This window comes from Lygodium microphyllum, chromosome 2 (genome assembly GCF_053477565.2).
Source record: "Lygodium microphyllum isolate KBCC chromosome 2, Lygodium_microphyllum_v1.1.10, whole genome shotgun sequence".
NCBI classification, from domain to species: Eukaryota; Viridiplantae; Streptophyta; class Polypodiopsida; order Schizaeales; family Lygodiaceae; genus Lygodium; species Lygodium microphyllum.
The window spans coordinates 164,932,836-165,077,014 of NC_141136.1; the positions used below are offsets into that span (position 1 = coordinate 164,932,836).

At 39.8% G+C, this 144,179-nt stretch overlaps 1 protein-coding gene and 1 pseudogene across 1 annotated transcript; one reads left to right on the plus strand and one right to left on the minus strand.

Moving 5' to 3' along the window:
• The first annotated feature begins 50,384 nt into the window (after positions 1 to 50,384).
• Positions 50,385 to 120,935, plus strand: ALB1 (ALBINA 1). Its single transcript, XM_087701052.1, has 16 exons — positions 50,385 to 50,693; positions 51,193 to 51,371; positions 65,666 to 65,750; positions 66,983 to 67,299; positions 67,418 to 67,541; positions 67,850 to 67,942; positions 79,367 to 79,462; positions 79,686 to 79,817; positions 79,905 to 80,108; positions 80,278 to 80,439; positions 80,539 to 80,646; positions 80,775 to 80,909; positions 118,714 to 118,875; positions 119,311 to 119,431; positions 119,875 to 120,040; positions 120,352 to 120,935. Exons 1-15 carry the CDS (start codon positions 50,430 to 50,432, stop codon positions 119,958 to 119,960), a joined length of 2,268 nt encoding a protein of 755 aa, XP_087557178.1. The 5' UTR covers positions 50,385 to 50,429; the 3' UTR covers positions 119,961 to 120,040; positions 120,352 to 120,935.
• LOC148040575 (large ribosomal subunit protein P2B pseudogene) lies at positions 82,799 to 83,325 on the minus strand (annotated as a pseudogene).
• Positions 120,936 to 144,179: the final 23,244 nt, after the last annotated feature.

Sequence of the window (144,179 nt, forward strand, 5' to 3'; positions counted from 1 at the left end):
ACTTACTCTCTCTTAATTCAATCTCTTGCCGTGGAATGTCATCCAATGGATAGTCTATCCACCATGGACAAATACGCATTTCCCATTCCGACAGACCCCTCTCAAGCAGTGCTTTTGAGAACATACAATTTTCACATCCCAAGTCCATCCACTCCTCCACTAGAGGAGGGAGGCTTTCTAGCACTCCACTTTCCTGTAGACTACGCAACCATCTTTTCCAAAAACATAAGAACAAACAACAAAAGCACTCTTAAGTTAGAATACATTTGTACCTGTGGTATTTAGAAAATATGGTTTCTTTATACTAGAAATACATGTATACCACCCTCTTGCTTGATTCTATGAGCTCTGGAACCTTCTCAGAGTCTCCAACATTCTTCATTTCACCAAAAATATTTGCAAATGCCTTTAAAATATGTAAACGTCTTTGGCCTTTTAAAAAAACATCAAAGCCTCTTGGAATCTCAGTGCCATCAACTTGTAAGCTCCTGATCAATAAGGAGCATTCTCCAATCATATGAAACCAATACACCTCTTGCTTCATGTAGCTACAAAATCTCCTTACATCCGCAAAGTGTGACATAGTGGAGTCCTTTGCCTTTGTGACAGTCATGAGAAGTAAAATCTCCCTTTTTCTAATATATTGGTTATTGAACAAAACCCAACTTCAATATTGTTGAACCAAATTATGTTCAATTCCAAAAAATAAGAGAACATTAGTCCATGAGGAAAACATAACTCTCCGCAGTAATATTAGCACTACAAATGACATACAATTTGTCCTTGGTAATAACCATCATGTTCTTTTCATCCCAATTCAATGCAAACAAAATAGAAAAGAAATCCTCTCCATGCGCAGGATTAGCTATTCCAAGGTACTTGTATCCTTTGTCCCTCAATTTATCTTGCTCTTTGCTTATGAATTGTTTTCTTTTTGCCTCATAATTTGCCTCTGGCAATGCAAGCTCCTTGAGGCGGGCCTCCTCTTTGAGTATGGCAGAGTTATAGTCATCCTAAATAGAAAAACCAATACACTATTCTTAGTTATGGTTAAATTCAAGATACCACAATTTGTTATGCTGAAAACTAAAATACTATACCAAACTTTTTACCTTCCACACCAAAAGCGATATTAGCAAACATGGGTTCTTGTACCATGGATCATTGCCATGGTTACTTTTTCCCTCAATTTCATACTCTATTTCAGCCCACCGTCTTTGAGAAGGGCTCATCCTTTCCAAAATGCTTTGTTTATCAGCGATGCCAAACTTTTGGAACATGAAAATTTCATGGCCTAGGTTGGGTTTGACATGTGCTCTTGTTACACTACAACATTGAAAATTGTCTTTAAATTTTAAGATTCACACATAAATAAAACCTATTCACATTCACATAACTAATAAATGAAACCTATTGGCATTCACACATAAATGAAACCTATTGGTATAAATAAAATATCTTGACATTCACACATAAATTATCTTTATATTTTGAGATTCACACATAAATAAAAACTATTGGCAATATTCACACACAATTGATGATCTATTAATCCATTTGAAAAAGTTAATAGTGATAAGTATACTTACGCATTTGATGTATCCAATGCTAACAATAGTTCTCCTTCTTTCTTCTTCTCCACTTGAATGAATTGACATAGAACTCTAACATGTCGCGAAATATCTTCATTATAAACTACATACATCAAATAATAAAATAAATAATTAGTCAAAGAAGGAAGTATCATCACAATAAACAAGAGAAAGCAAGACAATGCATAGTTACCTTCCTTTATCCTCTTCATCCATATCTTCAACCTATGATTACCGTCCCATACCAAAAACTTGTGCCCTCTTAAATCATCCCACTCATCAATCAATTCATCTTCAAACCTTTGGTTAACTTCTCTCCAAAGAGGGCCCCACTCTTCCAAATTTTGGGGATATACATCCATTAGCTCACCAGTGGGCATTCTCAAAGAAACCAAAAATTTTCCCATTTTTTCCATATACGAAGCATTATCGAAAGATGAAATCAACCATGTAGCAGAACTAGATGCAAGCCTTATAGCCTCATAGGGCACAAGTCTACACAAAGGGATAGGAGGAGGAGAAGTAGACCTCGTTACAAAAAATGAGGCCAACACATCTGACATAAGCCCAACTTGACATTCTCTCCAATGTGTCTATCATGACTGACCTCTTTCTTTTCTTCATTAGCAACATCCTCATTCACCTCTTCATTTTCCTCATGTACAGTTTGCAAATCTAAAGACCTCCCCTATGTTGTTTCACCACACTCTGTGGTAGTAGTGTGGGTGCTCATAGGATCAGCATGAATGTCATTGCTTGCTTCATCCATGCTATCCTCAAGCGCTTCATCATCAATGAAAGGACATTTTTTCCTTGGTTTTCCACCCTTGTTATTTGGAGATTCAGAGAATGCACGGGAGGATGCTTCTTGATTGATACTTACTAGTCTATTGCATAGATCGGATCTTAACCTTGTAATTGGAGTATCTACAAAAATAATTTGAAAATAGAATATAACATTTATATGGAACTTTAAAAGAGTTGCTTAACCATTAAGAATAGAATATGTAAATTTAAAAGAGTGATTGAATGACTTACTTGGACGGCCCCTTTTGCTTTGACCTCTCCTACCACCACCACGCCGACCTTAGCCATGCTCAGAAGCACTAAAACAAACCACAAATCATTTTAAAAATGAAGACAACTCAACTAAATCACATGTTCTATTAATTAATCTCCACCAAAATATGACCATTTGACGCATACAACACACTTTAATATCATTTGTTCTTTGGTTTTAATAAATGTATTAAATTTTCTTAATCATTTGAACCTCCTAACCACATTTTCACCCCCGCACCCCCAAAGGGGAGATACTCCTAATCCCTTGTTCCTGTTTGCGTTGATGCAGACAATGCTGAGTGTTTGACAATTCCCAATCCAAAAAAATCAAATCATGTCACACTTATTTCTTTAGGATGATTTGCGTACGATTTAAAAATGGTTTAATTTTTCATGCCTTGGACTCACACGGTTTTCACCCACTCTATATGGGGGGGATGTAGGGGGGCCATCAGCCCCCCCTACTACTATCACCGGGGGGTTTCAAGGGGGGTTGGCAACAGCCATGAGGCCCCCCTTGGCGGGAGTTCGAGGGCAGTGCCCCCAAAGCCAAAATTGTAGGTAACTTGGCTATAGAAGAGGTTTAAGGGGCGGTTTAGGGAGGAGCAGTGGTTTAAGGATGAGGGGCTGAGAGGGGAGTGGTTTAGGGAGCAGGGATTGAGAGGGGAGTGGTTTAAGGAGGAGGTGCTGAGAGGGGAGTGGTTTAAGAAGGAGGGGCTGAGAGGGGGGCGGTTGTGCACTACCCGCCCCATTTCATAAGGTACCCCGCCCCCCCACTAGGTCGTCTGCGTTGACGTAGACAACGAGCGGGTACTGAGGGTTCCCCCTCCTCGCCTTCTCCCTCTCCTCCTCCTCCCTCCAAAGGAGGCTGCGCCCAACCCCCGAGAGTTGTCTGCGTTGACGCAGATAGCCCCGGGTGTCCCAAAGGTCTCCTCCTCTCCCATTTTTTTAGTTTACCATGTCCTTCTCTACCTCCCCTTTCCTTCTCTCCCCTCCCATTGTTGTCCTCTCATTGTCTACCTGCTCTTCCATTTCTTTCAGCCATGGAGGAAAAATGAAACTTGAAATATAGATTTTTAGCCATAAGGATGGAGTGTGGAGCTTACCTAGTGAGTTTGATGGAGAATGTTGATCTTGTTTGAGCTTGTTTCAGGGGCTGCTCTCCTTCTTGCTTCTTCTTTATGCCTTCCAACTTGCAATGGGAGAGAAGAAGAGGGAAACAAAAGAGAAAAGGAAGAAGAAGAAGAAGAAGAAGAACAAGGACAAATAAGAAGATATGTTTAAACCATTACACACAACTTTCAATGGCAAGCGGTACGTGCATATTGAACATCCATCATGAGAGAATGTTTCTCTCGAACATCGAAAAATTATTTACTAAAAAATGTAAATGCTGACGGCGCCTGACATCTGACAAAATAAAACATGCTTATAAAAATATGTGCTACAACACGACATGATTTTCAAAAAGACATTATTTATTTTCGAAAAGACACGTTTTTTTTAATTTATTTAACTAAATCTTGTGATTTTTCAATATGTAGACTTTTTTAATGATTTTGTTCATTAATGGACTGATTCGCAACTTCAACCATCACTAAGAACTTGCCCATGGAGTAAGAGCTCATTTAATCCATATTTGGTGGGGGTAACGGACTATTATTTCTACGTTCAAAGAAACTGATAAACAATAGGCATGCTATTAGATATAATATTTCGTCTTCATAGCTCCATTGTTTGCTGAGTTTCAAACCAGGTTTTGTGAGAGACAATGGCAAAAGTTACTCTTCAATGGTCAATCGGCTCCGAATCACTGGAACATGTTGTGCCCCTGAGGGATGGAAAGATTCTTGTGAGCTCTTATTTTCTTCAATCACTTCTACCCCCTGACCGGAAGCTGGTAGGTTTGTATGCTATTTTCCAACTTGATGCTTACAGTGAAGAGATCGTGGTTCATGGCCAACCGGATATCAATGGTGCGGAGCAATTTTTGCTCGATTCTTCTCTGTCATGTCAGTATAAAATAGTACATTGTGATACCACTTTCACCATGGACCAAGATGAAGGACTACACACTGTAGAAAATAGCAAACAAGCTCATTCACTTTCAGGACATGTTGTAGACATTACATCCGATTCCTTCGCAGAGACGTCATCTCAAACTTCTTCGCCACTTATAACAAATGCTTTTTGTGCACTCGTCTCAACTCCGACTATTGACTTAGAGTCGGATGATGGACTTGATAGTCCTCATTCATTTCCACAAATAAAGAAAGAGATTTTACCTTGGATTGCTAATAGCCTTAGAGGAAAGAAGTTGAAGGCTTTATTGCAGATGAGTGAAGGCCCTTTTTTTGTTAGTGAGATTCCAAGAGAGTACAATGGTTCTGTTGCTTTCGTTCTTCTGCCGGCATATGGCACATCTTCAAACATGGATGGGATGCAGCAACAATATGATGGTCATGTCTGGACAAGACCCCATCCAACTAATATCTTCCCTGATGCTACTTCGAGAATTAGCCATTCCCTTGGAGACTTACAATGTCATCGAGTCAATTGTCCTTACTATGAGAGAAACAATCAACATAATAAAATGTATTTTCATGGTTACCTCAATACCACAGTGAGCAAGGGGCTACTTGCAAGTGAAGAAAAACATTCAATCACGTGTCACTATTGTAGTAAAGTTGTCACTTGTTATGCAACTTGTGATTGCAAATTTTATTACATTTTTCCAAAGGACACAAGCATGGAGAGATTGATGCTTCATGTAGGCACTCACACACACAATGTGCAACCAGGGACTTCAATGGCTGCAATTTAAAAAAATTTAGTTCACTCAGTTTTGCAAGTGAATCGACACTGTGGTGCTAGGAAGATTCAAATGATTGTGGCAAAACAAATTATCACTGAATCTTTGACAACTAATGGTTCAATGGTGGAGGAAGAACAAGAGCTTACAAACTTTTTGGAGGAGTTGATGCCATTGGTTCAAAATCAGAGGTTAGTTTCAGTTATTTAAGTCTGCAAACTATGGTTTGTAGCATTGTTATTAGTTTAACAAACTTTCGTTTGTTGAGGTTGCAGGTTCAATAGTATCGTGACATGCCAGAAAAAAAAGAAACATGTGTTGTTGGAGATGGCTTTGATAACATTTTGGAGTTGAAAAAAAGATGCATGTTTCCTTTTTTTCATGGTAGTAGATTTCCAGGGCAAGGAGAGGTGGGTGAAGAAAGTTACATTTTCAAGATATCTACTAAAGGACCCGGCTCTGGAGTGGAATTCGTTAATCGAATGCGACGCTTAGGAAATGGAGACCTTTGCAAGTCTTGGGTTCACTTTGACTTTACACACAGAATAGATGACTGGGCAACAATGTCTTGTTCTGTGTACAATCCATGGTTTGTTCGGGAACCTTACTTGTTATCAATTTTCGTTGACATATTCTAGTTGCTAATCATTGTATTTCTTATTGCAGCTTGAAGGGGATCATGGTGATTGCTATTTGTGATACAAAGGAAGAGGATACAGAAACACAAATTCTTTTTTGGAGATGCCTTAATAATGTGATGCTCGAGTGTGGACACCCTCCTGCAGACTTTGCATGTTTTATGGCGGATGAAGCCGGTGCAAATTGGATGGCGATCCGCACTGTTTTCAATGCGGGACCTGACAATGTTTTGGAAGGAAGAGAGCGATCGTGTTTGTTTCACTGGGAACAAAGCTTACAAAAGCACACAACAAAATATGTGCCTTCAAACCTTCGGAAGCATCACTTGAATTTATGTGAGAGGTGGCGCCTTTCAAAATCCATTGAAGAGGGCAAGAGGAATGCCACAGCTATACAAAATTGGTGGCAGCAAGTAGGACTACCTCGAGATAGTACCGTACCATTGAAGAGATGGATCAAATGGTGGGAGAATAGGATAGACCATTGGGGTAGTACTACACATGTAAATGTTTTTTTTTGTTTCTATTTATTACATACACATGTACTAATATCATTGGGGTGGGAATACCCAAGTATGAGAACAAAATAGACATGTAAGATGAATTGCTGAGTTTTTTATTGGGTTGCAGGCTTCCTTGAGTCCTTGGGAGAGGGCTTTTATTCCCAACACAAATCTTTTTGAGAGCGTGCATGCAAGTTGGTTGGCAGGGGAGGATGGAAAGAAGAAAATTGGTTTGTATAATGCATGCATCACTGACTTGATCAACTTATATATTCAATGTTCAAGGCAACTGGCCTTCACAACTGGAAGATACTCTGGAAGTGGTCCCGACATGGATGCTCTTATTAATAGGGTGGTTGCAAGAAATACCCCTTCACCTGCATTCATAGCTCGAACAGTTCAAGGAGCAATTCTTGGCACCCCCATGTACGGAGAGCCTTTCATTTCTGGAAACAAAGAAACAGTTCAAAGGAAAAGAAGAACTCTAGATGGTTGTAGCTCTCATAAACCTAGCTATGTAATGGAGTCAAGGGATAGAAAACAAAAAGGACGAGCACACAAGATAAATTTTCAAAATAGAAATGACCAACCTATAAAAGTGGGCTTGGACCATGAGGTGCATGCAGTGCCGATTGAAATGGATCTCCCAACTAATATTGTCTCAAAGGAGGAAATGCATAGAAGTTTGTGGGCCATCCGGAGAATGCTTGTTCATTGCAAACGAAAATGTTTTGGTATTATAAATAGAAACAAGTGCTGCAACGTGATAGAAAGTAGATCACCTGGGTTACTATGCCCTTCATTTTGGTCAGAGAGGGAATTTCAAGGTAAGCCTATTGCACAATGGTTCTGGTTTTGCAGTCACGATGTGGAGCATACATGGGATGTTGATAAATAAGTTAAGCATGTGCCCTTGCGACCAAGGATTTGGTCTATTGACAAGGGCACCAATGCTTCTGTTGAGGAGATTTCAATTCTTATAAAAGGAGGTTTTGTATTCAAGCATGATGGCATTCCACCTACCCCCAAAAATACTACGACCCATGGGACAAAACCACTTACCTCTTCGTGGCAAACGAAGAAAAAAATGGAGACATGGTATTTCTAAGGATGCAGAAAGAAAAATTGCATTGTCTGAGGCATTGGATGTAGTTTTCATGGAAGAGAAAGTAGTGGTGACAAATGAGAAAGTCATATTTTATGTTATGTCAGAGCATTTGTATGAGGTGCATGTCAATCCCGAGCCCTTCTGCACATGTCCTGACTTTCAAAAGAGAGAGTTGGAAAGTAAACCCTTCCTGGCCTGCAAGCACATGTATTATGTCTACATTCGTATGCTTGGGATGGACAAAAATCAACATATGATGATGCATCAACCTTCCCTTAAGCAAATTGATTTAAATTTTATGCTTGCCCTTTCGCGACGCATAAAATGCAAATCAAAGACTTGAGAGTTTTATGTTGGCTATTGTTCAATGAGATGGGGACCATGCAGTACTGAATGAAAGATTTAAAGGGCATATGAAGAAGTGGAGGTAGACGTTCATTTTGGATACATAATGTGAAGGGACCACATATTTGGTATTTTTCTTTTTGAGAATAATGAAAACTCTAGTAAAAGTAGACATTATTAATCATGGACCAGTTATCCATTTGTGGACATGATTCGATGAGGATCTAAAAGTGGAATTATTGATCATGCTTTTTTGATTCATTGAGGGGGCCATCTATTTATAGGTTAGGGATCTCTTTATAAACTATGCTTATTTAGTATGCAAAGTAATTTTATTTTTCCTGATTTGATGCTCCAACTTCATTTTTGTTGAGCCAATTTTTTTTCAAGGTAATCTAGATCTTGCTCCTCTTCTCCTATTATGAAAAGTATGCAAGTTTATTGTTTGCCTTTTGCTATGATGAATACATCCATAAAGCTTGGTATTCACTGAGGGGGGTACCTATTTGTAGGTGATGGATCTCATTATAAATCATGCTTATTTTGTGTGCAAAGAAATTTTATTTTTCTTAATTTTAATGCTCCAAGTTCATTTTTGCTAGTTGTGACAATTTTTTTCTCAAGGTAATCTCGATTTTGTTTCATAAATCTTGTTGATCACTTCGTTTTAATTCCCCTCAGAGGATTTTCTATTTATATGTGAAATATCTCTTTATAAATCATTCTTGTTTTGTGTGCAAAGCATTTTCATTTTTCCTGATATTGATGTTCCAAGTTCGTTTTTGTTGATTGCGATACTTTTTTCTTAAGGTAATCTTGATCTTTGTCCTTTACTCCTATTATGGAAAGCATGGTTACATAGAATCTAATCATGTATCATCTACTCTAGTCACATTTCTAATATATATTATGGTTGCTTCTCCTTCCCATGTTACACCTTCTCAATTGTTTGCTTCCCCTTATCACATTATCAAGGTGTTTTTTATCTAAACTATGTTCTAATTTCTAATTTTCATTTGTTAATTGGGTATTTTTTAATCTAAACCATGTTTCATCTAACCTTTGATTGGCAAGTCTGCTATTGATATAAACCATGGCCAAGTTTGATGTTGAACCAAACCATGATATGGTTGCTTCCCGTCCTTATGCAACAACTCTACTCTTTGCTTCTCTTTTGCATATTGCTCTTCCTTCCACTTTCCATAGTCAATTCTACTAATTTTTATTTTTAGCACAAGGTTTTCTTTAAATTCTACATGAGTCAAATCATGCCTAAACCTACACAGGAGGAGCTAGACATGAGAAAGACCTTCAGAACCGCAAATGGTAAACTAGATTCGTTGTCAAAAGATACAAACTATGACGAGAAGTGGTCAATAAATGATGCAACCTTTGCCATTGGAAAGGTTGAACAAATACTTGGCCAAATTTTTCAACAAGAGGATGAAAATGATATATCCCTTATAGATATGTTAGAGTTAAAGCTCCCTACAACCATTGCATATATGAGAAGCTTTAGAGTGATTAGTAAAGAAGATGAGGAAGATATTGACATTTGTTGCTATCAAGTCCACATATCGATACTATATAATAGTTATATATAAGTGGCTTTCATAATTTACCTAAATAGTTGCAAGAGAAATAATTATATTTTCCTATATTGAGTTCTTTTTGTGTTTTGTTTAGATTGACTCATAATTTTAGAGATTAGTCTGATTGATAAGGATACTTTTTGAGATGTGTGGTAGAAACCCAATTTTGTTCATTTTTCTCTCTTCGGTATATTTTGAGAGTTTGAAAAAAATGGTCCCTTGAATAGCTTGTTTAATACAAATTTTCAATATGGGTAACAAGATTATCCCTCATAAAGTTACAAATTTTGTGAAAAAACTCCAAGTTTTTGCAAATATATTGAAAAACTCCAAGTTTTGGAAAATTTTGTGAAAAAACTTCAAATTGGGGGCTTGCTTTTTTTAATCCCCCATTTTAACTCTATTATTTTATCATGTATTCACACAAAGGACAAGAGAAATTTCCATGTACTCAAACAAAAGGACCATTATCATACTAGAGTTGGGAAGCATACATGATCAAATTAATTTAAAACAATACCATAATTTTACCATGTACTCAATTAAAAATAATTTGACAAATTAATCAATATAAATTTACCATGTACTCAACTAGAAAACAATCTAACTAATTAGTAACTCATGGTTATCACTTCATGTAAATAAGGAACTTCTAAGGGAAAGGCCTTACTATTACAATGATAATCTTCCAAAACAACAAAGTCAATAGATAATAGCTAGTAGAAGTACACCCATATATGCTCAAAACCAAATAGTTGTTATAGTTTGGAGATAATATGCATCAAGCAAGGAGACAAAGATAAATGCCTTACCTGGCATTTGCCAATCAATAACTTGCAGGCAAACATGGCAAGTATGTGGGGCGAGAAGATAACAATGAACAACTGCCTTTGAACCAATCATGCACAAGCTGTAATCAGACATCAGAAGGACGTTCTATCTCATATTCACCATTTCTAGTCCAAGATATAGACCACCATAGCTATTGATAACCAATGCATAATCATGGGGAAAGGTAGTCATAGTAATAAGACAACGGAAAGGGAGGAAGGGAGAGTCACAACATATTGCAATATGGGATGGGGGCTAGGAGTCCAGGAGCATTTCAGCCACATGATAAATTGGGGTAACCAAAAACCCTAAAGAGGAGGGGTTCTTCACACCATGATCCAAAGAAATACTCAAGTCACCTCAGTTTGGCCTCTACAAAAGAAATTAGCAAGTAGGGATAACATGCCCAATGGGGCTTATATATGTCTTCAATTTTTTTTTTAAAGAAGCAAGCCGTACATGCAAATGCATTATCATTCAATATGTCCCTAAATTCCTAGATGGGTAGCATTGCATAATCAAGAACTATATAAGTATTGACTATAGCACAGAGACTTCTTAGGGTTAGACCTAGCTACAAAAGTTTATAGAACTGCCCTAAATTGACAATTATATGATATAGAAGTTTATGCATCTTTTTTAAAAGTTAGGGAAGAAGTGTGTGAATCTTATCACAAGGATTAGTGTCAAAGCCTTATAAAAGGTAAACCTTAGGTAGAATATTTCTAGAAATAAGCTAATGTCACAACAATATGAAGTGTAAGTGGCAAGTGTCTCAACGTTTGAAAAATTCACAGAAATTCACTCTAGCTTAGTAATGAGAACAAATTGTCCCATGAGTCAAGCCACCTCATTCGAATTAAAATGATAACAACTTATCCTCTTAATGATGAAGATATATCGGTTAGGAAAACAAATATTGCCTACTAATTATGATATTAAGGGAATCAATTTGCCATTCATTCTTTTGCCTTTGTTATTATATCTCTTATTTCCAATAGAAAATAGTACTATTAAAGTTACATTAAAATTACCATTTTGAAGAGCTTCGTGGATGTCTTCTCAACCACTACTGGAGCATCAAAAATTACTACCTCTTTCCTCACAATAATAAAGAGCAACCAGATTCCTCTTCTCTTAGGTTTTGATTTACATATTGCTTGGTATTTCTAGATTTTGTATTGCCTTAATATTATTGTGCCCATCATAATATATATCCTCACTAATTCATATATCTCTACTTTGAAGTATCATTTTTCTTTTGGAATCCGAAAAGGAGTCCCATAAATTATATGTTTGGTTTGAAAATTAATTAGTGATAAAATTAGATTGAGAGCCTACAAGAGTAATTTATAAGAATCCTACTATTAAATATGCATGTTTCAACTATGAGTAAATTTTATTTATAAACTATGTCTCGAGAATTACTATTTTCCACTACACTACCATTATATCATATAATTGTGAGTGCTTCTTTGTATCAACTGTGATGGGAAATTATTGAGTATGATCAGTTTATACACACCATAAGGATGAAGTGTACAAATCTAGATGCTAAATGTAACCTACCATCATCCCATACCATTTGGGGCTATGAGCAAGTGGTGGTATACTAAGGGACCATTGCAGCCCATAAGAGTGGTCCCAAGGTACCCACCACTGCCTAGTTGCAAGTTAGCAATCATAGCTGAAACATGTCTAACTTATGCAAAGGTACATCCATTGGTGGTAGGTACCTACATACAAGCCACCAAAGTTATGCTTTTTCAATCAAAATTTTGACATAAGCTAACCAAGTGAATTGTATGATAGTATTTTCTTGATAAAATAGAATGTGATTGTGCTAATAGGTAGCATTGGTGTTGCTTTACTGGTCATAGTGTAGATAGTGCTGGAAAAGTTCTGCTTCCAAATATGATATGTAAGTTTTCTTCTGTAAGCATGGGTTGGTGTGCAAACATGTTTGCATTTGCATCCATTCTAAACACTTGGAGGTACACATAGTATAGGTGCTTGCATGCCAAATAATATGCTTTTCCTTCTATTACACTATCCATGAAATCCCAAAAAATACATGTTGGATTCTTTGCAAAGTGCATATCATAACACTCATGCAAGACACTTGAGTTAGGTCTATAGTTTGAAAAGCGCATGCTTCAAGGGCTTCATCACTGTGTGGCCCTTCACAGTTGCATCTAGAGCTAATGCTAAGTCTATCCTTTTCCTCGTAGCCTATGAAACACATCTCTGATATCTACATGAGCCCTCGTTTAGCATCCACTTCTTGTACCACCTTTTGTAAAACAAGCCCACTACTCTACAACATGTGGATTTCTTTTATTGTCAAGTTTGTACCTCATGCCACTGGCCATACCTATGGAACTCTGGGTGGTGCTTGATGAATAGAAGAACAAATGTTCCATGTATGGTCTACACTATCATTATAGAACCACATGAACTAGCACCACATTCCATGTTTATTGCTAGTTTCTCCTCTTGAGCACAATGTCCCAAAATGAAGGTATAGGCACCCCATATGTCTTATTTTTAATTGGTTTTTTGTGTTTTTCTTATATAGCTCCCAACCATCCTTGACATTCCACATGCTCTAAGCTAGAATCCTTCTTATAGCCCAAATGGTGTCGTGAAGGACTGTCTCCACCACCATTTTCTCTAACTGCCCTTGATTGGTTGAAAGGTAGAGAGTCCTCAAAGTTTATGTAATGATAAGATTAAATTCCTACCACAAATGAATCTTCTACCATAGTTGTCCCAGTTTTAAACTCATAGAGGACCTTGTGCCCTTTCTTCTAGGTATATTTTTTGCCACATACTTGGGACTGTGAGAGGCATTTGCTTCCTCTCACTCCACTTTCCCATCAACCTTTTGTTTCATCGCTATAGTCACATTGTCCCCTCTAAAATCAAGATGTTGATGCATTTCAGTTTCTTGTTGCCACCTCCTCAACCATCATTGATGTTGCTCAAGGTGTAGGGCTAATTCCTTGTTATAGTCAACTCAAAAGCTTCTCTACAATGGGTCCTATGCCATGAAACTTTCCACCAATGAATGCATGTCATTTAGTGCTCTGTAGTAGAGCATTGACCAAATCACTAACACATGCATCATACAAGTTGATAGATTCTTTGAATCCCTCCCTAACCAACTTGCATGCATTGGCTCTACTAGATTCATGATTAGCATATGAGTAATGTCCTCTACCACCTGGACAAATACTAGCACAAGACGATATGGAGCGTGAGAAAACAATTGCACCACACATCACATCCTACTCTTACGATTTAGTCGTATCCTGATAAAGTGTCACCTCCCATGTGTGGATATCTGATATGCCACCAACTAAGCCAACAATCCATTACTCGAGTATCGCAATTCGCAACTTTTCCTGAGGCCCACCAAGCCATTGGTATTACACTTTTGCATTATCTTCTGTGGCCACACACCTCCACATGTGGCACAAACACTTATGCTCATCTTGGAAATTCTTGTGCATATAATGTGATGTGTATATTTGGAGACTTTGTTCCCAATTAAATAAGCAAGATCTCTCCCTTCCTTGCAATATGTTGTCCAGACTACCATTGAACATTATGAAAATGGCCCTCTAGTGGGTGACTGCCTTACCTGTTGTGAATCCTCAAAAATCTACACTTGGGTAGCCACACTTCTCTCTCACTTTGACATTCAACTTTGTCTAGAAAAGTACTTGTGCATCTATATCCTCTTCCTTCATCTTGCATATTGCCAAAGTCATCAAATATTATGCACTACAAATGTTAACCTCATCACAAGAAAAAGTGAAAAAAGTGGAAAAGCACAAGTCGAGAGCTGAAAGAGGCGGCCCAGAAGGAAATCAGACTTGGAAGAGCCCAAAAGCATAGGCATGGCCACCACAAGAAGTCCAAGGCACGGCCATCGGAGCCCAAAAAATACTAAAAAAGAAAAGGCACACCTTTGAATGTAAAGGCACAGCCAAAATCCTTGTAAAAGAGCGCTAGGCTCCCTCCTATGCAAATTGTAAGGGTAGAGGGCGGTAGAAAGGAAGCTAGGAAGACAGAAGGACAATAGGAAAGAGGGCCTAGGCCCAGCCACGTAAAAAAAGGGATGACCACCCATAGGGATAAGGGCTTTGTATATAAACTCAAAAAGTGAATAAGAAGCTCATTCTTTGGTGTGTGGCAAAAGCTCTTCTTCTCCCCTTCTTCTCTCCTTCTTGCTTGCTTGTGTGTGCTTAACAGAGGGAGTGTAAGAGTGTGAGGGAGTGAGTGCGTGAGGGTGAGGGATCAAGGAGAAGAAGCTCTCCATCATCTCCTCTCTTCTTCTTGTCTTCTCTTCTCTTATGCGTGGCTATGGAGGATGGAGCTTGAAGGCAGAGGCTTGAGGTTGCACGTGCCAAACCTAAATGCCACCAAACCGCAGAAATTAGAGCTAAGGCCTAGGAACCACAGCTCAAATGGATGCCTAAGCACAAAGGCCCACCTCGTAGAAGCAGGCACACATGACCTCACAACACTAGAAACTCACACCACCCAAGAGCTAGGAGGCGCAGAATAGGCGATACAAGCAAAGACAAATGGGAAAGCCACAATGGGTTCCCAAAACCTTGTTGCAAGCATAGGGCTATTACGAGGGCAATGCCTGGATATGGGTACCTAAAGCCAAAACTGTCATGGACACTACTCAAGTGCCACCCTCAAACCCATCTACGCAAGATCAAACACCATTTAAGAAAACAAGGCCCCAAGAGACCCTCATACCCAAGCCTACAGAGCCCAAAGCCACTAAACCCATAGAGCCCAAGATCACTAGGCCACCAGCACTACAGCAAGTCCATCGACCAAAACTGCAATCGACTCCCATTAACTCGTCGACCACCCCCAAGGAGCCTAATGACCTAGCTACTTCTCAAGATGAGTGTAGCACATCCTCTGAGCCGCACACCCAACCCATGGTCCCTAAGGATGCCATTACTTCTAAAGACCCACATGAGGATCAGCCACTAGAAGCCCCCTTGTTTAGCTCAAATCAACCCTACCCACCAGCACATCTTAAGCCATCCTATGAACGATGATCGGTCCTCACATTGGCTAAAGACCTAGCTAAAAACACAAGAGATGACCTAGTCACCTGCATCAAGTGCTTAGATGCCACTTTCACCCTACTTTCTAAGAGCTATGAATGCTTAGAGCTAGGTCTACTTGATGCATCCTTAGAGTCGGATGTCTGCTCCTTGTCATGCACTTGAGAGGAATATGAATTTGTGACGGATTAAAACCCCCATGGTCGTAGAGGAATTGATCGCCAATGCCAAGATATCTCGAGACCAAGCCCTTAAACAACGATTGATCACCTCCTATAGCAAGAGCAGAGTCACTGCCATGAGCCAAGAGCTAGACGAACTTCACAAGCTAGCCGATAATGACTCATCCTTCCTATGCAAGTGGTATGCTCTTGACTCCAGTGGGAACAAGAAGGCTGCCAAATCATGACCAATGCTAAGCAGCAACATGCCATTAAGACCTTCGAGTATGATCCTACTTACATAGCTCCTACCTCTTTTAGAGTATTGGCCATCACTCACAATTGATCATTGGAAGATCATATCATGAGCCACCCTTACCTAGATCAAGTCCTTACTGAAGAAGAGCTACACATTGCTAGCAAGATCAACTCAAGAGATCTTATCACTTATGTCCTCACCTATATCACATGCGTAGGCATCACACCTCATGATATGGACCACCATGCTCAATCAGAATATAGCCCACAATTCTATGCATGGATTCTGCAATGTAATTTTCCACCCATGCCCACTTAAAATGCCCTTAAACCTTTGCTCTCCAACCCTAGGAAGGATTCAAATCATTCGTGAGGGAGGGAAGGGGTAAGATGGGAAGGAAACAAGCATAAAAAGAAAACTGGAAAAGAAGAAAACAAACATGCCTTAAACATCAATCAATGTTTAAATGACAAGACTCAAAATGTGTGAAAAATTATCATGGATATTTTTTAATCATGTGGATTGCTTGAAGCAAAAATTTTACTCTATACTTAAGCATTCACATTCTTAAGATCTTCCATGTATGTTTATCTACCTCCTTATGGAAGTTGACTCAAGAAAACTAATGGTGAGCTATGATATATGACATGAACCTAAAATGGCACGGCAAGATAAAGGTGGAAAGCTCCCATTGATAGAGGAAGAGCAAACAAAGTACATATCGATAGAGAGATGAGGGGTTTCAACCAATTTACATTCAAGCTTACCCTAAACCTAGAAGATGCCATCATGGAGGAGCCAATCGTAAAACAACTCGTGGACCAATGCAATCTACAGAAGTATGTAGAGAAGGTCGGGTAGGCTGTCGATTACAACAAGTGCGCAAAATTTCTAAGGAGTTTCAATGCCCAAAGAAACTGTGGCACGGTGATGGAAAGAAAAGGAGAAGAATCTCACACAAGTAGAGGTGGAGTTGAGCCTTGTGATGGTGGAGAAGGCCCTAGGTTTAGCCAACAGGACTGAGAAATGCCAGTGTGCAAATTGGATGCTAGATGCATACGTAGTGAGTGCCGGAAGGTCCCTAAGAACAAAGAACTCTACTTTAAGCTTTAAAAAATAAGAAGATAGACTTGCACGACATGAGGCAAAAAGACCAATTTGGTACAATCTCCTCCCATGCCTTGTGTGAGCGCTTCACAAGGCATGTATTTATAAATTTATTAATCTCAAAGCTCAAAAATAGCCCAATTTTACGATAAGCATGCTTTAGCTTTTGTGTTTGCTTTTGTCCAAATAAAAAATAAAGCGATTGGGTGGTCCAAAAGTCAAGCTATGCCCAAATGCAATATCTAATAATAAAATATTTAAATCGTGTTCCCATGCACATATAAAATAATAAATATTTGTCAAGTGCTTCAGTAAATAAGCGCGCCTAAATAGATATTACCACAACGCCTTTAATAATAAGACGCGCACCCATAAAAAATGATAATTCCTTCTAGGTAATTTGAATACACGCTATTGCCCAATGCTTCCCAATGCCATCGCCACATGCTCTACACATCAACTAAAGCATTCACAATTGTTAGAAAATAATAAACTTAAACCGACAAAAGTGAATACCTAGCAGTCTTCAGCTACAAAATAAATAAATAGGTTGGAACTTTGTCCTAACCTTAATTTAGTACAAGTGCACTCTAAACTCATAAATGCCCATTAATTTAAATATGTATTTTGTGGAATCACCCACTATGGAGTCACCCACATGCACATTAAATTAACATGATACCCGAAAAGGATAGGTGTCCCCGTCAACTTCTTGCACAAGGAATCCACCTTGTGTACAAGCCCCGACAAATAAATATAATTTTATGAAATCCACCTCAAAACCTCATGAAATCCACCGTGGAATAAAAACTCACGGAATCCACCATGGTCCCACAAAATCCATTATGGAATATGCCTCCTGGCATCATAATGTGGAGCGAGCAATGAGGGCTAAGCACTTAGATCACGGTCATGCATCTATTGGGCCTCTTCAACAATATGATTTTTAAACTTAACCAAATATCTAGAGTATCTACGGCTAGTTCTAGTGGTCATAAAGTTAGTGTCTAGAATAGTTTTGAGTTCAAGGATTTTAGTTTCTTCTTCTAACAAAGGAGGGTTTTCATTAACAAGTTGAACAGGTAATTGGTCTCTAAAAGGTCGTAACAAACTGATATGAAAAGTATTGTGGATTTTTGAGTGTTGGGGTAGTTCTAATTTAAATGCATTGTTATTGATTTTATGAATGATTTTGAAAGGTCCATAAAATCTAGGGGCTAACTTAACAACAGGGTATTTCTCAACACTTTGCAATCTTCTCTTTTCAATGCCTAACCAAACATAATGATCAACTTTGAAACTCATAGTTTTTCTTTTCTTGTTAGCTTGTTTTGTGTATGTATATTGGACTTTCACAAACATGTCTTTGACTTCAGCAAAAATTGTAGTATGCATATTGGTAATATCATCAGCAGCTTTAATTTTGTTTAACAATGATGTAACAGGTGTAGGCAATCTATGTCCATAAATGATTTCAAAAGGTGCTTTCTATGTAGCTATATGTGGTGTATTAATAGTATGCAAACGGAAGTAAATGCAAGTGTGTATCCCATGTTTGTGGTTTTGAAATTGTGTATGCACACAAAAGATCCAAAATTGGACTGTTAGTAGCTTATGTTTGCCCATTTGTTTCAGATGAAATGCAGATGAGAAATCAATCTTTGTACCCAAATTAGCAAATAATGTAGTCCAAAAATTATTGCAAAATCTAGAATCACGATTAGAAATAATAACTTTTACCAAACTAGGGTACTCTCCTGCATATTTGTCTTCCAAAAACACTTCTACACAAGATACAAAACATCTAAAGTGCCTTCTCTTTGCTGTCCAAGCTTCTATTATGCTGTAGCAACTCCTTGCATTACTAAATTCACTCTTACAACATCATTTTCAGCTGCAAGAAAGTCATCTTCTTTCTCCTCATCCATCATCCCATCTTTATTCTCATAGTGTGCCCCCGACATAACATGTCTGCCACCACTGGGTTATCTCTTCCTGCAATATGCTGAAATTCAGGGTTCAAAGATTTGATGTATGTAATCCACCAGAGCATAGCAATGTCTAAGGTAGCATAACTAGTAATCATACCCCATACAGGCAAACAATCAGTCTCAACAATGGCTACATGAGCACCCATAAAATACTCCTTATCACATTTAAGGGCTGTCACACTTCCCCATAAGTCTCTTTTTACCTGTGGATACCTTCTCTATCGTTCAGTCAATACTTTAGCACCAAATCAAATTTCATATCTTTGCCCTTCCTCATCATCTTTCCCGATTTCCCATTCAATCCCGATTGGGCTTGTATCAATAGTAATAATGATAGGCTTTCCATGTGCATAATTAGCCTTTCTCAATGTAGGAGAAAATTTCAAGAGCTGCTTTAATTTCTTCATTACTTTCTGATGTTTCCTTTCCCAATGAAATCTCCAACCTTTCCTCACGCGCTGATATAGAGCATTAGCTACATGCAAAGTGAGGAATCCATATCAAATTGAACACACATGCACCCAAGAATCTACACACCTTTGATACATTCGTGCATACATCTTACATTCTATCAATCCCATCTATTTTTTATGGTGATGGTATTTGCCCATAGGGCCCATACATATGCCCAACAATCAAAACCTCTTTAACTCCAAAGACAAACTTTTGTCCTAAAAGAGTTAAATGCACCTCTTCTAAATGTGTCAAAATCCTTTCACAATCCACAATATGGTCTGCAATAAACTGTCTACACCTATGAGCATCCATCTCTTCATTCTTTTCATCCATTGCACACCCTTTGATTGGAACATCATCCAAGAAGGGCGTTGTCAATTGTGGTATAAAATCCATGAGTACCCTATTCATAGCATTTGTCATGTGTGCCACTGAGTTTGCCGCACCCTGCAGGAGAGTACACATTCACACTAACCCAAGGGAGTCTTCATGGTTATGATATCCTTGCTTTCAACTGCAAGCTAAAACTAATCATACCCCGAATAAAGATCGCCCAAAGAATAGATCGCTCTACTTGCAAAAACCCCTACAAATTCATCAACCACAAGACCTACACCCACATTTCTTATGGTCACTTTATTGACCAGTTGCATGTCTTTAATAAATCTCAAAGCCCCATTCTTTTTTGGCAAAGAAAATCAACGATTTGAATATGGGACTGAAGAGGGCTCCAAGTTCTTCATGTAAATCTTTTCATTTAGCAAATCCATTAGCTTTGGCAAGTAAGCTTTAGGCACTGGAATAGGCCTCAAGTTCCATGGTACATGTGGCACAATAAATATTACCATAGGAGAGACAACATTTGGATCCACACAACCTATTTCAGTTGGCTAAAATGCAAATGCCTTTCCATGCCCAGCTAACATCTGCATAAAACAATCTCTTTCAGCAAGTAAAAGAAATCCTTCTGCACCAACTTTCAATTCCTGTAATGTTTTAGATGTAAACTGATGACCTATATCTTTAGGATCCCACAAGCTTGGCTGCCTTAACACTTTTTCATACCTTTTTTATACAGACCCTCACTTTTTGGTGGAAGTGCCAAAGTAATTGGTTTCACCCTTTTGTCAAATGTCTTATACTTTATCTCCACAAGTGCTTTAGCCCATTGTAATCCTTCCTACTGAGAAAACAATGCTATAGCATCATACATATCCAAAGAACATACTGACAACACTGTTTTCAACCTCATTTTCTGCATGTATAGTTGCTGAAATTTTAGCCACATTGTCATTAATATTCAACCCATAAAAGATGCCTAAAATGCCTTCATTTTTAGCTAACATCCCCAATGCTCTCAATTCATTAGTAGCCCATTTCATAGATATGTGTTCAGCCTTGCACATAGCTTCCATAGGCTTAAACCAACATGAACTGTTTACTATAAACTAAGAATAACCAATAGTAAATACATGCTTCATTCCATCAAGAGGCGAGTACATCCTTTGAATAGCACTATATAGCCCCCCCATTATAACAGTGCTTAATGAAAATCCAAGTCATTGATTCCCTTGCATTTGGAGGCAAAGGAGACTCTTGAAGCGTATCTTGATTCTTCCTAAGATGATTAACACAAATAGTAAGAGATTGGACTGCTTTCCTCCCATCCTTGCTTTTGACTGTGGCATAAGCAGAACCATCATCAAGCACCTTTGTTTCCATACGCAACACTCCTGTAATATAGGGTTTTTCCAAAATCATTGCATATGAGGAATTATCTTGCACAAAGAAGTGTTGCTCTTCTTATACATCACCAATCGACACTTTTACATTAGGACATGCAACATAGAGCTTCCCCGAAGAATTATTTGCAGCCCTCATACGCCAACCATGATCAGTGTCCACAAGCCATGCACCATTTTCATACAATCCACGCTCAATGATATTAACCGCAAACCCATGGTCAAGCAAAGCAACTCAAGGAGTTTCATACTCCCCTATTTTCACTACCGTTTCAGTGGTAGCCCTGGCCCAATGGTCTCTTGTGTAATTATTTTGAGGAATAAATCCTAGAGTCTCTTCCCCATATTGTTGCATTTGCCTTACTCCACCATGCATATTGCTACAAGACAATGCATTTTCAACCACTTTTTTCTCTTTTCCACATGATGTCCACTAATTAATAGCATCCTGCATAGATAATCCAATATTTACATCATGCTCATATTTAGTCTGAATACCCAACAAACCAGTTTCCTCTTCAAATTGCATCAATGCACTAGTAGTATCACCAACAAACTTATGCTTCCTCTTAATTATGTCAATGATATCATCATGAAATTCCCGATTGGCGATGCCAAGCACCTCTCCCAAGGTGAATTCCACCCGAGTGTTTAAGATCCATTCTTCAAGAACCTTCTTAAGATTTGTGGCTATCTTAATATCAAACTACAACTTATATCTTGGATGCTTGCCCTTCTTTTTGCCCTCTTGTTTGCTATCATGTTTTTGTTCCTAACTGGCCTCTTCCATAATATGCTCAGGAGGTGGCTAATTTGTAGCTTTAGGCTGATCCACACTTCTTCTTGTCACTCTTTTAGATGTCCTTGCATTATCTTCATCTCTCTTTCATTTCTCTTCCACAAGTACATCTGTGTTTTGCACCTTTGCTAAATATGCATACAATGAATATACATCTACCGATGATTCCCAACTAGTTATGTCATGAATGTCTTGCCCTACATGAGACATTTTACTATCAGTAACTTTTCTATTTTCAACTGTATGCAAGGCCTGTGTCCATATTGCAGCCTTTGGACCATTGGCCATGCATTCTATCCAACTATAGACCAAAAGTGGAAGCATGTATAGCCGCATAAGGATTTCGGATAGCCAAGTCTTCCAACAACTTTTGCATACCTCCCTTTTCAAAATTCAAAGCAAGAGGCAATCTCATTTCTTGTGCATGGATCTTGCCATCTTTCCAAAAGATGAGCTATCGTGCGCCAAGGCCTCTTGATAAGCAGCACAATCCTTTCTCTCATGCTACAAACTATCACACCACATACATCTTTTCCTAGTTTACAGGCTACTACTTGTCCCCTTTCCTCTTATCCTTTTTCACCCAATTTTGCGACCTTTAATTGAAGATCCGACATGCCTTTAACAAATTCATCTAATACATCTTCCCTAACAGTGGGAATAATAAGTACAGCCATAGGTTTAGCCACAGAAGTGGGTGGCTTATTGGATACATCAATTGTTTTGCCCGTAACAATGGTCAAAACAAGCTAGAGACATGCAATTTTTCTCTTCTTCTATGCTTTTTCACCAGTGTAGTAACAGCTTCCTTGACATGCCTCCACTCTGTTTTAAGACATGTCTCTGTAGTCTAATCCTCTAGCAAATCATCAAGCTTCTCTTGAAGCTCAGGATCTGCTGCTTGTAGAAACAATTCAATTTTTTGACTTGCAAGAGCTTGATATTCTGCAAGATCTAACTGCTCAAATTGACTTTCAAATTCTCTTAATAATTCTATAGCCACAAGACCCTTTTTGGGTTATAAAACCCACTCCTGAAAAGTCTTGCGCGTAATCAAACTTGTGTCTTCAATGTAAAATTCTTCCTTGAGTGTCTTCTTGAAAGCTACCCAGCCAGCATCCTGCATATATAATTCAATAATTCACGCTTTCAGTTCATGTATGGTGATCCGAACAAAATAGTGGCTCCATGCAAGTTGAGCCACCCCAAAGAATTCCATCTTTTGAGCATAGGTATGCATATATGCAGATACATTTCTACCATTCAACAACTTCAGCTCATGCTCTACTGCTTGCAGAGCATCCATCACAACAGTTTCTGCTTGAGTAGAAGCATGCATCACTTGTTGTTGTTGTTATACATGCATAAGCATGTTCATATTCTGCACTAACTGTTGCAAAACATCATTAGAAATTATGCTTGAAGGTTCTCCCATCTTGTCTTTCCTTCTCATGACCTTTCACGTTGAGTTCACCAATGTTAGAGGGGTTTTAGTCAAAAGGTTGTATACATAGGGAATTAGAGATAGAAGGAAGTAGAGAATAGGAGATGGAAAATAAGAAAAAGTAAAGACAAGAGTGATAAAGACAAAGCACAATGAATCAAATCACTATGTATTGATAGAATCTGAAATTCCTTGTCTGGCACTACTCTTAGAAGCAATCTCCAAGCATTAGATCTCCTGGAGCTCCCTTATAGACTAAAAACGTACATCCAAATAGTATCTTCTTCTTTGCAGCTTAGACTGCAAACTTGATAGTTCCGTTGGCTCCGAAAGGGGGGTAAAACCTCAAGAAACCTGATCAAAATTCTCCCAGGTCACTCCTTCTTCTTCTCCCAATTCTTCGCAGTGATATTTGCTGCCTGTCAACTGCGATCGCGATGCACGCAATTTTGCCAATCTTTCTTTTCTTCATTAAAAAATCCTAAAACTGGATAAAAAAGCCACTTATTTTTGCATCCGCCCTATTCTAGAAGTTTCTATATATTTTTAGGATATTTACAAGAAATAATATCCAAAATATCAAAAATATGCTAAAATTTGTCAAAAAATCTAGTATTTTTTAACCATCCATGCCACGAACACTAGCACTAATGACTAAGATGACACTGACTCTCCAGATCAATAAGAAAGCCATATGATGATGCACTCCATATTTTTTCACAGTGTATCCACATAGTGGCACGAGAATGCAAAAGGAGGTGAAGAGAAAGTAGGGAAGACCCCTGACCGATTGCCACACCCCGAGCAGAAGCAGCCTAGTGAGAGGACTATAAGTGATAGGGAACATCAAGTGACACAATCTAGCCAAAGAGAGCCCAAGGTACCAAAGAAGAAAACCCCATTGAAGCCACAAAAGGAAACAAAAGAAAGAATGACCAAGGACAAATGGACCAAGCTAAATGAAGAGGGCCCAAAGCGAGTCCAAGAGGGCCAAAGAGGAGAGAAGGGAGATGGAAGCAACTGAGCTGAAGAGAGTGGAAGATGAGTCGAGAAGGGCTGAAGAAGAGAGAAAAAGAAAAGTAGAGGAAGAGGTGAAAGATTTGAGGAGAAAGGAAGATGAAGACATGGCCGCGAGGCCATGCACAAGTCAGTGGTGGAGAAGACTTTTGGCGTAGAAGAGCTAGCCACCATGAGCCCCTAGAGGGAAGGAGAGCCAAGCAAAAGTGCCAGGGCCTCAGACGGTGAAGCAGTCATGATAGTATTAGGCAAGGGCAAAGCCCCAATGCACCCCCTCCCATCAATCTTCACATCCCATGCCACGACCACCTTGACTGCCCAAGACACTGCAGTTGCCATGGACACTACTAGCAAGTTAATGTCCATGATGCAATTTTTGGTAACGAAGATGCAAGAGATAGCTCCGGATTCGAGAGCAAGGGTCCCCACTGCACGAGCTAAAAGACTAGCTGCAGTTGACATTGAGTCGAGGCAGGATCCCAAGAGGCAGAAGCTAGAGGCCTCTACGACTACATTACCTCCCACGACACCCATAGCCACAACATATGATGAGTACATCAAAGAGCTTCTAGCACACCTAGAAAAGGCCAAGGGAGAGAAGAAAGCAACAGCAACCAAGCTGAAGAGACTGAAAGAGAAGCCTCAATAGCACTCAAGTTGGAAACAACCCACCGTGCAGCAAAGCATCAACGAGAAATCCAAGAGCTAAAAGTGCAGCTCAAAGCTAAGAAAGAGGTAGAAGCAAGTTGGCAAGCAAAACTAGGTGAAGAGACACAAGACTGGTTGAGGATGTAGTAATGCATCGAGGAGCTAGCCATGCTATATGAAGAGCTGCAAGAAAATATGAAAAACATCCTAGATGCCAAGGAGGAGCTAAGGGCAGCAAGAGAAGAGAGGGCATGAAGATATCAAGAAGAAATAGAAAACTTGAAGAAGAGGACTGCCCTAGAGTTGGAGGAACAGGAGAGACTAAAAAGGAAATCGAATGCTTGGAGAAAGTGATAGAAGAAGCCATCAAAGAAGCAACCCAAGGGCTACGGGAAGAGCTAGAGAACCTAGAGCAAGAGGTGGAAGAGATAAAAACCATGGTTGAACCTGAAAGACAGCAGCATGAAGGAAGGCAAGAAGCCCACACGCAAAAGAATGAAGATATGTCTAAACGGCTATTGAAAACTTCCATGCAACTCTTCACGGCACAACAAACCCAAAAGATAGTCGAGGAGTAGCTGAACTGCCGAAACAAGGAAAAAACACACATGCTAGAAGTATCAAATGAACAACAGTAGGTGGTAATGATGCTGTCTCAAAGCATGGAGAAGGGCAAGGAGGAATTGGAAGAGAGCGCCAAACAGCGGGAAGAGCGCAACTTCAAATGGGTGCAAGGAGTTATCGAGCGCTTGGCCATAGCAGAATGTGAGCGGTATTGGCAGATGCCAAAACCAAAGCCGCAGAAGCAAGTTCAGATGCGCAATGGAAACCCTTATTAAGCATAGTGCTCCATGTAACACAAGTGGAAAATGAGGATTATGTGGAGAGGATGAGAAGGAATTTAGAGATGACCACCAGAGCCCTGAAGTATGGCCTACAAGAGCGCGCTCTTCTAAATTGGCACCGGTCTAACGAGAAAAGAACAATGCTTGTATTTGAGGCAAGACGGCCTCTCCACCGATGAGCTGAAGGAGCTAGGTTCTGAAGAGTAGGAGCAGCCACACCCACCCCCAGCTCCATTCCCATAAGAGCAACCACCAGAGGAAGGGCCAGGACTTCAAGCAAGAGTTAGAAGAAGAGCAACATGCCCGAGAGCTTAGCCCACCATTACCAAATGTGCCTCAAGAAGATCCAGAAGGCATCCAAGTACTTGAGCATATCACTGCAGCTAAGAGAAGAAGATGAGAATTGGTGGAGCAAGCACAGTAGAGAGCTAGAGTGCAACCCCAACAGTTTCCTGGAGACCCTGCCACAACACGAGGATTGCTATCCCATTAACTAGCCCCAGGAACTGAGTATTTGTGGGCAAGGGGAACTCCAAACCCAGCCCTTCGAGCTATCATTCCTCTACCCACAAGCCTTGGACCGAATCCTACCAATGGAAGTAGTGGACACCATAAAATGGCCAACAACTTAGCAAATTGATGGGTCAAGGAGCAGAGCATAATTATCACTCGATGGAGGTGAGAGGTCCCAGACTACTGGCAGGACAAGGTGTACTAGATTCCTAAGACGGTCCAAGGCTACAAAGCACAACCTAAATGGCGAAGAAGGATCTAGGGTACAAACCTTGATGCATGGATGGCATTCTGCGGCACACTTCCTAAAGAAAGGAATGATCCTATCTACATGCCCTACCCTCGCAAGCATGAAGTGGATTACAATAGAAAGGAGCATGGTAGGTATGACTTTCCCAAGATCTAAAATGCCAATGCAGAGAATCCCGAGGAGTGCCTAACCTTCAAGGCAGGAGACATTCGTTTGTCAATCATGCGCTTCCTTGAGGATTTCTCATCCTATCGAGACCCCTCTTTCATCACAACTTGTAATTATCTTATGACTATTAGGTTTCTACTAAAGTAAAAGCAAGTTGCTGAGGAGGCCCACCTCCCTCCACTCTTTTTTTATCTCAACCTAGGAATAGATAGTTGTGCCATGGCCCGACTATGATGAGGGCTACGTTGTTACCCTCTTTTTGTATGAAGGTACTTGAGGACATGAACAATAGCCAGTTTACAACGTGTGGATACTCCTTTTTTTCAAGCATACCTTCAACGTCAAGGCTAATCTCAAGAGCTACATGGAAAGCTGTGCCTTTTTTAGCAAATCCCTTAGGCCACCCTATAATGCATCATTAGAAGAGGACCGTGGTACAGCCTAAGAGCACCCTTGCATCTATGATGTTGATTGTGTTTATCTTTTTTTTTAAAGAATGAAAATAAAATAAAATAAAAAGAAAAAAATAAGAAAAGAAAGAAAAAAGAAAAGAAAAGGAAAAGATTAAGTCCCTGAAATCATTCAAGTGCAACAATCACTGCACCTAGGCTTTTTACCTAGCCCCATCCCTCACTTCACGCTTAGGGAACCTCAAGGGCAGGACTTCCAAACCTGTCTCCCTAAACTGTGCACCACACCTACAATGATGCATGATCTAGGTCCTCAAGTGTGGGACAACACCGCAGGCTTGCCTAAGGTTCTCGACCCAAATCCCAGTTTCACTAGCACCTGCACCATGCACTACATGGAGAGGTATATACACCCCTTAGGAAGTGCACAACTTTGGCTTGCATGTTAAGATTGCATCATATCAACCTCAGAGAGCACGAGGAGGGATCCTTCCAACACCATCTTCAATTTCAAGGATAGATCCGTCCAACACCATCTTCAATTTCAAAGGACAGATCCACCCACCATCAGCATTAGGGAGAGACACGCCCCAACACTATCTTCAATTTCAAGGGCAGATCCATTCAACACCATCCTCAACAAGACCTTGTATACAAACTCAAAAAGCCATCTAGCTACACCCACCCCACCTTCCAGCTACTACCCATCAATGCCCATGGGACTTGCACTTGAGTAGGAGGGGAGTAATGCTAACCTCAACACAAGAAAAAGTGAAAAAGTAGAAAAGCACAAGTCGGGAGCTAAAAGAGGCAGCCCAGAAGGAAATCAAACTTCAAAGAGCCCAAAAGTGCAGCATGGCCACAAGAAGTCTAAGGCATAGCCAATCGAGCCTAAAAAGTGCTTAAAAAGAGAAGGTGTACCTTTAAATCTAAAGGCGCAGCCGAAATCATTGTAAAAGAGCACCAAGCTCCCTTGTGTGTAAATTGTAAGGGTAGACGGGGTGGGAGGCTAGGAAGATAGGAGAACAATAGAAAAGAGGGCCTACCTGGCCACGTAAAAAAGGGGATGACTGCCCAAAGGGATAAGGGTTTTGTCTATAAACTCAAAAAGTGAATGAAAATCTCATTCTTTGGTGTGTGGCAAAAGCTCTTCTTCTCCCTTTCTTCTCTCCTTCTTGCTTGCTTGTGTGTGCTTGAGAGAGGGAGTGTGAGAGTGTGAGGGAGTGAGTGTGTGAGGGTGAGGGATCAAGGAGAAGAAGCTCTCCATCATCTCCTCTCTTCTTCTTCTCTTCTCTTCTCTTCTCTTCTCTTGCATGCAGCTACGGAGGATGAAGCTTGAAGGAAGAAGCTTAAGGTTGCTTGAGCTTGCATCTCGAATCATGGAGCTACCGAGTTGCTTAAGGGAGGAGACTACTCGTTTGGGCAACATCAAGGTAAGCTCATTACACCCCTGTAGGATCGAAGGCGCGTCGGCTAGGTGAGAGATAGACATTTGTGCTCTCTTGAAACACTTGAAGCAATAAGGAGTCTGTGGGTCTTAGCGGTTGTGCATGAGCTCCCACAACAATAGAAACATAAGATATAAATTGAAGTTTAATGAGAACTATGTTCCTTTGTGTTGTGATAGTAAAATTAGTTGTCTAATTACCTACCACATTTAGTTTGACACGCAAAAACAGCTTCCTTAATTAGCCAATTATTCATAAGAGAAACTACCTTGGGTCATACACATGTGTTGCCATGGTGGTCCAATCATTTATATGATGCACATGGTCAAAGTATATTCAACTATTGCATAGGTCCCTAGTGCCATTCCTTCACATACAATTCACTAAGTCCATCCCCAAAGTTGTGGATATTTTGAATATAAAGCTCCTACTATCATTGTCAACAACTTGCCCAAGAAATAGGCTACCATGGAAAAAACTCTATACACAACGTCGCTTTAACTTTAGAAGATGAGATTCTATCCCCTAATTACTCTTAGGGCACGTTGTACAATCCATGCGTTTGAACCTATATGCATGGAATAATGAACATCACAATGCATGGCTCTTTAATGATATTTATAAGATGCATGATATCTAAGAATGGAATAATATGTTACATGTTCCTCTGAACGAGTGGTTGGAGTTCCTCGAGCATTATTGAGAGTTCAGTGTCAAACATGGGAGCACCTTGCTTGCAAACCAAGGCACTTGTCACTAATCTTCTAGCCACAATCATTTGCAAGTGTCAAGGTTCAAACTGTACTAAAGTCTTTTACCATTTCCTCTACATTCTTTCACACCTCTTTGATATTAGCTTCGCACGTGCCTCTTTGCACCTCATGGTTATGTGTGCCTTAATGAATGAACAATCTTGACATTGTGCTTGCTAACATCACATAATATGCTAGACACTCACACTTGGAGAGTAGGATGGGGGGATGCTTACAATAGAAGCATCCAAGGCTTTCGAGACCATCAACTAACATTTTGATAGCTAGAATGCTGGTATTAAGTATTCTTGCATGCATGTAATGGGACTCATAATAGGGTATAAAAACCAAGTCATGCTATCCCACAATCCTTTTAATGACTTTGCAAATGAAGAGTCTTATACATGTCCATGCCACTTGTTTGGTGACCCAGAAATTGAGCAACCAACATAATTTCTATTTGGACACTCTAGTTCTTCGATGTATTTGCTTCAATGAATAGTACTAGGAAATGCCATTGATATTGATGTGGGCTTTGTCAAGCAATGGCCATCATACTTTTGCTTCATACCTTCCATTGGATACATATTGTCCACTACCAGTGGAAGCTCATACGCCACATTGCCATCATACATTTGTAGCATAAGAGAATGGTCATATCCCCTTCTCTTCCATATCAAGTGTGATTGGGATGATCTTGTTTTTCACCATGTCTAGGGGGGGAGGGGAGGAGGGGAGGCTTCCACACTAATTGTTGTTTTCTCTAAGCTGATTGCAAGGGCTCTAGGTGAGATCTATTGTGGAGGAAGGTTGCAATGTAGGCCTATTTTCTTATTCGGCAATATAGTCTTGAGAGACCAAGGTATCTAGGACATATACCTAGCTAGCCTCATGGTCATTGTTACAATGGATTGGTGTGCTTTGTATACAGCCATTCGAATGGGTGACAGCAAGAACATGGTAGCCATTGCCATTACAAATGTCTTTCTTCTTCAACATCAAGAACCAACTGTTTGTGTAGTGCATAATAGGTTCGGTAGAGAGGGAGGCTACATATATGTGGACCTTGGTATTTGGCATAGAACTTAACGATGGATCCATTTCCTAAGCTATCTACACATGTACGGATACGCATATTAGATATGGGTGACAATAAAAGACTTAGTGTGGGGGTGGATGTCATATGAGAGAGAGAGAGAGAGAGAGAGAGAGAGAGAGAGAGAGAGAGAGAGAGAGAGAGAGAGAGAGAGAGAGAGAGAGAGAGAGAGAGAGGGAAGAATATATAAAGTGCATGCATGAGAGAGAGGGGGAGGGAGGGAGGGAGGGAGATAGAGAGAGTGTGTATGTGTGTGGATGTGGGTGCCAAATTTGAGAGAGATTGAGACAAAGAGAGAGAGGGGGGAGAATGGATAGAGAGAGGGTGTGTGTGTGTGTGTGTGTGTGTGTGTGTGTGTGTGTGTGTGTGTGTGTGTGTGGATGTGGGTGCCAAATTTGAGAGGGAGGATGAATAGAGAGAGAGAGAGAGAGTGTGTGTGTGTGTGTGTGTGTGTGTGGATGTGGGTGCCAAATTTGAGAGAGACAAAGACAAAGAGAGAGAGGGGAGACGGATAGAGAGAGAGAGAGAGAGAGAGAGAGAGGATATATAGAATTGTGTGGAAGGGAGAGAGGGAGATAGAGAGTGTGTGGATGGGTGAGTGGGAGAGAGAGAGAGAGAGAGAGTGTGTGTGTGTGTGTGTGTGTGGATGTGGGTGCCAAATTTGAGAGAGACAAAGACAAATAGAGAGAGGGGAGACGGATAGAGAGAGAGAGAGAGAGAGAGAGAGAGAGAGAGAGAGAGAGAGAGAGGATATATAGAATTGTGTGGAAGGGAGAGAGGGAGATAGAGAGTGTGTGGATGGGTGAGTGGATGAGGGTGGCGAATATGAGAGAGAGAGAGAGAGAGAGAGAGAGAGAGAGAGAGAGAGAGAGAGAGAGAGAGAGAGAGAGAGAGAGAGAGAGAGAGAGAGAGAGAGAGAGAGAGAGAGAGAGAAAGGGCAAGGGAGAGAGGTGTACATACCTGCAAGATTAAGTAAATGTTCCACAACTTGGCGGGGGAGAAAGCTGTGTCATAAGGGTGTGTGCCTTATATAACCACTTTGAGATAGTGGAGCATTAGATGCATGTTAGAGATAGATAGATAGATAGAGATAGATAGATAGATAGATAGAGAGAGAGAGAGAGAGAGAGAGAGAGAGAGAGAGAGAGAGAGGGACATTGAGAAACATGTGTCGTGTAAAGAGAGAGCCGTGAGGGGGGAGGGGGGTATTTGACATATTTTTATTCACCAAATATGGGGGTGCTGGAAACCCCTTCTTTGGCAACAATATGATCCTAGCCCACATGCACTCTCTCTCCAATGATCCTAGCTCACACACACTCTCTCTCCCACCCTCTCTACGAAACACCCAAATAACTAATATATATGCAAGCATCGACAGCCCCTTCTTCCTTGACAACAAAATGATCCTAGCCCACAAGCACTCTCTCTCCCATCCTCTCCATAAAAAACCAATATAACTAATATATTAATTAATATATTTTAATTAATATTACTATAAAATTATAACTATTTATATAAATTGATTTATACTAATATATGCATTAATATATAAATTAATTAATATTAATATACTAACATATCACTTTTTATGTATTAATCATATTATACTAATGAATTTAATTAGTATTAAAATACTCATTAATTATTTGATTTATACTATCTTATATTATTTGATATGTACTCATTAATTTATATTCATTGATATTAATAAAGTAATTCATTAATTATCATTAATTGATTTATATTAATTGATATTAAAATACTCATTAATTAATACTAACTAATATTCATAAATTGATTTATACTAACTAATATTGATTGATTTATACTAACCGATATTAATAAACTCATTATTTAATATTTATAAATTGATTTATATTAATTAATATTCACATACTCATTAATTCATACTAACTAATATTCATTAATTAAAATAATAATTAATATTTAAAATTTGAATTATTAATTAATATTGATTACTAATAACAAAGTAATTAATAAACTAATTGATATTTATTAACTATTTATTATTTATTTATTTAATACCTATTAATTAATTACCTAGTTAATTAATGCAAAAGCAAAAAATACTTTTTCTACTTAAATGGAGAGAGAGAGAGAGAGAGAGAGAGAGAGAGAGAGAGAGAGAGAGAGAGAGAGAGAGAGAGAGAGATACGACGTGACGCATGCAGAGAGTTAGGTGGGAGTAGCGGGCCGAACACAGTGTGAGCTTCGGGCCGAACACAGTGTGAGCTTCGGGCATGGCAAGAGCGTGGGGCACGACGGGAGCACAAAGAGAGAGAGAGAGAGAGAGAGAGAGAGAGAGAGAGAGAGAGGGGGGGGGAGAGAGAGAGGGAGGGAGGGAGGGAGGGAGCCCCCTTCTGAGGGGCAAAAAATCCCCCCTCACAAAATTAATACTAATTAACTAATTTAGTTCATACTAGTTAAAATTTTAATTAAATTAATATTGACAAATTTAACATTAATACATTCTTAATATTATTTTAAAAATAAATTTACAATAACTAATTTATATTGATATACATTATTTGCTAACTTACCAATTAACATATTATTAATTAACTAACTATCAATGTATATATCAACTAACTAACTAATTTAAAAATAATTAATTAACTCATTAAAATTTACCAATGTATATTAATAAATCTACCAATGTATATATCAACTAACTAACTAATTTAAAACTAATTAATTAACTCATTAAATTTTAATTAAATCATTATTTATTAATTTAAACTTAATATATTATTAGCATTAATACATTATAAACTAGCTAATTAAAAAATAGCAATGTTTTGTACTACATGGAGGGTGAAAGAACCTTGTTCATCATTGAAGTAATGACAACAATGTTTTGTACTATGTGGAGGGTGAAAGAACTTAAAGTCTTGGATCTACAGTGATAAACAGATGTGGCATGTACACATAGAGGTAAAGAAATGATGCTCATGAACTTCACATGTCGTGATCAAATGACGTAAGAGCTTAGAAACATTTTATTATTACATAATATCAATAGTGATGTTTCGTCCTATACAGGGAAGGAAAGAATGTAAGAACACGAACTAGCAGTGCCAAGGAACGTGGTAGCTACCGGTAAACAAGTGTGACTCTTTTTTTCCCCCCCCACAATACAATGCCAATAAGGATAATCTGTTTGTAGGGGAGATACAATTTGAGATTATGAACCTGCAATGGTGGAGGATGTGCCACACAGCCACACACACAAGTGAACAATGTGCCTCAAGAATATTACCTACATTAACATTCAAAAAGAAGAATATGTTGTTAATTGTGAGGTCAATGTGCAAAGGTCTATACTGAAAGTCATGTGGAAGCCCCCTTGCAAGACATTGTCTCCCGTGTTGCTAACGATGGTGAAGGTGGAGTGGCGTACTATTCTCTATAACCCATTCAAGACAGGAAATGCATTATGAAATGATCAACCAAGTAAGGCATTCTCTCAATTGGCAAAGGCTTTGGAGGAGGTCAATCAACACAAAATGATCGAGGTTGACGAAGAAACCACAAACACAACATGCAATATCATGGTGGTTCATCTCCCCAAAGATAGTGTCATGTATGGATTGGGGGATAGAATTCCATGGAACTCCCATACTGAGGCAGAGTAAGTCAATGCCATGCATTTGGTTGATCGTGTGCTCAAGGACACATGGATGTTAATTTTGCTTGCCACAACACACTCCATGGTAGAGCTCATCGAGCAGGTTATGGAGGATGTACACAACAGATGCAGTCAGGGCAAAAGTGTTGAGCCTTACACATAGTACGAGTTGTTCATTATGAGACATCTATCTGTATCAGTGGAGGCAGAGAGGTGAGAGTTTTGAAGTCATGATATGGTAATGCTAGTTACTGTTTACGTATCACACTTGCTAGCTCTATTCAATGCAATTGCTGAAATTAGTATTTCATGCTTTAAGTGCGGGTACATGTGATATATGTTCTAGTATACATGCGATTAGATGTCAATTACAATGGAATTATCCCTCCAAAATTCACAAAACCCGACACTACTATGAATGAGTGGATGTGAGATATATTAGGATCCCCAATGAGATGTTTGTATGAGATCCAATGTTGTTAATCTATTGCAAATATGTTTTCTAGAAATTTAGTAGATTCCTAATCGCTTATATGAATATCACATACTATAGGTGGCATGCAATGTGGTGGGGCTTTTTGGAGCTTGTTTTTGCAAACGTGCACAAAAGAAGGGAACACCATTATAGATTTCAATGTGGGATGTGTTGACCTTGCATCAAAATGTAAATTCCAATAGACAATTTGCATGTCTGTATTGTTTTACCAAACGTAGAAGATTTTTAAGAGCAAAGGCAACATGCTTATATAAACTTGTACAATATTTGACGGTAATGTAGTTCTCTCTTTTGTCATACCAATACATGCGTGCTCACCTTTCCACATGCGCATGTACAACTTCCTCCCACAACCCAAAAATTAATTGTGTTCGATGTGAATGGGTTGCTTCTACATAGGTAGCCAAAGTAGAAGGAATCATTATCAATGAAGTGGGCAACTATTGGGCGGTTTTGCAACTAGGGCTTGCTAGGTTTTTAAAGGAAATATCCACATTGTTTTGCATTTCCATTTGGAGCTAAATGAAGGAGGAAAACTTAAGCAAGCTACTCCAAGTGGTTAGAAGTGAATATGTGAAGTCATTAAAGCAAATACCAATCTTTGTATTTCAATATGGACAAGGCAGGTGTAAAGCAACTCCCACAACCACTTCTTCCAGAAGGAGTTACACGAAGCTCCTTTTCTTGAAATGTTTTGATGGCATTAATCAGCTACGCTTCAGCCAAACAACAACACTATTTGTGGATGATAACATGGAGAAGATATAGAGGAACCCACCCAATGCCTTTATAAGCCCACCCCCATTTGAGGGAAACCCCATGGACACTATCGTCTTGGAGCACATGGTTCCGTACTTGACTGAGCTAGTGTGCTTCCATGGTCCAGTCCTAGACTTTGTTAGGGATCACCCATTCCACCCTCCATCAATGGAACTCGATTGATATTTGATGTGCACAATGAATATGTACTTTTATAATTATTTGATTGTATTGATTTTAAAGCATAATGAAATGAGGATGAGATAGAATAGGAGAAAGAGAGAGGAATGTACAAGTGAAGCAAATTATGTATAGGCCTTCGCTCAATTGCAGTACTATAAGATGTGTAAATAAAGCTTGTGCAAAGAATCGAGGGAGGGGTGGAATGTAGATGCATGTGCGCAGGTAAATGTATATGTGCACAATTGATTGAGTAACAATGAGAGAATATTGTTCTCCTAATATATTAACTATTTGAACCATTTGAAAAACAACAAATATTATATGTTTTTGCAGCAAGTGTAACAAACTATTTGATGTCGTACCCTCTTATAATAAGTTCACCCAAAAAAGCTCAATTGAATGTAACAAAAACATGTGCGATGTAGTTTCATTTATGTGTGCACAATCAAAGTGCTTATATATCAGAATGTAATTGCAAAACATGCACATAAAAGAGAAAGGAATGTGAATGTATATGTGCATGTGGGAGTAACAATGAGATATTCTTATCTCTCCATGATACTAACCATTGACCCTTGCAAAATGAACAGGATTGTGAAAAACGGATGCATAACATGGATCCATATCAAACACTAAGCAAATGAGGATGAGAGAGATCAATATAAATGGAGAGAGAGAGAGAGAGAGAGAGAGAGAGAGAGAGAGTGTGTGTGTGTGTGTGTGTGTGTGTGCATGTGCGTGTGTGCATGTGTGCGTGTGTGTGTGTGTGCGTGTGTGTGTGTGTGTGTGTGTGTGTGTGTGTGTGTGAGGGGGGAGAAAGAGGGAAGTTGCTAATTCACACACACAAACACACACACATATAGAGAGAGAGGGGGGAGGAAAATTGCTACATGGGACAGGGAGAGATAGATAGATAGAGAGAGAGAGAGAGAGAGAGAGAGAGAGAGAGAGAGAGAGAGAGAGGAGGAGGAGGGGAAATAGAGAGGATAATTTGTGGGAGATGGGAGAGAGAGATAGAGAGAGACTTGTACTTGAGGTACTTAACATTGCAAAAGAAACATGTGCTTGATATATGCCCAAGAGAAGAGGAGGAATAAGTGGACTATGTGGAATAAGAAATGGAAGTTGCCCAAAAAGGTTCCCTCAAATTCTCTCTCAAAAAGCTCACTTCTTTCATGCACTTGTAAAAAACCAAGATGAAGTGTTTAGTATCAAAGAAGTAGAATGGGTTATCTTCAAGGTCAAATTGTAGTGGTACTCCAAGGTAGGTAAAGAAATTTGAGGAGGCTTGATGGCACAAGAAAATAGAAGGAATTGATACATTGACCAATAGTAGGTCATCATAGAATCTAAAGGTATGTGAGAAGTACCTCGAGATATCAAACTTCTCAGCATATGTAAGACTTTTGGAAATTTTACTCAAAGAAGCATAGATAAAGATTACACCACATAGGGGAACAATTAAGACCCTTGGGAATACCATGACATTGTCCTTTAATTTTGTTAGATTGGCATGATATATGTATTATCTATAATCCAAGAGTTTAGTCATCCAAATTGTATGTAAGTTTGTTAGCTTTATGTTTGGGTTTTCTAGAGGATCGATCAAGGGTTAAGACTAAAGAATTATGATGGTTTGCCCTATTACTTCAATCAAATCAAGCTCCCCATGATGTGGTGTGTTCTCATAGGATTTGGTTATGTCAATTGAGCACCAATTGAACATGGACTATGGAAAATTAATGAAGGCTTCTTGAGTTGAGTTTGCCAACCAAAATGACGAGATATTCAAACCTAAAACCAAAAGAACTTGTTAATTGAGCTTTCCCACCAATTCCATCATGACAAGCTTCAAGAATGCTTGCCATATTAAGTGTATAATTTCTATATATTGAGTTTGCAGCCTTAGTAAGCCATCAAAAATAATTTTATGGGCTTTAATTGTGCCCATAAGAAAGGACGAGCCAAGGCTAGTATGAGAAGGAAGTTTAGCTTTTCCATAAAGATGATTATCATGTAGGAAAACCTTCAAATCTACGTCAACTTGTAGGAAATATGTGATGTTAGATCTTCTTTTAGTGAGTGAAAGTGTAAGTTTCTTACAAAACAATGAAGGGTTAATTGCTACTTTGCCGATCCCAACAATGTAGAAGTCATTAAGAAGCTAATTTAGGTCCTTCTCATAATCATTATACTTATAACTTAGACTCTCTTTTAAAGGGAAGCTTTTCAACTAATTATCAATGAAGGAATCAAATATTGCCAAATAGATGTGTTGTTCAAGATCTAAGATCTTGAGAAACTCTTTAAACCCACATATCACATAATGTTTGGCTTCAATCCGATTAAATGGCTTGGAGGATATATGATCTAAACCCTTTGCAAGTTGTTTCCTCAAATAGATACTAGACACAATGTCAAGACACATTGTGCCAACATGCTCATATTCCTTAAAATAAAAGTCACACAAGTATCTATGACAATTACGTGAATCATAAGAAGCAATCAATGTGGCCCTTGGTTTATAGAACAAGAATTTAAGAGAAGGTAGAAACTTCCATCCAAATATCACTTCCTTGAATACATTTAAGGGCAAAGGTTTACTAGTAAGAAATAAGATTTCTTTAAAGCGCTTCTTGGGGGAGATCTTGTCAAGCAAGGCATTACAAAAGGCTAGATGCACAAGCAGAAAGGCTTGCCTATCTTTAACTAGCTTAATTCAACCATGATGCTAGTACACTAGGACCTACAATAATAAAAAGAAGTTGCTTAACTATAGGATTGCAATCATCAAGATGGATACCCTTTCTTTTGAGTCTTTGTGAGGTAGATTTGTTAGAAGCTTGAGCTAAATAGGGTGTGTGGACCTTATGCCAAAGTTTCTCAACTTGTAATGGCTGTGTGCATGCGTGTGTAAGAGTGTGCATGCATGTGCATATGTGCATGTGCAAATGTATATGTGTTTGTATGTATATAAACGTTTGTAGAAGGAAATTGTAGCATATGAGACAAAGCCAAGTACATTGATGTCCAATATCATCTCATCCTCAAAATGAAAGAAAAATCATCCTATATAAGGCTAACATCTAGAATCTAAAGATCTCTATGTCTAAAAATTGTATGTACAAAATATCTAGCTATGGTAGTTCATCTCTCAATCTCAAGACCAACACATGATCCAAGCTATGATGTCGTCTACTAGGGCCACTCTACTATGTGGCTCGCAATGATGACTCTGATCTAATGGGTATGGGCCCATCAATTATTGATTGGGTGGTCAAGGTTATCATGCTTGGCAAAGTACAACGGCCCTATTTAATGTGACTTTGGTGTATGGGGTAGGTGTAGTTTGATGGGATGAATTTATGTCTACTAAACTAGTAGTACCTATGGGGTTTGATCTGTGGAAGAAATTCATCATTGTTCTCTACCTAGATCCCTCTCGGTGAGTTGGTCTCTTATCTCATAGGAGTGCTATGTGGTGTCCATAGAGCTATAAGAGGAAAAGCCCTATACATCTCTAGTCCTCATACTCCATGACATGGTGGAGGGGTCCAAAGCCCTCATGGAAGAGGTGATGGTATCTTCCTCGTATGTCATAATAGACTATACATAAGCATATGCCGTGCTCCTCTATCTCAAGCTCACAAAGCTATAGCATATCCTATCCTTTGTTGGAATAACTATCCATCAACATGTCTCTATCCTCAATTGATGGAAGGAGGTACACATGTGTGTAATGTTAGACTATGTATTGTGGGAGAGGTGTGTGTCCATATACTATGGGAAGGTACTAAATCCACCCTTGAAGAGATGTAGGAGTTGGCTCTAGTAAAACTCCATCTTCATTCGTAGAGAGAGAGGTGGCTAGATCCAAATCCTCCCTATCTGAACTCTCACAACATTGGCCTAAATGATTGAATTTAGCTCAAATTGGCTAAGGGGAGTGTAGGACAATCCATTTTATAATCAAAGGATGGGAGCAAGTTGATATCTAGCCCATGTAAGCTCATCCAAGTTGTCATTTATGAGTTCCAACATTCACTCTTCACCCACCTTTACTAGATATCTAGAGAAAGTTAATGATAGTTTGGGATATCTACGGTGTAGAACCTCCCATAACTTGAGCAAGAAAATCACTACTCTAGAGAGTGCCTCCACAACCATAGGTGATGCCCCTAACTTTGCACTAATGATAGGGAGTGGGGTGGAGGGCTTACACTTAATCATGTGTGATATCATCATTGTCAATGGTCTCTCTATGTAGTCCAAGCCATCATAATGGCCTCTCTTTGGACTAATTTGGCCAGCACAAGTGAGCTGAATAATAACTATAGGATAGATTGCAACTGTAAACCTTAGCTCCATATAGAAGAGTAGGTGTTAGTACAATGTCAAACTTCCATAGTTTGGTGCAAGGTTCCTGAAAAGGTGGGGGCACTAACTCTCAATGTCCCCTAGGGTTGCATAGCCTTGTGCTAGCTGGCCTCAGCCCCTTGGCAAAAATCTTGGGCCAAAGAAAGTGACTCCCAAGTGTACATATTCTCTCACAGGCTCCACTACATCTCCCCCAAATGTGAATTGACATATAGATTAGGTCACCCATGTTACTGAAGTGTTGAATACCATGACTTTAATTTTCCCAAGATTCAACATGAGATCTCTATCTCTACAAAATGTATACAATGCATTTAGGTGATGTTGCAAGCCTTCCAATGAGTTTGAAATGAGTACAATATCATGAACATATAAAATATCGATATTAACAGTCCAACTAGGTTAGATCCAACTCCACCTCCCCTATCAACATAGTCAAACACCTCATCTATGCATGGTCCAAATAGAGTATGGTGAAAGTAGGTGTCCTTGTTACAATACATAAATGCCCCATTGCATACCCTTTCTACATGAAACATGCTCAAGGTACTGTGTCAAATGCCTTATGCAATTCTACAAGACAATCATAAATCCTCCTATCTCAAGCTTAGCTCTCTTCAATGATCACTCTAACTGTAAGCATATGTCCAATGTGGTGTATCCACATCTAAAACTAGCTTACCCCTATGCTCTCTTGCCTTACATCTCAAGCCGCCCCCCGCACACACACACACAAATAGAGAGGGGAAAACAAAAGCACGAGAATGACATTCAGTTCTTACATACGACCATGAGCCCCCACTGCTCTCGTGAGAGAGGAGAAGAATAAGAAACCATTGCATTAATTAGCTCACATTAACATCATGCATGTGGCCTTGACCGTTAAGAGAGACTAATGTTTGCTAGAGAGCAAGGATGATAGTTTTAGTATATCTCTAGACATGTGATAAGCATATCATAAGACCCATTGTTTAGAATAGGACATGTACCACGGGGGCCATGGCTCACTTTCCAAACAAGTACACATGTTCACTAAAGTTTCCAAATGAGATGACCATCAACCACAATGTCCCTTCTAGCTTGTGACAATGAGAATATTTGTACCTCAGAAAAATAACAATTGAACACATGGTAAATTTTGATTAATTTACAAAAATTTCACAAAATTAATGTTGGAAAACCTCGTCTAGAGTGGCTAGTCCCAACAAGAATTTAAAAACTACCATTGTAAAAGACCAATGGACTACATATATTACTGTAGCTTGACCTTGTTAGAGCTAGTAAATTGATTCCCCATGTCATGTGGTTTTGTGTCAATGAATTGAAAACTTACAAGAAGTCTAATGGCGACAATACCTTACTTGTGTGCTTGTGTATATGCTGAATTTAGACGATTCATGGTCAACTATCATGAAGTTGGAAGTGAGTTTTATGCCTCAATGTGAATGCAAGTGTTAAGTGCTTGTTCTTGGACATGTAAGTGACCATTTGATGGACCCTAGACAAGTGCGTGCGTGCACACATGCTCACGCACGCACGCACACACACACACACACACACACACACACACACACACACACACACACACACACACACACACACACACACACACACACACACACACACACACACACACACACACACACACACACACACACACACACACACACACACACACACACACACACACACACACACACACACACACACACACACACACACACACACAGAGTAGACCCCTATGATTTGCACCATAAATGTGGGTGTGAACTACTTCCCTTAGTCTAGCCTATTCAGTAAGACAAAAAGCATATTGTGCATGCTAGAAATCACATGGAAAGTAGGGAAAAGACTAGAACAATACATGCTTATGCTTTATGTGTGCATGAGAGGAACTATCTACAATCTCCATGAATATAGTGGACTATTCTAAACAAGTCAAGCTATTTTCTACCACTATTCATGCACAGAATACAGTGATTTACCTTAAATCTAGAGGAGATTATGGCTTTTTGCCATCCCAAATAGGTGTTTTGTGTCGACTATTTTGGGGTATTCTTATTCTACTATTGTAGTAGATTACATCAAATGTTTTTCGGGTCAAAGAATTAGAAGTTTTAGAACATGGCGATATTGGTCTATGTGGATTGATTTGGTATCAGCTTGCAATAATACAAGTTTGGACATGTCTTTCGACAATACACGACAAATACCACGATATTTTTGTGAAATCGATGTGAAAGGATGGTGGAATAGATTTGTAATATGAGGGATGCTACATGTTTAAGTTCATCTGGATGTTTATTTGATGAAGTCTTTTGCAGACCTTTACCATGTATTTATGGTAGCAACAACAACAATAGCTACAATAGACTTTTGGAAAGCATAAGTCCATCTCGTGACTAAAGCACTCTAGGTTGTTGAGAGCTAGGTTAAATTGTTTGATGGTCAAAATGTTTCCAATTACCTAATGGTGGATCCAAAAAGGTTGGATTTCTTTAGGATACTAGCTCATGGGATGAGTCAACATTTTGTGCAATTTGCAATCCATGAGTTGAAGCCATGCACAAATGAGATTTATGCAAAAGGGGCTACATGGGATGAGTTTAAAAAATCTCTAAAGGAATAATATTTCATAGAAGATTGTGAGATGTCCACCAGCACCGCACCTTTTAGTAGTCCATCAATAGGTTTTCCAAAATGACATTGCTCCACGCTCCCTTGAAGTATCACGGGGTTTGTCACTTAGGCCCTAGCGAGTCTACATCGCAACAGAAGTGTTTCGGCCAAACCCACTAGGATCGACCTGAATTTTCGGGTTCCAAAAATCAAACAGGTCTCCTAACAGCTAGCTAACATCAATAATATTGAGTTTCCACTTCCTACTAGATTACTCGAACCGAAGCGGACTTGCCATTACACTTGGTTCAAAGAGAATGGGAGACAAAGGGGAGTACAATACGTCAACCCTCCTACCCATAAGGCAAAATTCCATTCCAGCCCCCTAAAACAATGTGAGTTGATTCTACTTACATAATGACTAGTTGATTAATTTATTGTCTTCCTATTTCTATCGCCGATTTAGAAAAGCTCCCAACTAACCAGGACTACCCATTGGAAGGACACGTCGGGGGTCATGCCCACACGCTTTCCTTTGGTGACAATATCATCTTTAGTTTTTTGATTACCTACAGCACATTTATTGAAACATATACAACCAGCTTCCTTAATTAGTCCGTTAAATCACAAGTTCCTTCATGTAATTTATTTCATGGACACGCATACAATTCAAACAACCCTTGAATAAAAAATAAATTTCTTTATTATATTAGAAGTTTATTACAATTTCCATATTTTCGATCCTGCGAAACATATATAGAATTCCACGAGGGTATTCTATCCCACCAAGATTCCCCCCCCCCCCCCCCCCCCCTTGTAACTAGTATTAGGGTTCTAGGATCCCATCTTGGGTCACGAGGGGTCTCGTTAGATTCTAGGAGTGATGCGAAATTTACAGCCAGACCCCCCCCCTCGGGCATCCACATTTCCTACTACTCGAGACCATCCCTACAGACAGACCTTTCCGCTACAAAGTCGGTCTAAGCCTCTCGAAGCGATAATCATGATCCTCTTGGAGTAGGGTCTCATAGCTAGCTTGGAGGTAATCTAGTGCGATCTTTCCTTTTATCCTGTTTGTCAATGTTTTTAATCAGAGATCTAGATTCTAGTAAACACAAACAATCCTTTCAAACAATGACAATCACATCATCATGCAGTTCACTGCTTCACATAGCCAAGGTAGATCCTTAACCCAAAGTAACCTTACATTCTAACGAGGATTATTCTTCCTATAAAGAAGTGTTGAGTACAAATCTTTCAATGTTATTAAGCGATACACGAATTTTCCGTTCAGGGCTAACTTACCCAACATAAGCGAATTTCCTTTAGTTGGTACTTAGAAAAATATTGCGACAATAATTTAACGAGATGATTTGCACGATTCTTTAAATAGACTTTCACTTTTTAAGTGTTAATCAACTCCTAACCATTGTCGCATTTGGCAATAAATATGTCGAGCTATTTTACTAATCTCGAGTGTGCATAATGTCCTTTACTCATCTCATGCAATAACCTCTTGCAACTATTTCACTCATAATTCTACGAATTATAATCTTGATTAATCTATCTGCAGATCATAGGTAGCAGTTAACCATTTGTGCATGCATTAATACACTCTCTAGATGAAACTGAGATCTCGTGTAAGTGTAAATGCAAAAGCTAACATTTTATGTACTTAATTTTAAAAAAAACCTTATTATTTTATGTGGCAATATGAAAATAATAGCCTATTTTTAAGTTGCGATGGTTTGGCATGACATCATTGGAAATTTCATATTTGCTTGTGCTTGCGTTCGCCACACCCGATGTTCCGTTTTTGGTATTGGCAATTCCGGCAACCTCAACCATTCCCGTATCTTTGCCAATACCCGTTCTTTGACCGAGTTGTAGTGGATTTCATGGTCTTTTGGCCTCATTGTTTTGGAGCCATTGTTCGCGACGAGCAGGTTCGAGAGATAGAGAAGGTGGAATGAATTCGGGATGGGAGAGTGTGAGAGCAACTTGCCGAGTTGAAGATCGAGACAGGGGGAGGTTGAGTTAATTCGTTTCCTCTCTAACCCCCTCTCTGATTCCCTCTCTTGCAACCTCTTGGGATTTTCTTCCCTCTCTCTCTCTTTCTAATTATTCTTTGGATCCTTCTACCTCCCTCTCTTTTCCTCCCTCTTGCTATATACTCTTGAGAAGGGTCTCTCCCCTCTTGCTTGAACCTCCCTCAACTACTCCCCATGCCTCTTATTTATAGCTAAATTAGAAAATAAGGGTTGTGGCTAAGAAGAAGAGCTCTTTATGAAATGGATATTGGCAAAATAAAATCAGCAATCTGAAGCTTTCAAGATGCAATCTTATTCTCAAATTGCAAATCTGATGGTTCTGTTGGCTCCGAAAGGGGGGTAAAAATCAGGTCACCTGTTTCAGAAATCTTCCAGATCACTCCTCCTCGTTCAGAGTATTGTTTGCTACCTATAAACTGCGATTGCGACGTGCGTGATTTTTCCAATCCTTCTTTTTGCATTAAATCTCCAAAACTTGTTGAAAAAGCCACTTGCTTTTTTTTTACATGATACCTTGTTCTAGAAGTTTCTATAGCTTTTTAGGATATTTACAATAAATAATATTAAAAATATTATTATTTTGTCCAAAAAACTAGTATTTTTGGACCATCCATACTTTAGACACTGACACTAATGATTAATATGGCTCATAACTCTTGTTCACGTGGTAACTTCCGTGACGGGTGGCTACAATCCTTGTCAATCCAGAAAAAATGTCAGGTTATGATCCTTAGGTTTTTTTTTTTCTCTCGAGATCTGCTCTATTTAATGATTTTAGAGTTCTTCAAGTCCATTTTGTGAGAAGTTGAGAAGATTTTAAATCAAAGTCAGGATATCTTAAAGATGGAGAATTGGTAATTGGCATGACTTTTATGGAGTGGGTTGTAAAACCCACTAAAGGGTTGGCTGCAATAAGGATTTTGCACGAGTTTGAGGGCAACTATGACCAATTGGATAATAAAAAGCAACAAGCTCTAGAATATGAAAAGATAAAGTTATTTTTGGAGTCGACTGATCTTGCTTTGCAATCGAGTCTAGAAGTGCACTTTGAAGACAAAAGTATTGAACATGGATTGAAAAGTGGATCATAGGATGTTAAAGATGTTGTCTTTATGCTTGTTAAGAAACAAAGAAGAAGAGCAAGGATGCATGTTGGGGCCTATGTCTTTAGCTTCAGGCGAATTAATTGATCGTGCAAGTAAGCAATTGGTTTTTTCATCTACTCTTGTAAACAAGGATATCCTTAACCAACTCATCCATCATATCCTCTTTTATAGGAGTGTATGAAGCAATTGCTTGTAAAAGAGGACATGTAGGTAAGCAATCAGAACATAGAAGTTATTGTGAAAGAAAGAGATGGTGGAATTCCCTGTACTTTTAAGAGGGCTGCTAAGGATACTGGTAGATCTAATTTGGATCCAGCTCCACCTCCCTTCACTTGAGCATACCATGGAGGATGTTTTAAAAGAAAAGAAGTAGGAATATGCAAAACCAAAGTGAAAATAGCCACATACATAAATTGTAGTCAAATATAGAAATTGCCATTAACTTTGAAAAGGTCCTAGAAGTGCAAATCTTAAACGACCAAGTGGAATTTACTCTTAGAGAGATTCTTAGCATTGCAATGAGAGAGTTGCATGATGAGATCATTGGTGTTATTAAGAGAAAAAGTTAAGAAAGTTGGAGATCCGACACATGCTAAGGTGTAAGAAGAAGAGCAGCCTAGATTGCACGGTATTCAAGTAGTGCTTGATGATGATGAAGGTGCTAAAACTAAATTTATTGATATTGAAAATGTAATTGTTGATGGTAGAAAAGTAGGTGTTAAGGTAAAAAATGCAATGGTTTGTAGTCATACACAAAAGGGAGTGCATCAAATGCATTAAACTTATAAGAGACTTTAGATTGATACCTAGAAGCCACTACACACGAAATCATTGGGCTCATGCAATGACTAAAACAACAATGAAAGCTGGGGATCTTGAAACACCTTACATTACTCTTATTGATCGTTGCTTTGAATCAATGTAATGGTCAAAAGTTTGTATTAGAACAACAACTTGGTGATGGATGTAGAAAATGGATGGAGGATATAGGCTCCTAACAATGCTCCTAGAGATTTATGTGCGTCTTGTTTAGATGTAAAGATGATGATTAGAGACATCTAAGATGACTAGCACTTCTTTGTGTGGGACTCCTCTTCTTATTCAATTATCCTTAAATAGCCATATATCATAGTTGCATGCTTGGAAACAAAGGTGTTCGATGATGGGTCAGCCTATGCAAGTATTATAAATCGTGATGGCAAAAGGGACTGTATAGTTTTTAATTGTTTGTGTGAACCATGTAAGGAATCGTGATACACTAAGGGATTCCTTGAATTCATGTGAGTTGGGTTTTTTGTAGGCACCATTGTAAAATGAGGCTATAATGGTGTGCAATGGTGGAAAACACTATTGCTTTGTATAGTAGGTACATGCACTTTTTCTACGAGGTTTATTGGATTTTAAGTAGGAAGTTCTATATGTTTTCAAAGGGGTGAAACCATGAATAAGGTTGCAAAACAACATGTTTTCATATGTTTCCAGGGTACAAAATGACATGAAAGAACACATTTTGTTAGAAGCTAAAGAATGGATAATTGGGATGTGTGATGTGCTATCTTATACAGATACAATGGTTGAAATTTCAACTATGCTAAAATATGAGCTAACATGGTATATGTATATTCTTTGATATACCATATGATAGCAGAGTTTATAAAGCAGGAATATCTATGTTCAAATGACTAGATTGAAGTGGAAGTGGATACAACCTATAAGACTATGTATAAAAAGGTGAAACCAGTTGCATTGCCCTTGCGTCCAAATAGTGAGAAGATGATTGAGTTGGCTTCTCATAATCCAAACTTGAGAGATCTAAAAGGGATTAGTCACATATTTACTATTCTATCAAAGAGCTAAAACTTGGATGTGATGACTTTCTTTTACCTATAAAGAAGCAATGCTTTGTGGATACGTTAGCTAGGCATAGAAGAGCTTTTGCATTTCAAGCACATGAGATTGGCTACATGGATCCTAGTATAGTTGCACTAATGGTTATTTTCATTATTCCACATGTATGATGGAACTTACAGCCAATTCTAGCGGCAATGGTTCACTTGCATAATTAATCTATTGAATGAAAAGATAAAGATGGGGATTTTGGAGCCTTATTTAGCTTCTTAGTCTAATATGTGATTTACAGTTGCCAAGAAAGATAGGACATTGAGATATTCATTCAAGATATGCGGCTAGTTAATAAGGTGACCATTAAGAACGTAGGAGCAAGTCTTGTCGTGGATGAGTTTGCAAAGGATTTTGGTAGTAGAGCTATATAGTCTTTAAGTGACTTACACTCTGGTTATGATAGTGTGGATGTGTGCTTTACCATGCGGGCAATGAATTCCTATTTCACACATGATGAACAAATAATTTCAAGATCGTATATGTCATCTTACCATACCTTTTCTAGATGATTTGTCAACAAAAGGGTGCATAGAAAAGGAAAAATAGGAAAATTGAATGAACATGGATGTGGAAAATATTTTGTTGAACATGTTGCTGTCTGTGAAAATATCCTAACCAGGCTAAATGAGGTGCATTTGACTCTTTCAAAGTAGAAGTCAGCCTTTGGGGTGAATGAGGCTTTGATTCTTGGACATATGTGTGGTCCAATGGTAGGTCATCTCTAGCAAAAGTTGATATTGTTTCAGATAGGATGGAAGAGATTTGCTCTTTAGTGTAGAGGTGGGGATATTTCTAAGACCTTGTGTGTTTTATCTTATCTAAATACCTCATTTTGTGCATTTTGCAGATGCTCTTTATCAATTATTGAGAAAATGGCAAAAATTCTAGCACATAAAAGCTATGAGGAAGTTGAAATTTTTATTAAAAACTACACTTACTTTAGAGAAAGGTGAATATTCAAGTAGAAGATCCATTATTATCACTGTTGAAACAAGTCTTATAGGCATTGGATGGGCTATTAGGTAGTATGATGATGAGGGAAATAGATATGTAGTTAGGTTTACGAGTTGTTTTACTTCTTCTTGGGATGATTAGGAGCTATATTACTCCTAATATTGCCATGTTATGGTGGACTACCTATATCAAATCTATGAATTCTAAATTTCAATATTTTGTAGGAAAGGATAAGCTAGTGTAAATATGTTGTCTAGAGCAAGGTATCAAGATGAAGATGATATGATGGTTGATGACGAAGAGACTAAAATTGTAGGAGTTGCAATTGATCATGAATGAGTCATGAATATTCTCTCTCTTTACTAGGGGCTTTCGTTGCAAAGAAATTATATGATGGGGAGTGGCTGTAGATTGGGCAGTAGTTGACTACCTTGACAAGAGGAGATGGATGGACAAATGACAAGTTTAAGAGGATTAGAATAAAGGCATATGGCTACTTTCTAAATAATAGCTTTCTTTGGAAGCATCCAAGGCATTAAAGAGGAACTCCTTTGTGAGTAGTGTATGACAAGGATACTTAGCTTTTGCAAATTATGCATAAATTTCATGAGAGTTCATGGGTTGGTCATAGAGGTGTATGAGCTACACTCAAGAATATCAAAGAGAGGTATCAATGAAAAGCCACGTATAAGAATGTCTCACAATTTTTTGAGACTTGCTGTACATGTTAGAGGTATTCCTTTGTGAGACATCGAGATGGTTTATATCTTACCTACTCTCTCTCCATGCATTACAAATGGATTGTAGATATGGTGACCATGTTTATGGGATTATGATAGACGAGGTATATTGTGCTTCTATGGGAGGATCGTGCAAATCAACTTGAAGGCCGAGCTTTGAGGACTAAAGATACTAACGCCATATATAGGTTATTACTAGAGGATGTGATATGCCATTATGGTTGTGTAGGCAAGATCACAACTCATAGAGTATAGTTGGATGACGATGAGGCTAGGGATTTCTTCTCTAAATTGGGGATAAGCTTGCACAGAGATTGTCATATAATCTTGAAGGAAATGGAAAAAGTAAAAGGGACCATTCACTGATTGTCAAGGCCTTAGCAAAGGCTTATGGAGGAAAAATAGGAATGGCCATGATTGCTTCTATATATGTTATAGGCTGATCGCACTACTCATAGTGCTATGACAGGATATATGCTTGCAAAGTTGATGTATGGGTAGAAGCTGATCATGCCATTCCTCCTTTCTCTCACCTAGTCTCTGTCATTTTTGTCACCTCCTCTAACATAGCCATGGTTTCTCTCCTCTCCCAATCTTTGCTGCTTGCTAGTGGTAGTGGGATACATTGGTTAATCTATACTTATGCATGACTAGTAAGTAAATCTTTACATCCTACACACTAACATGCACGTTGATTTACTTGCATGTGGCATGGCTCTAATAGGCTTGGTAGATTCTTGCATTCTAGTGTGGTGCAGATATAGAGCAGATATACATACGTGGATGTGAGTATGTACATATTTCATATATGTGTGTCTGTATATATAAAATTCAGAGTTTATATAAAACGGAAACAAAAATCCTATCCTCTTAACCAAACGAGAGCTCTTTCTGCTGCCATGGCAATGCAGAGCCTCGCTCACGTCGTTCCTTCGACCTCAGCGAGTCTCCCTTCCGCTCATCCTCTCCATTCTTTGTTTTTAGGGTTCTCACTCCCGAAGCCTTCTTCTCGCTGCCAGGCATCTTCCACATGTCAGCCGCGCGTGCTTTGCCAGAGGACGCAAACTGCCTCTCCTCCCGCCTCCAATGGCGTCGCCACACGCAAACTCGAGGAGCCAGCTTATGGAAGACAATTTTTCCCCCTTGCTGCCGTGATTGGCCAGGTAATCGTCACACCTGAAGGTTACTTCTTCAATGGCTGTCGATCACAGTACATATTTGCAGACTGTCCCTTTGATGGAGCATCATCACAAGATGAGCACATTTGCCTTCATGTCATCGTTTGCTTGACGGAGAATTACGCCAACATGAGCCCACTTTCCATTAATAAATCGTCACAAGATGAACACATTTTGGATCAAGTCCTCGTTTATTGCAGAATTATCACAAGATGAGCAGATCTTCTATCAAGTCAGAGACTTCTTGAAAGATGGCGCATGTCCATTAAGTAGAACTATTACAACATGAGCACATTTTGCACTACGTATCCTTTGTTTGATGGAGAGTTGTGTGATGAGCACGTTTTGCATAGGTCATCTTTGTTTGATGGGTATGAGGATATTTTTAAATTAAGTCAGAGCTGGCATTTTCTGTAGGTGATGGATCTGAGCATATTTTCTATTAAGTCAGAGCTGGCATTTTCTGTTATTATGCAACCTGCAGGATGCAATCAAAACTGCCCTTTTGTTAGGAGCTATTGACACTGGAATTGGTGGGATAGCCATATCAGGCAGGCGTGGAACAGCCAAAACTGTGATGGCCAGGGGTTTACATGCTCTGCTCCCTCCTATTGAAGTCGTCACAGGATCGATTGCCAATGCAGACCCAACACTTCCAGATGAGTGAGTGCGAGTACTTGTCATTTTGAATATTATAGTGAAGTGGAAATGACAAGTTTAATATTTAGGGACTCAAATGTTAAACACAGAATCAGCATTTGTTAGGCTGCTTACATGATCTGCTCCCTCTTATTGAAGTCATCTATTGTCAATGCAGATCCAACACATCCAGGTGAGTGAGTTTGAGTACTGCTCATTTTGATTATGATAGTAAAGGAAATGGCAAGTTTAATTTTTAGGGACTCGAATGTTAAACACAGAATTAGCATTTGTCAGGCTGGATATTACAGATGGTAATTAGTAGAGCTAGTCAGAGCTGACAGTGAGGAGGCATGGCTGAATATATGAGACATCAAAGCACGTTGTAATGCAATAACCATGATATCAGGACACTGGTAGCAGTAGTGCAAGGATGCTACAAAGTACTAGAGTGTCTAGCATCACGAGACCATTGTGCCATCAGAATGGACCTGTCCATAGCTGGAGATCATATAAAAAAGTTGTGAGCAGCCGTCATCATCCATCTGAAGAGTCCAAATCAATTGATGGACTGGGTGTTCACAGCTAGTTGATTGCAGCTTGGTGTCTTTGTAAGTGTGAATCGCGTTAGGTATTTCTGATATGGTAGTAGGCTCCTTTAGCCGATGGGAAGTGTCTAGATTTGTGTCTTTTCTCTGCAATGATTCATCAAGTTATATGGATTAGTCATGTCTAGTTCGGTTGTGGCACTTTATAGTTGTAGCTGCCATAGCATTAGTCTAAGAGTGAAGCAGAACAAGAAATTGTTTCAAGAGTGGGTTCATATGGCAGTGGCGGAAGAAAGTACTTTTCTTAGAGCTGCCTTGCTGTTGTTCACACAAGGTGGAGGCAATGGTCTTATTGGCTATGTGGTGGGCTTAAAGCTCTTTGGCTTGCCATACTCACCTTTTTCGGGCATAAGCGTTTCTCTTTAGAAGGTGGGGAGCACCTATTTCAAGTGGGTCTGGACTTTGGAGGCAATACTTTTGTTTTAGCTAATCACATGCTTCCACACAAACAACATGCCTTGCCCCTCTTTCTTCCACAGCTTCTCGTGAACCAAGCCTAAGTAGCTAAAGCTAGTCAACAATCACATGACAACATCATTATATTGATTAAAAATTTAGGAGACCATGGTGTCTTCACAATTGAGCATGCTCAAATTGAAGTTAAAGGAAAAAAAAATTTAAGTGGCTATTGATGCCAGATACAACATTACCCTTGTCAAAATAGTGCAAAACAATGGAAGCAAAAGAAAATGATGGGAGCAAATGAAGAACCACTAGTTAATCAATGAACTCATACACTAGAGTCATTGTGGAATAGGAAAAGAAACCCCATTATCAACGAGATGCGATTGTCACATGACTAGGATAGCCGTGTGAATTTGTCATGAATGTGCTCATGTATCCTTGCATCCTACATGTGCAAAGTAGCCTTACAATGAAGTGTCTTGTGTGGGGGTTGATTTTGGGCTGCATTTTGCTATTATAGCTGCCCTAGCATAAATTAAGAGGGTGAAGTAGAAGAAGAGTATGCTGAAGTAGCTGAAACTAGTCAGCTGCTAAACACTGATGATCATAGAATTTGTTTCAAATTTAGGAGATCGTGATGTCTCCATAGTTGTGATGCTTAAATTCCCGCTAAAAGTATAGGTGCTATTGATATGGTACTCCAAAGGACCCTTTGTAAAAATAATCCAAACAAGGGAAGCAAAAGAAGTAGCTCAACACAATCAATGAGTGTATACACAAGTGAGACATTGGAACGGAGAAAGGGATTCCACTAGCAATGATCGATGAGATGCAATGCACATTGTTAGTGTTGAGTGTGTTCCATACCTGTAGCCCCACCCTTTCATTGGGTTTTATTCAGCTTGGAACAAACTACCAAGTATATTGAAGTAGTACTCCTATTGGGCACCAAAGAGCCAAAGTACTATTACTCCATGAATATGAGAGGTGATGAAGGGAGAAAAATTAAGTCGTATCAATTATAAGTAAGCCAACCATGGAAACATAGTCTTCATTTTAGACTATTAAATACCTTGTGATGCCCCCACCATTTAGAACTTCTCAAGACTCCAAAACATAACCTCACTATGTAGTTTAAAAGTAACATAGGCACTGGTTAGCTTAGAGATAAGTGTGCATGTGAAAAATAGAGAACAAACTCCTATAGTCCACCCATGGTAGCCAAATGTTTCGGATCAACTTTTGAAAGACTGTTTGACAGAAATGGTTCGTGAACTTAGGATCCTTGTTACACTGACTATTTCATTGGGGAAACCAAAAAGTCGCTAAAGTTGTTTGACAAAGAGATGAGCCAAATCATGGCTTTTCATGGTCATCTTTGTAGGAATAAATTGAGCCATTTTCGTCAATCAATTTACCATAACTTAGATTCATCATGACCTTGATTATACGAGGCAATTTCAGCACAAAATCCATAGAAATGCTACTCCATTTCCTATCAGGGATTTGTAAAGGATGTAATATTCCCATCCTTTTGTGCCATTTAGCTTTGTTAAGCTGACATTTTAGGCACTCACGCACTTAAGACTCAATCCGAGTCTTAATACGCAGCCAATAAAAATAACGAGTAACCAAGGCCAAAGCTCGGTGCATGCTAGGGTATCTAGTACTAGGTGCATTATGACACTTGTACAAAACTTTCTTGTGGTTATCGTGATCATTGTGCACACACACTTTGCCTTGTTTAAAAAGTAATCCATTCTGAATGGAGTACTTTTGTGCTATCTTTCTCTCAATAGCTAGTATTCGGAAGTCCGGATTGCCTAGATCCCTTTTGAACTAGTTGCCAGATCTGATCAAAATGATCATTTTGGCAACGCCCTTTGAGAGAGAGAGAGAGAGAGAGAGAGAGAGAGAGAGAGAGAGAGAGAGAGATTAGTTGAAATTTTGGAGAACGGCAAGGTATTGACTTTAGGAATTCAACTAAGAGTATTGGCAACCATATTAGTTGTATCCTTTCCATAATGAATTTCGAAGTCAAACTCTTGTAAACAAGGTAATTGCGAAATGTTTTACCTCGAAATGTTTCATCTTTGGACAAGTCCCAAGTAAAATGAATAAATAATAGATAGGCGATGGTTTTCGATATAAACACTGAGTTACAATTGTAATATTTCTGTTGAAAATTACTACGTACACGTGTGAAGCTTAGGCAAAAGACAATGCCGGCATTGTGGTTGCGAACGATGCGGTCATTAATTGTACACTCTCCACGTACCAATTGAGACTTAGGACTATGGGTCAGTAAAAACCCGCGCTCTTCATAAGAACCTCCTCTTGGTAGGAGGCCAAAAGGATAATATTTGGAATAATGGTAAAATTTTTTTAAAAAATTATCCCCTCTTCCCCCAGCCAACGGTCGTGCTGGAGGAGAGGGAGAGAGGTGCTAATGATTAAGCTCCTCGTTGGAGCTCGCCAAAGGTAAATGCCATGCAGCCAGGCCGTGTGGAGGGAGGGAGGTATCTCTCCCTTCCATATAAATACCCTCTATGGGGTGAGAAGGGAAGGGGGGGTGATAATCGGACGCCGCCAGAAAGAGTGGTGAAGAGGCTGGGCCGTTACGCTGCAGATTGGGGAGTAAGGGGAGTGAAGGAGGAAGCCGGGACCCTGCCAGGCCAAGGAAGGGGAGGGAGAGGATTTTGAGAAGAAGAAAGGCCATAAGCACTGACCGTGTCAAGAGAGGAGACGTAGTCGTCTGCGCCGCTGAAGTTGCCGCCTGGGATCGTGAGCCGCCACCTGGGAATCGCAAGCTGCCGCCAACAGTCGTTTCCTCTCCTCCATGTGGCATCTCCACGACGAGCCCAGAAGCTTTAGAAGCTTCTTGGGAAGCTTCCAAAGCCCTTAGGAAGCCCCCCTTCTTGTGGGCTTCCTTAAAGCCTTCCAAAGTGGGGTTTATAACACACCACCCCTCCCCCCGTGTTCTTACATAAAGGGAGTCTTAACCTGGGTTCCTTTAGAACCCCTTTTCTATTGGCCTTCCCAAGCAGTCACTTATATTCCCGGAAATTGGACCTTTTCTCTTTGCCCTTCTCCATAAGCCACACTAGTCGAATTTTAAAGGCCTTTTCCTAGCCTTCCCACACAAGTCCTCAAATCCCATTCTCGTGGATTTTCCCCTCCCCTAGCCGGTTTTTAGCCCTTTCATAGCATTTTCACAAGGCTATTTAACCCCGGGTTCCTTTTAAATCCTTCCACACAAATATCCAATTTAGCAATTCCCATGGATTTCCCTCTCATAAGTTATCTTAAAAGCCCTTTTTAGGGACTTTTATAAACCCTTTTCAAAGGGGTCTTTATAGCCCGGAATTTAAGCAACTTTTTCCCCTTTGCATACTACAAAGCTATTTCTTTCCCTTTCCGTGTAGACAAATTGCATCCCCGGAGCTTCTATGAAAGGAAGGGAAAATTCATAAGTTCCATTTCTAAAGCTCGGTTCCAAAAGACGGTGAAATTGGTCAAGAAAGCCGAATCTCAAAAGGGAGTTTTCGCGTGCCAAGGAGACAAGCCAAGATCCTAGCTTTGCGACCAAGTCGAGAAGATCGAATACGCGATGGCTCCTAAGAAGGCACAAGGCGCAAACGCAGGAGGATCATCTCCTAACATCCATGTGGACATTTCACCACAAGTCCAGGTTTTTCTTTCTAATTTTGATTAACGTCGTAATATTTTGACTGTGCATGGATCGTTTATGAAATTAGGATGGACTTTTTCGATTGAAATACTTTGGCTAAATAGCTTACGATCAAAGAATCGGTCATTTGTATTAAACGAATGAAAAAAGAGCATAAGATCTCTATGCATTCCTAGCAAGTGATTTTTATGCATTACAAAGTAACCGATCAACTAAAGATCATCTTTATAAAGTCGAAATTATTATTGTACACTTCGATTAGGCATGGAAAGAATAAATCGTATGTCGCATTATTAGGCATCTTTCCTTCGAAATGATTCATTAAAAGAAGGTTGCTAATAATCCGTAGGAATTTGCAAGGCATGGAAATGGTTCTTGAGCTGCATGAAGTAGATTAAACTCTAGTCAATTGGATTAAATCTCAATCAACTACGTAAATAGTTACGAAAGGTTGTGTAATGCTCATTCAGCATACGAATATCTCATTTAGAAAAGAAGTTAGAAAAAGGTTGCATGGTTCATAAAACCCTAACGCTTAGTAGCGTGAATCTTGAATGCATGTTCTAGAAGAATCAATAGAAGCTATGCCGTAACTTAGCATATGCTTTAATTTTAACCAGAAAAGTAGGGTTTGTAAATCTACTCAAACGTAGGCAATGAATCATGTGGTTACAAAAATGGTATCGTAAATATCTTCAAGAGTAGACAAGTAAATTGGTTTAACCTAAACACCTAAACCGCGAGGGACTCGTTCAAGAATGGTTAAAGCGATGCAACATATTTCAAGTGTTAACTGGGATTTAGCACGCTGAGGACATGACCTAATCGCTCTTATTGCCAAGGTTGAAACTCTTATACCTAAAGACTTGCCCACATTCACGAAATGTAGGGACAATAGAACGTACTTGTGAGAGACAATCTAGGGTTTTTACCCTAAGGATCGCTCGCTAAAAGGATGAAACTCGATTTGAATTTGGAACCCTAGGACCGACAATGTCGGCCTAATGTAATCAGGAATGGATTGTTATGAAGACACCCTAACCCTGTTTCCTATCTAAATCATGATACCGTGATTAGAAGACGCCGTTGATGGGTAAAATAGTCCCATGGATTAGATGCGACACTCGTGCAACAAGTTGCAGAGTCTCATGATCTTGTGATTTGATCACAAGGGAATGGCCAATTCCTTGGAATGAGATTGGCAGATTATTACACAAGTTTATCTTGCAAGAGGATGAATAATCGTCCTGATATAGTACCTTTCTTGGGGTAAAGTAACCAAGATATGGGGATTAGATATTTGCTTGGAAGCAAAAGACCAATCAGTAGATTGGAATAATATATTTACTGCTAATAGAACTTAAGGTATTGGTTAAGTTGGGTTAATAGGGTACAGCCCTAACCCAAGGATATAAGGGTTAACAAACAAACCCTTGGGAATCTTGCCAAGTTGCAATTGATCCCGGATCGAGTGCTGGATGCATTCGGAGAAAAGGATTCACTCCTTAGCAGTTGGCCAAATAACGACCAATGGAAATGATTGTGCTTGTAACAGTTTTAAGAGCACTGTTTTGCTTTGTTTGCTCAAAGAATTAAAGGATGAAAAGATATCTAATGCTTCAGGTTGAAGGCCTGAAGGGAGAGGTAGCTTCAGTTACCTCCGACTGCCTGCTTGACCCTAACCAAGGGGGTTGTTAACCGCGCCGGGAAGGTGGACCGAACCCGCCGCGAGAGGTCTCTTCGTTGAGCGCTACTTGGAGCAGGATGACGCTTGGGTGCTAGGGGGGGCTCTGGCCGTAAATCCCTTGCCTTCCGGGCCCTGCACAAGAGGCCAATGTGACTCGGGATTGGATCTCGAGACCCGCATACTAGTCTGCGAGCGGAATCTTGGATTAGTGATCCCTGTGGATTGCTGGATAGCCTTCGGGCGGATTATGGATAAGCCTACGGGCTGGACTTTATAAATGTATTTCAAAGATAAATATGATAAGCTGTTGAAAAGGAACTTGTTTGACATTGCTTTTTTATGTCAAGTGCTATGATTACGTGAAGGAACCAGTGCCTAACGGGCTAATTAAGAAAGCTGATTGATGCATGTCCAACTAAATGTGGTAGGTAATTAAATAACTAAAACAACTTGAGGAAAGTGCGGTGGATGAGGCCATGGGTCCGTCCGACGGATGGGTGGTCCTGGTTGGCCGAGAACTTTTCTCAATCATGATGGACAGCAAGAAGATCATTCAAAAGACACGAACAGCAAGGGCGTTGACCTAGAGTCTAAGTTATAATAATCCCGATTTACGCTGTTTTAGGGGAACGGAACGGGACTATGCCTTATGGCAGAGAGATTGAGCCTTGCATCCCTCTCGTTTCCCATTCTCCTTGAACCAAGTGCAGCGAAAATCCGCTTCGGCCCTGGCGTTTCTACGTAAAGTAGTTCACTCGGGTTCGACGCTAGTTGCCGTTTAGGAAATGACTATTAGGGAAAAACCCTGATTCAGGTCGGTCCTAAGTGGGAATGGCCAGAATACTTCCGCTACGTGGCAGACGCAGAAAGTCCTAGATCGCAAACCCCGTGACATTCCATGGGAGTGCCGGGCGGAGCTTTCTAGACCTCCTTTCTGACGGATTGCTAAGACGTGTCTTGAAGGGAACAAGTGGACACGTTACAACAACTTACTCATTTATACCATGCAAATTCTTTTATATTAACAAATGATGTGTATTCTATATATAGTGTTCAAAATCTCAAAAAGTAAGAAAAAATTATATTTTTATCAATTTAAAAATCATATTTCAGCTAGTTGTTTCACTCAAGGCGTTTCACATTTCAATGAAACGTTTTAGGTGTTTTAGATATTTCATGTTTTAGTGCTAGGGAAAGTGTTTCATGGTTACCATGCTTGCAAAAGCTCCGCTCATGCTGTCTTACGACCCTGGAGATCAGATTGATCGCATACATATTTCAATGAGTGGTGGTTAGTCCAAATAATCAATTGGGCGACATACAAATAATGACGTCACACCTTAATTGCACAGATGACCACTAATAATTTCTTCTCTTGGGTGGTGTAATGCGTTTGTGCATTGGCGAGTGTATGGCTGTCAAAGGCAGTAGGTTTGCCATCTTGATAAAGGACAACACCTAAAGCATAATTGCTCCCATTTGTATGAACCTCAAAAGGTTTATTCAAATCGATAATTTGCAATATTGGCGCAGCGATAACAAGCCATTTTCAATCTTTGAAAACATTGATTAAGCTCACTAGTCCAAACAATAGGCGGACTAAGGTGCTTCTTTTTACCTCGAATATCCTTAAGCAAGTGCGTTACGGGTTCAACAATATAAGCATAGTTCTTAATGAATTTTCGAAAGAACCCCATAAAACCTAAAAAAAGATTTTACATGCCTAATGGTTGAAGGAATAAACCAATCAAGCGCTACTTCTACCTTTTTGGGATCAATTTGAATGCCATCAATTGAGATGATATGACTAAGATATAATAGCTCCATGCAAAAAAAATTGTGCTTGGATAGCTTAGTAAACAATTGTTTTTATCTTAAGAGATGAAAGACAATACGTGAGTGTTTGGCATGCTCCTCCAACAACTTACTATAAATAAGGATGTTATCGAGGAAAATGACTATCCACTTTTCTAAATACGGATGAAATGGATCGTTCATCATTTGTTGGAAAGTTGTGGGAGCATTTGTCAATCCAAAAGTTAAGACAAAAAATTGAGTGTCCATATCGTGTTTGAAAAACAGTTTTTGGGACATCCTTTTACGTTATTCATATCTGATGGTATTTGGACCTTAGATTGATTTTGGTGAAATAGCGTGCACCATGAAGTCGATCTATAAGATCATCCATCTTAGGCAATTGATATTTATTCTTGATGGTTACTTTATTGACCCTTGTAATTGATATAGAAGTGCATCATACTATCCTCCTTTTTGGTGAGAAGGACATGCGTGTTCCATGGGGATTTACGTGGCTCAATATAGCCCTCAGCCAAGTAGGCGTGAAGTTGTCTAGCTATCTCGTCCTCCTCTTTCGGGCTAAACCTATAAGGCCATCGAGAGACGGAGTTTCAATACGATGGTCTAAGGTTTCACGAGACAGCAGAAGTCTTTTAATATATTCATGTAATATTAGGAGTCTGTTGGTCTGTAATATCGGATCTAAATACTCACGTATATGTGAACTTACATTGAGACTATTATTAAAAGAAATCAAAGTACATTGATTATTAGACGATTAAACTTTTTCAACAAAACAAAAATGAATAGTAACAGTAGGATTGGAAAAACATTGAGAAAACTCAATTACTGAAATCATATGTACATTATTTTTTGTGATTTCTGAAGGGTAAACAATCCTCGTTCACATGGAAATGACCGTCAAATTGAAAATAAAGTAGATAATTTTTATAATCAATATACAAGGAGGAATATTTCTCAAAGAACCATGGTATACCAATAATGATATTCACATGGTCAAGGCTCATAAGTTGGAAATCCATGATTTGATGGTACTGTTGGATTCAAAGATCCAAGTTTGGCACCATCCGATTTGAGCGATCCATCATAGGGCCCTCTGCATATTGGAAACGATAAACTCGGTCAGTGGGTATTGTGTGGAGTAGTAAACTCTGCATCAAGCAAGAGTTAATAAAATTATGAATCATTGTCGAATAAAACTATAATGTCTTGGCCATTTATATTCCTTATAATCTTTAAAAGATTATGCTGATAAAAAACAATTTTAATAATGGGACTACTATTGCTATTGCTAGCATTAACAAAACATTCTTCAAATAAAATTTTAGAAGAAATACATGGAGCCTCCAGTATTTATCGAAGTCTTGGAAGTAGACTTTGCCTTTTTATTTTGGGGACACTCATGATCATCACAAAAATGGCTCATTTGATGGCAGGCGAAACAACGGCTCTTTGAGTGATCCTTGTTGCAAGTGACCTTATTGTTGTAATCTTTTTTCTTATGCTACTTTAAAGTTGGCTGACAAGTTGCTATTGGGGTAGATGATTTCTTCGACTTAAAGATTGAGACAGCTAGATAGGAACCCCTAGTTGACTGGTTGCCCCTACTTGCAGTCAAAGTATTGTCAAAATTCTTTACATATTTATAGACATCCTCGAGTGAGTGAAGAGGATCGTGGAGCACCTCATTCTAGTAGTCCGATGGCAATCCAAAAAGTTATCTCATATAGAGCAACGCTTGAGGATCATCTAAGGCCTTCGTCTTATGTAATAAATCTCTAAATTCTTGCGAGTATGCATCCAAGCTTTTTTTCCCCATATCAAGCTTAAATAATTTTTAGCAACTTTAAATTTGATCATCGATCATGAATCATTCTTGAAAAATGGATTGAAAATCAGCCCAAGTCGTTGGCTCAGGATATATATCTGTCTATCAAGCATATGGCTTTTCCTTTAACTTGATATATATTTACTTGATGTGGTAAGTGTCATGAGGACATGTATTTTTGAAACCTCACTTAACATGTGGATTAATTTTTAACCACATGGTTAAGTGAATGTTGCACATGTGAGATGTAACTGGGGTTAGAGTAAATTTACGAGCTCGGAACCAGAGGAAATCATAGGATGTCAAAGGCAAAATGTTGCTATAAGTTATACTGCACACGTACTTGGTGGTATCTGGTGGTAGTTGTTGGCCTACGTCATTCATTTGGCCACGAGTGTTAGTTGGTGACACTAGAGAAGTGGCATTTAATGATACCTAACGTCAATGTGATGGTCAAAGATGGCGTAGAGACACTCGGGAATGGAAGTTGCCTAGCCAATTTAATTATTGGCCAATCAGATTATTTTTCAGGGCACAGAAAGAATTATTAGATTAATGTTCAGTATTTAAAGATTGAATATTAATATTTAATTATGGATAATACTGAAAAAACCATTTGGAAAGGTTGCTACCCGTAAAAAATTCCCATGTAAGACTGAAAAACGTATTTAGAGGTTGGAGAGAGGCATTTTTAGTGTATTCAGCTTGCAAGAGAGAGGGAGGAGATGTTGCTGGTCTGATTTGCAGCCATTGGAGGACCTTTTGAGGCAGCTAGGGGCAAGAGAAGACCAATCAACAGCAGGTGAAGCATCTACAAGCTGTTGAGATAGGGTGGCAGCAGTAAATGACTGATTTTCTTTAGTTCTTTGCATCTACAAGCTGCCAAGACACGGCAGTAGGGCAATAAATGACAGATTTTCTTCAGCTCTTTGTGAAGAAAGTCTGAATTTTCTCTCTCCTCAGCCTATGACCTCTTGGAGATCATCGCAATGGTAGCAACAATCTTCTCCCACCTATTTTCGGGTACAGTGGCTACCACGGTCTGCAGTTCTGCAGTTTGCTCCATCAAAAGACAGTGATTGTTTGATACTGTCTCCTCATCAGTCCGCTCCTTCGAGAGAGAGTGGCTGCTCAACTCCTTCCTTTTCTTTGGCTTCCCGGTCTGCCGCTCCATTGAGAAGCAATGACTGTTGCCCACTCATTGCTCAGTCAGAGCCCCACCCTTCACCCTCGCCTACTTAGGTTCAAGAGGCCACCTCCGGGAGTTTTTCACCACCCTAGATACCTTCTTTGGCATGACCGACGACACTTCCTTCATCCTCAAACGTTTGGGAGTCTGTGATCCATGAGTTTTTGGATTCCCTATCTACCTCAGAGGGAAATTCAGAGAGGGATGATCTTTCTTTGCCCTCCGAGAGGGCATCTACATCTATTGTGACTTCAAAGGGGGACTCCTATTCCTCCAGTTTCAAAGGGGGTCCCCACCCACCGCTCAATCCTTTGCACACCTTGGCGGTAGAGGCTTTTTACCTTCTTCTTCTACCCTTGGATGGGGTGGCTTCCTTCCAGCTTTCATCTGACCTATTGATTCCGCGGATCTCGAGGATCTACCTAGATCACGGCCTTGGAGGTTCAATCGCAACTTGGGGTGACAAGGCCTTCATATTCTTTCTTGCATGGATTTACGGAGCTAGTGGCTTCTCTCTCCGAGGTTGAGTTTCGGACTCTCTAGTTCACTCTGTCTACTGTTCTTTACTGCAGGTTACCTTTCAAGTGGAAATCTTGGATTTTCGGGATCCTCTACATCTTCTTCCTCCTCTTCTTCTTGCCTTGGTCACTTGGTGAGCATGGAGCCAACTCCCGAGATCGAGTACGGACATATCCTTATGGTTCTTGACACCACACAAAGTCGGACATTCCTCCTATGCATTGCATGATTTCATCATGTTTGTACTAGGGCACTTGAATAATTTCCCCACGAGGGACACTGTCCAAATGGGACCTGTTGCATGAGCATTCTTCAGCATGTAGCATTCCAACTGGCACCTCACTCTTCTCTTCCCTTTTTTGGGCTTGAGAGGGAGTGTTGAGAAACCCTTCACCCATAGTTTTGCGTTTAGGGTTTCACTGTGGATAGCTCCAAAAAGGGGCTGGGCACCTACAATGGGCTGCCACCCTAGACAGCTGGCGCCCTCCCTCTGGGCGCCACCCTAGACAGTCTCTTGCCTATTTATAGGCTGTCTCTGTCACTCATTTGATACGGCTGATTCATTCAGTCTGTCACCTCTTCTCTCCAGCCTCTCCACTACCCTCACACCCCTTTAGGAGGACATTGCGGTTCGTGGTTTGTGGCTGTCTTCATTATCTTCCTTGTGCTACGGTACCCTTGTTCCCTTGTATCACATTCCCTCCATGATTCAGGTTTTCATCATTCCATTCATCAGAGTTTCTTCTCTCTTCTCTTCTCTTCTCAGTGTTTGTTGAGTTCACTCTGTGTTCCTCCCCACAAATCCTATTGTCTCGTTGGTACATCGTCTTTTGACAGTGGGTACCTTGCAGGATAGGGGGTTTGGAAATAGCCCTTACTGAGAAAAAATAGCAGCAACAGCAAATAAGTTTTTTGTTAGGAAGTTCAAGAGTAGGATTGACAAGAAGTGTGTCTACCCTTGGGCCAGAGAGGTGGATAATGTAGTGTGTATGTGGCAAAAGGAGAGACTCAAGATTCTTCATGTGTAGAAGAGTCTTATGGATGGAGCAATTCTTTAGTGGGAGTTATGTTTGAAGACCCTTCCTTCTCAATCCCTTCTCCCCTTTCTACTCTCGTCTTTGTTGATTTTGTGGATAGTCTAGAAGCAAGACTCTTGGCACTTTGAGGGCTGTTTGCAAATGTACACTAGCTGGAAGTACAGGGGTTTGGAGAATTTGGAGGAAACGTTGAGTCTGAGGTTTTGCGTGCTCTCAAACAGGTTGGAAATGACAAATGTATAAGGTGGTGTAGTTCTCTTGGGGGGGGGGGGGCGCGGGGTACATAGCTGAATGGTTCATCTTGCGAACAAAGACTTGCGATCTGGAGTTGGAACTCGGGAGCATATTTTATCTCAAGTGTAAGTCTTTCAACAGAGTATTTATGGGACCAGGGTAGTTTCTTTGCTTTTCAGCAAGTGTGCTAGATGTCGGGAGAGTGATCTGAGTTATTTGCATTAAGGAATGGTTGCACTTGTGTGGGGCTAGTGGCAGGCCAAAACACTACACACAAGAGCAATGAACATTGCTAAACTGCACTCTAGTCACATCAGGTATTCCCTAGATTGAACTAGTCACAAGATACTTCATTTTTTGTCTGATCTTCATCAAAGCATCTCATAGGTAGTTAGACTTCAAGGTTTAAGGTAATAAAACTATTTACGCCTCCATTTGAAGACATTTGTAACAAAGATCCTGCTAGAATTTGATGCACTGAAAAGTTGATACTCTGCGCAAATCTCATATTTGGTTCATTCTTACATCCATTGTTCAGGGTGAAAACTGTTGGTGGTTCTATGCCAGTTCATAATCAAGGTTTAGTGGCTTACCATTCATAAACAAAAATAGAGAACTACATTTGTAACTTGCCGAAAATGGCCTCTAGGGTCAGATGATACCTTTTTTAACACCAGCATTCGCATTAACTCTCTCAGCTTTTCTACGTAGTGTAAGTAAAGAGTTAAAGAGTCTCCCATCTATCATGATCATTTTCAATCCATCCTTACTTATGGAAATTCGCAATTAGTCTTACTCTGCATTTTCATCTTTCTGCTCTGCATATGGGAACTTTGTATTTCGTATTTCTGAAGTATTCTTAGTTCAGTCTTGTGCATTTGATTGCTCGAAGCTATACTATCTCATTTGTTGGAATCTTGACTTTGTGATTTTGCAGTCCTGGACATTGTTCATAACAAGTCTTGTTTGAGCTTTAGCCAGATTTTGTGAATGTTGTAGCCTGTTGGACTTTCCTTTCTTCAAGTTGGTTTTGCAATGTCAACTGCTCACGTTAAAAATTTTCATTTTTGTTTCTGTAAAGCCCAGTATCAACTCTTAGCAGTTTAGTTTGTCCTAGCACACACTGCTGCTATTTCTCCCAAAGCATATGCACTTATCTCTTGTACCACTCAAGTATGCAGATTGCTGAAACCATTTCTATGGTTAATGTGTAATAAAAAAGTAAGTTCATGTTTATTGTTTATTTTGTTGTCTATCCTCTGAGAGCCAGTTTTAATGTTCTGCTACCAAATTTTTCTGCAGATGGGAAGCTGACCTTGATGATCAAATTGAGCGTAACCTTGATGGTAGTTTAAAGACAGAAATTATCAAGGCTCCATTTGTACAGGTTGGATGAGCCTCAAATACAAGGCCACTATATAGCATTTTGAAGTCTGCACTCATCTTTTTTCTTGTAAATCTTTCAGGATTCACATTGCATTTGTTTTATTTAGTGCAATTTTCTGTCAGAGGCATTTAAATTAGCTATACATAATCCAACAGTGTTGGCAACAATGGTTTTAATAGTTTAATGCATGATGTTGATATTCTCATCTGAGCATAACAAGAAAGAATTCTAGAAACAGAGAACAGACATCTAGTTGCTGTTGCTTATATGGCCTTTAGCTGATAGGAATCATAAAGGGATTGCTGTAAAGAATTCTAGAAACAGAGAACAGACATCTAGTTGCTGTTGCTTATATGCCCTTTAGCTGATAGGAATCATAAAGTGGTTGCTTTTAAGAATATTGAGAGTTGTGCTGGAAGTTTATTGCCTGTGCATAGTGTTTTTTTCGACAATTGACTTGAACGTTAATGATGAAAATTACCAAATCCATGCCTTACCTTGTCTTGCTGTGCTTCTCCATCACGACTATTGGCAGTCGGAATTCAGAAGAATTCTGCTAGTTGTGCTATGTGGGTCTGCTTTTAGTTGCCCTGCCTAACCTGAATTCAAATTACCTCTGGGAACTGGTCACAGCTGCTGTGCCTCGGCACAGTGCAGCTTGATGTCTTTATGTGAACAGCACTGCTGTCTACAGAGTGGCAAGCCCACATGTCCCCCACCACATAAAGAAAAAGGTCAATCATCACATCCTTCGATAATGTCTCTTCTGTAGTATGGATTTCATTTATTTTCATTCTGCTTAAAGAGTTTGGGCCTTCATGATTTATTTCAATCTGATGATTTTGAAAACACTGCTTTTGATTTTGTTGAGGCTAGTGAATGTATATGTTTCAGTGTGCTTTCATATTTAAGGGGTTAGTGTGCCCCTCTTTTCACATGAAAGCAGGGTGTCTAACTGTAACTGAGTTCTGTGACTTGATTAGGCATTTTGCAGCTTGCAATGTGGATTATTCTTTTAAGATTTAGTTGTTTTGCACTTAAAAGGTGGTTGCCATTGAATTTGAGGCATGCATTCTCTTACCAAGTAATAGGAAGAAGTCTGGCTTTCTGAGCATCATTTCTGTCTCGGGAGTCAGAGACATTTCAATTGGGGAATAATTTCTGGCCCTCTGGGCACCGTTCCATTAGTGTGATACTTCTGTCTCCTCTTATTTCTTGGTTTGTCATTTCAGATTCCTCTAGGTATAACAGAGGACAGACTTCTGGGTTCTGTTGATGTCGAGGAGTCAGTAAGAACTGGAACAACTGTTTTTCAGCCTGGACTTCTTGCAGAAGCTCATAGAGGTGTACTTTATGTTGATGAAATAAACCTTCTGGATGAGGGCATTAGCAATCTACTTTTAAATGTCCTGACAGAAGGGGTGAATGTGGTTGAGCGGGAGGGCATAAGTTTCCGGCATCCATGTAAGCCACTGCTTATTGCAACTTATAATCCGGAAGAAGGTGCAGTGCGCGAGCATCTTCTTGACCGCATATCGATTAACCTAAGGTACTGAATGTAGGATGTGCAATTCTTTGCGGGTGTTTAACTTGTAAAAGCTGTGTTGTATGGTTATGAATGTCTCAAAAAGCTGTAAGATATTTCACTGTGGTATTTTGATCTCCAGTGCAGATGTTGTTTTGGATTTCGATGATCGAGTTTCTGCTGTTGGAATAGCGACACAGTTTCAGGATAGTGCAAAAAATGTAGTCAAAGAAGCTGCAGAGGCGACAGAAGCTGCCAAGTTGCAGGTAGAGGTGGAAAAATTGCATGTCATGGTTCTTCTCTAAATCATGTACTAAAAGAATTGTACCCTAAGGCTGCTTTAGGTGATATATGTAGCTTGTATGCTGTAAGATCAAGCTTTTGATGGTAGGTATGGACCACTCTAAGGTAGTTTTAATTTTTTCTTTTAAGGGGGTGTTTGAAGGTAATGCCACTTCCAGATGAAGTCACAAGTTTATGATATCTCCGTGTAAAGCAACTTAGAACTGCTAGTAGTCTTTTTGCACCTATTTACTTGGCACTCAATGTCTGCAGATATAACTGTTTTTGACAGGTCCTACTTGCACGAGAGTGGATCAAGGATGTTCAAATTAGCAGAGAACAAATCAAGTATCTGGTAACAGAAGCCATGCGTGGTGGTTGTCAGGTTAGATATTGAAAGAGACTGGTTGAGGAGAGTGTTCATTCCCAATCTGCATGGCCAAAGATTTACTGAAATTTACTTTTCATTAGTTCAAAAAAGGTTATTGTCAAGTAATTGGCACTTTTCAAAAGGCTATGTTCCTCTTGAGAGAGCAAACATAAGATATTATCAATCATACCAGCTGTGCTCAAACAAGTGACTTAATACCTGATGCAGAATGAAAAATGAAGGCTGAAGAATGAAAGAGGGTCTGATGCTCCTCTTAATACACCTCTAGGAATCCTTCCAATATCCACTCATTAGTCTTACTCGCAAACTGCACTAATGGAATGGTGCACCTTATGAGCCACTGGGCATGACTTGAGTGCAATTGCAAGCTCATTTCCCTGCATGTCCAATAAAACATGCACTGCCCTAGAAGCAAGGAAATTGTTTGGGCCACGTATGGGTCTCTTGGAAACATGTTACCACGTCAAAGCATATATGGGCAGTGCTGCCTTGTTTGACATCAAGATTAATATGACCACCTTGTATATGGCCCTCTTATAGTCCTTATGTGAGCAGCAACACCCTTGGGTAGACATTGCTATGGTTTCATTGAGGAAGTTGGCATCTCACATAGTCGCACTAGAATCTGGGCCTCTTGATGGGTTGTCCTGAATTCGACTCAAGAATTGAAAATCCATAATGTTTTCTTCTTTCTTAGGAGACCCTTCACTTTAATACTGATGCTAGGAGGCATATTTCATGGTGGATTCCGTAAAACTATTTATTTTCTGGGGCTCGTACACAAGGTGGATTCCTTGTGCGAGAAGTTGACGAGGACGCGTGTCTTTTTCGGGTGTAAGATTAATTTAATGTGCATGTGGGTGATTCCATAGCGGGTGATTCCGTAAAATACATATTAAATTAATGGACGTTTACAATGGATGTTTACGAGTTTAGAGTGCACACTCCAATTAAATTAAGGTTAGGAGAGAGTTTCAATCTATTTAATTATTTATAGCTAAAGACTGCTAGATATTTACTTTTGTTGGGTTTTATTTAATTATTTTCTAACAATTGTGAATGCTTCAGTTGATGTGGCATCGAGCGATGGCGTGAATCCAAATGCCTAGAAGAATTATTATTTTTGATGGGTGCGCGCCTTATCACTAAAGGCGTGGCACCAATATTTATTTAAGTGCGCTTATTTATTAAAGTGCTTAATAAAACATTTATTATCTTGTATGCGTATAGACACTCGATTAAATATTTCATTATTTCATATTTGTATTTGGGTACAATGCAACTTTGAAACTTAGTCGGAGCAATTTTGATTTCAAAGGACAAGACTGTCCATTGATAGTGTCCGTGAGACACACAAAAAGCTGTTTTATAGCGGTCTTCAGCTTTGATGGGCAATTGCCATAATCTAGATTTCAAATCAAATTTATTGAAGATATTTGCTTTCTTTAATCTCTTTAGAAGCAAATCCTTAAGAGAAATTGGATGACCATGCCCAATTAAAAATTTGTTTAATAGTTTATAGTTGATGACCAATCTCTTTTTTTTCTCTTTTGCTCAGAGTGCTTGTTGACATAAAATGCTTGGTATGCCCATGGCGAGTTTGTCGATTCTATTAAGCCTTTCTCTAGAAGAGTTTGAATCTCTTCTCTGCACAGAATAAGGTCTTCATATTTCATACTTGAGTGGACTGCTTTTGTTGCATTGTCTTTGATTGGAAGAGAGATGGCATATTTTTCTCTTTTCTCTTTGTAGATCAAGGGATCTTTATGCATGAATGTCTGTTGATGTTGTTGAAGCTTCTGCATCTCTTTATCTTGTTTTTGCATTTCTTGTTTTAGCCAATGGGCTCTAGCAGTAACTTTTGATGAAGTGGTTGCTTCACTGATGGAATAGATTGTTTAACCAATCTTAGGAAGGAGAGAAAGGTCCACCTTTTTGCCTTTGTAGAAAATAGAAAAGCGATCGGACCAAAATGCATAAGGTACCAGATGTTCATGGATAACCATACTGATGAGAAGATCATACCTCATCTGTTTCATCAATTGAACTTCTATAGGCACCTTGATTGCATCTAATTGAAGGTATGCTTGAGTCACATGGATAAGTGTAATCTTTTTGTTATTAGATAACTCCACGATGATTGGAGTTGTAGCTTTGATACAGCTCTTAGGGAAGAGCTCATATGGAGCTATTGTTAGACTAGATCCTGTATCTAGCAAAGCATCAACAAAAAGTGAAAATTGAGGCATATTTTTAAGTTGCACACAAACCATTGGGATTGGGCCACTGGTTTCAAGTGTATTGACTCTGTGGATTATTGATTGTGCAAGCCTTACTTGATTGACAGGTGTAATTGGAGCATTTGTAGAGGAGGCATTACGTTCCTGAAGAATAGCCATTGTACCTTGGGCTAGCTCTTTCTAACTTATCAATATCCTTCTATGCACGTTACATAAAGAGTAAAATTCTTGCTGCATTAGTAGAAAGACATTTACCATGTCATTTCCAGCTTATTGGGTTATTGTAGTAATAGTAGAAAATGATTGTAGTAGCTAGGATGCTATGCTTGGCTGGTGAAGATTCTCTAGTTTGTGAGGCACAAACATATTAGCTTGTCCTTTTGTCTTTGGGGCAAGTGTTCTTGGTTTTGCAGGTCATGGGGATTGGAGAAGAATTCGTGTCGAACTTTGTTATTTTGTTTTTTATGTTTTGATGAAGAGATTGATGATGAATCAGAATTAGAAGATTTTGATGAGCTTTCTTTGACATGTTTCCCTTTTGATTTCCTTGAAACATCATTTTCTAAAATTGAAGAAAGAAGTTGAAGTAGAATTCATTAACTTATCTTTTTTTCCTTGGAATATGTATTTCATGAGCATTCACTGGCTGAAACCTGGTGGGATGGATGGTGTCATCATCCTATTCTTCAGTGATGTCTGATGGTGTATTTTCATCATTGGCAGATTCATTTGGAGTTGATTCTGCAGTATACCATGAAGTTCTGCTTTCAGATGATTCATTATTTGTATATTCTTTTGCATCATCTGTATCATAATCACTATCATAGGAGTAACAGTCATTTGAATAACTATCATATGAATAGCAACTGTCATAGTCATAGTGATGCATATTGACTTTTGCAGAGTTAGCTTGATCTTTTTCTTTTTTTGGACATTTGTTGGTCACATGCGAGGGACTTCCACATATGAAACATTTCAAGTCCTTTTTTGAGGTTTTGTCATATTCTCTATCTTTGTCAAATCTATAATGAGATTTTCCCTTTCTGTTTCTGTGTGAGTTTGAGTGTCTTGAAGATCTATGTCTATGATTTTGTCTATTGAAGTAAGACCTTTGATTTGGGGAATGTCGATGTCGATGGTTATTGTGACTTCTTCTGTAGTAAGAAGGTTCACAACTACATTTCTCACATCCGAAATCTGCGTCAAACTTTGAGGCATGCTTACAGATAGATTGTGGAAACTTTTGGTTCAGTTGTGTCATCTTTTGATGGTGACACACTTCCTTGATTGTTTGCTCGATAGTCTGGATGATTTGACCAACGCTATCTGTGAAATCTCTGTTTTCATTTTTCATTCTTTGCTTACAATAAAATGGGATTGGTTTTGGGAAGGAACAGACAAAGTGTTCTTTCATAGAGTTATCATGTGCTTCGAATCGTTTATAAAGCAAATGTCTCATATAGATAAATATTCTTTGTACGTTCTCGGATCACACAATTTGGCTTTGAAGAAAGCTTCATGGGCTTCTAGCATGTCATCTAGCTTATTTCCTACTAATTCACCTAGTAGTAGCTCCAAGAATATTGGTATGGGGTCTGCATGTTGGGCTATGGCCATTTGACTTGTGGGTGTATTGAAACCCACCACTGTTTCAAACCACCTACAAAACCATGAGTCATGGCATTAAGGATGTCGATGCTATTTGTCTGTGGTTTTTCCACCTTGATCTCCTGAGGCGCTTTTCCGTCAATAGACCAAACTGGGAAAGAACCTACTTTTTCTGGGATTCCTATTTTCTTGTAGAAGCTATTATAGGAGGGTTTAGATGTAGAGACATTGGATGTAGCATTTATTGGCATGGCTATATTGACAGGAGATATTTCAAAAGATTTTGGGGATGACTTCTTACTTGAATGATGACGATGTTGATGATGGGCATTCATCTGTGCTCGTAGTATAGAAGTCGGTGATCTGCGGGATCTATGAGGATTGATGGAAACAAAGTCTTCCTCAATCACGCTTTCTTCGTCCTCATTGGATGAAGTAATGGCATAGGCTCGATTTTGCTGAAAGTAAGCCTGGTCATGGTAATACCATGCAGGTAATTCCATGGGAGGATGATGAGGTGGATTTTGTTCAATGCTTTCACCCATGATTTTGGAATCCAGTCTCTTGTGGACATGTCTAGTCAGTTCATCATTATCTTTTTCTTTTCGGTCAATTGTGAGGAGCATTTGATCTAGCACTTTTTTTCTTCTCTTAGTCTTTGAATGTGGGCAAGATCTCTATCATCAATTTGATCAAGGGCAGTCTGATAATCCTTCTCTAACCAGTCATGAAACATGAGTTCTAAATACTCAGCTAATTCAGTAGCTGTGTGACCTGGTTGTAGAGGTTTTTGGAAAAGACTGGGAGTTGTTTGATTGTCAATATTTGCTAGTATGGGGCAATAAATATACTGCATTTTTTGAAGCAGATCTTCATGTTCTTCTTCTGTAAGATCCTCATAGCAGTAAATATCTTTTTCGGGAAGTGGTGTAGTTGCAGAACTTGAACATTCTTTGCTTGTGGCTATGATTTCTTTGCCTTTACCCTTAGAAGAAACCATATGGTGTACATTCAATGCACTTAAAGAAGAAGTGAAATGCGAATTCCAATCCTTTTGAAGCCTTTTGTTCGAGAAAGTAGACCAATCTGTGATAGTACTTGTTGTAGGCACTAGTGAAGTATTTGTAGGCAATATAGGGGTTGATCTTGTCGTTGCAGACTTTTGGATCTGCTGGCGTAAGGCAAGAAGTTGATCTGATATCTGTTGAAGTGACTTCATTTTCTCTATCAAGCCTGTTAGGGCAAGATGAGTGCAATTTATGGCTTGGATTTTTGCTATCCATGAAACATTATCTTGGGGATGCAGATATGGAGCTGCTTTGTACTGATTGTTCTCATATTCAAATTTTTGAATTACATTAAGTACAGAAGAGGAAGAGGAAGCTCTTTCAATAAGCTTTTTACCGTGCTGGCACACTCCATGCGCAACGTGTTGATGTGAATAGGGCTGTGTATGAAACTTTAGCTCTTTAGCCTTTTGCGAAGGAGAAATCCTTAGTTGCGGTTGCTCTAGATTTTTCTGTATTGCTTGTTCTGGCTTAGTAGTATCTCTTAGCTGATTTTGGGAAAGAAACAAAGTTTTTCCTTTGATATTTTGGACTTTTATGACTTTGGGGGTAGGAATTTTTTTTAAAAAAAAGAAAGATATGTCTAACTGCCATTCATGAGGCAAATCTAGCTCCGACCAATTTACACAGTCAGGTAGAAACATTTATGTAATCTCATTAGATTTCATTATGATGGTTTGTCCCTTGTCCTATGAAGAATTCACACCTTCTACTACTCTAGGGATGACTAATGACATGCATCGGAAAACCATTCTATACTGTATGGCTGGATGGACGGAGGACGCATTCATTTGCAAACCCATTGTCGTGATATGGAGCATAAGTAATTCAAGCAAATAGGGATCATCTATTTCTATTATATAATTTGGGCGTAGTTCGAAGAAGATTGGACCATTTGATAGGGGTGATACAACAGCATCTACTATCATGTCATGTAGATTAAGATGGCGAGTGTCCAAGGCAGCAGCCATGCAAGATGCATTCAAACCTTGGTGAAAGAGAGGAATGATATCTATAGCTATGTAGTGTAGATGAGTATAGGGGTAATCCTTTTTACTTTGGTATTTTTGTATTTTTGGGTACATAAGTGAAAGTAAATTAACATGCTGGTCTTCGGAGAGTGAGTCTTCTATAGTCAATATACCTGGGTCTTCAATGTAAATAGTTGAAGCTTTGAACTTGAAGATCTGGTTCTCACTATAGATGTGGGATGCATGAATTTCGGGTAGAATCCACTTTGAACACATGTATCCAACGTCTGATCTGCGCACCAGTGGTATAAGAGCAGAGCTGAGATCAAGAGCTTCCTATCGCTTACCATCTCGCGTGAAGGCAAAGCTTCTAGAATGAATGGGCTCTACAGGTGGTGTCGCGATGAACTGACAATATAGGTGTGTTCTTGGTAGTGAAAAACCCCCTGCTGTACCCTCTGATTGCAAAGGACCATTGTCACGAAGATGTGAAAATTTGATGCTTTGCTTATGTTTAATTGACATTTGATTAAAGGATTAATCAAATGTGCAATTAAAAGATGCACATGTGTTGCACATGTGAGGTGCAAGCTACTTTTTCACAGTTGAAGGCCGAAGGACCCTGTGAAAAAGATGGGTGTCAAAGGCAAAAGTTGTAACAAGTTACACTTGTTAGATTCTAGGTGAATTTTGGTGTCAATTTGCCCCTAGGACCATTAATTGGCCATTAAATGTCAGTGGTGACACTAGGGACTAGGCATTAATTAATGGATTAATGCTTGTCCAAGGGTCAATTAATGCATGGGACCACTTTGGGTTGCAAATGGCCTAGCTAATTAATTTTTGGATGGGCAAGGTCAATTTTCTGGGAATGGATTAAGGGCTGAACTAAAAATTAATTAAATGGCTGGAAATTGCTGAAAATGGATTAAGAAAGCTGCCACTTGGCAAAACTTTCCCATGCAAGAGGGGGAAAGGCTAAAGAGGGCTGAAGGGAGAGGGAAATCTCGTTTTTTCATTTTGGAGCTGTTGGAAAGAGGTGTTGGACTGTTGTTGCTAGCTTTTGGGGCCATTTCCCAGCCATTGGAGACCATTTTGGTGATGGAGATTGCATATTCTTGACCTTGAGAAGCTGGCAATTGCTGGTGATGCACTTTCTCCTGAAGATGACAGTCTCTGATGCTCCTATTGTTGTTGGTGCATCAATTTGCGGTTGGTATAGCAGGGCAGTAGCTGATTTTGATCAGTTCTTCGCGACAAATCTCAGAATTTTCTCTCTTCACAGCATTCTCTCATCTCCTTCAGCCTATGCTCAGCCATTCTCAGCAATTCTTAGCCATGAGGAGTTTTTAGCTATTTTTGGTGGGCTGATCTGTAATTTCTGCAGTAAACGCTAATTTACAGCAGAAATTAGGGTTTAGTAGCCACCTTGGGATTTAGCTAGAGACTGAAGGCTCAAGGGACTGAAATCAATAGCTGATAATTGAAGATTATCAAGGGATTTCAGGAGCCAGCCCATCCCGAATTGATTTGGGGCAGCATTGGGCCAACTAAGGGTCAAATTGGAGAAGAAGTCGTGGGTGAATCAATGGGCAAATGACCCAAAAGGCTTGTTGGTCATTTATGACAGCAAGAGCAATTGGTTAGCTGGAGGAGATTGAAGAATCTCAAGTTGTACTCCTTCCAATTGAATGAAAGCTAAAGAAATACTGCAAGGGGCACTAGTCTTGGGGCCAATAGGGAGTCTACTGTCCAAGAATGTTATAGTAAAGTGTATATTTTGTTTTATGTGCATTTATTTATTGCTGTAATTAACTCTTAAATCAGGTTATCACCACCCATTCCAAGAAGGAAGGCTGGTTTCAACCACGCGCACAAGACGGAGTACCACTCGGGAAGTCTCTTCTACAAGTTGATTTTTTTTTCAGAGAGGAGACAAAGAAAGCAATTTATATTAATGGCAATACTAAGCTTTATGTTTAAGCTTAGAGAGCTTAAGCTCTCAACTCCTCACACTAGAACTTCGGTATGTACTCGTTGATGTCGAGTCCAACAAACGGATGCTACCGACCTGCGCTAATTCAAACGAATTACTTAAGCTTTTTTTTAACAGCTGAAGGTATTAAGCTTAACTTAAGCTTAAAGCTTAACTATCAATATTTTTCATACCAAGTGTTCATATTGTGGTACTCTCAAACCGGTTTTGCAGCTTCAGTAAGCCCGTGTTCCCACGTGCAACTTGACTGAACGAATTTACAACAAGCAGGCTGTCACGTGCATTCTACGCGGAAGACTATTTTGCTTGAAAGAAGACCATTTTCAATGTTGTACTCGAGAAAAACAAGCCTTGTAAATCCAAATTTGAGCTACGCTCATTCTTCTAACGAGATTTTGAGTGTGTGAGGTTGTTTGAGATTTTTGTAAGATGTATCATAACATGGACGATTTTATGGGCGAAGGCGATTTGCGAGAGCCGACTATGGAACAGAAAGTGGATCTAATTATGGTGCAGCTTCAAGAAGAGCGAAGGGAATGTCAAAACTAGCAAGCACAATTGGCTGCACTTCAACAATCTGCTGTTGAGCAAGACGGAGCACAATCTGAAGATGTCATTTGACGTACTATTGATGTGACGCTCGATGCACAGGCTCTTAAGAAAGAGGCCAAGATAAATAAAATAAATTTTAAATTTCATATTTTTAATAGGCAATGTAATGGCAAAATTGTTTTTGCTTTCATTAGTCACTTTGATGACTATTTTCATGAAGAGCAATATGTTGAAAAAGATAAACTTAAATGCATCACTAACCATTTAGCAGATAGAGTATTATTATGGTGGACTGCTCTCCGTAAGAGTGTTGATTGTTCCTCTACTTGGGAAGCCTTTCAAAAGAAATTTTTGCAGAATTTCCTTTTGCCTCAATTCCATGAGAAAGCCATCAAACAGTGGGATCTCCTGCAAAAAGAGATCGTGAATTCATCTTGTAATACATTGAGCATTTTTAGAGTGCCTTACTTCAACTTCGAATGCTTGAAGATGTTCTTGAGGCGATCCACAAGTGCAAGTACATGTCCGGTTTGCTTGGTCATTTCTATGCAGAAGTGAATATGTTCAAGCCATAAGTTTCAATGTTGGTGACTATGTTTGGTTACACATTGAAAAGAAAAGATTGAAAAGTGTCGAGAAACACCCTGTTATTAAATTAGCACTAAGGTTTTATAGACATTTTAAAATAATTCACAAGATCAATGTCAATGTATTTAAATTAGAACTACCCAAACATTGGACGATTCATAATACTTTTTATACCAGTTTGTTACGACCTTTAAGAGGTCAATTACCTATCCACCTTGTATATGAAAACCCTCATTTGTTAGAAGAAGAAACTGAAATCCTTGAACTTGAAACTATTCTAGACACTGACTTTATGACCACTATAACTGGCTGTAGATATTCTAGATATTTGATTAAGTTTAAAAATCATCCTGTTGAAGAGGCCCAATGAATGCATGCCCGCGACCTAAGTGTTTACTCCTCATTGGTGGTTTCACATTGAGCTAATAGCAATTGAGGACAATTGCTATCCTACCCGGGGGTATGATGCCAGGATGCATATTTTACGGTGGATTCCGAGAGGTTTTTCAGTGGATTTTGTAAAACTATTTATTTGTTAGGGCTCGTACACAAGGTGGATTCCTTATGCGAGAAGCTGATGGGATGCGTGCCCTTTTCGGGTGTCAAATTAATTTAATGTGTATGTGGGTGATTCCATAAAATACATATTAAATTAATGGATGTTTACGAGTTTAGAAAGTTAAGAGTGCACACTCGAATTAAATTAAGGTTAGGAGATTTTTTCAACCTATTTAATTATTTATAGCTGAAGACTGCTAGGTATTTTCTTTTGTTGGGTTTTATTTAATTATTTTCTAACAATTGTGAATGCTTTAGTTGATGTGTAGAGTAGGCGGCAGAGGCGTTGGGTAGCACCAGGCGATGGTGTGAATCCAAATGCCTAGAAAAATTACTATTTTTGATGGGTGCGCGTCTTTTGCATGCCCAAATGCCTTACTTTATATTTGGGCAAACGCAAACGCCAAAAGGAAAAGCATGCTATTGTAAAGTGGGCTATTTTTGAGTTTGAAGATAAATAAATCTATAAATACATGCCTTGTGAAGTGCTCACGCAAGGCATGGGGGGAGATTGCGTCCAATTTGTCTCTTTTGTCTCATGTTGGGCAAATTTGCTTTTGCTTTGTACTTGAAATTATGAAGATTTGTAGAGTCTTTGTTCTTGGGGACCTTCCGGCGTTCACTACGCACACATCCAGCATCCGATTTGTGCACCAACTACTTAGCATCTTCTTGACTCTAGAAAAAGAGGCTAATCTTGAAGATTGGGTCACAGCCTCATTGGTTGAGTGGTTTGACAAGCACATAGAATGTGATAAGTTTAATAGGATGGCATGCCTAGGTTTGAGGGTGAGATGTTGTCATTCTTGGACTCTCTTGAGTTTATTCTTTCTGCTGTATTCGTCAACACTTTTGGGTCGCTTGGAGTGGACCAGCTTGGAGAAATAGCCTCCTTCATGCCCATGGTTGGACTGGGCTTTTGGGTGCTCATATGATTTCTTGACAGTTGAAATGATGAACTAATTGGGTTTATCATAAGATCATAGATGGTTGAGAATAAGACATGGGTGATGGAGAGAGCAAATAAAGTTTGGTCCCCCAAGGATAGTAAAGCTAAGGAGCATGATCAGTTGCTTCAATTGTGGAGATCTAAACTTCCTTACTGCGGGGCAGTTTTTGTTTGCAAGCTTTTGATCAAGAGTCTTCCCACAAAAAAATGTGCTACAACATTATAAGATCTGTGCTAGATGTGTCTTTTGTGCCACGTCATGCGACTAGGGTTCATCTCTTCATTCCTTGCTTAGAGGGTTCATCTCTTCATTCCTTGCTTAGAGTTGCTAGATAGGTGTGAGGTTGCTTTTCTTGAGCATGGACTTTGAGTTTTGAGGGTGAGAAGCCATCCATGGACACTTTACAGCTGGAGCATACCCTTATTTCTCTTTTTTGAGTTGGACTATACCTTGATACATTTAAGGACGTGCAATGCGTTCATTTTTGGTGCAGCCTCAATGGTCATGTGGCGTGTATTAGAAGGCTGTTGGTGTGGCAAGTTAGATCCATGGTTTTTGTTGGTGATTTTGCATAAAGGTGGCTGTTATGTCCGCAATTCCTAGCTGTGCCTACTTTGTGATTCCCTTCTTTTGTCATTGTAGCCAAGTGTTATTTGTAGCCTTGTAGTTGTGGCTTCTTGGGTTGTTTTCTACCATCCTTTGACTTTGCTTAGCTAGTTGGAAGGCCCTTTGTAAAATCTTTGTATCCATTTATTCAAAATCCATATATATATATATATATATATATATAGATAGAGAGAGAGAGAGAGAGAGAGAGAGAGAGAGAGAGAGAGAGAGAGAGTCTTTGTATTACAGGGAAAAAGAAAAGAGAGTGTCTTTGTTTTATAGGGTCACAGAGCTGAATTATATGCTGTAAGAGTTGCGAAGGCTTTGACAGCATTGGAGGGTCGTGAGAAAGTTGGAGTGGATGATCTCAAGAAAGCTGTAAGTGTTGCTATTTTGTGGTAGACTCTGGATCAAATTTGTTGTAGGGTTCGGCTTATTAAGCTACTTGCACAACAAACTGTTTCTCATCTCTTGTAATAAATAGCATGTTCATGATGCTTGTTACTTGGAGAAAGCAGTTTAGGAATATGGTGGGTCTACTATTTCGGGGTTATTCTGGAATTGTTATTCTCCAGTCTATGTTGTCTTGCTTCTACCATAGGTAGAGCTTGTGATACTTCCACGATCTGTTCCTATGGATTCACCTCCAGAGCAGCAACAAAATCAGCCGCCACCACCACCACCACCGCAGAGTCAGGACCAAAGGAATGAGGAAGAGGAAGACACTGAAAATGTAAAATTTCTCATCCTTTAATCGGAAAGCCTGCAGTCTGTTAACCGTTTAACTTGAAACTGTGATAATCATGTTCTCAATATTTAGGAAGAGGAAGAAGACAATAAAGATGAGCAGCAAGATCAACAGATACCAGAAGAATTCATTTTTGATGCTGAAGGAGGGATGGTGGATCCACAACTTCTGTTCTTTGCTCAGCAAGCTCAAAGGAGAAAAGGAAAAGCTGGGCGTGCAAAGAATGTTATATTTTCTGAAGATAGAGGACGATACATCAAGCCTATGCTTCCTAAGGTACTGTAGTGGGCTCATTGAAAGTATATAGTCAGTTACCAGAGGATATATCCGATCCTTGCTGGATTTTAAAATTTGTGAAAGCTTACTTTCTCTTTACAAGAAGCCAATAGTGGATAATCAAGCTTAAGTTATGTTGGCTTAACCCTCTCAATTGTCCTTTCTTCAGGGACCTGTAAGAAGATTAGCAGTGGATGCTACAATGAGAGCAGCAGCTCCTTACCAGAAACTGAGAAGGCAAAGGTCAGAGGAAACAGGAAAAATCAGGAAAGTGTATGTGGAACAATCAGATATGAGAGCGAAACGAATGGCCAGGAAAGCTGGTGCTTTGGTAATTTAACTTTATATAGACCTGCACTAGTGCAGGTTTGGGCCTGTAAGTGTTACCCTGAAGGCGTTTGTAATAACATTGTTTGTGGGAGCCTTGCAGGTGATTTTTGTTGTGGATGCAAGTGGCAGCATGGCATTAAATAGAATGAAGAATGCAAAGGGGGCAGCAATGCAACTCCTTGCAGAAAGTTACACAAGTAGAGATCAGGTAGAAATCCTGAATTGTATGGAAAACTAATTCAGTTTTGCTTTTACTTATTATAGTCGAATTCTACCTGTGGGTGTGGCTGAATTCTAACCAATGCATTTCAAGCACTCTTACATTTTTCATGACAGGTTTCCATAATTCCTTTTCGAGGTGATGCAGCAGAGGTACTTCTTCCACCTTCAAGATCAATAGCGATGGCAAGGAAGCGGTTGGAAAGGCTCCCTTGTGGTGGTGGTTCACCATTGGCACATGGGCTGAGCATGGTTTGTATTGTGGTTGCATGTTGTGCCCCCTTTGATAGAGAAATCAGCCATTTACTTCATAAGTGGAATTTGTCTTAAGTGTAAGTAGAAAGAGATCGAACTTTGGTAGGCCAGCTTTTCTTAACATCGTAAACCCAACAGATTGAAAAATATCAAGTTGTGCTGATTTTGTTAATGTTTTTATTATGGAACATTATTATTATTCTTGAAATAGCATAACGTGCGCTCACAAAATGTTAGATGTGTCAACATTCAGACAGATTGCCTTAGTGTTGTTCAGATTTTCATGCATCATAGTTGCAAGTGCAACAGATTGATGGGAGCCCAATTAAATTTCTATGTCCATTGAGAAAAATGTGTGGACTGTGAAGGTCGGCTAGTTGCCATTGCATTTCCTTGAGTTTAGCTTGTAGAGTCACTATAAGTGATGAGCCTGCATTGGACATGAAGGAAGAAGATGCTTTGAGATGATGCCCATTCATGTGCTCAAGATTGGGAGAAGTCAAATGGATATCCTCCATATGCCGGGTTTGCTCTGACAGGAGTCTTGATTGGAGGCATGTGTGAGAAGCCATGGTGATCAGAGAGAGTAATGTGGTTGTACAGTGAGAGTGGGTGAGCTGGAGAGAACTAGAGTAAGAGTTCTTTAATGAGTGCCAAGTTGAAGTACAGGAGGAAATAGACGAGAGAGAGAATTATGTGTTTTAATTATTGTTGTGCCAAACTATGGCTAAGACAGCTAGAGGTAGGACTGTATTTAATGCAGATTTGGGCAGCAGATTTAAAGGGAGAGATCTGTTAATCAACTAAACGGGCTTTCCCAAGGTCATAATGCAGCAGTCTGGTGATGTGGATCCCAAGGTCTGTGTTTATGAAAGGTGTTTCCTTCATGCTAAGGACAACCTGCATGCATATGACGTGAGGCTGCCATTTATTAAACTCGGATGGTCTCCGTGTGGATGAGATGATGGTTCCTATGGCCCTATGGGTGTCCACCTGAAGTTGATCCATCTTAGCCGCCATGTGTAAAAATTGAATGAATCTTAAACTTTCAATGCTTATCAGTGTGCTAGAGCTTTCTGAATATTGATCACCGTCTACCACAGCCTTGGAGTGGCAACTCATCATGCACTGATCGTTGACACTCTCCATTGAAAGACTTATGCAAATGCACAATTCCTTGCTTATCCCAAGCATGAGTACTCGATAAGAACCATTTCTTGTCGTACCCACCACATGCAGCACATGCCTCCCATGTATGTCCCTCTCATATTAGCCTATTTGAGATAGAGGCATCCCATATTGCCCTATTTTAGATAGAAGCATACCCGTGAGGCATGAACCATCATGGTCTTATGAGCGAATAATGGTTTTGTGTATGCCATGTGTATCATGTTAGTGTCCATGTCATCGTATCTCATGTTAGATAGCATATTCACACCCTAACCAATGAAATATTCCCCTAAGATCCAACCTATGCATGAGACATGACACAAGCTGTACTTATGATATAGAAGGGAATGGATATTAGACTCATCTCCTAGCTGTAGATCCCAATAGGCTCACCCCCAAGTCTATGGACAATAGTATACTAGGTCACAATTGCATCTTTAGAGCTTGGGTACTGTAACATTGGCTCACACCGTTGTTGGGGGTAAAGGTGTGTGTGCCTAGCCATCTATGTATTAGTTACACAGACAGTACTTGTACCGTGTATTAGTTACTTGCACACCTATATACCGCAGGTGGTGGGCGCCCATCACTGTCACTTCATTCTTTATTTTTTCAATGACATTTAAATAAAGGGAAGGTTGGTCACACATTGTGATTGTTGAAGCTCTCACATCTTCTCCCTCTCCCTCTCTTTTTTTCTTAAATGGCACAATTCATTAGATTCAAACAGCTACAAGCCTAGTACATGTATTTCTCATTGCAATTTGGTAACAAAATCTGATCCAACTGATTGCAGAATGCATTCAGAAGAACCTTACAAGAGTATCTGCTGCTAAAACCTACAGAATATCTCAAATAAGAGCTCTAATCAAAGAGACTGAAGCCCATATCGTCATCAGATTCCTCTTCAGGCTCTTTTTTCTCCTCTTTCTTTTCTTCCTTCTCCTCAGCCGGAGCAGCGGCAGCACCACCACCTGCTACAGCTGCCACAACTACGCCACCACCACCAGTTGGAACAGATGCAAACTTCTCCCTTCCTTACGCAATCACCTCAGCAATGTCCTTTCCTTCCAACTGGCTCAGCAAGAAGTCTATGCGATCATCATCAGCCTCAGCTCCCACGGAACCAAGAATGTTCTTGATGTCATCTGCGCAGGGGGAGGCGTTCCTGCCGAGTAGTGCAAGCAGATATGCCGTGACCACCTTCATGGCTGCAAGCCGTCTTCTGCAGGGAGACGACGGGCAATGCTGTAGAGTTGCTAAAGCGATGGTCGCGAAGAGTCCCTCTCTCTCTCTCTCGATCCTTCCAGCATAGCTCTTGTTTCCTCTCCATGCTTCCACTTCAGGGCTCATTCCCTTCAACTAGTATCAGAGCCATCTTCCTCGAGAGCTCGACCCGGCATTGCTTCAACTTCCATTCAAGCTACATACAACAGGGTTTTTCACCATTAGCAGCCATAGCTCGACTCCTTGAGGTTTGTAGTGATTCCTTCTTGCTTGGGCATTCGTCAGGCCCTATTGGGGCTTGGTCAAGGTATTCATGAGCCTGTGTTGAGCTCATTTAAGTGAGTTCTTTTAGCTCAGCAGTTCATTCTTGAGGAGCAGCCATAGCTATAGCTTCATATTGAAGTCTAGCTTGCTTCAAATCTTTCTTGAGCTTGTTTAAAGTCTTCCTTGGGAACTCCTAGTGCCCCTGCACCCTCCCCAATCATCACGGCAACCACACATGGAACCTCAGGACCAGCAACAGCATCACGACATTTGCTTTTGTTTTCAGGCCAGAGCAGCTCATTGAGCACTTGAAAACACTCTTGGATGCTAAGCATTGAGTCTTGGCATTGATCTTTTACATTCTACCTTGGATTTTAGCAACATATACTCAGACCTTGGCTGGAATAAACAGGCAGTTTACTGGCTAATACAGGGCAGCCCCCTGTCTTGGATGTTTCTTGCTTAGTGGCTATGCTCAATTGATGCTTGTTCATACCTATTTGATGCTATGTCTTGGGTCTGAGATGATTTTGGATCTGATTTGAGGCTTCATGTACTTAGTTTTGTCAGAGATATTGTTGCTGTAATAAGCAGAGCTGATTACTACTTTATCTAAGAAAGCACATGCTCATTAATCTTGGACACTTCCTATGTATTTTGCATGCTATGCTGATGTATATCAGTGATTTTCCATGCTTGGTTATGCTCTTTACATACTCTTGAGCTGAGATTGGAGCCTTGACTTTTGACATTGGCTGTCATTCACTGTTATGTATGGTCATTGGATGCTACAGTAAGAGTTTGGCAAGTTACTTGGGTTGGATGCTTCTGGACATATGCTACCTGGATCTTGGATGTATGGATGCCTTCCACATGATGTTTTGAGCTTTGTTTGCTCTTCTCGCATTCGACTTTTGTTGCAATGGGAGCTATTAGGCTTTATGCATTGAGCCACGGTTGACATTTGGATGTTACATTGAGCATTTGGTTATGGAGTTAAGCTTGAGGGTCTTATAGTGAGATCATGGGACTTGGTGACATGTGCATGCTCTTGCCATGCTTTATGTACACAGGCGATGCTTAGTGGGCTATCTAAGATTACTTTTGGGTCGGCACCTATCTTTGTCACGCTATTGTCAGTGATGTATGCATATTGGTTGGCTATGTATTGAGCTTCTGTTACATTGCTCAGTTAGTTGTGCCTTTGATTGGTCTCTTTTGTTACTCGTGAGACTTACTCTATGCATGATGGTTATGCCTATGGGATGTATCTCAGTTTGACACATTGATCCTTTAATAGTTCTCAATGCCAATTGCATATTCACTCACTACCTGTTGTAGCTATTCCCTGGCAATTGCAGTTTGTTTTGTATTAGTGATTCCCCCTCTTTGGCATTGATTTCTTACTGCTGTATTTTCTTTTCAGCATGCTATAATTTCAGTTTACTACATTGTTTATGTGAGCAGTTACCTCCATGACAGTCTTTTGCATTGAGTTTGTGGATAGCTCATTACTTAGTGAGTACCTCTTGTTTTCAGCTTGATTTGGCAGTGGTTTTGGGGCTAATTTACAAGTTATTACAGCAGCCTGTTTTGCCCTTTTGTGCACTTGCTTGGTCTCATTATGGTTGGTGGATCTAATGGTAGTGCTATCTTTAATATTGACAAGTGAGATGGCACCAACTACAGCTATTGAAAGGCCCAAATGTGGCGAGTTTTAGTGCAGAAAAGATAAATTAAGCCTTTGAAACATGAGGGTGTCACTTGATATAGATGATTGGGCTGAACTCAATGAGCTATGTAAGTCCATGATAATTTTGTCCCTCTCTAAGTAGGTTCTCTATAATGTTGTCTTTGATGGATAGTCCTCATGGGACTTATGGGATAAGATTTGCAATGTCTATGACAAGCAGAGCCTTTCTTCTCACATATATTGGTTGAATCAAGTCATGGATCTTCACATGAAGGAGGACACTTCCATGTTAGCCCACTTAAATGAGTTTCGTTCCATTCTCAGCCATTTGTCTTTGTAAGGGATTGGATTCAAGGGTAATCTTCCCCCTTTGTTTCTCTCGGTTACATTGTTTGAATCATGGGATACATTTCGTATTGCTATGTGTGTAAACATGTCTACTGAAGGGTTAAAGTTATAGGATGTAGAGAGTGCACTCTTGAATGAAGAGGGTAACAGAAAGAATGTCGATGCTTCTCGCACCTCTCATACTTTGACAGTTAGAGGCAATAATGATAGAAGCGGCGACACTGTCGTGGGAGAGATTCTTAGTAGTCTTGTTCTCAATCACGTGGACAATCTTACAATAAGTCCCGTAGTTGTAAGTCTTTATTGACTTATCATTACTGTGGGAAAGTAGGACATATTTGGCGCTAGTGTCATAAAATGTGCGAGGACAAGTGCAAGGAAATGGGCAAGGATAAAGTGCAGGATAAAAATGATGATCGCAACATTGTCCCTAGCAAGTCCAATTTTAAGATTGGAGAGATCAATGTCGTGCAGATTAATTCTGATGATTATTTCATACTTGCAGATTTTTCTCTAGATACTTCATAGCTGATTGATGTCTTGTCAAGATATACTCGGTGTTGGTTGTTAGATTCATAGGCTTTCTTTCATGTGACCCCTTTCACTCCTATTGCAGTGAAACCGGTCTATGACTTACATAAAGCGGTAATTTCTTCAATTAATACTTGGTTTTTTTTCACATACACACACAAACAGAGACCTTACTCCCTTGCTCAACACTAAATTGGCCTTGAAGTCCGGTGTCCCTTTCGGTATTTCTTTATTAATTAAAAGATCGAAAGTTACAAAAATGAAATGTTTCAAAGTACAAAGCCTGTGAACAGTTGGCTTTCATATTTTCTGAGCAAATTTCAGCTGCATTAGAACAGTATAGCATATCCAAAACAACATTCCGAGTAGGAAAACACTTTTTGTGATCATAATTCTAATTCAAGTGCAGAATTGCAATCTGCAGAACTCTGTATTTACTGTTTTTTTCACCGAGTATTCCATTCTAGATCTGTTCCATACCCATTGGACTACAAACCCTTTAATACAGAACCTGAACAATGAGACTCTTGCCTCAGTTAAAGAGCAAAGAAAACACAATTGTACATTCGATTGAATCAGCCCATCATGCAGAGCATTTCCTTTGAGAATAGAGAGAGGATTGACCAGAGGGAGCAAGCTCTACCTCCGTACATGAGTCAGAGACAAAGTACTCTCCATAGCTAATGTACTTGCAACAATCTGCCCTCAGTCCCTGAAAACTTTACCCTTAGATTTGCCCCTCTTAGCTATTACGTTTTCTTTTAATGCTCTCTCTCTCTCTTTTGGAAATTTGTGCCCAAATTCTGACACACGGTATACATGTAACAATTTTCATGTTTAAACCTTCCAGTCTATAATTCTCCATGATTGGTGCAAAATTTGACCTTGGCAAAGACCAGAGAATTTATCCTCATGCAAAAACGAAGATATTTACGTGAACAGATTTTGGGATCCAAAATTAGTAACTCCTTAAATTTTAGGGATGGTGATCCTTGCATTCCTCAAGTTGTTCTGAGCAACTTTTATCATTGCAACTACATCAAAAAATGTAATGTGGCTTAGTTACGGTGACTTTTATTCTGTGAGCTTTCTCACATGTGCATCTTTTATCTTGGCCAGATTCATTGTCCTACACCATCTCCAGTGGCTAAGCACACAGTCCCAAACCATTGGCATTCTATTCTTTAGTGGCAATTCAATATGGAATTGGTCCGAAGGCTTAGACAAACCATTAGTCCAATTTGTTCCAATGGTTGCCTCTTTTGGCCATGCAAAGATCTCAGCTTAATCCAAGAGAACTCTAGGGGTAAAGAGCAATAGCGACTAAAGAAAAGAAAAATAAAATATTTATATAAGTAAACAAGGAAAGTAATTGCAAAAAGTATCACCACCTAGCGACATGTAGTATGATTGGATCTGTTTATTTGGGTAATGACCTAGCATTAGAGATAGTTGGTATTGGTAATGTCTAGATGCAATTTGGTTCAGGTAGCATGTTCACTCTTCATGATAAACGTCATGTACCGACTCTTACGAAGAGCGTTATCTGTATTGGCTTTTTGGATGATGCAGGTTATGTCGTCTCTTTTGGTGATTCCTCAAGGAAGATTACCCGTGGAAATCTTGTCATTGCACGTGGTGCTAAGTCCAATAGTCTCTACCTCTTGCTTGTATTTGGGTTAATTGACCATGTTTTGGTTGTGGATGTAGTTCCGCATTTATCTCTTTTACATCGTGGCCTTGGGTACATGTTTTTGAAAGAAATAAAAATGCTTATCCGTTTGCAATAGCTTTCGCTCCTTGATTATACGTGTTTTGAGTCTTGTGATCATTGTTTATATATCTCCTCATGGAAAACAACATCATGGCTATAGATAACCTTCGGAGCCTTCGGATCTCATAGGCGATAGCCCATCTCACCTGCATCTTCGTAACCAAGAAAGATATATTTCATAGACTTAGAATCCAGCTTATTGTGTTTGTCCTTAGGAACATGGCAAAAAGCCTCACAACCAAAGACACGCGAATGAGCATATGATGGAGGTTTTCCAAACCATACCTCCTCTATAACCTAAAGGTCAAGAGCAGTACATGGGAACCGATTAATCAAGTATACAACAGTGGTAGTTGCCTTAATAAAAAAATATTGTGGTAAACCTACCTGGCTAAGCACACTACAGACTCGCTCCTGAATTGTCCTATTCATACACTCAACCATACCATTTTGGGGTGGGGTGTATAGAACGGTCAATTGATGCTTAATACCCCTCTCATCACAAAACTACTCCAAGGCTTTAGAGACATATTTACTGCTATTATTTGATCTTAGACATTTCAACCTATACCCAGACTGGTTCTCAACCAAAGCAAGCCAACGTTGAAATGTAGCCAAGAATTCTCATTTCTGCTTAATAGGGTATGCCCAGACCTTATATATTTAGTTAGGTAACGAAATACTTCGCGCCACCTAATGACTTGCAAGGCATGGGACCACACATCCAAATGAACAAGAGCCAAAGGCTCACCCGTGTGTATCATACCAAACTTTTTATTGTATTACATATCTACCTGCCTGTGCTCCATAGGATGTATATGCTTCATAGTTTGCTTTGAGACGGTGTAAACGCCCGGAACAACGTAGTATGCTTAACAATTATGATATTCGCTTGTTTTTGAGATTTAATATAAAAGAGAATGAACACTTAAAGCTGAAAATGAAAATTACTCACAAAATTACAGCCATGAAAATGTAAAAGTAATGGAGACAAGATTGAGGGTTGAAGATAAGCCAACCAAAACAACCCCCCTCCCCCCCCACCCCGAAGGAATATATTTTTGCTCAACCCAAGTCCCTTATGGAAGAGCTCAGTTACGATCAACCTGAGAGTGAGGAGAAGTAATTCTCACTCTCACAAGATCATGCAAAGATGTACAAACACACATGCATTATCTATTATGTAGTGATAAGAATTGATTTCTTTACAGTTTGAGAGAAGAAAGAGGGAAAATCAGCCTTTCTCCATGGTTGATCAGCAATACATGGATAGGGCTTGCTTCTTGTTGCTAAAATGGAAGAAAGAGCTCGAGAAGGAGATGCTATAATGAATTTACAGGCTTGCTGTCCTGTAAAGCAGCAGTGATAGAAGAGGGAATATGGAGGAATTTGATAAGGGAGAAGTGGGGGATGATGATGGGGATGGATGGGGCCAGTTTCTGGCTATTTGTGGGTGCTGTACATGAGTTTACATCAAAGAAAAATGATGCTGAATGAAGAAAAACGAGCTCTTATTTATAGGAGAGGGAAGAGCTAGTACAAAAGGGGAAAGTGGAGTAGCACAAGACAAGTGTTCAGCCACATGTCATGAGATGTGACAAGTGGTAGGACACTGGGAAACTTGTGTGACAAGTGTCTTGACACTTATCTCTTCTCTATGGCCTTCCTTTTTGGGCTGAATACTGTAAAGAATAGAAACAACCAAATTTAGTAAGCACAGTCAGAGTACAGAATTTACTATTTTTAGAATGACATCCCTATTTTTTAGGACTAGCATTTTTAGGCTAATTCGAGGCTCCTAAAATTTAGGGACCCCCCAATATGGGTGTCATATGAAAGCTTTTTCCGTGTACATCGCAAAAACGGTATCAGAATCTTCATGCGACTTTTCCTATGCAAAGAAATGTGCATTTCAAGCTTTCAGCCCACACATGCACATTGTACAAGCATTTCATGATCATGCCATCTTGTTGATTGTAACTGTCTGTTCTGGCGGATCTAGCCCACACTTCAAGGCATCAATCCTTTTTGTGTGCGAGTCTAACCTTGATATGCGTGAGTTCTGGTCACAGGCGCCTAATCGGGCCATATAGGTGGAAGTGTAAACTATCTTTTCTCTAACCCACCGCGTGGGTCCACCATAACCTGTGACCACTCATCAGTGGCCAGCTCCAATGCACTTTTCTTTATATCTAATTAGTGCAAAGGAAACAAATTTAATAAATCATTATATAGACAAATTAATGAAAAATGATACAAATTTTGTTTCTATAGAGTTGTGACAGACGGTCTACCAGAGATAGACGAAAGCTTGAGCAGTTTGCATACTCTATGGATTATGTTATGGTGACAGATGCCGGTGAGCCTCTTACTTATGATGAGGCCATACGCAGAGATGATAGTTACTTGGGAGAGGGCCATATAGTTAGAGTATGACTCGTTGCAAAAAATTCATACGTGGGATTTGGTTCCTTTACCTAGTGGAACTTTGCCATGCAAGTGGGTGTACAAGTTGAAAAGTACCCTTGGACGTCCCAAGCCGATATATAAGACTAGATTGGTTGCTAAGGGCTTCAAGTAGGTACATGGTGTAGACTTTGATGAAGTCTTTTATTCTGTTGTGAAGATGACTACACTATGCTTGGTACTGGCTTTGGTTACTTAACTTGACTTGGATCTTTATTAGATGGATGTCAACACGGTTTTTGTTCATGGGTACCTGCATGATGAGATTTACATGGAGCAGCCTAAGGGCTTTGCAGAATCTGGCAGGGACCACCTAGTATGCTGATTGAGACAGAGTGTTTATGGCCTTAAGCAAGCACCTAGGGAATCGTACCACAAGTTTGATGCTTTTATGCATTTATAAGAATATTTCCATAGTATTATGGATCCGTTTTTATACATAAAGAATGTTCATGATAGTAACCTTATGATTTTGATTCTCTATGCGGATGATATGTTGATTGCTAGGAGTGCTCATGATGAGCTAGATGCCTTGAAAGGTCAACTCGAGAAGAGATTTGAGCTGGATGCCTTGAAAGGTTAGCTCGAGAAGAGATTCTTGGGATGTGCATTACACGCGATCGCTCTAAGGGACTCCTTTACTTGTCATAGAAAGAGTACATCTAAAAGGTCATTGAGCGGTTTCATCTACAAGATATTAAGCCTATTGGCTGTCCTTTACCTTCTCATGTGAAGGTTAGTGGCATTGGATGAGATGGCGTCTTTCCTCATCCTGTTGTACTCTATATGTACACTTGTACTTTATTACTTTTATATTGTTCTCTCCTCACTAGGGACACATTTGCCTTTAAGTGGAAGGAGAGAGAGAGTGAAGAGAAGAAGAGGAAGGTTGTTGGGGGTAAAGGCACTTGTGCCTAGCATATATTAGTTACATTGATAGTACCCATACCGTATATTAGTTACCTGCATAGTTGTACATTGCACGTGGTGGGCGCCTATCACTGCCATTTCATTCTTTATTCTTTCAGTGACATTTGAATAAAGGGAAGGTCGATCACACATTGTGATTGTTGGAGTTTCCACATCTTGTGTGTCTCTCTCTTGCTCTTGCTTTTTCCACCATAGCTTTTGTTTCCACTCTGTGTTTTCACTTCAAGGCTCACTTCTTTCAACCGTCCTAGTGTACGAAAACATTAGCCAATGGGGAGTGGTCACACAATATGTGCATAGTGGGCCTTGGGTCCTAAAAGTAGGACTGAACTACCCTAATCCTTAAGTGCTCTTAGTGCATTCACACTAGGTCATTTTATGATCCCTCTGTCCAATACTCTTGGTGCCCATCTCGATGTCTAAGGATGTAACAAGTGTCACTGTACATCGCCATGAAGAAAAATATACTTCTTGTTGTCATAATAACTTCGTCTCGTTGAGATCTATGTGCAAAAGTACAAACAGAAATAGAGAAGAAAGAGAACTTTGAAGTCAACAAATTAATATTGTAAATGAATGAGAGAATGTATAGAGTCCTCAAGGGTAAAGTTGTCCAATAGTTGGTGGTTTTCACGGGAGTAGGTCAAGGGAGATATCAATGTGTGTGGTTCACTAGAGATGGGCCCGATTGGTACCAGTACAAAAACCACTAGTGGAAGATGAAGAAAAGTATTGAAAACACAAAAAATGTGGAGAAATGCCCTAAAACAAAAACTCAAACACAATTGTATGACAAAGCACAAGGTGATGATAGAACACAGTTATGATTAGGGTAACTCAAAGATAATGAATACTGTCATGAGGACATGTATTTTTGAAACCTCACTTAACATGTGGATTAATTTTTAATCACATGGTTAAGTAAATGTTACACATGTGAGATGTAATTGGGGGTTAGAGTAAATTTATGAGTCCAAGATCTAAGGAAATCATGGGATGTCAAAGGCAAAAGTTGCTATGAGTTATGCCACACATGTACTTGGTGGTATTTGGTACTGATTGTTGGTCTAGGTTATTCATTTGGCCATAAGTGTCAGTTGGTAACACTAGAGAAGTGGTGTTTAATGGTACCTAACGCCAATCTGATGATCAAAGATGACGTAGAGACACTCGGAAATAGAAGTTGCCTGACTAATTTAATTATTGGCCAGTTAGATTATTTTTCTTGGCACCGAAATAATTATTAGATTAATTTTTAGTATTTAAAGAATGAAATTAATATTTAATTATGAATAATGCTGGAAAAACCATTTGGAAAGGCTTCCACTTGTCAAAAATGCCCATGCAAGACTGAAAAACATCTTCAGAGGTTGGAGAGAGGCATTTTTAGTGTATTCAGCTTACAAGAGAGAGGGAGGAGAGACTGCTGGTTTGATTTGCAGCCATTGGAGGACCTTCTGAGGCAGCTAGGGGTAGGAGAAGACCAATCAACAGCATGTGACAGCATCTATAGGCTGTTGAGACAGGGCAACAACTGTAAATGACTGATTTTCTTCAGTTCTTTGCATCTACAAGCTGTTGAGACAGGGCAGTAGGAGTAAATGATAGATTTTCTTCAATTCTTCGCGAAGAAAGTCTGAATTTTCTCTCTCCTCAGCATTCTCTCTCATCTCCCAGCCTTTCTATAACCTTGCTCCAAAGATTACAACATTGAGATCACCAAAGGCTGAGAAATTTCAAATTTTTTTGTTGTTTATCCTAATTTGTAGGAGAAATTAGGATTTGATAGCAGCCTCAAGAAATGTGCCGAAAATTGAAGGCTCTAAGACTTGGATTCAATAGGGCTGAAGCTGTTTTTATCCTATTCAAGTGGAGGGTTGAATTTGGGGTATTTTTCATCTCCATCAAAGCGGGCGAAGGTCAATTGATTGCCTGAATCAAGGGGCAAATCAAATTAAAGACTTGCTGGTCATTTTGGATAGCAAGAGCAGTTCGGTTTTGTGAATTTGTTAATTATTGAAAATAGTGCTTAATCAAGTTATTTACCACGCTATACGATGAGGAAGGCTGGTTTCAAATACAATGAATAAGAAATTGATTGAATTTGAATATAATACAATGTTCAGGCAGCAAACGCATTATGTAGTGAAGGAATTTTGACCCTTGAACTTCCTCTCTTCATAGTTAATACGTTGCTTCTAGCAAAATGTTTGTATTACAAGGTGAGGCTTGCACTTGTCTAAAGTCCCATAAACTTTTAGCTCAGTCCTAAAAATCCACTTGGTCTCGACAACTTTCTTGTGACTCTGATAATCCACCAAGGTCCTAGTCTCATTCCGGTTGATGCTCTCTAGCTCCTTTTTTATAGCCTCTCACCATTGGGGGTGTCGAAGAACCTCTTGTAAACTTTCGGGATTAGAATTTGCTAGACAGTCAACTGTAAGCAACAATGCAAATGAAGCTTGGGGGGCAAGCCGGCGGGCAAATCTCTTAAGCCCTTTGGAGTGAAATCCAATGGAAGGATCCTGGAATCCCGCATTGTCTATTGGTTCCAATGAGGTAATGGTTCTCGTAGAGGGGGCCTGAGAGTTGAAATATCTATGGGAAGGTTACGAATGGATAGTAGATTGGCTTAGGAGGTACTATCAAGAATGGGCTTGGAGTCCGCTATAAAAGAGTGGATGATGCCCCTCTCATAAAAGTTGACTTCTCTTCGTATGATCATCTTTTTTGTTGGATTGAACAAATGATATGCTTTTTCCTCAGAGGAGTATCTTACAAAAATTAAGAGATTAGCTCGGAAAGTAAGCTTTTCTTTCTTTGAAGTGTACGTGTAGGCATGACACCTAAATACTCTAAAGTGGGAAACCATAGGCCAAGAGCCAAAGAATGCATGATACGAGTCATTTGAGAGGGTACCGTAGTTGTGCACCGGTTGAGAATGTATACTGAAGTGCTAATAGCCTTGACCCAAAGGTGCTCAGGCTCTGTTTGTGAACAACATAGTGTGCTATGTTTGTGACTATTTGGTTTCTATGCTTTACGACTTCGTTTTGAGAAGGGGAGTTGGTGAGAGATGCCATGATCTTGTAGAAACTCGGTGAACTTGTGGGAGATAAACTCACCACCACTATTACTGCTCATGCAACCTACACAATGACCAGTTTGGTTATGTATTGACAATACTGATGCAAAAAAGTAGGTAAATGTATCATATTTATGCTTTAAGAAATACACCCACATGTACCTAGAGCAATCATCCACTACCAAAAAGAAGTGTAGTGCATTGTTCAAGGCACTAGTGGATGTCGGCCCGGAAAGATCAACATGGATCGATTGCAAGGGCACCTCAGCTCTATTTGTAGATTGTTGAGGGAATGGAGTATGATACTATTTTCTAGCCGACGGGCTTTATGTATATCTCTAGATAATTTTAGATCAAGGGCTTGTCATGGGGATGTGAAAATTTAAGATGCTTTAATCTTGCCGATAACATTTGATTAATTTATTAATCAAATGTGCAAGGGTGTTTATCACATGTTATGCACATGGTAGTTATTTCATGGTAATAGGCCAAGGACCCCAAGGATGTAGTGGATGTCAAAGGCAAAAGTTGTGATAAGTTATGCTAGTTCGGCTTTGGGGGTCAATCAATGTTGGTTTTGACCCTAGCAGAGTTGTTTGGCATGCCAGTTTAAGGGTCAAAAGACAGGAGAGTTCTTTAGGTTCTGACTTCGACTCGGAGAAGCCTAAATGCCCATACTATGGGAAGGGGACACATCCAGAGGAGAAATGTTGGAAGAAGTACCCTCCCCTCGTCCGGGAGCGAAGGATGGAGCTAAAACATCTGAGCCTTCTACCTCTACTCCAGCGGTTACCCATGAGTCAGTGTTCCTTCATATTGTTGACTTGGAGGAGCCTTCTTCAATGGTTGCCTCATCTTCTGAGAGGCCTTGGCTGGTTGATAGTGGAGCTTCTAGTCATATGACTCCCCGAGGTGATTTGTTGCAGGATCTATGCCCTTCTGAGGGTTCAGTCATTGTTGGTGACATTGTTTCGGTGCCTATTTGTGGTGTTGGCACTTTGCCTTTATTTCCTGACCGCGTGTCGAGCTCCCTTTCCCAGGCTCTTTATGTTCTTGACTTGGACTTTCCACTCCTCTCAGTCTATGGCCTTACTAGGCTTGGTACTCGGGTTGTCTTCACCGAGCAGGCCGTTTGTATTGAGGATTCTTCTACAGGGGCTGTTATTGCGACAGGTTGGCAGGAGAACGGGCTTTATAGGCTCCATTCCCCTTCTCTTATGCAGGGACCTCTGAGGCAGTTATCTATTGCTACATCCGTTTTCACTTGTGCACCCTCTTTTCCACAGGTTCCTTCCCATTCCCCATCCTCTCCTCCGGTGATTCCCTCGTACCTCCCATCCCTTTCAGAGGGAGACGATCTCGGTGATGCGGCTGTGGATTTCTTGGCCCCTACTGTTTAGAGGGGGCTTCCCAGGATCGCGAGGAGTTTCTTCATCGGCAATCTTCATCGACGGACTTCATTGACCTTGGCATTCCTTTTGCCACCCAAGGATCCGCTGTTTCTCCCTTGGCCTTCCGCCACATCCAGGATCTGAGAGGGGGTGTTAGCAGTCATGTTTGTCATGCCTTGTCATCTCCTGCTTGTGAGCCTCAGTCTGAGTCAGACGAGGACTTTAGGAGCTCTGACTTGTCTATCACTTGTTTTGACGGAGGAGGTAGCTCATTCTAGAGCACTCAGTTTATTGCATTTCAGTGCATTTTCTCCTCCAGTTGGGATTTTATGTGCATTTCCCGGGGCAGTTTCTGCATTCTTCAGCCTGCCTCACTGCCGGACATTGTCCACCCTTTCCGGGATTTTTCTGAGCATTCCTGGTATTTTTACCAGCATTAAATGCTGGGTGGACATATTTATGGCCTCAAATTTCAGGTCGGCCAATTTTTGGGTTTTTTGGCTATTTATAGCCATTTCCTACTTGGCAGTCAGTTGTATTATCATCTTCCCTCCTTCTTTGGCAGGTGCACACTCCGACTCCGTCATCTTCCTCCGTCTTCGGTGCTGCCGTTATCATCAGCCTGATCTGGTGCCCTCACTGATGCTTCGGGCTGCGTGCAAGGACTGATCAGTCCATTTCAGTGTATTCAGCATTCATTTCAGTCAGTGCAGATTTTCTTCCTTCATTTTCTGATTTCTCTCTCTCTCTCTCTCCCTCTGTGTTCGTGTTTCTTCTTCCGTTGCGCACTCTCACACTTCCTCCATAAAAACGAGCCTACGTAGGTAGCCTTGGCGGGCTTGCAGCCCAATTTTCACCTCTCGACACCCTTGTGAATCATAATGATAGAAGTGTGAAGAAATGCTCTAAACGCAGAAAGCATGAAACCAATCGTACGACGAAGCATAGACTGATAAACTTAGAACATAGCTAGGGTTAGGGTTAGTGTAACTTAAAGGCAATGAACACAATGAATAATAAAGTGAATGAAATAATGAATATACACTGCTCATGCAACAAACACAATATGTAATGAATACTGAATCTTGAACTCTCGTATCGCTGGGATGAAGGCAGAGTTTATGAGCTGTAGAGTGTGTCGTACTCCAAATGGATCCTGAATCATAGCAAAGCAGCCTCTGAGTGTCGAATACCAGCAAATGCAACCAAGAAAGAATGGATTTGCGGCAGTGTAGGAGAGAGAAAGACTAAAAACGTAGGTACTCGAGGAGAGAGAAAAACTAGGCTACAACTATTAGATGCAAATGAAGGAGACAAAGGTGCGAGAATGTTAGGGCGGCAGCCAGAAATTGCAAGCACAGTATTCAGAGGGAACATAAAATCTTGGCAATAGATGCCAATAGGTGGCGATAGCATCCAACTATAGGTGACAGTTCCTAGGACTTGGCAATAGCAGCACACGCATGAAGAAGGCTAGAATTAGGCGGCGCTGGAGTGTAGCAGGTGGCTAGTGGAGGCTCTGACCGCGATGTCCTTTGCAAATGGGGTATAGACAGTAGAGTTATGGCTCCTAAAACTTGCAAAAATGAGATTGAGGGAGAGTGATAGGCTACATGCATATTTATAGAAAGTTTGGGGCACCGAAATTAAAGTTTTACGTGTGGAACAAAGTAACTCTCTAGGATTGCATTTCTTTTTAAAATAAGAGGCTTTCTTCATTAATTAAGCATGTTTTCGGGCTGTTTAAGTCAGACTAATGCATTTTTAGCTCAATACCTCCTCTCAAGCCCAAAACCGAGCCATGAGAAGTAAGTCCTTGATATATATTATCTTTTACTCCAAGGCGTCCCACCCCAAAGGAGGCAGGGTATCGGGCAAAGGGTGCACGTCGGCTGCCCAATAATCTACTAAGACTACCAAGGGAGCCCAAGTGATCACCCCAAAGAGGCTAGGGCAAGGGACCAAGGGTGCGTGTCGGCTACTTGGGGGCCTACCAAGCAAAGGTAGATGGAATCAGCAAAGGACTTTTTGATTTTTTTTTAATTTTTTTAAAACACGAATTTTGGTGTGATTTGTTCAAAAGATTTAGCATTAAGTAATGGTTTTAAAGTAGTTTTGGTCCTATTGAGTCACTGTGCCTCGAAGTACAAGAAAATAAGGATGGATTGTTCCATGAGCTTCATACAATAAGCACAACAATCCCACACACTACTAGGATAAGTGCTTAGGAATGCCTAAGTGTGTGTGTGTGCCAATTATATGGAGAATATGTGGAGAGAAAAGCAAGACGGGTAAGCAAGCAAGATAAGCAAAGCCAATATGTAAGCGTAGGGAAAGAGTGCTGTGACATTAATGTGACATTAAAGTGATATTTAATGTGACATTAAGGTCACAAACATTGAATGTGACATTAAAGTGACATTTAATGTGACATTAAGATAAATCAAGGGGAACACGCATGAGGATGACCGTCCGGGCTCTTGGGCGCCCGAGCGGGGTTAAGGGGAGCCTAGAACTAAAGAGAGTCCAAGAATAGTAGGATTCACCAAGGTTTGACGGCTGGCAATCGGATCACGATGGGTCTAGCCAGCAATAAACTAGGCAAGGCTGGGAGGTGAAAGGATCACTCGTGCTCATTCATCCCGACAGCTTTCTCTGGTTTTTATGGTCTTCTTCAGAGTCATCTGTCATTGGTATCAGAGCCTATGGATCAACAGACATGATCCCTCATCCGCCAAGTCGTCTGTCACTCGTCAGGTCGTCCGTCATCCGTCAGGTCACCCGTCGCCCTCCAGGTCGCCAGTCGATTGAGGGTCGCCTGCCATTCGTGAGCCGTCGAAGATTTTTTCGAAGTGGTCACTTGTGGTGTGCCACGTCATGTAAGTGTGACATTTTGCAAAACAACCAAGTGTGAGGCGAAACGACCGACGTGAGGCGAAACGACCACGCGTGAGGCAAAACGACCCGGCGTGAGGCGAAAAGGGATCAGATTGTGGTCAACGAAAGGCGAAATGTGAAAAAGGTGTCAGCTGTGAGGCGAAACATGAAGACGACTGCTGTAGTCGTGATGATAAGTACCAGATAGCATTCAGGCTATATATGTCACACAGCTGTCTTCAAGGAGCAATTTTGCAGTAATATTGTTTCCTCCCGACTGAGCCAGCATTTAAATCGCCACCAACGGGCTGAAATCAGTCAGATTTGTCACACATATAAAAGACATATTTGTGGTCCAAGTGATCGTCCCGTTTTCTGCCGAAGAACTTCATTTTCAGTGTGACTGGTCTAGTCCGGGAAGATAAGGATTGTTCCTCACTCTTCGGGCTTACTAATAAATCCAGCAGCAGCTGCCCTGTCATTAAAACCAGGAAAGTACTTTACTTTGTATGCAAATTTCTTATCTTTGCTTTCAAATTCCAGTATATTAATGACAGAAAAAGAGAAAGAGGGAGTAATGGAAGGTTCTAGTTCTGGGGACGACTCTATGGTAGATCCCCATGAACCAGACATGCAAGAAGAACAGTGGGAAGAATTTTTTGCTACACGAGAACAATTTGATGATCTTACTGCTCGTGTGCAAGCTCAGGGGGTTCAAATGGAATTTTTAACCCAAACACTCACTGAAATAAAATCTCAATTAACTTTATTGTTAGAAAGAGATAAAAATAAGATAGAAACCTCGGATGTCCCATCTTCATCGAAAGATTTAGATGTGACTATGCGAGATCCTAAGGAACCCCACCACAAGTTGAGGGATAATCCAGTTCTAAAGGATATGAAACCCCCTCAGTTTCACGGGGAGGAAAAAGATAGAAATAAAGATACAATCTTTAATTTCCTCCAAAAATGGGAAGATTTACATAAACTTAAAAATACCCCACCACATCTCCAAGCACTGGAGGCTAGTTTAACTTTGGGGCCCAAAGCATATAAGTGGTGGCGAACTTTAAAGGAGGCAAATAAAATACCTGAAACTTGGGCTCAATTTGAATCCGTCTTTTTGAAAGAATTCATTCCTGAAAATGAAATGGAAAGAAATTGGGAAGATTGGGATTATGTCAGACAAAAGGGAAGACCCCTGCTGACATAGCTGGAGGAATATCGTGAGATAATCCTCAAATTGGAAGGAATAGATGAATTTCAAAAAACAAGAGGATTCATTAGGGGACTAGATAAAGCCTGTAAAAAGGAAGTAAAAAGGAGTTCACCTAAGACGCTGGAAGAGGCAATTAAATTTGCATTAATCAATGAAGATAATGTGCGTCCAAGTACACTCACTAGTCTCACTGATATGGAGCCTAAGTCTAAGGAATTGGAAACCTCAAAATTTGTGGGCAAATTTAAAAGGAAAATGCCATTCTTTAAGGGTAAAAAACAACCTTTTGAAAAGAAACCATATGTGAGGCCAAAGTTAAGTCCTGATGACTTTGATAAGGCCAAAAAAGAAAAGTTGTGTTTCAATTGCCTATCCCCTAACCATGCTGCTTGGAATTGCCCTCAAAAGAAAAAGGGGGAAGACAAAGGAAAGGATAAGGATAAGGGCAAGGGAAAAGAAAAACAAATCCATGTAGTGCAGACCTTAGAATTAAAGGGGCATGAAAAGTACAAATCTTTAGAGGTCTTGCACATGGATGTACAACACAAGTGTTGTATGTCAACTTCTATGTGGCAGCCTACTTTTGGGCCATATGATTTACTTAGAGTACATGGATTGATAGCTGGAAAGAGAGTTAGAGTCATGAGTAATGACTCTGCTATACATAATTTTATTAATTATGCACTCGTCAAAAAATTGAAATTTCCCCAATAAAAGAGTGGGCATCAATATGTTGTTCGTATGATGCAAGGCCAAGACAATAAAATATGGGATACAATGGTATCCAATTTGGAAATTGAGATTCAAGGATATAAAGATAAACTTGATTTCCAAATTATGAACATGGAAAGAGCTGATATTGCTCTAGGGAGGGAGTGGCTATGGGGATTGGAACCATCCTTAAAACGTAGTTACCATCATAATACACTGGAATTTGAAAGAGATGGTAAGACTTTTGTCATTCAAGGTGAACATGAAGTATCTGATAATCCTTTGCTGTGTTCCACTGAAGTTCAGAAGCTGATAAAGAAGGAAGTTTGTGAGGTATATATGTTATGGTCTCTTCCTGTACAGAACACTTTCACTTTCTGTAGTATAAAGCAACAATTTTCTTATGTTTGTGAGTTGAATGTAAATAATGAATCAAGTAGTTTATTAGATGATTTTAAAGATGTGTTTCCTTCTGATTTACCAAGTGGCCTTCCACCAGATAGGGGTGATATAAATCACCCAATTGACACAAATAAAGATACACACCCTATTTCTAAACCACCGTATAGGTTAAGTGAAACACAGCATCAAGAAGTGGAAAGACAAATTAAGGATTACCTTGATAAAGGGTTTATGCAACCCAGTAATGCACCTTGGGCTTCACCAATTTTATTAGTAAAGAAAAAAGATGGTTCTATGCGACTTTGTGTTGACTATAGAGCACTTAATAAAATAACGGTGAAGAATAAATTTCCTATGCCCAGAATGGAAGATCTTTTTGATCAATTACAAGGGGCAAAATTCTTCAGATGAGGTTATCACCAAGTAAGAATTAAGGCACAAGATGTTCCCAAGAGAGCATTTCGTACTAGATACGGGCATTATGATTTTTTGGTGATGCCTTTTGGCCTCACTAATGCACCAGCTACCTTTATGAAGCTGATGAATAGTGTTTTACAGCCCTATCTAGGACATTTTGTAGTAGTCTTCTTGGATGATATCTTGATCTTTAGTAAATCAAGAGAATAACATTTGGAACACTTACGATTAGTATTCCAACTGTTAAGAACACATTCCCTTTATGCGAAGAAAACTAAATGTGAATTCTTTGCACAAGAGGTCAAATATTTAGGGCATATTATCTCGAAAGAGGGAATCAACATGGATCCAGAAAAAGTGAGGGCAATTATTGAATGGCCATCTCCAAGGAACCTGGAAGAGCTGCAGATCTTCCTAGGTTTATTTGGATTTTATCGTAGATTCATTCGAGATTATGCCAAAATAGCTGTTCCAATGACTGACCAACTTAAAGGGAAAGGAAAAAGTTTTAATTGGGGAAGAGACCAAATTGAAAGTTTTCAAAAACTTAAGGTAGCTATTGCTACAGCTCCAGTATTATTAATAGTGGATCCCAATAAACCATTTGTGGTTGAAGCTGATGCCAGTGATAAGGCGATAGGCGCGGTCTTATCACAAGAAGGTCGACCAGTTGCTTTTGAAAGCAAGAAATTGGACCGTGCAAAACAGAATTATTCTGTTTATGAGAGGGAGCTGTATGCAATAGTACATGCAATGAAGAAATGGAGGTACTATCTGTACGGTGTCAAACTTTTGATTTTATCGGATCATGAAAGCATTAAGTGGCTTAATGATCAACCGGATTTACACGGGCGTAAAGCTAGATGGGCCGAACTCCTCCAAGAGTTCGACTATGAGATAAGATATAGAAAAGGAAAGTATAATATAGTAGCTGATGCACTCAGCAAAATGCCCATCATTAATGAATTGAGTTTTACTCAGTTCACTTCCAACTTGCTTGAATCTTTAAAAGGGAAATGCCAGGTTGATCCGGCATATTCCAACATATGGGAAGCAATAAAAAATGGGGATCCAAATGAAAGTGCTTCTACTGAGGAAGGAATATCTGACAATGTTCAACAAGGAAATGGAGCATCAGGGGTTGCTCAAACTGGATTGAAGTGGAAGAATTTTACCATTGATAATGGTTATTTACTCTACAAGGGTAGGGTATGTGTCCCGAAAGATATAGAAATAAGGCGCTAGATACTCTTTGAGTGTCATGATACCCCTAGCGCGGGACATCTAGGAGTTAATAAGACTTATAGTCTTATTAAAAGGCAGTTCTATTGGCTTGGAATGAATAAGGACGTCCTTGACTATGTGGTCAAATGTAATAAATGCCAGGTTAATAAAACTGAAAGATTGAAAATGGAGGACTTCTCCATCCACTAGAGATTCCTTCGGGAAAATGGGAGAGTATCTCCATGGACTTTATTGTTGCTTTACCGAGAACACAGAGGGGGCACGACTCTGTGTGGGTGATTGTGGATAGGTTAACCAAAATGGCTAGGTTCATTCCAACTTCAACTGATGTTAAAACACCAGAATTGGCTAGATTGTTCGTAGAGAACATATACCGATTGTATGGCCTTCCGGCAAATATAGTTTCTGATCGGGATAGAAAATTTGATAGCCAATTTTGGCGTGCGGTATTTAGGAAATTGGATACTAAACTTAGCATGAGTACGGCGGATCACCCGCAAACAGATGGGCAAACTGAAAGGGTAACCAAATCCTTGAAGATATGCTTAGGGCATATGTAAGTAAAAGACAAACTAATTGGGAAGAGTATTTACCGATAGTAGAGTTTGCATATAACAGTGCCAAGCACTCTTCCACTGGATATAGTCCATTTATGTTAATGTATGGGTTTCAGCCCAGAGCTCCTTTTGCAGTAGGACTGCATAAGGAAAAGGTTCAGGCAGCTAAAGACTTTTTGGAGAATATGAATAGTATGTTAAAATTTGCTCAAGAAAATATTAAAAAGGCTCAAAATCGAGCTAGAGTATATGCAAATTCTCACCGAAGAGACATCTCCTTTGAAGAAGGAGAATTGGTCTATCTTAAGGTGCCTTAACAAACTAAAACTATGAAAAAGGGACAATGTCCAAAGCTTTCACCGAGGTATTGTGGTCCTTTCATAATACTTAAAAAGATGGGAGAATTGGCTTACAAGCTCCAACTACCTGCTGGTAGTAAAATACATCCAGTTTTTCATGTAAGTAAATTAAGGAAGAAGCTGGGTGATTTGGATAATCTAATCTTAAATGATGACATTGAGGAGCTATTCAATGACCAATCTAATCCACATGAACTAGAAAGAATATTAAATGTTCGTAATAGGCGAACAATGAATACTATTTATCAAGAATGTTTGGTTAAGTGGAAAGATTGTTCAGAAGAAAGCTCAACATGGGAGCGAGTAAGTACTTTAAAGAAAAAGTTCCCCAATTTACAGTTAGACCTTCCAAGTATCGTTTTCGAGGACGAAACCGATTCTTAAGGGGAAGGAAATGTGACATTAATGTGACATTAAAGTGATATTTAATGTGACATTAAGGTCACAAACATTGAATGTGACATTAAAGTGACATTTAATGTGACATTAAGGTAAATCAAGGGGAATACGCACGAGGATGACCGTCCGGGCTCTTGGGCGCCCGAGCGGGGTTAAGGGGAGCCTAGAACTAAAGAGAGTCCAAGAATAGTAGGACTCACCAAGGTTTGACGGCTGGCAATCGGATCACGATGGGTCTGGCCGGCAATAAACTAGGCAAGGCTGGGAGGTGAAAGGATCACTCATGCTCATTCATCCCGACAGCTTTCTCTGGTTTTTATGGTCTTCTTCAGAGTCATCTGTCAAGTGCCTTTGGAGAGTGCTATGTGCAATGCCATGATTATGGTGGATCTAGAGTCGGTCATTCCAAGGGTGACCAAAAAGGTATAAATGCACATAGATGCATGTTTATATGAATAAAATGCCAATGCATGGGATAATGTAAAGGTTAATATAAATATTCATGCTTAGCAGAATGCGATGCAATGCTGCCACTTGGATAGTGCCCTCGTAGGAAAATTGTTCACTTGGCCAAGCGTCCTTTTATAATCATGCCATCTTGACAGTGCGCATGAAGTTACAAATGTCCATAATATACAATACATAAGATAAATGTTTGAAAGTAAAAGGTTGTAAACATTATCAATCATTATCAAGAGAAGGAAACTGTCCCTTCTTAAACTAGAAGGAGAAGTAAGAGGAAAGCACCCTCTCCTTGTCAATCTAAAAAAGTAGAGTAAGGTGTACCCGAGCCAATCCAGGGTAGAAGATATTGGAGAACTGGCCGGTTGACCGCGTTGGTTAAAATGCCTACAAATTGCCACTTGATGGAACAAACTCTAGGCGAATGGTGCCTAGCCAAATCTGCTCTCTAGTGAAATGGTAGTGAACGGCCACTTGCTGTGTCTAGGGGAAGATGATAGGATTTGCCATAAGTGCAATGGCACTTTGGTTGTCGTAGTAGACAACTATAGGTGACTCGCAAGGGAATTGAAGTGCAGCCAACAAGTTTCTCAGAAAGATGATCCCCGTAGTGCCATCAAAGAGAGCTCGATACTCTGCCTTAGCTGTGGAAGCTGCCACCGTCTTTTACTTATGGCTTGTCCAAGAGATGGATGCCGTGCCCAAGGTGTAGAGGTAGCCTCCATGAGAATGTCGGGTGTCAGGATCTCCCCCCACTCAGAATCAGTTACCCCTACAAGTATAAACCATGTCCATAAGTTAGTCCAAAATTATAGGTACATCTTAAATATCTTAATACGCGAAGACAAGCTGTCCAATGAAACATTCTAGGTGCCTTAAAATAGTGACTAAGTAAACTAATTGAGAATGCAAGATCTAGCCTAGTATGAATAAACTAAAGTAATTTCCCTACAATAGAACGACATTTATGAGCATCAGTGGACTTGAGGTATCCATGTGCAGATGGACAATGGGATCTAGAGAATAGCCCACAAAAATCAAGAGATTAGCTCAAGGGGTGAGCTTTTCTATCTTGTCATCATGAGTGTGTATATAAGCATGACTATTGAAAAATTTGAAGTGAGAAATAATAGGTTGAGAGCCAAAAAGTGCCTCGGATGTAGTCTTTTTAGGGACCGTTGTAGTTGGGCATCGATTGAGGATGTACATTTAAGTGTTAATAGCCTCGATCCAAAGTCGCTCAAGGAGCTCTGCTGTGAATAACATAGAGCGTATCATGTTCAAGATAGTTCGGTTCATACGCTCTACGACTCCATTTTGTGCAAGAGAGTTGGTAGAGATGAGTTAGTGTGTAATGCCTTGCTCCTGTAGAAACTGAGAAAAGTCGTGGGAGGTAAACTCACCACTAGAATCACTTCTGCCATAGACACTCAGAGTCCATGGGCCTCTGAGTAGTGGCCAAAGCTTGGAAGTGATGGAACTCTGAATCATCGGCAGTTGGCTCGGTAAGAAAGTGGGTTATATGGTAAAGGCCATTAAGGTGTGCCTTGCTGCGAGTAATCACCAATCTAGTATGAGAGTCTAAGACTTTGACTGTGGTCGCTGTGAAGAAAACTGCTCGTTCCAAGTGGCAAAGTTGTTGAACGGACAACAAGTTCATCCCAAGTTGGGGGACATAATAGACATCATCTTGCGAAGCAAGATTTGGACCCAAGTCAGTGGAAAAACTGACATGATCTTGGGCTTGAATTGCGACCAAGGAGTTATTTCCTATGCGGACACTCTTGGCTATAGGGGCTTGGGAAATAAAGATATCCAGCCTCTGCAAACCAATCAGACAAACCCTATGGAGTTGAGTAGTTTGTTGATTGCGATGACGGACCGGTGGCAGTGTGGATTTGGCCTCTCCACTACTCCTGTTGAGGGTTGCCACTATCCTGCTTCCCTTGTTGGGGATTACCTGACTGGTGTGCAAGGGTATGATTATTGGATTTGGGCTATGTGCCTCTTGTCTTAGATTGACACTTGTTGTCATGATGGCCATTCTTTTAACAATGTTGACAATATGTATTCTTTTTAGATGCATTTTGCCATCTAGATTTAGTGTAGACGGATTAGTTTTGTGGGATTTACTAGGCCTATTTTGATTTTGATTTTGATTTGAGTTCTCTGTACCCTTGCCATGTTGCTTCCTTTGAGAAGATGCAATGAGAGTGTTCTGTGCCCTCTATCGAGGACATGTTATGAAATTGATCGAACAACCGTGCGTAATGCAACGGCTGACACTCAAACTCATAAAATGTAGGTATCTGAGGTTGTGAAATCACCTATTACACAAAATGGAAATATTTTGCTTGGCAACTTGTTAAGGAATAGGGTAACTTGATCGTCAGAGGACTTAGGAGCCCTAGTGGTTGAGAACTCGGTGAGGAGATGCTGATACTCAACCAACTTTACTTTCAAGTCATCCTTGTCTGTGATTTTGAAATTTTGGAGCTCATGATTGAAATTGATGCGACGGGTTCTATCTTGAGCTGCATAGTGGTTAGTCAAGTGTGCCGAGCGCTCTGATGCTAAGTCAAAAGGCTGTAGCTCAGAGTGAAACTCAGGCAATAAACCTTGCATAAGTTGGACAATAGCAAAGGCATTACAAAACTTCCATGAGCGGATGACCTCATATGGAACAAGGGCGCGATTAGGTTGGGATTTCAACCCTTACACTAAATCCCATAGATTCTGAAACTTTTAAGACATTCTCATCAAATTTGACCAAGTGGTGTAGTTTGACCTATTAAAACGAGCCTTGTCATTGAATGCATGCTTGGCAGATGAGAAACTAGAACCATGAGGTGCCTAGGAAGATGGATAGATGGGATATGATGGAGGAGAAGACGGTGGTGGTGGTGGTGGTGATAGGAAAGAGAAGGGGATAAGGATGGATAGGCAGAAATAGGCTGCTAATGTCCAATGAGTGCTGAGTGCTGTGGAGGTACTGAAACAAACATAGGTCCATATGATACGGTAGGTGTAGGTGGAGGCATTTGAACACGATAGCCTTGTCCAAATGGCAGCTGGGGGACTACAAAATGATCCTATGGTCCAATAGGTAATGCCATAGAGGCAAACTATGATGCCAAACAATCCACACTTGAAGAATCCTCTAGAGGGGGGAAAACTCGAAAGTATGTGTGTGGGAGGATGAGCTCCCATCACAGGAACGCCACTTGAATAAGAGAAAGGAGTCCTAAAGGTTGTGCCTAATGGAGGACCCCTCAGTGTGGTGTGTTGTGGAAACGTAGGTGCACTAAATGGAGGCTAAAAGGAATGCACAACGGAAGATGAGGGAGAGATGGGTGGGAGCCCGAATGGATTTGTGTTAGATGTTGTTGTGGGAAACATCATAGGTTCCTTTTGTCCATTAAATGCACTAGATGAAGATGCACCTACTTTATATTGACCATGAGAAATAACATCATTTGAAGTAAAAGGAAGAGTAGGAGTACTTACAAGTTCTTCTTTTAGCTTCTTACCTAGTTTTGAGTTCGTGGCAAAATACCTGTCTTTATCATTACTCACAAATCAAAGCTTGTTTTGAAGAGCTTGTTCTTGATGAGCATTTTCCGATCCAATAGAAAATACAGAATTAGTTGGCATAGAATCTAAAATATTAGACTTCGTACTTGGCATTGGAGAAAAGTACCGGGGAAGTGATGTGTAATCCGAGTTAGGTTTCACTTGTGGATGGCTGGTCTGTAGTTGAGATTCTAAAGGTCCTACAAGATCATTAGTTCTGTGCATTGAATCTAAAGGAGAAAACCCAGGCTTACCTTCAACCTCTTGTTGAGCTCTATGCATAAGGATGAGATCATACTTAGCGGCGGTGGAAATTTGATATGGCATGTGGACTCCATGGTAGTCCGATGGTTCTCCGCCCATGTGAGATCGAGTAGTATCAAGCTGAGAGGCCTAGTCTTGGTCGTTTCTGTCCATGTTTTGCTATGGAGATTGAAGCGGTGTTGAGAATGTGTTTGAAGTTATTTGATCCTTTTATTCTTCTTGCTTTTGTGAATGAGCTTTTTGGTTATAAGCCAAGGTTTCTCAGAGAGTAACTAGCTGTAATACCATGTGAAGAAATGCTTGAAACGCAAAAAGCATGAAACCAATCGTATGACAAAGCGCAGATTGATAAACTTTGAACACAGTTAGGGTTAGGGTTTGTGTAACTTGGAGACACTGAACAGAATGAATAATAAAGTGAATGAAATAATGAATATTCAATGCTCATGTAGCAAACACACTATGCAGTGAATACTGAATCTCGAACTCTCGTAACTTTGGGATCAAGGCAAAGGTTATGAGTTGTAGAGTCTGTTGTACTCTGAACGGATTCGGAATCGCACCAAAGGTTATGAGTTGTAGAGAGGGGATTCCGAATTGCAGCAAAGGCAGTCTCCGAGTGTTGAACACCAGCAAATGGAGCCAAGGAAGAAGGTTGGATCTAATGCAAATAGTAGTGCAGGAGAGAGAAAGACTAAAAACGCAGCTACCTGAGGAGAGAGAAAAATTGGCGATAGCTATTAGGTGTAAATGCAGTAGATAGAGGTGCGAGAATGTCAGGGTGGCAGCTAGAAACTGCAAATGCAACATCCGGAGGAGAGAGAAAGTCTTGGTGATAGTTGTCAACATGTGGTGACAACATCCAACTATAGGCGACAGCTCTTGGGACCTAGAGACATCAACACACACGCGAAGAAGAGTGGAATCAGGCGCCAGATGGTTGCAGGTGGGTGGTGGAAGCTTTGATCGCGATGTCCTCGGCGAATGGGGTGTGGGTAGTAGAGTTATGGCTCTTGAAACCTACAAAAACGAGATTGAGGGAGAGTGGTGGGCTGCATGCATATTTATAGAAAGTTTGGGGTACCCTAATTAGGGTTTTGCATGTGGGACATAGTAACTCTCTAGGTTCGCGTTTCTTTTTAAAATAAGAGGTTTTCTTCATTAATTAAGTACGTTTAAGTAAGGTCAATGCATTTTTTAGCTCAACAAGAAGGTGCAGTAAGAGGTGCCCCTTGAGACTCTTCTACGTACAACAAGATGACATGTTGGTATTGGACAAAAGGTAGTAGGGGTAGGCTTTCCCCAACCTTCCTTGGAAGAGGATTGGAGTCATAGGATTCCAAGGGAAGCTATGGAAGCTTGATCCATAGCTTACTTGGTCAAATGTTCGGTGGTGGTGGTTGTAGCTTTGCAAAAGGCAATGAGCTTCTTGTGTGAGAGTGCCAACGGATGAGGAACATGAACATGCAGATAGACTACAAGGAAAGAAGAGAACGGAAGAAGAGAAATCTGCACTGAACTAAATGAAAGTTGAATACAAAGAGTGGACTAATCACTCCCTACATGTAGCCGAAGGTGTCAATGAGGGCATCGGATTAGGCTGGTGACAGAAGGCAGCACCAGAAGATGGAGGAAAGTCCGTGAATGTTGGAGTATGCTGAAACATGAAAACATAATAATAACCAGACGAGCTGGCTGACCTGGTCATCTGTAATAAAATAATTAAGAAATGCTAGTTGCCAACTAAAAAAGCTAATCACCCATTTGCTAGTTTAAATGCAATGTGAAATCATTGAAAAACAAATACAATGGGTAGGAAAATAACTTAGTCAACTCCCAGCACATCTAAAACCAAGTGAAAGAGAAGTGAATGCTCTAAATAGAGCTGTCTCCTCAGTCGAAACATGACAGAGTGAGTGTGAGAGCATTGAAAAAATTGAGAAACTTTAGAAATGCATCTAGAAGTAAGAAGCTTTTTTTTTTTTTGGGGTGCGGGGGGGGAAGGGGGGGGGGGAGTGTTTGGTTGGGTGGTAAAAGTGATGCCCAACTTTACTAAAACCTTTCCATATTGGACATGGGTTATCTAACATGTTTATTTCAATTTTCTTTGTATGATATGTATGAATCATGATGTTTGAGGTTTGAATCATAGTATAGCTTGTCTAAAGACTAAACTTTGATATAAATAAGCGTTGTATAACATGTTATCCTCAATTGACTCTCATGTATTATCATTTATGCTTGATTGACTTTTTTTTATCTAAGAGAAAGTTACATAGAGGTTTAGAACCTCTTTTCTAGCTCAAACTATAAAAGTTCTTTTTATAAAACCCATGTTTGTTATTTTATCCCCTCTTGAAAGAAACTTACAAAACACATTTTTGACATTTTGTTTCTAAACGTTTGTGATGTTTCTAGTTGCTATGTGGAGTGTCAAAGCTCGTAATTTTGTGTTTAACTCAAAACTGAGGATCACATGTAGGAGATGACTGAGAAAGTCTCACATGACTGCTAACATCATCTCTTACATCTTGGATATGGTTGAAGGTTAAAGAAGATGGAATGGATCCAAGGGCGGTAGAAGAAGTACCAATTCTGATGAAGTCCATTGATGATTGAAGAAACTTCTCACAAACTTGGGAATCCCACTTTGAAATACAAGGGACTATGAATCGATAGTTGTAGCATAGATATCATCTCCCTTTGAAAGGAAATGGGGATATGAGTGAACCAATAGAGGAGATAGTGGGGGGATGGGATGGAACTTGTGGGATATTGGGGGGTGGAGAAACTACAGTACCTCCTTAACCTCCTTGGAATGGGACTACCTTTGCTAGAAGGGGCTAAGGTTGGGTTACATATGGAGATTGGATTCAGTTTTGGTGTGGGTAGAAGACGCTTAGTTGGGGATGAGGCAATTTTGGGTGTGGGTCTAAGACCTTTGGCCTTGAGCGACAATTGTTATCTATGTGGTTGAGTTTCTGGCAAAATGTACACAGCCTATTCTTTCTAGGCAAGAAGTACTGAGAGGGTCTTTGTGAGGGTGTGAGTGTATCGCTCTCTTTTTATTTCAAAGGAGAGTGACCATCGGCATCAGAATGTGGTCTGTGCTTAGTGTCAATTAGGAAAGGTAGAATTGGCTCTAAATGTGGAGATGATTCCTTTCCACTTGTTTCCTTCAGAGAAGGAGATGACTCGTGAGTATAGGATGAGGATTCATGCATTTGAGTAGCAGAGGAGGGTGGTACAATGTGCAAGAGGGGGACTTTTCCCATAGTAGGACTAGAGGACAGAGAGTAACACACTTGTGCGTGTGTGTAAGACACATACTCTCGGTGCTGAAGGGTGGCATTCCCACTAATGGTATACCAAGGTGTAGAATCGTATACAATTGGTTCTTGCATAATAGAGGTAGCATAGATAGAATTAGACTCACATAAAAATGGAATGTACAAAGTTGCCAATTGGGCTTGATTGTGAAGAGTTTGAACTCTTGGTTGTGTCCCAAGTGGATAGTCTTTTCTCAAGCGAGGTGATTAGTCTCGTTAGTGGAGTGCTCCAATTGAGATGTGCCTTGTGAGAATGAGATGATGAAGAAGAGTTGGGCCGTTGTGAATGATCCCTAAAAGAGAAGTTAGTAGATGGAGTGTTGTCCTCTAAATCAAGACCATAATACCTCCCCAAGTCCTCCATTGAAAGAGTAGTTAGAGAAAGCATTAGAGGATCCAAAGATAAGAGTCGTTTGAGCCCTTGTGAATCAGATTTATGTCACTCGTGTATCTTGCACAAAACCAAGCTCTCCATGATAGCTATAGGATACTCTTTAAAAGAGCACTGGCTTTGATACCATGTGAAGATAAGCTAGGGTTTTGCTTATGGGTCACAGAAATTATCTAAAACCATGCATCATTTGATGAAACTTTTGGTAATTTACATGTTTTGGGGCTGTTTTAAAGAGCTGCTTAGTTTGTAATTCATTTTTAGCTCAACAGAATCCTCATTAAAGATGGCTTGGTTGATGAAAAACCTTGGTTATCGAGTTTAGTAAGACCATGAATTGAGAGGAGTGGGAAGCCCTAATGTGGAATATGTAGGACTCTCAAAATGGAGCTCGGTGGACAATAATGGCAAAGTGCCAACACCACTAATAGGCACTGAGCAAATGTCACCAATAGTGATTATATCCTTTGATGGCCAAAGATCATGTAGCAATTTTCCTTGAGGAGTCATATGATTCAAAGCACCAGTGTCAATGAGCCAAGGTCTCTTGGCAGACGAGACAACAAACGAAGAAATATCCTTCATCTCATGGATGTGAAGGAATACAGACTTGTGTGATAGTTGGTGAAGAAGTAGAGGAAGCCTTAGATCTTTGAGCTCCATCCTTTGCTCTTAGACAAAGGTGAGTTTTTCTTCCAACACTTCTTGTTAGGATGTTTGCCTTCTTCATAGTGTTGGTACTTAGGTTTTTTCAGATTTGTGTCAGATCTCGAGGAAGACTTTTGAGTGTTTAACCTCTCGCTTCTTGTTCTTGGCCTTCTTGTCCTTCTTGTTATCCCCTCCTGAACTTGCAGTAAAAGCCTTAGTAGGGCTTGATCTTGCATGTCCTCCATCTTGTTGATGCGATCTTACATAGAGGGGAAATCATCAACAGAAAGCATATGGAGTTTCTTCTCTGAGGTGATGCGAGGGACAAAGGTATTTTGATGATAGAGAGAAGAGAGCTTTGTCCACACCTCCGCTGCAATTTTGAAGTTTGTGCACATGCACAAGGATAGAATCGTGCAAACTTATGAATAGAAAAGATTGTACTCTAGAATTGAGCCTATCCCAAAGGATTGCTTGGTCCATGATAGAACCAATGCGAGGATCCTCGTTTGGATAGGGGATTAGGGTTAAACTCGCACATGTCAAAGATGTCAAGGATACACTCCACTTTGCAATACCAAAGGGAGTAGTTTGCACCATTAGGTGGATCTTTTTTGTGGAGTGGAGGAAGCACAGTCACTTGAACAGAAGATGCCATCACTGCTATGTGAGGACCCAAGTCTTGTGAGAAACATGTAGGAATTGGTCGAGGGGGGGGGGGGGGGGGGGGGATCTTCTTGATCTATCAGAGTAGGAACGTGGCTTTGAACATTTATCTTTACATCACTCTTTGCAATGATGGAATTGATGGGACCGCCTATCAGAGGAAGATTAAATGGCCTCTTCATCGGAGTCATCAAAAGAATTGAATCGGTGGTACTCTATAACTCTTAGACTTGCAAAAACACACACAACTGATCCTTTTGGGAGTGTAGGCTGCCCAAACGAGGGAAATTTAACTATACCGTGCAAAAGGAAGTTGTGGATGCCTTGCATACTTCGTAGAATGTCCACACAAGTTATAAAAAAAGGAGGTTGTTAGAGAGCAAGGAGATGCTACTGATATGATTTGCAGTCACCAAAGACTAGTCTTGTAGTAGGTGACAGTAGTTTGGAGCCCTTTAGGTGCAGGTGACAGCAACCTAAGGTCCTTTTGGTGCGGGTGATACAATATAGGAGGGCGCAGCAGTGATCTAGATGATAGCTTTCATGGTTGTTTGAGTAGGGCAACACCAGTCTCTCAGCCTTTCTCGCAATGAAACTCTAAAATTTCAATTTCTATCGCATTCTCTCTCATTCTACAACCATCTCTCAAGTTATCTTTGCAAAATCTAGCCATTTGAGTAATCAAAGGTTGAGATATTGAAAAATATTTACAATGACCCCTAATTTACAATAGAAATTAGGGTTTGATAGCCACCTTGGGATATGTGCTCAAAATTGAAGGCCTAGGACTTAAAGTCCAGCAGCTGAAATTGAAGAGTTTTAGGGAGATTTAAGAGGCTAGCCAACCCATATTAGATTTTGGGCTTAATTTGTCTTTCAAGGAGCAAGATGAAGGCCAATCCCTAAGCAAACCAAGGGTTAAATTGCTTTGAAGGCATAGCAAGAGGCACTTGGATTAGCGAAGGAGATCAGAGAATCTCAATTGTACTCCATCCATTTGATGTAAAAGCTAAAGAAATACCGCAAAGGGTGTCAATTTTTGGGCCAATAGGTTGTCCATTGTCCAAGATTGAAGTGGTGTGCACTTTCAATTTATGTGAATTCTATACTTGCTGTAATTAGTTTTAAACCAGGTTATTTACCACCCTATCCTAGGAGGTAAGTTGGTTTTAGGAACATGAACACAAAGAGAGAAGGGAAGAGATAAGAAGAGAACGGAAGAAGAGAAATCTGCATTGAACTGAATGGAAGCTGAATACAAAGGGTGCAGCCCAAGGTGTCAGTGAGGGCACTTGATTAGGATGATGATGGAAGGTAGCATTAGAAGACAGAAAATTCCTTGAATGCCAGGGTTGGTTGAAACATGAAAACATAATAATGACCAGCCACCACCGGAGGCAGGCTACTAAATAGCCAAAAATGCTGGAAACTGGCCGACCTAGTCAAATTGATGCCAAAAATTCTGTTCAACCTGATCATCTGTAAGAAAATAATCAAGAAATGCTGGTCACCAACTGAAACAGCTGATATCCTCATAATACTAGTGTAAATACAACCTCTAGTCATTGGGATGGAAATGCAGTATGTTGGAAAATAACTCAGCTGGTGCGAACACACCTAAAACTTACTGAAAAATAAATGCATGCTCTAAACAAAGCTGCGTCCTCTGTTAAAACAATGAAAGATTGAGTGTGAGAGCTTCTAATGCTTCCGTTTGACTTAGATCGAAGCCTCATAGGCAGGAGATGACTGTGGAATACACACACGACTACTAACATCTTCACCTACACAGCATTTTGATCCAGGATGATATGGATTGGGCTCCCATGTAGTCGACACTAGGTAGAGCACACTAGCTATTTAGACACACTTTCTAGAGACACCTATGGGAGAACTGGTGGTTCAAGGAGTTGTATTCCCTATGGTTGGCAGCCCATGGTGTTCTAGCTGTAGGTAGTTGGCCAACTCAGATGCAAGATGAAGGGGTGTGCTACCATTGCACACAATATTTCTTGGAGAACCTAAAGCACTATTTATGGTCAATTGAGGCTGCGCAATTGGTTTGAAGAGGAGCTTGTAGGATCCTCCATTGAGTAGATCCTAGTCTTAGGTGCACTACTAGGGAAGCTTTTTGTAATTAGTTAGTCAGTAATAGATGCCACTTACTCTACAAGGTGGAAATGTATAATGTGGTCTTCATCATTAAGGCTGATTCGTGTGCAGTGGTGGGCTTGGAGGCTTTGCCTAGCCAACAGGTATTGGAGCCCAATGCATTGTGATTGGAGGTGTGGGAGTTTGTCAGAAGTCTCTAGGGTGGCACATTTGGAAGGCCAGCTACCAATTGACAATCAATAGCAACATCCCTTTAGTATACACCACTTTGCGGAGCTCTAGTTTTGCCTCATTTATTCCCTTAAGAGGTCGTTGGGAGCAGCTTAGGGTTGCTACAACATGTTTTTCACATTAGAGGATGGCAAAGCTTGGTGGTGTTACAGGGCATTGTGGTTCCTTTCTTCAATCCCCCCCTAACCCACTTGAGAGGCCTCATACATTTTCTTTTTGATTGGCATCTAGCTCTAATAGGATTGCTTACATGGTAATCGTGAAATGCGTTTCGTTGGCAGGGAGATGCGGTTGAAATGACTGAAACATCTCACTGAAACGCGAAATGCCCAGAGTGAAACAACTGACTGAAATAATATTTTTAACTGAAAAAGAATTGTTTTTGTGCTTTTTTGAGAGTTTTTAAACACAGTGTATATCTCACTGAAACGCAAAACGTCCAGAGTGAATCAACTGACTGAAATAAGATTTTTAACTGAAAAAGAGTTGTTTTTGTGTGCTTTTTTGAGAGTTTTTAAACACACTGCGTATATGATAGACATCATTTATTCACATGAAAGGGTTTGCATGGTATAAATATGTAAGTTGCATCTCATTATTTATAAAGAAAACTATATCACATACATTGTTCAACTATTTCACTTGGCGTTTCTCTTGGGACTTGCCCAAAGATGAAATGTTTCAGGGTGAAACGCAATGTTTCAAGGGTGAATCGTTTCGCAGTTACCTTGATTGTTGAGCAGATGTACTTCACTGTATTTGCTTGTGACTAATGGAATAAGGCCTTGGTGATCATCCTAGATCTTACAAAGGGCCTGTTATGTTGAACCTCTTTCTCAAGAATCATGGGAACTAACTCCTTGCCTTGTGAAAGTCTCATGCTTTTCAGTAAGGGGATTAGAGAAACCTGTTCTACAAAAGAAAAAGATGTACTTGTTTAAAGGCCTTGGTGATCATCCTAGATCTAACAGAGGGCCTGTTATGTCCAACCTCTTTCTCGAGAATCGTGGGAACTAGCTCTTTGCCATGCGAAAGTCTCAGAAATAAACTAGAATAAAAGATGTCATATTTGGGGGATGGAAGATTAGTAAGTAGTGTGATTGTCAAATTCTCAGATGCCAACTCACTCTGAATCTATTTTCTTATGTTATGTAACTCCTTGCCATGTGAAAGTCTCACAAGCAGTTTGCTCAATTTGGGATGGGGAAGAAAGTAGGGATGAATTCTCTTTTGCGTGCACTGTTTTTGGCCTTTCCCCTTTGCACCATACTCCTCTCTTGACCTACGTTTCTGTTATCTTTCCCGAGAAGATGTGGCATATCATTCTTCCACTAACTCTTTATTTCTCAATCCCTTCCTTTCTTTTTCTTTTTCTATACTTACTACTTTCTTTCTTGTGTGTCTGGACTCTAACCTCCTTCCTTCCTGCTCTCCTTCATTTCTCATCTCGAAGTTCTTTTCATCCATTCCCTCCCCACGTCCATTTTCTTTCCTCATTCACTCTAGTTTTGCAAGTGCTTGCTGCCAGAAATGATAATATTTCCTTCTCTGTTGGGCATGGTTTATTTCTAATCTCTTGACAAATGGTTTGTAAAAAATGATGAACAAATTAATCACAAAAGACTCAGATTTAAAAAAAAAAACTTTAATTGTGACCATGCTCTGGCTGTACCTTTGATTGCCATTGAGGTGACGTGTTATAAAAATTGAATGATAGGAAATATATGATAGAAAATATAGAACAGAAAACCCTGAATCTTGTAATGAAAGAAAATCATCTTTTCTGACTATGCCTTTGTTGCACCTTTTGTTTGCGATTAAGTGTGGATCTTGTTGGTCGACAGATTCTGTTGGAATTGCGTGTTTTGATTGGGAACTAGTGAATACATTAAGATGTAGTTTTTGTGATTTGAGTGTCTATTTTGTCAAGTTCAGTTCTCATTGCAACCACTAGCAGTGATGGTTTTCTGGTGGTTCAGTGCCGAGTTAAGGACTATTTCTTTGGACTGGGTGATGCAAATATCTTCATTTAAATTAATGCCCAGTTGAATTGACAGTTGTTGAGGTTGGCATTTGATAGTTTCGGGAAAATCAGTTGCCAAGCATTCCCTTGCCAATGGTGATGCATTGCAAACCAATCTTGTTTTTTGTGATGGCCTGGCAGTGCCCTGCTTGGGACTCGTATTGGAGGTTTCATGATTGAGGCTTTTGTGATCATTGGATTCGGTTTGGTATTATCAGTCCTGTGGCCTGCGCTCTTTTAGATTATGGAGCCAATAACAGGCTTTACCGGCTCTATTTGTGAAGATGATTCTTGAGATATGGTAGTGGATCACTCCTTTTCTATCCATTGGAGAGGTAGGAGGATGTAGTGTGTGGAAGGAGAGAATTAAGGTGCTGGGTGGTCCAAAATATCATTTATAATGTTTCTCAAACATGTCTTTTCAGAGCGTGTTTGATGAATCACCAAGCCTCCATGATGCGCATGTCATATAGCATGGGAATTAGGCTCTTTGCCTTTGTTTGTTAAAGAAATGTTACTCGAAGAGATAGAAGGATGTAAGGTGAGGTAGGAGAGAATCAAGGTGCTGGTTTGTCCAAAATATCATATACAACATTTCTCAAACATGTCTTTTTGAGCTTTTTGTCTTTGATGAGTCACCAAGCCTTTATGTTGTGCATGTCATATGGCAAATGTAATTTAGCTCTTTGCCTTTGTTTATTTAAGATCTGTGACCAGTCCTTTGATAACTACTTGCTGCTGAATGCCTGTGTCTGTGGAGGAATAAACAGGTGGTTGTGGAGGATTAAAGATAACATGAGTTGATCAATTTTGGTTCTTTCAAAATTATGGTCTGTTGCTCACTACCATTAAGATGTGGTAGACACAATCATTCTGGAGTTTTTTTTTGTCATGATGGAAGTATACGTAGGTGGAGCTACTGGCATTGAGGGCATGTTGAGTAATAAATTCACATCCTTTGCATGTGTAAAAGAGAGTTTAAAGCATTCTCTTTTTTTGATTTGCTGCTAATAACTATATGTTCTTTTGTAAAACAGGCTGTACGAGTTGGTATAAATGCTGAGAAAAGTGGTGATGTTGGACGAGTTATGATTGTTGCTATTACAGATGGCAGGGCCAACGTGTCTATAAAAAAATCAAATGGTGATCCTCAGGCTACTGCTGCTGATGCACCAAGACCCTCTCAAGCAGAGCTAAAGGTAACTCTACGTAAGCTGCCTTTTGAAAACTGTGCACAACTCATATTTGTGAATCTGGAAGCTTGACAGTAGACTTGATGAGAATAGCCAGTAAACAAATAAACACTATATCACATTAACCATAAGGCCTCTTATATTAGGTGCCTGAAACCTGTACAATTCAATGGAATACAAGCATGGATGGTAGTTATCTCATAACAGCAGTCTATGATAATTGGTTTGTTGCTGAGTCCAAGTAATGATGTGGTTATGGGCACTCTTTAATGTCATATAGAGTGCAACTATTCAGTACATAAATATGTATTAAGACTGTATCATAGTACAGGAGCAAAAGGTTGCTCAGATACTGTTGATTATGATTTTTTTGCTTCAATTCAAGCCTTCTAAGGCATCAAATGAGCAATGTTGTCAGTGAAGTTCATGGCATCGTTTCAGGAGGAAATTCTAGATGTGGCTGGAAAAATATACAAAGCTGGGATGTCTTTATTGGTCATTGACACAGAAAACAAGTTTGTGTCCACCGGGTTTGCAAAGGAGATAGCAAGGATAGCCCAAGGTATTGCCAAAGCTTATTACAACACAACAATATCTCTATTTGGTTAATATCCAGAATGTCAATACTTGCAGGTATCTTTTCCTAAGTTATATTTAAGCTTGTAAGAGAAGGGAAGAGGGCAACAGGGGTATGGTTTAGTGTTATTATAATTATCACTGTTAGGATTATGTTTAGGATTTTTTTCTTTTTTTTTTTGGGGGGGGGGGGGGGGGACACGTGTGCATGCACAAGGTCAAATTAGATGTGCCCTTCAAACTAGGGTATTGAAATAGCAGTACATGCTTCCAATCTCTCCCCAGGGCAATTGAGGTTTTATTCCTGTCGTTCAGAGTAAAAATGTGATTTGATCTTCAATTCTAGCATTTGATGGTAGGCCCAAATTCTTAAAAGTTGGATTTAGCATTAAATCTTGAACTTCTACTTAAATGTTCTGTGCCTTCCAGGAAAGTACTATTACCTGCCTAATGCATCAGATGCAGTTATATCAGCAGCAACAAAAGAGGCCCTGTCAGCAATCAAGAGCAGCTAATAATTTCGTCTTGTCTGGATGTCCCTGTACATCTATTACCTTTTGTAACGCACCTCTTATTTAACAACATGGCACCTCAGGTCAGTGTGGTGGGTTGAACTCTTCTGGATGCAGGAGGCTAGATCTCATAATGTATTGAGTGCCTTTCTGCAAAGTTCTGCCTCAGAATGCATTGATAGTTTTTTTCTTATTTTCTGTATAAAGCGGCTTCTAGGGCTAAGGCAGAGCTGAACAGTTTGTAGCTTTACTGGTGTATCCATTGGCCAATGTTGATCATCTGTGTTTGCGGAGCTTTTTTTGCACCTTGTTTATGGAGTTTTGCTTGAATGTCCTGTTCCGCCTCTTCAAGTAAGAGTTTGATGATAGACCTCTTTCATTCCTGGGCATGCAGCAATTGCAGCAGACACGCTATCCCCAAAGATTGTTAGCCAGTTGGCTAATATCCATACAAACTAGTGAACATGATGAGATGCTCGCCATAACCAGCATGGCCCTGCCAGGAGTGGTGGAAATCGCTCTTAAACACAAATCCAGGCTCTACCTCAACACATTAAGCATTGAAAGTTTTCTCAACAGTACACTAGATTTTTTTAGAACTATTATGGCTCCTAGTGTGATACAACATCGAGAGCTTTGTTCTAGTGTTTTTTATATTGTTTCAAGGAATGGCATATTTGTAGTGGTCAATCAAACAAATGGGGATAATGTATGGATAATATAGTATGATGTCCAAGAAATAAAGTAGCCGTCATGTCCAAGGAACAAAGTAGCCATATTCCTTTTCACAAATGTCTAAAGTTGGTTACAGTTCCCCATTGTGTAGGCCCCCATTACTTTAGTATTGTAATCCATTGTGTAGGTCCCATTTTTCATACTAATTTGCATTGTATATCTAGGGCCTCAATGTTGTGCCTACTGAGTGTACAACAGCTAGACTTTTTCTGAAAATGTAATGGTGAAAAACACATTCAGTCAGACATTCATTTTGTTGGGCATATATCCAGTTATGGAGCCTTTTGTTTAACTATTCCAAGTCTCTTTTAGATCAAGTTTCATTGACAATTTTGTTTCTTGAAAAATTACAGAGTGATGCCAATAACTAGTTAACTTCCAATAAAAAACTAAAATGTATTTTTGTAACACATCCCATTCCAAAGGGAATTTAAATGCAGATGAAAGGTTGAAGGATGTTTGGTTTGCATATGGCGACATATTTCACTTGTAAATATGGCAATAAAATTCTATCTTTTGTGACAAATTTGGTTGACTGTTTGCAAGTTGTATGTTATTAGTGTTTGATATGCTAAATGCCCCACCTTGGTAAGGTGCTACCAAAGATCTATGATACTCAAAGTAGTAAGGCCTACGCTAAGGGGAGAGCCTATGGTGAGCTTAGACATCACTACGGACTTCACTCGTATGTTAGATGAGGTCAATGTGATCAACATATGTGGATCTAGTCTATGAGTTGGATTGAGCAGTTAGGTTTAGTAACTTGAGACACAAAATTGTTGTAGAGGATGGGAGTTTTTGGGGATCCCTAGAGGATGAGAGTTGTTAGGGAACCTTATTTTGGTCCTAGGGACCACGAAGGGGTAAGGGTCCCAAGGGGATGAAAAAGAAAATTGTTTTTGGATTATTCCATAGTTGACTACCAAAGGTTAATGATATGGTATGTTGTTCAACTTGATGCATCTTCATGGTCTATAAAAGAAGGCTCTCTTAGAACCACTATCATTTGGTTACTTAGAGTTTATCCAATGAGCTTCAAGCTTGTCACATGAAATCTATCTAGATTGCCATCTAAAATTTATTGTAGAAGTGCATGGGTGGACCAAGCTATTGTTGTATATTTGCAAATAAATAAATTTCAATGATCCTTTAATTTGTTGTATTCTCCTTAGGTTTTGGTTTGTTGTATTGTGTTATTTTACATGGTATCAAAGTTTAAGGGGCTTTAAGGATTGAAGGGCTTTTTATAAAGCAAGGAGGCAGCAATGTATATATCAAGAAGTGGTTTTGGTGCACCAAGATACAATGCTATACTGACAATTTAAGCCTTGAGAAATCATCTTCTAACTTTTTTTAAAGGTAAGTTAGATTGTGCAAATTATATTCCTTGGAAGCTCAAGATTACATGTATTTTGTTATTTTTATGATCTTTTAGAGACAATGCCAGGGATTAACCTAGATCTGTAACCTAGCCTCAACCATCAAGTTGGATTGTAATGTTTTCACACGTTGATATATTACAAGCTTGGGAATGCAAGCGTGTATATGCTTTGAAGAGAATGATCACCTACTTGCCACCATGTCATCAAACAAGCCTTTATGGTGATGGGTGGAGGAGCTCGATGATCAAGGCCATTCAGTGCCTACTTCTCTTGAGGAAAAAACTCATGGACAAAGAAGGTCTCAAAGAATAGAGGAGGAAAGGCTTTTGTTCATGTACTCACCATGGCCTTCATGGTTGAGATTAGTCAAGAGAGAAATAAGCAAGCCAACTATATGAAAATTAGCAAATTAGCTTTACAAGTTTAGTATGAGTCCATAGTGAAGAATGATGCTTAAGAGCTAGTGGATCCGGCCATCCAAGAGGAACAATACTGGTGCCAAGTATGTTTGGAATATATAATACAAGGTTGATGGGACCTTAATAAAGTACAAAACCAAATTTGTTGCATAAGGTTGTTCACAAGTTCAAGGGTTTTGTTTTTAAGAATCTTTCACTCCCAATTGTCAGAGTGACCACCATTCACACAGTAATTGCAACGAGCACTCAAGAAGTGGCTAGTTTACTAAATAGATGTCAAGTCCACATAAGAAGATATGCGTTGATTTGCTATCGGGATTTTCCATTGTGATAAGAAACAAGGTTTCTAAGGTAAAGAAGGCTTTATTTGGGTTGAAAGAAGCCCCTAGAGCATGGTGCTAACTTAGAATAAATTCTTTCCTAGAGCATGGTGCCACCTATATATCAATTCTAAGTTTAGATTTTAAAAGATACACCTTAGATACTATTTGTATGCTTACAAGGTGTCTTTTCTATATGTGAAAATCTTATTACAGGTGACTATGAAGATGCCATCCATGATACTCAAAAGGGCCTTAAAGTATTGAGTTTGAAATTGATGTGCCATTGTTTGGGGATTGAAGCCTAGTAAGCACTATAAAAGATCATCTCTTAGTAGAGGTATGTAAGAGAGATCTTGATTATATGCGGTAAGGTTCAATGGTAAGGAGATATCTATATGATAGAGGCCAATTTAAAGTTATCCATTGAGTATACCTCACCACTAAGTTATCTGAGATCTAGGAAATTGTTAGATAGTCTCATATGTTTGTGTAACACCAGATCCAATATTGGTTCTAATGTAGGTATTTTGACTAGTTCTCAAACAAGCCTCAGGAGAATAATTGGAAATCTAGGATATGGATGTTTAGGTATTTTTAGGGAACTCAATGTGTAGTTATTGTGTCTCTTTTGGCTTAAGAGTTTTCTCTTGGATTGGTAAGAAGCAATCAATGGTGGCATTGTCTTCTCCCAAGGTTGAATACAAGACAACTTATTTTGCTGCATGTGAAGCAATGTGGTTAAGAAGGATCTTATGGTATGAACATGCAAGATGAAATCGCATGTGAAGCCGTGTGGTTAAGAAGGGTCTAATGACATTGCAATCCAATATAAAGAGTCAACTTTACAAAGATGTTAGAGTTGCATCACTATTACTAAAAATCCAATGTTCTATGCATGTGCAAAGCATATAGAGATTCCATATTACCATGTGACTAATTTAGTGAAGGATGGCATAGTAGAGTTGGTCTACCATCTGGTAGAGGAGAATGGATCAAATACATTTTATGAACGATTTGCTTCAAGTTCATCTTCAAAAACTCAACATGGGATCAAGGGTGTAGTACACTCCTAGACTTTCAAAAAATCATTAGTTTAGGGGGTCATCCAAGATTAAAGAATTTAGGAAGGCTTTTTGATTGAGAGCTTTAGCTATCATATTGTCCTTCCTAGGATAATATTTGATCTCAAATTTAAATTATTAGAGTACTTCAACCTATCTTCTATGCCACATATTGAGATCTAGCTAGGTAAATATCCATTTGAGGCTTTTGTGATCTATCACAAGAGTAAATTGTCTACTAAGTCGGTAGTGATGCTAAAGATTTAGTGTATTGATAATAGGTATGGGCTCTAGATAATGGGTGGCATAGTTCTTTTGATGAGGTGAGCTTGCCAGAAGAATAAGCCCTTGGGTGACCTTGTTGCGCAAGAGCCTACTCTAGCACTACTATATTGGCCTCAATTATGACTTCAAAATCTTGAGAGAAGTTGGATAGGTTCAAGATGAGCGTAGTGATGAGACATTGTTTTGACTTGTCAAAGCTTCCATACTTCTATATCACCCATTTTATCTTTACTTGCTGCTTGGGTAGCTCAAGAGAGGTGCAACTATCAAAACGTAACGTTTGATAAAAATCCTCCAATCTCTTTAATATTTTGAGGTGGGGGACTAATCCGTATTTTGGATATTTGCAAGGTTAATTGGTATCCCTTTTTTTAGGACCATAAAGCCCAAGTATTCAATTTTCTTTTTGAAGAATGCACATTTGCTCTTCTTGGCAAATAGCTTTTGTGTTTGGAGAGTCTCCAGGACAATCTGCATTTCAAAAAAGGCTCTAACGAACCTAATCCATGACAACATTAGTTTAAGCTAACTAACGCCGGGAATGTCAATCTCCAGCACCTCTAGTTTCCCCTCTTCTACAATCTACAAGAGAGACTCTGTTAGGTTTTGCCAAGGTCTCTAGGAATGTGCAGTAGGAGGTCGAGGAATCTCAACACATATGGGGCATTCTCTCTTGAGAGAGTCCTACCAGTTTCAATGGGCTGCCATGGCATAATACGTGTACTGGGTGCAGTCCCCGGAAGTAGATGCCTTGGAACAATACCTTTTGCTTTCTCCTTGTTGCTGAAGGCCACCTCAAAGAAGCAGCGGCCACCATAATAAGATCGTTTCCACAGTGCCGGTGCCTTTTGAGTATTGTAAAAAGCACATGGTAACATTCGAACATTCCCTTCATCCTCCTTACTGCTTTCCTTTCATCGTCACTTATTAATGCACGAGGAATGAGGAACTAGTAAACTACGCATGTAAACATTAATTTTATTAATGCTAAACAAAACACAACCAACACACACACACACACACATGCTCGCTCCTTCTCAGGTCCTCTTATCCGACCTCGAATATATGCTCCAACAAACCATGGCACGATCATCTCACGAACTTCACATTTCCACCTTTTGTAACGACCCAATACCCACCCGCGAAGAAGCGGAATTAAGGAGAGAGTTGGCTTTCAGGTCCAAAAACCTTAATTATCTTTTAAAAGTGAAAAGAAAGCTATCGTCCATCCGACAAGCTCTCAGCTCGAGTTGTTGCCATCCTCTCGGAGCTTTCACCGGCTTGTACTCCCTCACGATCATCGACATCTCTTGCACCATCAGTACGATGCGGACTACACCATAACATCAGTTAGCGGATGTCTCGTCAAGCCCGAGAGGCTAAGGCTGGAAGTGGGGAAGCAGAGGGGAGAAGAAGAAAAGAAGTGGGAAGAAGAGAAAAGAGGCGGTGGCAAAGAAGTAGTAGTGAAGAAGAGAAGAAAAAGAGAACTGGATAGGCCGAGAAGTAGAGAAGAGGAGAAGAAGAAGAGGAGGAGGATATTAGAAGAGACGAAGAGAAGGAGAAGAGCAAGAGAAGACGTGGTGAGATAGAAGTAGAGAAGAAAAAGCATATGAAAAGAAGAGAAGGTTAGAGAGGAAGAGAGTGAAGAAAGAGAGGGAATGAGACGACGGAGCAAGTGGAGATCATCTCCATTTGCAAAGGGAAGGACCACTCCGCTCCGGAAGAGTCTCATCTACTTTCTTATCCTTTGTACCTAGACACAAGTCCTTTCTCTCCTAGAGAAGTCTCAATTTTGCAAGGAGCTACCAAGTCATTTAGAGTTCAAGATTGAACTAATGTCCTCGACGTCTTCTAGTGATGGCCCCGAAGAGAAGGTATTCTGGAGTGACGAGCATGGGAGCTACTAACGTGGTTGTGAACGTGGTCAACAAGTCATCGCACATGACACAAGACTAGATTTCTTCGCAAATTACTGTTCAGTCAATACATAGCTAGTTGTCAAAAAAATGGGTATAACTTTTGCTCCACAACTCTGATCGCCAAACTTCTTGATTAGAATTGAAGCTTCTTCATCCTTTGCACAATCAGTACAAGAGTTCTATGTTAGAATTAAAATATTGATTCTAAATTTCACTTTTCTGACTGTCCAAATTGTGACAGCAACCGCTTTGACCTTGTAATTGCCCCGTTTTGTCACTTTTGACCATTTGTATGCATCATGTACATACCTAAATGGGATTTGATACTCCAAAAGGTGTGGAAGGTTTCTTCCAAGCCAGGTTGTGTACCCCTACGGAGTCCTAAACAACAAGGGAGAGTCACCACTCTTTGATCTTGCTATCTCGTCTGACTTCAACCTTTTTCCTCAATCAATATGTATATATGGCAGAGCTAGTGTTCTAGAAGACAAGGATGCCTTGTATGGCTGAAATAAAGCTTTGGGCATTCAATGACATGTAGGAATGGAAAATTGAATGAAATGAAGAGGGCCGAGAGAGATTTACCTTTAGTAATCAATGACTCACTGATCTATTAAACTCACCTTTTACAATTTCTTGGGTATTTCAATGTAAAAAATCATAAGAAATAAAAAATTTAGAGATTAGATAATCACATGATTAAGAGTTCACTAAAATTTTCAAATTGGAAAGTACCATCATGTATGGATCAACATTAGAATCAAGCTAAAGGGCTAAATTATCCATCACTTTATGATAGAGACTCAATCAACAATGAATAGGCATTCAATTTTCAGTACAAGTGGACTAGATTTATTAATCAAGCAAAGAGGGCATACCCAATATTGTAATAAAATAATTTTTGTATCCTTTAGCTTAGAGAAATTAGCTTAGTTGGGGATGGAGTATAAAAGGCAAGAGTGTGCCATTGTAAATATCTTTTTAGCACATTTGCAAAAATTCTCCATTTCTTAGAGCTTGAGGATTCTTGTAGCTTGACCTCATGATCAACTTCTCTTGGTGGAGAAAGTTATGTCAGCTCTTTAGGGAATACATATGCATATTCCTTTAGCTAGGATGACTCTTCACCATCTTCCTTTCCTTGCTCAATCTTATTAAGTTTGATTGGGTAGATAGGTTGTCACTAAATTGATTGCTTATTACGCATTCTCTATTTAATAAATTCATGTCAATAAATTAATGACTCACTTTTCTTTAAGTGTTGATGATGATCTAGCATGGCCATGAGACCATTTAGAGACCAGTATTCCTAGTGTATCACTTAATGGGGTGATCAGAGCATTGTGACGGGGATATCTGGTACAGGCAGTACAAGTTATGAAGGAAGAAAGAAGTGTCTACCAAGTGTAAGAGTGTACACAAGAACCAAGAGTTACACATAAATGAAGATGGATTGAGTTCTAAGAAGGGGAAATGCATTAGCATTGTGTATATGTATTTATGTGTGCATCCAGGGACATCTGGGAATGTTTACTTGTGTGTAATGAGCATTGCATTCATTTGGGGTCATCCTCTCCCCTACAAGTCAAGGTTTAAGGTCTTTTCTTTCATTAAGAAAGACGAGAGAGGGAATTCTCTCACTAAGAAATATGAGAGACGTGATCCTTTGGAAGTGAGGAGAGAAGTGATTTTCTCTTTCTAAGGTCTAAAATGACACAAGCTTTTGTGTGGAATTCATTCTTAAGGTTGAGGCCCAAGGCAATCTAATAAACTCTCCTTATTTATGACTTAAGGTGGTTGCATGGATCACAAGTTAAGAGTACAGTTTAAAAAGCTATTTTTTGAAAAATCCATTTTTAAAATATCTCGTAATAGAAAAATGATCTCTAAAAAAAGGCTGCGGGAGTGATTGGAAACAATGAGATCTACAACTTTTGTGTTGGACGTTTTTTCATCCAAACAATGCACAAAGAGATATCTCGAAATTAGTGTTGTAGAGTGGAACAACCACATCTTGCATAAAGATCAACTCAACTCTCTCTAAGAAGAGAAGCTCTTGAAAGCCTATATAAGAGGAGGCTCTCCTTGGGTGTAAGGGAGAGGTGAAGGAAGTATGACTTTGCATGTATCCAAGAGGAGAAGAGAAGGTGCAAGTGATGCAGAAGCCCTGTTGAAATCAAGTATTGCGGAAGCTTTGCTGAAATCAAGTTCCAAGAGGAGAAGAGAAGGTGCAAGTGCTGTGGAAGCTTTGTCAAAATCAAGTTCCAAGAGGAGAATAGAAGGTGCAAGTGTTGCAGAAGCTCTGTTGAAATCAAGTACCAAGAGGAGAGCCCTACACTAAGGATACTCAAGAAGGATCAAAGGGTATCAACTTCCAAGTTGTGCAAGTGTTAGCCAGTTGTATACCATGCAAGGAACCGTGATCTTGTTTCCAAGTTCTATAAGTAAGAACTGGCTTATGTGTAACGGAGGAGCTTGTTTCCAAGATCTACAAGTAAGAACTGGCTTATGTGTAACGGAGGAGCTTGTAGATCTTGTTTCCAAGATGTACAAGTAAGAACTGGCTTATGTGTAATGGAGGAGCTTGCTCCTTGTCAATAATATAACTCCACAAGGGGGGGACTGGCCCATCTTCCAGTCCCTAGTGTATTGCCAATTTCTCTACCTCTCTCTCTACATCTTTCTTTTCTCTCATCTATTCTCCCTCTGTGCCAACATAATATTCGCCATATATATTCTAAGTATATAAGAAAGTCGAGCGTGTATCTTGGATTCTATAACATAGGTAGTCCTTTTCTCAACCCCTTCATGATCCAAGAAGCTTTTGCTAGTTGGATTCTAGGGTTTCCAGCTTCGCCTTGAGCAGTTACTAATTCTCCTTTTTGATCCACGAAGGTGATTTGAACTTTTCCACAATGAATACAAGTATCATTAGGGATTAGCCAATCCGTTCCTAACCCCATGTTGGAAAGATTGCCTCCTAAGTTAAAATCCACTCTTCTAGTCTATTGAGCATAAATTGCCTCTTTCCTATTTACTAATTCTACTAATAATTTAGATACAAGTTCAATGTTTATTTTTAGTCTCTTTTCACACTTTGATGAGATAAATAAATGGGCACTTCCACAATTAATTAAAATCTTAAAGATTTTACATTGGTAGATTGTTAGGGTCTGGATTACTGAGAACTGATGGTTGGGGCCTTTCTTGTTAAGAGTGGCATGTACCATTTCTCTTTCTATGTCTGCTTCTAAAGTGGGATCTTCATCTTATGATGCCAAGAGGCATATTCCACGATGGATTCTATGAGACCACACTGGATTCCATGAGTTTTTATTCCACGTGGATTCCATGAGATTTTGCGGTGGATTCCGTAAAATTATATTTATTGGCCAGGGCTTATACACAAGGTGGATTCCTTGTGTGAGAAGTTGATGGGGACGCCTATCCTTTTTGGGTGTCATGTTAATTTAATGTGCACGTGGATGACTCGACATCGGGTGATTTTGTAAAATACATATTTAAATTAACGGACGTTTATGAGTTTAGAGTGCACTCGTATTAAATTAAGGTTAGGACAGAGTTTCAACCTATTTATTTATTTTGTAGCTAAAGACTGTTGGGTATTCACTTTTGTCGGTGTAATTTTATTATTTTCTAATAATTGTGAATGCTTCACTTGATGTGTAGAGCAGATGGCAGTGGCGTTGGGAAGCACTGGGCAATAATGTGTATTCAAATTACCTAGAAGGAATTATCATTTTTGATGGACGGGCGTCTTATTATTAAATGCGTGCCACTAATATCTATTTAGGCACACTTATTTATTGAAGAGCTTGACAAATATTTATTATTTTGTATGCGAATGGATGTATGGTTTAAATATTTTATTATTGGGTGTATTTGGGCACAACCTGACTTTTGGACCTCCCAACCGCTTTATTCTTTATTTGGACAAAAGCAAACACAAAAGCTAAAGTAGGCTTATTATAAAATTGGGCTATTTTTGAGCTTTGAAATGAATAAATTTATAAATATATGCCTTGTGAAGTGCTCACACAAGGCATGGAGGGAGATTGTACCCAATTGGTCTTTTTGCCTCACGTCGTGCAAGTCTATCTTCTTGTTTTTTTGAGCTTAAAGTAGAGTTCTTTGTTCTTGGGGACCTTCCGATGCTCGCTACGTACGCATCCAACATTCGATTTGTGCACCACCTTATCTATTTCTTTGTTCCTTCCTTTGAAGGTTACTCCAACTACCTTCCCCTTGGTGGTTGAAACTACTTGATTTTGGCCATGAAATTGCCTTTGGCAAATTGGTTGACCTAATTTCGGACATTGTCTTTTAAAGTGGCCGGGCTCATTGCAATGGAAACATCTTGGTAACTCCTTGTTGCCAATTGTAGGTACAAAGTTTTCAACTGCACTTATCTTAGCCTTCTTTCTTTGCTCGATCTGGTATTGTCCTTGGATCCTCTTAACGTATCCTCACAGTCCTTTATATGGAGTATTTCGTCTCCAAAATCTACCACTCTTTAACGCTGATTGAAGTTTATGTATAATGGGCCTTGCTTGAATTAATGCATCTTGTAGGTCAAATGGTTGCATTGCTTCAAGATGGGTATCTAGTGGAGGGTTTAGCCTATGAAAAAACTTGGACACATGTTGTGTGATGTCCATGGGCAAGGCATACTTTAGAAGGGACACAAATATGGAATACTAAGCTTCTAAACTTAGTTCGGATCGCTTCAAGCTAACACTACAAGGATATAGGTGTAGAGCGACGGCGGTTTTCGATGTAAATTAGCGGCGTCGCTATTTGCATTGCAAATGCGACGCAAATAGTGACGGTAATCAGGCGAAAAAACGCGAGCCGGAACCCGAGCATGTCATTTTGCGCGAACGAACGAAAGAGAGAGCGAACTGCATCTTGCGTTTGAGAGGGAGCGGCAGAGAAAGAGAGAAAGAGGGAGAAGGAAAGCTTCTCATCGCCGCCGCCATTTGCAAAGAAGAGGAGGAAGTGTATGGAGGGCGAAGAGGAGCCACCGAATCCATCCTCAGGCCTTTATGGTGAGTGCATTGTTCCCTCTTGCTTTGTTTTTGTTTTTTCTCCTTTTCTTTTGCTTGTTTTTGTTAAAGATCATGTGCATTGAGAGAGAAAGAGAGGAAATGAGAGAGGTAGAGGAAGTGAGAAAAGGAAAGAAGGAACAAGAGAGAGAGGGAAAAAACATTAAACATAATAGAGAAAGAGAGAAAGAGGGAGGGAGAGAGGAGAATGAATGAATAAAAAACAAAGAGAGGGTAAGATCACGTTTTTTAATTTCTTCTTTTCTCGTTAGTAGTAGTAGTAGTAGTAGTTCTTTAATTTCTTTTTTTCTTGTTCGCAGTGGTAGTAGTAGTAGTTCTTTAGTTTCTTATTTTCTTGTTTGTAGTAGTAGTAGTGGTTCTTTAATTTATTCTTTTTTTTTTGTAGTAGTAGTTGTTGTTTTATTTCTTCTTTTCTTGTTTGTTGTTGTTGTGGTAGTGGTAGTGGTTTGATTTCTTATTTTCTTATTTGTTGTTGTTGTGGTAGTTGTAGTAGAAGTAGTGGTAGTGGTAGTGATAGTAGTAGTAGTTGTTTAATTTCTTCTTTTCTTGTTTGTTGTTATTGTGGTAGTCGTAGTCGTGGTTGTAGCAGCAGCAGCAGTAGTAGTAGTATTTTTTTTTCTTTTCTTGTTTATTGTTGTTTAGTTTTCTTGTTAGTAGTAGTAGTAGTAGTAGTAGTAGTAGTAGTAGTAGTAGTAGTAGTAGTAGTAGTAGTAGTAGTAGTAGTAGTAGTAGTAGTAGTAGTTGTTGTTTTTTCTTCTTTTCTTGTTTATTGTAGTGGTAGTGGTAGTGATAGTGGTAGTAGAGAGAGAGAGAGATGTTTTGTTAAAGAAAAGTAGTAGTAGTAGTAGTAGTAGTAGTTGTTGTTGTTGTTGTTGTTGTTGTTTTTTCTTCTTTTCTTGTTTATTGTAGTGGTAGTGGTAGTGATAGTGGTAGTAGAGAGAGAGAGAGATGTTTTGTTAAAGGAAATTGGTAGCAGAGAGAGAGAGATATATATTTTGTTAAAGGAAATGAGAGAGGGAGAGGAAGAGAAAAAGAAAAAAGGAATGAGAAAGAGGGAATAAACATACAACATAATAAAGAAAGAGAAAAAGAGAGAGAGATGGAAGGAGAGAAGAGAATGAATGGATACAAAACAAAGAGAGGGTAAGATCTTATTCTTTCTTCTTTTCTTGTTTGTAGTAGTGGTAGTGGTAGTGGTAGTGGTAGTGGTAGTGGTAGTGGTAGTGGTAGTGGTAGTGGTGGTGGTGGTGGCGGCGAGGTCCGATGCAATACCACGAGACGGGAAACACTCCAACATACGTTAATTTGTGGGCAGGTGAAGACTTTACATACGCTAATTTTGTTGAGTTATAAGAGAAAAAATCCATTCTCAAACAATTTAAGAAATAAAAAAATAATGATAACAAAAACAAATTGTTTGTCGTAACGTAGACCAAATGGAAAATGATGAAGGTTGTGATGTTCAAGATTGCGAGGCGTATCTTAATCAGCGTGTCCTATGTCCTTGCTCTCAATGTAAGCTGGCAATTAGACGAAAACGTTGATTGTCTATAGAACACGTACGATGCTTCGAGGAGTTTCAATCAGAGATCATTGATCATGCGATCTTAGATTTTGAGCAAACGCTAAGAAAAGTGTATATCAATCATGCATTGTATTCACAAGCTAATTGAATATCATATACAAAAACATTGGGTGTGGTTGGCAAATTTTCTATCTAGGAAGGTGACGTCTCGTCCCAAGGAGGAGTGCACTCTTTGCGGCCAGTTAGAAGAGTTTGTGGGCGTGCGATGGATGGAGTGTCTGAGCCAATCCACCACTTAGAAGGTACTACCCAATCTATACCATCAATACCAAAGGAGACAAACAACCTTCCAGACTTTCCTACAATCTTGGAGCCTGAGATGGAGGCAATGATCCATGCATTGATGCTCATGGATGTCGAGACATCTGATCCACTGAGAGAGGAAGCATCCATACCATTATATGATGGGTGCCGAGTATCTCGCCTGAAGACACTACTTGCACTTCTAAGTATGCAAGCAAAATAGGGGTGGAGCGATACGAGTGTGACCGAGCTGTTCAAGCACCCTATATGTACGCTTCATTGATTTCTTTTCGGCACTATCATAAAAAAAATTTGTGTCTTTTTAAGGTGTTTTATGATTTTTTTTCAGGTTATTGAAGTATCATATATTACCACTTGCAAATACCATGCCTGAGTCTCGTGATGATATGCGACATGTTTTACGAAAGCTTGGCATGGACTACAACAGTATCCATGCATGTATCAACGATTGTATACTGTTTCGAGGAGAATACGAGACTATGGAGGCATGCCCAAAGTGTGGTTCTCAGAGGTATCGACAGGACTTGTAAGATAAAACCATCCCTTAAAAAGTTCTTAGACACTTTCCGCTTATCCCCCCACATAAACCACATGTTTCGTACGTCTAGCATGGCGAGGTTGACAACGTGGCATGCACAGAATAGATTCACAGATGGAGTTTAACGAATATCAACGGATTTACACGCATGGAGCCACATTGACTCTACCTTTTCAGGTTTTGCTTGAGAGCCAAGGAATCTTTGGCTCGGTCTTGCTATGGATGGTGTGAACCCATTTGGTTTATGCTAAACTTCTTATAGTGTGTGGTCTATAGTCCTTGTCAACTACAATATCCCTCCATGGCTTTCTACGAGGAAATGACATCTCATCCTTAGCTTGCTCATTCCCGGCCGCTACAAAGTTAAAAATATGGACGTGTATCTTCGTCCATTAGTCGATGAGCTTAAGATTTTGTGGGAGGAGGGGGTTACCGTGGAAGATATGAGCAAGCGCGATGGTCGACGGTCCGCCAATATTCGAGCCATTCTCATGTGGACCATGCATGAATTTTCGGGATTCGGAGAGTGCTCAGGTAAGTAGGCTTCCCTTCTCCTTGTTAATATCTATCATAGCTCGTTCAAGTTTGTATTCACTGGATAGAGGTGTTGGGAAAGGTCTGGTTATCTCAGGTTATCATGCATGTCCATTGTGTGGGCCACAGTTAGACTCCCGAAGGTCACGAACCATGAAGAAGATGGTATATCAAGGACATGCCGCTTTCTTGCCAGAGGGTCATAAACTCAGGGAAGGTTTTCTTGGACAACCTCCAGCACATATGAATGCCCAAAGCTGGTACGAGTTGAAAATGGTCCACACGGAGTCACATCCAAATGGAATGCGACAGTTCTCAGTTTTCTACGAGTTATCATATTGGACCCACTTATAGATCAATCACTTGTTGGATCCCATTCATATTTTCAAGAACGTGGGTAGCTTACTATGGGACCACATCACAGGAAAGAGAGACACTACAGGGGCACGAATGGATTTGAAGGAGGTAGTTAAGATGGAGGTGCTTTGGCCGCAATCGAGTGCTAATGGTTGCTTGTAGCTACCTCGTGCTCCTTGGGTTTTGTCCACTAAAGAAGAGCGCATTGTGAAGCAAATAGTCAAGTCTATCCGCACTCTGACGGGTATGATGCGTTCTCTCAGGCCCGCGTTTTCTAAAGACGACCAATTATCAAGGCTAAAATCCTATGATTGGCATAAGATATGATAGGTTTGTACTACGAATCAATTGTGAGTGACCTGCATATTTTGCTATTTGGAGTGTAGTCGTTGTTCATAATGCTTCCTCGTTTATGGCAATTTGTACTACCGATCGCGATCACAGGATGCCTTACTCCAGAAATACGTGGGGTGATTTACAGGTTGTCAACTTTAGTGCAATGGATCTCATAGAAGGAGATTAAGACGTCCTCTATTGAATCCGCAAGGCGGGGAGCAGTGGAGACCGTTTGTCTCTTTGAGAAATACTTGCCTACTAGCATTCTCCTGATACAAATCCACCTTCTTGTGCATCTTGTAGATGAAGTGGAGATTGCTGGACCTGTCTATACATGATGGATGTTCTTCTTGGAGTGCTTCATGAAAACCCTCAAAGGCTTTGTGCGACAACGAGCTTAGCCAGAAGGTAGCATGGCTGATGGTTAGTTGGTGTCTGAGGCGTTAGTGCATATTTCACGATGGCTACTAATGGTGGATTCAGATAACAATATGCTATGGTTGCTAAAGGACGATGATAGATTGACCAGAGATGTGGTGGTTGAAAATGGGGTAGAAAAAAGAATGGATGCTGCAATGGAGAAGAAAGTGAATCGCTTTTGTATGTTGCACCATGCCTCCATGGAGACGTGGCTCGCTAGGTACCAGCAAGCTAGGAAAGATAGGGAAGAAGCGCGATCTGAATATCGACGTAGTATGCACTATCGCGAGTGATTTGATATCCCAAGGGCATGGAGGAGATGTTGTGGTTTATGTCAACGCGATGGTTGCATAGAGCTTTGATTGCAACGTCTCACGAAGGGGCAGAGGTCTCAACCAAGGAGTGGGAATTCTCGAGGGGGGATGTAGTCCAAAGGTGATGACATGTTTAGGGTTTGTCGTATCTATATTTTATATATGACAACTAATTGAGCGTTTCAATATACAATACAAAATATATAGTGCGGTGTGGTCGCACGAGCGACATTTTTACGTGGAGCATATTGACAAAATGCACTCCACAACAGATTGTGGTATCATAGCAAAGTTTGAGCAAGAGAGCTGACGACGAGCAACGGATCCAAACATGATTATAGATGAGATTGAGTATTTTGGGAACTTGCAAAGTATTGTCATGGTGGATTACCGTAGCTTCTCCATGATCCTATTCGATGTGCAGTGGTTCAAAGTGGTACTTGAAGGAGCTGGAGCAACAGTTCGACGAGGTTCATCTGGATTTCTCAAAATAGATTCCGAAAAAAATAGACAGATTTGTGCGACACGTTTGTGTTGTCGGCCCATTGTGAACAGGTGCATGAACTCATGTTTTTTTAAATTGTATTAAGACATGGTACATGTCACAAAAGTTAAATCTCTCTTGTATGTGATTATAAACATGTAATTTTCTATCCAAACCCCCGACAACCTCGATGGTGGTATGTTATACCTTCAGCTCCCCGAAGTGCGAGTGCCAAATTTCGCATCCAAGGGCAGAAACTTGAGTTCAAGAAATTAATGAAGGTTAGCTTGATAGATACAACTAGCTTCTAGAAAACATGCATGCACACTTAAACCTTGTAGTCAAGCACTCAAATCAAATATAATCCCATACATACATCATCTTTAACATTGAATAGACCAAACAGATAAAAAAAGACTCATAACATAACCACTGATTGATCAACACAATCGATAAGGACTTACCAAACCATGAGAAAACTCCATCCCGATAACACTTTTTGTCAACCTATGGTGTGAGGATGTGAATGAATTAAAACTACACAAATTTCTTTTATAAAAAAAAAAATAGTTTGCAATTCATTGTTAAATTATTCCCTTAATGCACAATGAGTCATATTTCATAACACAAAACTCATTTTGACTTGACTTGACTTGACTATGGGTTTGTACAAATGTACTTCATTGTTACAATTTACACAATGTTTGACGTAAAGCACATGCATGTCTGATGATGGGGGTTCATTTTAATTACAATTTAATGTGTATGTAGTGCATATACACATGCATTGTGAATATGGAGCGAATTTCAATTTACAAAATTATGTGGATTATTGTGCCATATGCTCATGTAACTACGGAGGTTCATTTAACAGTCGAGCAGATTTTAATTTTAAAATTTACAAAGTGAATTTTATTAGTTTGGTGCATGCAATGATCATATTATTTTATTTACAATTTATTTGTGTGTTACGGTGTATGTGAAGGAGGAAAATGAAATGGAACCTAACAATGTGTGGACATCCACAAGGTTTGATGTCACTATGACAAGAAGCGCAAATCTCACGTCCAAAAATCCACAATAATAAAAAATTCACCAGCAAAAGGACAGCTGATCGATTAGAAAAGTCGACCTCTTGGATAATTAAAAAAAAAAATACAATTGTAGGAAAGAACAAAAGGATGGGGAAATTTATGGGCTTTTGCGTTTGTTAGTTAGTTTTTTTGTGTTTTTAAAAAATTTTAATTGTGATTTTAGGATTTATTATTTATTTATTTATTTTATTATGATTTTTTATTTTTACTTGTTATAGTGATATTTAAAATTAACTTCCTTGATTAAGCCTTTAGGGAACATGATTTGTTCGCGTAATTTATGACATCGACACGAATACAGAGCAAGCAATCCTTTGACAAACAAGTTCAAACAAATTTCTTAACTTATCTTCACATTAATCTTTGTCTCCTATTAATACAAGAGAAATTATATATCCCTTGTGCCCTACAAAAGTAACTGGTCCAAATCACATGGCACCATAAATTCCATCCTTTATCTAGAATAGGATCTTCCAACGCCATAGACATTGGGCTCATGAAAGTCTTCAACTCCATTCCAGACTAGGCAAGGGGTGTCCAAAGCTCCACCTGATCCCAAGCAGCCTAGGAGTGGGACACAATTTCCGTGGTTGGCCTTTTCACCACTCGACCTTCGACCAATGAATCGAGTAGTGCCCTCTCAGGTTGAAGCGAGGTGCGACCTTGGAGATGATCCACCCACGTAAAATATTCTTTCCTTAATTAATCTAGTTAAGAATCAAGCCCAATCAAGGTAGTCAACTCTAATATCATCTTCCAAGAAAACATTCCTTTACCCTCATGGTAATTTGTCATCACAAACCCCTACCATGAATTTTCCAACAATCATAAGCACTTGGAATAATCATCCAAGCAATAATCCAACAAACTGCTAAATGTAAAAGCATGTTTGAAAAACCAATAAAACCGATTGTATTTCCAAACAATGCAAGAATAGACGCGATAACATTTCCATTGCATATTTGCTCTCCCCCTTGGGATCAAGGAGTGATTCTATGTAAAATTTACTTAATACTCCCTTCTTTTGGCTAAGGCATATGTTAAGGTTTCAAACATTGTACAAGACGTAAGTCCTATCTTTTCAATGCGAGATAATCAATATGGCAAGAGCTTTTATGCCTCTTCTCTAAGTGAAATTTATCTTTTAGCCTTTCCCTAGCACAATACTATGTGGAACTTTTGACTTGACATTTTCTTCCTTTCTCCCAAGGCAAGGAATGCGAGACAAATTTGTAACAATGCAAGACTATCTTCCAATGTAAAATGATTCTCGAATTATTGTGCAAGTTGTACTCAAGTCATGGTTTGGCAGCACAAGGTAAAATTTTTAACCATTATTTAATCGTGAAACCTTCATAGGAATGGATGCAAGACTTTAATGCAAGATCATTTCATGTACCATTGATGTATGTTTCATATAATCTTTCCCCAAGCATGTACCATCTATGTGCATATGTGAACCTTAAATAATATTGTCCAAGGTAAAGACTAATCAAAGTCTTATCAATGCTTGATACTTTAGAATCTTATATGCTACTTATGCTATGCATGGATTTTAATGCATAGCAATGTGAAGCAATCTACTTCACTTGATACATGCACTTCGCAAACTCCATCTTCGAATACTTGAGATGAAATTTATCATTTTCAATGTCCTATTCCCGTGCGGCATAGTATGGCCCTGGTGTATCTCATGCGGAAATCAAGCAAGCATCTATTAATTTGGAACTACATTACTTACGACCGGTGTCACGGTTGGATTGACAGTGATGCCTTTGCTTGAATCTTTATTGCTTGTGCACGACATTTTCCACTTGGGGGCCATGATATTCTTCTCTTTTAGACGTGACTCACATAAGACTTCAGTAGCCACTTGCTTGAGAAGAGGGCAATTTGGAAAAATCGGCTTGCGGGTTAGGGGATAAGATCGGGGGAAAAGGAAAAGGAAAATATGCATATGGCTAGCCTCTAAGGAGGGGAAGAGAAGGAGAACCTTCTAGAGAGAGAGAGAGAGATTTACATGGACAAAATCTTTATGTCAAATATTGATATAAAAAACAACTCCCACACCTTGTGCAAACATAGCAGCCTTCAGCTCATGTATATTTACATCCATGGTAAAAAACATTCTTGCCATAAGCTTGTCTTTTGCAACTAGTTTACATTCATTCTTAAAATCTTTTACAAAGTAGCTACCTTGGTTGAACTTTATTTGTAATCCTTGCTCAACACAAACCAAAATCTTTGTAATGTTAACTTTTTTATCTTGCATAGACAATGGGACACTCCCACATGAGCAATAGGATGTGATGTATGACTATCTAGTTTCACAAATCTAGGCATTTTAGGATTTTCCATTTCTCTAAACTATTCTCCATGAGATTGCATATGGTTAGAGACGCCTACATCCACATACATCCATACTTACTACTGATACATCTAGATTCACAGCATTTATCATGTGCTAGATAACAAAAAACTTTTCATTATCAATTGGATTATTGATAAATGCATAATAGTTATGGTGTTTTCTGTCATTTCTATTATTTGCACCTATTCCCTTTTCTAGATATTCATATGCAATATGACCTCTTCGACCACAATTATAACATTGTATGTTATCATAACATGTGTTCTATTTGTTACATCCTTTATGGCTTCCCTTGCCTCAAGACTGGCCTCTACTACCTATATGTTACTGCTCTTATGAGTAATGAGATTGCTCCTAATTTTTCCCATAATGGCCACCATCATGGCCTTTAGAATCACAACCTCTACCTCTATTTGTATTAGAACAAAGCATCTACTCTGAACTATTCTTACTTTGTAGCAGCAGTAGAGGACTAGCAACAATAGTAATCAAATTGTGCTTACTATTGGTATCCCGTTTCCAATCATCCTTGAGCACTCCTTCAGCCTATAGTGAGAAATAACACCTAAAATATAAAAAATAGGATAACTTGTCCAAAAATCTAATATTTTTGAACCATCCACACTACAGACACTGACACTAATGACTAATATGGCATTGACTCTCTAGATCAATAAGAAAGCCTAATGATGATGCACTCTAGAGTTTTTCACAATGTGTCCGCGTTACAGCATGACATCCATCCCCTCTTAACTTGCACATCCTTCGGCATGTGCCAAAGTCTTATAGATTTGCAGTGTTAGAAGAAGTATCCTCTGCCTTGTCAATGTTTTCATATTTTATCTCTTCTTCTTCCATATTCTTATGGATTCCCTATGTTTAAAGAGCTTGATACATTTTCCAGCCCCATTGGAATCCTTAGAGCTATCCCATCCATCTCATTTAATGCATAGGTAGCATTGTAAAAAAAAAACCTTACCACGTATGGACCAAACCACCACTTTACCATCTTCCAACTGGCTCTATGGGAATTTTCCAAGCTGCTGTCATAAACTAGCACCCAATCCCCTTCTTGTATAGCTTGTGGTCAAAGTCTGTGTTGCTTGTCAAACCTCTTCTTGTTCTTGATCCTTATAGTCTTCAGCTTTTTCATGGCCGTCTCACTGTCTTCAAGCCTTCTTTCTAATTGTCTAATGCATAGGACCATCAAATATTCTCTATTCAAACTCTTCGCATGGTAGAACACTCCAAGTAGCAATACCCCAAACACTTTGACAATGGTGGTGAACCAGACATGAAAGTTGGCAGCAGCTATGTAAAGATTGGGGATTCTGCAAGTTCAAGTAGTGGTGATGCTTTACAATATATGATTGCTTTATTGCAGCAACAACAACAATAGTAGTTGTTGTTACAAGAGTAGATACAAACTTAGTAGGAAGCATAAAGAATTGATTCCTTAGCTATGAATGCATTGCAGGTAGTGTAAAATATTACACGGCGCAGCGAACAGAATCTGAGAAAGAGATAAAGAGTACACAACACATAAGAGGAGAATCAGTAAATTCTTTAACTCCAAACAACTGATACAAAGATGGCTCTATCCACCCGTGTGCTTCCACTGTGTGAAGCTTAGATGGCGATCTAGATAGAAGATAGGTGAAGAGCTTAAGGCTAGCTGGAACAACAACTCTGACTGGGTGAAAGATGAGCGAGAGATGGCTGCGAAGGGGTTTAGCTTTTATAGCCCGCGAAGGTCATTAGCTCGGCCTGCTGACCGACCTACCATATGAGCCTCCACTAGTCGGCCAGGGAATATTCCAAGGAATATTCCCTTTACCATCGGGCCGGGGCCGCTGCCCCCGGACCCCCACCAGAGGGGCCGCTGGCCCCCCTAGGAAACCCCAGCCAGGGGCCGCTTCCGTGGCCCCCGGACCCCACAATAGGGGCCCCTTTTAACTCCCTTACCACGCAACTCAATGCAATGTGCCTCGAGTTGCTACCAGCTTAACCACTCCGTCTAACCCAAAGATTAGACCCACAACAGTCACCTTTTTGCCATCCAGTTACATAGACCTCATCTGATATACAAGTCAGGACTCAACCAATGTCCGGGCTCACATTTGGCTTCTCCTCATAATGGGGGCCTTACAACTTTGAGCACCATGGATCATTGGTAGCACCTAATGAGGGTGGGGCATTGATCATATCTAACACCCCCCCTCAATGTCCACCCATAGGTGAACTATCTCCTCGACCCAATGCCGAGTCTCTGAAGATGAACTTGAAGTAGATCCTTCGTAAGTGCTTTGGTGAAGATATCTGCTCCATTCTCCTCTGTTGGATAGTAGACCAATTCCACTATCCCATCCTCCATCAAATCACGCACATAGTGATACTGGATCTCTATATGTTTGGTGTGTGCATGAAACACTGGATTTTTGGCAATGGCGATGCAACTCTGATTGTCACATCTCAGCACAGTTGGTTCTTCATCCTGCACTCCCATATGCCATAGAATCCTTCTCAACCATACGGCCTCACATGCATCAAAACAAGCTGCCTTGTACTCTGCTTCGGTAGAAGACAATGCCACTGTTGGTTGCTTCTTACTAATCCAAGAGAAAATTCCTGAACCCAAAGAGAAACAATAACCAGAAACTGACTTCCTGGAATCAATGTCTCCTGCCCAATCTGAGTCACAGTTCCCCACAAGAGAAGTTTCGAAACTGTATGTGATACCATAATCAAGAGTTTTCTTCAAGTATCTGAGCACCCGCATCCCAGCCTTCCAATGACTCTCATGAGGCTTGTTTGAGAACCTGCTCAAAACACCAACAGCAAAATTGATATCTGGTCTGGTGTTACACAAGTAGATCAGACTGCCAACCAACCTCCTATACCTCCCAATGTCTGCTAATGTTGATGTATCCTCGACGGATAACTTTGCATTCACCTCCATAGGTGTAGCTATCTCCTTGCACTTGGTCATGCCAAATGCCTTCAAGATTTCCCATGCATACTTCTTCTGAGAGATGAAGATCTTTCCTGGCTCTTGCCAGACTTCAATCCCCAAACAATAGTGCAGCAAGCCTAAGTCTGTCATTTCAAACTCAGAGCTCAAAGCCTTTCGAGTTTGGTTGATCATATCTTCATAGTCACCTGTAATAAGAAGGTCGTCCACATATAGGACAATCACTACAGACTTTTTACCATCCCTGTAAACATACAAGTTAGCATCTGAGGCACATCTTTTGAAGTTTAGGTTTAAAAAGAACCTATCTATCCGCTGGTACCATGCTCTGGGGGCTTACTTCAGCCCATACAATGCCTTCTTCAGTTTACACACTTTGTTCTCAGAATGGGGGGCCTCAAACCCTGGTGACTGAGCCACGTACACCTCCTCCTTGAGGTCACCATTTAAGAACGCTGACTTAACATCCATTTGGTACACTGGCCACTTCTTATGGGCAGCCACTGCAAGTACCGTGCGAATAGTGGTCATTCTGGCAGTTGGGGCAAATGACTCTTGAAAATCAAACCCTTCAACTTGTGAAAATCCTTGGGCAACTAGTCTAGCTTTGTACTTTTCTAAGGTACCATCAGCCTTGTACTTTACCTTCCAGATCCACTTGGTGCCAATAACCTTCCGCTTTGCTGGTCGATCCACTAGCTCCCAAGTGTCATTCTTCATTATGCTGTCATACTTCGCCTGCATAGCAGCCTTCCATGATGGATCTACAAGTGCTTCTTCTAAGTCAGTTGGCTCCTTTACTTCTCTCATAATCTCAACCATTAAGGCCATATTGACTATGTGAGCAGAAGCCCTCCTTTGCTCCTCTATTCTCTGAGACCTCCTTGGTCCGTCTGCCTTCTCCTCAACAGATGCAGGCATAGGATTATTGTGGTCATAGAGCTGCTTCACCCAGTGCGGCAATGGCTTTTCCGGTGGGGTGATGTTAGGTTGGTGAACTTTTTCCTCATCATTTGAAGATGATGCTTCCTCCTCCTTAAGGATAGGGATAGCTCTTGGGACAGGTTCATAGTGGACTACTTCTTCGCTTGATGATAAAGTGGAAGAACTTGCCTTCTCCTCCTCCACTGTATGCGGCTCCTCCTTGAACACCACATCACGGCTCGCGATGATCTTCTTTGCCTCTTGTTCATATAATTTGTAAGCCTTCTGCTCATCACTATAACCCAAGAAGATACATTTTCTGCTTTTTGGTTGTAACTTATTTCTCTTCTCATCTAGAACATGTGCATAACATTCACATCCAAAAATTCTAAAATGTGAGACAGATGGTTTCTTACCAGTGTAAGCCTCATGAGGTGTTTTTCCCTTGAGAGCCTTTGTATAGCTCCGATTTAGAATGTAGACTGCAGTATTAATAGCTTCAGCCCAAAAATGGTTAGGCAATCCCTTGCCCTTTAGCATGCATCTTGCCATCTCCACAATGGTGCGATTCCTGCGTTCCACAACACCGTTCTGCTGAGGTGTGTGAGGCGTCGTCAATTGACGCTTGATCCCTTTGCTCTTGCAAAAGCCTTCAAACTCCTTTGAGTTGAACTCACCACCACCATCTGTTCTAAATTTCTTCACACTTTTCCCTGTTTCATTCTCAACAAGTATTAGCCATTCTTTAAACTTACCAAAAGCTTGAGCCTTATCACGAAGGAAGTACACCCACATCTTCCTACTGTAGTCGTCGACAAT

Coding starts and splice junctions, on each gene's coding strand:
- ALB1 (XM_087701052.1), top strand. CDS start 50,430: ATGGCAATGCAGAGCCTCGCTCACGTCGTTCCTTCGACCTCAGCGAGT. Junction 51,372..65,665: donor GACCCAACACTTCCAGATGA/GTGAGTGCGAGT, acceptor ATTTTTCTGCAG/ATGGGAAGCTGACCTTGATG. Junction 119,432..119,874: donor GATAGCAAGGATAGCCCAAG/GTATTGCCAAAG, acceptor TGTGCCTTCCAG/GAAAGTACTATTACCTGCCT.